Source organism: Neoarius graeffei, chromosome 11 (genome assembly GCF_027579695.1).
Source record: "Neoarius graeffei isolate fNeoGra1 chromosome 11, fNeoGra1.pri, whole genome shotgun sequence".
NCBI lineage: Eukaryota > Metazoa > Chordata > Actinopteri > Siluriformes > Ariidae > Neoarius > Neoarius graeffei.
In genome coordinates, this window is record NC_083579.1 from 35,136,822 (window position 1) to 35,250,097 (window position 113,276).

General features: G+C 41.6%; 1 protein-coding gene across 1 annotated transcript; it reads left to right on the forward strand.

Annotated features, from left to right (window-relative positions):
* The first annotated feature begins 24,905 nt into the window (after positions 1-24,905).
* Positions 24,906-107,633, forward strand: daam1a (dishevelled associated activator of morphogenesis 1a). The gene is made up of 25 exons (XM_060933780.1): positions 24,906-25,145; positions 52,422-52,635; positions 56,524-56,613; positions 57,936-58,007; positions 58,241-58,335; positions 62,458-62,791; positions 63,291-63,401; positions 63,494-63,597; positions 63,815-63,881; positions 63,972-64,089; positions 64,561-64,699; positions 68,263-68,321; positions 81,383-81,570; positions 81,722-81,991; positions 84,859-84,966; positions 92,242-92,336; positions 95,163-95,247; positions 95,683-95,789; positions 96,521-96,609; positions 99,459-99,627; positions 99,726-99,833; positions 99,910-99,970; positions 100,082-100,213; positions 104,669-104,839; positions 105,074-107,633. Exons 2-25 carry the CDS (start codon positions 52,453-52,455, stop codon positions 105,281-105,283), a joined length of 3,165 nt encoding a protein of 1,054 aa, XP_060789763.1. The 5' UTR covers positions 24,906-25,145; positions 52,422-52,452; the 3' UTR covers positions 105,284-107,633.
* The last annotated feature ends 5,643 nt before the right edge of the window (positions 107,634-113,276 follow it).

The following is a 113,276-nucleotide window of genomic DNA, read 5'->3' on the forward strand; positions in this document are numbered from 1 at the left end:
TGAAGAGAGGGGCTGAGCTGTCAACTGATCACCACCTGGTGGTGAATTGGATCCGCTGGCAGAGGAGGAAGCCGGACAGACCTGGCAGGCCCAAACGTATGGTGAGGGTCTGCTGGGAACGTCTGGCCGAGCACACTGTCGGGGAGGTCTTTAACTCCCACCTCTGGGAGAGCTTCTCCCAGCTTCCAAGGGAGGCAGGAGACATTGAGTCTGAGTGGACCATGTTCTCTACCTCCATTGTAGATGCAGCTGTTCGGAGCTGTGGCCGCAAGGTCTCCAGTGCCTGTCGTGGCGGCAATCCCCGAACCCAGTGGTGGACGCCGGAAGTAAGGGATGCCGTCAAGCTGAAGAAGGAGTCCTATCGGGCCATGTTGACCTCCAGGACTCCTGAGGCAGCTGATGGGTATCGGCAGGCCAGGCGTGCTACAGCTCAGGCAGTTGCAGAGACAAAAACTCGGAACTGGGAGGAGTTCGGGGAGGCCATGGAGAAGGACTATCGGTTGGCCTCGAAGAAATTCTGGCAAACCGTCCAGCGCCTCAGGAGGGGGAAGCAGTACTCTGCCAACACTGTTTACAGTGCAGGTGGGGAGCTGTTGACCTCGACTGGGGATACTGTCGGGCGGTGGAAGGAATACTTTGAGGATCTCCTCAATCCCACCGTCATGTCTTCCATTGAGGAGGCGGAGGCTGATGACTCAGAGGTGGACTCATCCATTACCCAAGCCGAAGTCACTGAGGTGGTTTGTAAGCTCCTCGGTGGCAAGGCACTGGGGGTGGATGAGATCCGCCCTGATTATCTCAAGTCTCTGGATGTTGTGGGGCTGTCTTGGCTAACACTCCTCTGCAACATCGTGTGGTGGTCGGGGACAGTGCCTCTGGAGTGGCAGACTGGGGTGGTGGTCCCTCTTTTTAATAAAGGGGACCGGAGAGTGTGCTCCAATTATAGGGGAATCACACTTCTCAGCCTCCCAGGGAAGGTTTACTCCAGGGTACTGGAGAGGAGAATTCGGCCAATAGTCAAACCTCGGATCCAGGAGGAACAATGCGGTTTTCGTCCTGGTTGCGGAACACTGGACCAGCTCTATACCCTTCATAGGGTGCTCGAGGGTTCATGGGAGTTTGCCCAACCAGTCCACATGTGCTTTGTGGATCTGGAGAAGGCATTTGACCGTGTCCCTCGTGGTATTCTGTGGGGGGTGCTTCGGGAGTATGAGGTTCAGGGCTCTTTGCTAAGGGCTGTCTGGTCCCTGTACGAACGGAACAGGAGTCTGGTTCGCATTGCCGGCAGTAGGTCAGACATGTTCCCAGTGCATGTTGGACTCTGGCAGGGCTGCCCTTTGTCACCGGTTCTGTTCATAATTTTTATGGACAGAATTTCTAGGCACAGCCAGGGGCCAGAAGGAATCCTGTTTGGGAACCACAGGATTTCATCTTTGCTTTTTGCAGATGATGTTGTCCTGTTGGCTTCTTCAAACCAGGACCTTCAGCATGCACTGGGGCAGTTTGCAGCCGAGAGTGAAGCAGCTGGGATGAGAATCAGCACCTCCAAGTCCGAGGCCATGGTTCTCGACTGGAAAAGGGTGGCTTGCCCTCTCCAGGTTGGTGGAGAAGTCCTGCCTCAAGTGGAGGAGTTTAAGTATCTTGGGATCTTGTTCACAAGTGAGGGAAGTATAGAGCGTGAGATCGACAGGCGGATCGGTGCAGCCTCCGCAGTGATGCAGTCGCTTTACCGGTCCGTTGTGGTGAAGAAGGAGCTGAGCCAAAAGGCGAAGCTCTTGATTTACCGGTCGATCTACGTTCCGACTCTCACCTATGGTCATGAGCTTTGGGTAATGACCGAAAGAACAAGATCGCGGATACAAGTGGCAGAAATGAGTTTCCTTTGCAGGGTGGCTGGGCGCTCCCTTAGAGATAGGGTGAGAAGCACAGTCACTCGGGAGGAGCTCGGAGTAGAGCTGCTGCTCCTCCACATCGAGAGGAATCAGCTGAGGTGGCTCGGGCATCTCTTTCAGATGCCTCCTAAACGCCTCCCTGGGGAGGTGTTCCAGGCATGTCCCCCCGGGAGGAGGCCCCAGGGAAGACCCAGGACATGCTGGAGGGACTATGTCTCTCAGATGGCCTGGGAACACCTCGGTGTTCTTCCCGAGGAGCTGGCCGAGGTGTCTGGGGAAAGGGAAGTTTGGGCTTCCATGCTCAGACTGCTGCCTCCGCGACCCGGCCCCGGATAAGCGGAAGAAGACGAGACGAGACAAGAAAATTCAGTTTAGGTGGCACGGTGGTGTAGTGGTTAGCGCTGTCGCCTCACAGCAAGAAGGTCCGGGTTTGTGGCCGGCGGGGGCCTTTCTGTATGTTGTAGTGTTGTTTTTCCTGCTCGCGCACATACACAGAGAAGGAGACATAGCTTCTGCATCTATCAGTATTAATGAATGAAGAAGGTGTGGCTTCTGTGTCTGTCAGTATTAATGAATGAAGGAGGTGTGGCTACTGTGTCGATCAGTGCTAATGAAGGAAAGAGGCGTGGCTTTTGCGTCCATCAGTATTAATGAATGAAAGTGTGGCTCCTTTGTCTAGCAATACCAATGAATGAATAATATATGTAACAACGAAGAAAGGAGGCGTCTATATACTGCGTCAATCAGTACTAATGAAGGAAGGAGGCATGGCTTCTGCACCTATCAGTATTAATGAAGTAAGGAGGCGTGGCTTCTGCACCTATCAATATTAATGAAGGAAGAAGGCTTGGCTTCTGCATCTATCAGTACTAATGAAGGAAGGAGGCATGGCTTCTGCATCTATCAGTATTAATGAAGTAAGAAGGCTTGGCTTCTGCATCTATCAGTACTAATGAAGTACGGAGGCGTGGTTTCTGTACCTGTCAGCCTGTCAGTATTAATGAAGGAAGAAGGCATGGTTTCTACATCTGTCAGTATTAATGATTGAAGGAGATGTGGCTTCTGCGTCAGTCAGTAGTAATGAAGAAAGGAGGCATGGTTTCAACATCTGTCAGTATTAATGAATTAAGGACGTGTGGCTTCCATGTCTGTCAGTACTAATGAAGAAAGGAGGCATGGCATCTGCATCTATCAGTATAAATGAAGGAAGGAGGCATGGCTTCTGATCTATTAGTACTAATGAACAGTAATAGGGTGGCATGGTGGTGCAGTGGCTAGCACTGTTACCTCACAACAAGAAGGCTCCAGGTTCAAACCTCACAGCTGACAGAGGCCTTTCTGTGTGGAGTTTGCATGTTCTTCCCATGTCTGCGTGGGTTTCCTCCAGGTGCTCTGGTAATTAGCGCCACTGTAATTAACGCAATCTGTACTTGTTTCCCATCCGTAATGTATGGACATATATATCTTGCTATGGCAAAGCTAAATACATTTTTAAAAATTAAATTAATGAAGAAAGGAGGCATTGCATCTGCATCTATCAGTATTAAGGAATGAAAAAAGTGTGGCTTCTTCGTCTAACTATACTAATAAATCTGTCAGTACCAATGAATGAAAGAGGTGTGGTTTCTGCATCTATCAGTATTAATGAATGAAGAAGGTGTGGCTTCTTTGTCTAACAATACCAATGACTGAAGGAGGTGTGGCTTCTGCATCTATCAGTACCAATGAAGGAAGGAGGTCCCTTTATCTTGAGATCCAGTGAAGGAAGGAAACATGGCCACTGTATCCATCAGTCTCAATGAATATGTGTTAATGAAGAAGCGTGATTTGTGTCCTGTTTTTCTAGTAATTTTTTAATGAATTGCATGCATATATACAAAATAATTGCCTTATATTTTAAAAGAGCTTTGTTAAATAACAATAAAAATATACATTTCGTGTATTGTGTGGTTTTATTTTTAGCAATATCTTGGCATCATGTCAAACTTGGCAAACATGATGCCAAGATATTGCTGAAGTTGATTGCTAAGGGATTTTTGATATGTTGTAATATGTTGAAATAATATAACATATAATATGCCAAGATATTGCTGAATGTTGAACTTGATATCTTGTAATGATTCTGATGCATTGGTTCGTTTGCATGTGTGAACGCGGACCACACGCAGTCTGTATGCTACAATGTAACAATTTTACTGCCTGGTGCGGACCAAATAATTGAACACACACACACACACACACACACACACACACACACACACACACACAATAATAGTGACCTTCTATCATTGTGCATTTTGTTGCAGACAAAATGCACAATGATTTTTTATATATTGTAATATGTTGAAATATTATAACATATGCCAAGATATTACTGAATGTTGAATTTGATATCTGTAGGATATTGCTGAATGTTGAACTCGATATCTTGTAATATGACTCTGATTCTGATACTCTTTAGCTGTTATGGGCCTGTCTGATGAACATTTGATGAATATATGACATGTGACTGTTTTGTTGGGTGGCAGGATGTCCTGGGTTGCGGAACCACATGTGCAAGGGCCTGTCAAGGCCGCTAGCGGCTTTAATTTGTTTTGGTTTTTTATACACAGCAGCAGTACATTCAGAAATAGAACTCTGTGTGTGTGTGTATTGTGTGTGTGTGTGTGTGTGTGTGTGTGTGTGTGTGTGTGTGTGAGTGAGTGAGACAGGGCTAATATAATTAACAAAAATTAAGACTAACACTTAAACTAATGGTGAAAAAATAATTTTGTTAACTGAAATAAAATAAAAATGATAGTTTAAAAAAACTAAAGCAAAATAAAAACTGCAGTGAACCATACAACACAAACTAAGACAAATTAGAATTGCAGGTAAAATCAGCTTTGTTTTCATTTTCATTTCATTTCCCCCCTTGAGACAGTAAGGGTTTGTGTCCATAGTTGTTTTTGGCAGAAAAGATCTAGCAGGGTGCTGGGGAGCGCTTTATCACAACACTTCTGCTGTGATTTAAAAAAAAAAAGTGTTCCCACTCTTTGTGTCAGTTTTGTTTCTATGACAACAATATTTTGAAACGTCAAAACAATACGTCAAAAGTGACAGTATGACTGGTTGCCCGAAAAGGAGCAGCTTGAAGCACTTTTTCTGTAGGGTTAGCCTGCTGTGGTGTATGCTCTCTCGTTTGGAAGAACTGAAAAAAAGGGGCTGGTGCTCAGAAAATACTCTCTCACCATCCACGAGTAATGGTGATGATACACGGGGCAACTTTTTGGGCAATGTTGCCGAGCAATGTTGCTGGCAACGGGCAACTAGGTGAGACACAGGGCAACTTTTCAGGGCAACTAACAATGGGCAACAACAGTTAGCAACGGCAGTTTACAGTTAGCTAAAAAAAATCGATGTCTTAATTTTTGCTGTGACCATTTAATCAAGCTGTCTGTTGTTTTTTAGAGCTTTGGTGAGGTAAATTCCTCCATATAGAATATTAAAATAACTTACCGGTGTAAAAACAGATGAGGAGTCTCTCCATCTCTTCACTCCACTGACACTGAGCGGCCGCCATATTTGTTTGAAATTTCTGATCCGAACCTCACCGGAGGTCACATGACTCGATACTCGCGTTCTGATTGGCTTATCTCAAAAAGTTGCCAGAGATTATCAAAACCATTCAGAAAGAAACAATGTTGCCCAATCTCAATAGAAAAGAGTCAAAACGCAATTGCCCAGCAACATTGCTCGGCAACATTGCCCAAAAAGTTGCCCCGTGTATCATCACCATTTCTTTCTGAATGGTTTTGATAATCTCTGGCAACTTTTTGAGATAAGCCAATCAGAACGCGAGTATCGAGTCATGTGACCTCCGGTGAGGTTCGGATCAGAAATTTCAAACAAATATGGCGGCCGCTCAGTGTCAGTGGAGTGAAGAGATGGAGAGACTCCTCATCTGTTTTTACGCCGGTAAGTTGTTATTTTAATATTCTATATGGAGGAATTTACCTCACCAAAGCTCTAAAAAACAACAGACAGCTTGATTAAATGGTCACAGCAAAAATTAAGACATCGATTTGTTTTAGCTAACTGTAAACTGCCGTTGCTAACTGTTGTTGCCCATTGTTAATTGCCCTGAAAAGTTGCCCTGTGTCTCACCTAGTTGCCTGTTGCCAGCAACATTGCTCGGCAACATTGCCCAAAAGGTTGCCCCGTGTATCATCACCATAAGAATTCAAGTTCAAAACATATTAATGGGCTATTTATGGTGTTTTTGGCATTTGAGTGCGCTGATTTTCATAACGTACACTGATAAAGGGCTATACTATGATAATATGTTCTTACATGATTGTCATTATAATGATTTATATACAGAAGGAAGGGTATTTAAAGGATGGATGGATGGGAGGATTGAGCTCAGTAAAGTCCATGTGCAATGTTTTTTATAGTTTGCTGAATTCTGAATAGCTAAACAAACATACTGTACTGGAGGGATTTACATATGAACAAACTGCATGTTAAGCAAGACATTTCCCCTTTTTCTATTTATATTTTGATAGCTCAAAAAACAAATTTAAATGTTTTTATCTCTGATGATAAATCTCTGTGAATTTATTCATCGCACACTTGTGAAATTCCTCTCTGCATTTAACCCATCTGAAGCAGTGAATACACACATGCACAAACACCTGAGCAATGAGTACACACACATATACCCAGAGCAGGGGGCAACCATGCTAACAGCGCCCGGGGAGCAGTTGGGAGTTAGGTGCCTCGCTCAAGGGCACCTCAGCCCAAGGCCGTCCCATATTAACCTAACCGCATGTCTTTGGACTGTGGGGGAAACCGGAGCACCCGGAGGAAACCCACGCAGACACGGGGAGAACATGCAAACTCCACACAGAAAGGCCCCTGGGCTCGAACCCAGAACCTTCTTGCTACTTACACCACCGTGGCGCCGGTATGACAACTGACACAAGTCACCAAAATGACAAGCAAACACAATTTATATTCATAATAATTTTAAATTGACCAATACTTAGTGACATTTAAAAATATGAATAAAAGGAACAAAGGAGAATTCTCGATCAGAAAGTCCTATGATAAGACACACGATCGTCTGACTTGTCATAACATCCAGTTTCATTTAGTTGAGCAAACACGGGTTTCTTTCATGTTGGCCATAAACACATGAAAAAATATGTTCACTGAAGGTTGACGATCCCATTTGACACATTCAGAGTGATGATAAACCCTCTGTCACATATTTATTGCTACGCATTATTATGTTGTTATATAAACAACGCTGCAATATAAAAAATGGGATCTCTGTGACAAAAATCAGCCAACCAATATGGCATATTGTACTGGAAGTAAATAGCTTGTATCGTATCTAGTTTTTATGGGATATCTATGGCTGTGCAATACCTGAAACAGTAAATCTAAGACTAAAACTAAATAAAAACTAAACTAAAGCTAACTAAAACTAGAATTAAATAAAAAAATTGAAAAACTAATAAAAAATTAAAACAAATGAAAATTTCAAAACTACAGTGGTGCTTGAAAGTTTGTGAACCCCTTAGAATTTTCTATATTTCTGCATAAATATGACCTAAAACATTATCAGATTTTCACACAAGTCCTCAAAGTAGATAAAAAGAACCCAGTTAAACAAATGAGACAAAAATATGATACTTTTGTCATTTATTTATTGAGGAAAATTATCCAATATTACATATCTGTGAGTGGCAAAAGTATGTGAACCTTTGCTTTCAGTATCTGGTGTGACCCCCTTGTGCAGCAATAACTGCAGCTAAATGTTTGCGGTAACTGTTGATCAGTCCTGCACACTGGCTTGAAGGAATTTTAGCCTGTTCCTCCGTACAGAACAGCTTCAACTCTGGGATGTTGGTGGGTTTCCTCACATGAACTGCTTGCTTCAGGTCCTTCCACAACATTTCCATTGGATTAAGGTCAGGACTTTGACTTGGCCATTCCAAAACATTCGCTTTATTCTTATTTAACCATTCTTTGATAGAATGACTTATGTGCTTAGGGTCCTTGTCTTGCTGCATGACCCACCTTCTCTTGAGATTCAGTTCATGGACAGATGTCCTGACATTTTCCTTTAGAATTCGCTGGTATAATTCAGAATTCATTGTTCCATCAATGATGGCAAGCCATCCTGACCCAGATGCAGCAAAACAGGCTCAAACCATGATACTACCACCAGCATGTTTCACAGATGGGATAAGGTTCTTATGCTGGAATGCAGTGTTTTTCTTTCTCCAAACATAACGCTTCTCATTTAAACCAAAAAGTTCTATTTTGGTCTCGTCCGTCCACAAAACATTTTTCCAATAGCCTTCTGGCTTGTCCATGTGATCTTTAGCAAACTGCAGATGAGCAGCAATGTTCTTTTTGGAGAGCAGTGGCTTTCTCCTTGCAACCCTGCCATGCACACCATTGTTGTTCAGTGTTCTCCTGATGGTGGACTCGTGAACATTAACATTAGCCAATGTGAGAGAGGCCTTCAGTTGCTTAGAAGTTACCCTGGGGTCCTTTGTGACCTCGTCGACTATTACACGCCTTGCTCTTGGAGTTATCTTTGTTGGTCGACCACTCCTGAGGAGGGTAACAATGGTCTTGAATTTCCTCCATTTGTCCACAATCTGTCTGTCTGTGGATTGGTGGAGTCCAAACTCTTTAGAGATGGTTGTGTAACCTTTTCCAGCCTGATGAGCATCAACAACGCTTTTTCTGAGGTCGTCAGAAATCTCCTTTGTTCGTTTCGTGATACACTTCCACAAACGTGTTGTAAAGATCAGGCTTTGATAGATCCCTGTTCTTTAAATAAAACAGGGTGCCCACTCACACCTGATTGTCATCCCATTGATTGAAAACACCTGACTCTAATTTCACCTTCAAATTAACTGCTAATCCTGGAGGTTCACATACTTTTGCCACTCAAAGATATGTAATATTGGATGATTTTCCTCAATAAATAAATGACCAAGTATAATATTTTGTCTCATTTGTTTAACTGGGTTCTCTTTATCTACTTTTAGGACTTGTGTGAAAATCTGATGATGTTTCAGGTCATATTTATGCAGAAATATAGAACATTCTAAAGGGTTCACAAACTTTCAAGCACCACTGTATAATAACTCTGGTATGTCATCAACTACATTACATGAATAACTGAACAAATAGCCAATAGATTATTGATTAAAAATAGTTATAAATTTGAACCCTAATGTCAATATACTGTCTACTTGATTCATCAGTCTAAAACTGATGCTGATTGGATAGAAAATTAATTGAGCCTATTTTTTATGTGAATTTAACTAAATTAGTTTGTGCAGGTTTAAAGTCCTGGTAGAAGCAATTATTATTACTCTTAATTTTAGGAAAAAGTCTTGTGTAGTTTCAAGAGAAAAGCGAAATTTGCTAAAGAAAATTCAGTTTAGGCGGCACGGTGGTGTAGTGGTTAGCGCTGTCGCCTCACAGCAAGAAGGTCCGGGTTTGAGCCCCGTGGCCGGTGAAGGCCTTTCTGTGCAGAGTTTGCATGTTCTCCCTGTGTCCGCGTGGGTTTCCTCCGGGTGCTCCGGTTTCCCCCACAGTCCAAAGACATGCAGGTTAGGTTAACTGGTGACTCTAAATTGACTGTAGGTGTGAGTGTGAATGGTTGTCTGTGTCTATGTGTCAGCCCTGTGATGACCTGGCGACTTGTCCAGGGTGTACCCCGCCTTTCGCCCGTAGTCAGCTGGGATAGGCTCCAGCTTGCCTGCAACCCTGTAGAACAGGATAAAGCGGCTACAGATAATGAGATGAGAAATTCAGTTTATTTTTCTGAGCATCAGTAAGAGTTAAAAAACAAAACAAAAAAAAAACCCTCAGGTTGGCAAATGTAAACTTGCTAACATGGGGGCAGCCATGGCCTGAAAGTCTGACAGTTAGAGATTCAGCCTTGGTCCCAAAGGGTCGCCGATTCGATTCCTGGGACCAGCAGGAAAAATGTGAGGGGAGTTGAGTGAATGAACAGCACTTTTCCCTCCCTCTGTATTATAGTTGAAGTGCCCTTGAGCAAGGCTTCTACCCCCCAACTGCTCCCTGGGCGCTGCAGCATCACTGCCTACTGCTCTGGGTATGTGTATGTGCTCATTGCTAACTTGTCTGTGCATGCGTGTGTTCACTGCTTCAGATGGGTTAAATTCAGAGGAGGAATTTTGCTAGAAATCACTTTTGACTCGAGGAAACGTGAACATTCTCATTCGGCTACATTTCTAAGTAAAAACGCCTGATTAGCTAATATATTGCACAGATGCTATAGAAATATAAATAATCCAAATTATCCAAAATGTATATATATTTGCATATATCACACATTTGATCCTGAACTCAGATAGACAGTCTGGCCGTTTCCCTGATAGATTATTTGTTAAGAAATTTCCATACAAGCCTTTTTCACATAGCTGTGTGACAAAAATTAATTTTCTGGTCAATTCAGGATTATCTCTCAGACAGGGAAGTGAGGACTTTCCATAGAATTGTGTAGATATTCCACAGAATTATTTTTGTTAATCATGTTCGCTGTCATGGTCCTACCTGTGGGCTTCTCTCTTCAGGTAACATCTCCACTCAGCATTACCGGCCACTCCCACACTCACTTCCCCTTATTATCTTTCAGTCACTGTCATTGGCTGTTGCCGATCACCTGCTTTCCCCCTGTGTGTATTTCAGCTGCAGTCCTCCCAAGCTTCCCAAGACACCTGATCCCATCAGATCTCAGAAACTAAGCAGGTTTGGGCCTGGCCAGTCCTTGGATGGGAGACCTCAGAAGTCACCACCAGCCATCCCTGCCTCTCAGTTCTCCTGCCACTGAACTTTACCCACACACATTCTCCCAACTCCCTTTTCCCCTGTTATTAATAAACTGTGGTTTGAGTGCATTTGATCTCCTCTCCTGTTTGGTCCCTGACAGTTCACTGTGTAATGTGATATGAAATTCTGACTTTTCCTTGTGGTTTGCATTTTAAAAAAATGTATTCCTCCATCAGAGTTACTGCACTGTCTGCTTTTTTTTTTTTTAAACTTTCATAGAAATGTTTATCTGCTGAAGAGGATTATGGAATCACCAACTACTGTATTTCTCCCCAAACTTAACCCAATTCAAGAAACCATTCTGAACATTCGCCTTTATCCCAAATATACCGGTAGTTGATCAACCATGACACGTTTGGAGCTACAAGGCTAATGTACTTAAATACTAATAAATTTTTTTCATGTAAAATGTTTACTGTAAATGTTTACCATAAACCACATCCACATGATAAACATCACTTCACTGTACAGCTGAACTTCTGGAATGTTCTGGAGGCCACCAAGTTGGCTGACTGTTTATAGCTGCTGTAACGTACAGTAAGTGAGAAGAGGAAAACTAACAGATGTTCAACCACATTTACATTTATGTGCTTGTTCTGACTGATTATTGTTTCTAAATTAACATGTCATTCACAGGGGCTCGTTTAGCCAATGCTCCACATCAACACATTTATAAAAATGTCTGAGTTTGTGAAGATGATGTCAGGAGATGTTTATTTAACAATTAAAGAACACTGTAAAAAAATGATTTGTTGTTTTAACTTAAAAAAGTTAGTACCCGGGCTGCCTTAAAATTTTGAGTTCATTGAAATTAATATCGTAAGTTAACACAACGAGGTGAACAATTTAACTGACTATATGAATTCCAATGAACTCAAAATTTTAAGACAGCCCGGGCACTAACTTTTTTAAGTTAAAACAACAAATCATTTTTTATAGTGAAGGAGTCTTTAATGTTTACGGTAAAGCTGTAATTTGAAGTTTTCCAGCATCTTAACGACAGAGGCGTTTACACTTTGCAGTTTCTTGGTAACATGACAAGCTGCAATTTTTTTAAAGACAGAGAAAAAAAGAGAGGCCAGTGAGGGAACGACTGTTTATAGCTGCTAAGTGAAAACTTGTTTTGTGAAAATTGTTGGCAAATTGTTGTGGTATAAAATAAATAATTCCTTGAATAGGAAAATAATCAACTTATTGGTGGTGTAGTGGTTAGCACGAAGGTCCTGGGTTTGAGCCCAGCAGCTGGCAGCGGCCTTTCTGTGCGGAGTTTGCATGTTCTCCCCGTGTCTGCGTGAGTTTCCTCCGGGTGCTCCGGTTTCCCCCACAGTCCAAAAGACATGTGGTTAGGTTAATATGGGACGGCTTTAGGCTGAGGTGCCCTTGAGCGAGGCACCTAACTCCCAACTGCTCCCCGGGCGCTGTTACTGTAGCATGGCTGCCCACTGCTCTGGGTATGTGTGTGTGCTCATTACTTGCATGTGTGTGTTCACTGCTTCAGATGGGTTAAATGCAGAGAGGAATTTCATAAGTGTGTGATGAATAAAGTTCTTCTTCTTCTTCAACTTCAGGGTGGTCACTGATTATTTTTAATAACAGCATATAGTGATGTGTTTTATTTCTTACATATCATAACATTGACTATTACTACAATGACAATAATTTGTATTTCTTTTCTTCCACCTTTTCTGTGCAAGGTCTTTGGCTTCATGCTTCCACCTGTGCTTTTTCATGTTTTACTACAGTGTCGTATTTCACTGAGATCTCGTTTGGACGGACATGTGGTGCGTTTCATTTGCTGAACTCTCAAAAGCTGCAGGTTTAGCGAGAGTTCACTGATGGATTGAGCAGACAGGACACTGAGATTTAACTCTGTTAATGTCAGCAGCCTGCACACACACACACACACACACACACAGAACTAGTGTAGAGCCAGCAGGTCTGCCAGTCTTTACTCTGTTAACCATAACTTATTAATTGGTTTACAAATGAAAGAAAAATAACACCCTGTCTCTCCTCCCAGGTTTTAGAGCTACACTAAACAAACCAGAGCAGCTCATTTTATTCCATCTGTTATTAGGTCATAAAATGGATCTTCTCGTTGTTAACAAGAGCTGACAGTTAGGGTGGAGTTCCTGTGTGTCTGCGCCGTGTCTCACGCTGCTGTAATGAACATCATACCTTGAGCAACATGTTACCTCGTTACTCCACTTGTGGCCTTTATTTTAGTTCAGACCAGTTACTCCAACACACCCAATTAAAATGTGTTAATTAGACTATTTATGAGTTGATCGGTTGCCAGGTGTACCGTATGTGCGCGAGCAGGAAAAACAGCACTACAACATACAGAACAGGACTGGGATTCACCCATCTAACTTTCTTAAAGGGTTCCTGAAAGTCTTCTGGAACTCTTCTTAAAAGGTGCTGGAACTCTTGTGAAATGGTTCTTGAACTCTCCTGAAAACTTCTGAAACCAAACTGTCAGGTCTCTGGAGCTCTGCGGGAAAACTTCAAGAATTCTCCTGAAGGTTCCAGAACTCTCTTGAAGACTTCTGGAACCCTGCAGAAAAGGTTCCTGAACTCTCCTGAATAGTTTGTAACCTCTTCTATAAGGATTCTGGAAATCCCCTCAAGGGGTTCTGGAACTCATGTAAATGGCTCCCAAATTCCAATGAAAGGTAGAGTTACTCATCTACAGCTTTTGAACATCACCTATAAGTCTTCAGGAATTCAGCCTGAGGATTTCTTAAGTCAGTTTGGCATGCTTCTGGAATTGTCTTGAAAGTTCTCTTCCAGCGTCCAGTATTTCAGAGAAAAGTAGCAAGTCAGAGGAGGAACTCAAACCTTCCTGGGTTCCTGAAAAGGTTCCCAGAGTGTAAGCACAACTAGTAACCTTGAGAATGTTTCCACTAAAGGAACCATTGCAGATATCAGATGCTAGACTGTAGTTCCAGGAATCCTATTTAGTTCCTGTTTCAGATGATCTACATTTCTGCCAATTTGGGAACAGGGAATGTGATGTACTGAACACCTCTGATTGGTCATACAATAAGACACATTATACTAATAATACACTCCTGTGTCTCTCTATGAAGAGTGTGTTACTGAGATGATAGAGCAAGAAACACACCAGATTTGATATATTAAAAAATCTTGCTCATACACACACTTATGTACTCTAATTGCACTATAGCTCCTTGTGAAAGGTGAGTTAATGAGCTGATGAGTCAAGAAGCAGGAGAAGGATTGGGGAAGTTAACTAAACATTGACCTCCACACTCCAGCTGTTCTGACAGGTCTGGCATGATGAAGTGTCTTTGAATTCTTAGCGCTGCTGATGAAAACACAGAGCTGACTCTTCCTATGCAACCAACACACACACACACACACACACACACACACACACACACACACACACACACACACACACACTGCACAGTTTCAATTCAGGACACACAGGAAGGAGAAGGAAATCCTGAGGTTTAAAATAGCAGCAAACAAGAAGTCCCAATAACCACTTTCACAATGGACTATAAAAAGGGGCCTGTCCTCTGTATGTCTGTCCCAGTACAGGAGGCCTGTCCTCTGTATGTCTGTCCCAGTACAGGAGGCCTGTCCTCTGTATGCCTGTCCCAGTAAAGGAGGCGTGTCCTCTGTATGTCTGTCCCAGTAAAGGAGGCGTGTCCTCTGTATGTCTGTCCCAGTAAAGGAGGCGTGTCCTCTGTATGTCTGTCCCAGTAAAGGAGGTGTGTCCTCTGTATGTCAGTCCCAGTAAAGGAGGCGTGTCCTCTGTGTGTCAGTTCCAGTAAAGGAGGCGTGTCCTCTGTTTGTCAGTCCCAGTAAAGGAGGCCTGTCCTCTGTATGTCAGTCCCAGTAAAGGAGGCGTGTCCTCTGCATCTCAGTCCCAGTAAAGGAGGCGTGTCCTCTGCATGTCAGTCCCAGTAAAGGAGGCCTGTCCTCTGCATGTCAGTCCCAGTAAAGGAGGCGTGTCCTCTGTATGTCAGTCCCAGTAAAGGAGGCCTGTCCTCTGTATGTCAGTCCCAGTAAAGGAGGCATGTCCTCTGCATGTCAGTCCCAGTAAAGGAGGCGTGTCCTCTGCATGTCAGTCCCAGTAAAGGAGGCGTGTCCTCTGTATGTCAGTCATAGTAAAGGAGGCGTGTCCTCTGTATGTCAGTCATAGTAAAGGAGGTGTGTCCTCTGTATGTCAGTCCCAGTAAAGGAGGCGTGTCCTCTGCATGTCAGTCCCAGTTAAGGAGGCGTGTCCTCTGTATGTCAGTCGTAGTAAAGGAGGCGTGTCCTCTGTATGTCAGTCCCAGTAAAGGAGGCCTGTCCTCTGTATGTCAGTCCCAGTAAAGGAGGCATGTCCTCTGCATGTCAGTCCCAGTAAAGGAAGCGTGTCCTCTGCATGTCAGTCCCAGTAAAGGAAGCGTGTCCTCTGCATGTCAGTCCCAGTAAAGGAGGCGTGTCCTCTGCATGTCAGTCCCAGTAAAGGAGGTGTGTCCTCTGCATGACTGTCACAGTAAAGGAGGCGTGTCCTCTGTATGTCAGTCCCAGTAAAGGAGGCGTGTTCTCTGTATGTCAGTCCCAGTAAAGGAGGTGTGTCCTCTGCATGACTGTCACAGTAGAGGAGGCGTGTCCTCTGTATGTCAGTCCCAGTAAAGGAGGCATGTTCTCTGTATGTCAGTCCCATTAAAGGAGGTGTGTCCTCTGTATGTCAGTCCCAGTAAAGGAGGCATGTCCAATGTATGTCAGTCCCAGTAAAGGAGGCATGTCATCTGTATGTCAGTCATAGTAAAGGAGGCATGTCCTCTGTAGATCAGTCCCAGTAAAGGAGTTGTGTCCTCTGTATGTCAGTCATAGTAAAGGAGGCGTGTCCTCTGTATGTCAGTCCCAGTAAAGGAGTCCTGTCCTCTGTATGTCAGTCCCAGTAAAGGAGGCCTGTCCTCTGTATGTCAGTCCCAGTAAAGGAGGCATGTCCAATGTATGTCTGTCCCAGTAAAGGAGGCCTGTCCTCTGTATGTCAGTCCCAGTAAAGGAGTCCTGTCCTCTGTATGTCAGTTCCAGTAAAGGAGGCGTGTCCTCTGCATGTCAGTCCCAGTAAAGGAGGCATGTCCTCTGCATGTCAGTCCCAGTAAAGGAGGTGTGTCCTCTGCATGACTGTCACAGTAAAGGAGGCGTGTCCTCTGTATGTCAGTCCCAGTAAAGGAGTCCTGTTCTCTGTATGTCAGTCCCAGTAAAGGAGGCCTGTCCTCTGTATGTCAGTCCCAGTAAAGGAGGCATGTCCAATGTATGTCTGTCCCAGTAAAGGAGGCCTGTCCTCTGTATGTCAGTCCCAGTAAAGGAGTCCTGTCCTCTGTATGTCAGTTCCAGTAAAGGAGGCGTGTCCTCTGCATGTCAGTCCCAGTAAAGGAGGCATGTCCTCTGCATGTCAGTCCCAGTAAAGGAGGTGTGTCCTCTGCATGACTGTCACAGTAAAGGAGGCGTGTCCTCTGTATGTCAGTCCCAGTAAAGGAGGCGTGTTCTCTGTATGTCAGTCCCAGTAAAGGAGGTGTGTCCTCTGCATGACTGTCACAGTAAAGGAGGCGCGTCCTCTGTATGTCAGTCCCAGTAAAGGAGGCGTGTTCTCTGTATGTCAGTCCCAGTAAAGGAGGCGTGTTCTCTGTATGTCAGTCCCAGTAAAGGAGGTGTGTCCTCTGCATGACTGTCACAGTAAAGGAGGCATGTCCAATGTATGTCAGTCCCAGTAAAGGAGGCATGTCATCTGTATGTCAGTCATAGTAAAGGAGGCGTGTCCTCTGTAGGTCAGTCCCAGTAAAGGAGTCCTGTCCTCTGTATGTCAGTCATAGTAAAGGAGTCCTGTCCTCTGTATGTCAGTCATAGCAAAGGAGTCCTGTCCTCTGTATGTCAGTCATAGTAAAGGAGGCCTGTCCTCTGTATGTCAGTCCCAGTAAAGGAGGCATGTCCAATGTATGTCTGTCCCAGTAAAGGAGGCCTGTCCTCTGTATGTCAGTCCCAGTAAAGGAGTCCTGTCCTCTGTATGTCAGTTCCAGTAAAGGAGGCATGTCCTCTGCATGTCAGTCCCAGTAAAGGAGGCATGTCCTCTGCATGTCAGTCCCAGTAAAGGAGGCCTGTCCTCTGTATGTCAGTCCCAGTAAAGGAGGCATGTCCTCTGTATGTCTGTCCCAGTAAAGGAGGCGTGTCCTCTGTATGTCAATCCCAGTAAAGGAGGCGTGTCCTCTGTATGTCAGTTCCAGTAAAGGAGGCGTGTCCTCTGTTTGTCAGTCCCAGTAAAGGAGGCCTGTCCTCTGCATGTCAGTCCCAGTAAAGGAGGCGTGTCCTCTGTATGTCAGTCCCAGTAAGGGAGGCGTGTCCTCTGTATGTCAGTCCCAGTAAAGGAGGCCTGTCCTCTGTTTGTCAGTCCCAGTAAAGGAGGTGTGTCCTCTGTATGTCAGTTTCAGTAAAGGAGGCGTGTCCTCTGTATGTCAGATTCATTTAATTACTGTTGGAAGGTGTGTGTGTGTGTGTGTGTGTGTGTGTGTGTGTGTGTGTGTGTGTAATACCCTGTTATATGTATTGCTGAGTTCTAAAAGTGTCACCATGTAATAACAAGTTTGATAAAGAATGCTGTCGAGACTCATGATTACTGGAAGTACAGGAGGATGTGACCTACTCAGATCACACTATCTTCAGATAATCTTCATGATCATCATCGTGATTACAATCCAGCATAATGTAATTAAAAATCATCAAGGTCATGGATATCGAATCATGATTGAATTTTGACGATTGACATTTGATATTGATTCACTGATTTATTGGCACTCTGAGTGTTTACCAGCTTCATAACTGCCTCTATCGCTTTGCACTGATTGCACACATTCCCACTCTGTGAGCTTTCTAACTCGTGACGCTGTATTTTGTTATTTTTGAGTTTCACCACCAGCTTGAAACCTGAAATTCTTACACATCATCTTTATCTGATCAAACTACTTAAGTCTGTGGCAGGAATTTTAAAAAATCCAATAAATCAAGAAGAAGGAAGCAGGGTGGAGAGTTTCCTCACCGAATATCTCAAGCTACATCCAAATTATTAGAACTGAATTCAGGGCTGGTTAGTGTTCTTAGTAGAGCATCAGCCATTTTGAGAAACATCCCAAATGCTAGAATGTATAAATATGCAAAGGATTTTTGCTCATTTTTGTCTCTGAGATTAAAATATTATCCATGATTAGCACAACCATGTAATTTGTATCACAGCACTTTTGAAGTCTAGATTGTGTTTGGTCAGAAAGTGTTGATTAATTTTCTATAACAGCAGCTCTGACAGTAGTGCAGCTGCATATCACAGGTTTATATTAATGTGCTTGTTCTAATATGATATCATTTCTATAGTAAAAGGAACTTGTGCAGCTGATGCACCACATAAGTGGATTAAAAACTGTGTGTAATCATTGATGTGCATCAGAAGATGTTTATTTATTATTTAGAGGTATCTCCAGTGTTAGCACTTTGATTCACAAATATCAAATGTATTAAAAATAGAGACAAAAACGTGACTTTTTCTTTTTTAATAAATTAAACAATTGTGACCATTGGCAAATTGCTGTCATGTAAGAAGAATAAAACATTTCAGGATGTGCTGTTAGAGGAAATCTGTCAACTTTGGGGTGATAACAGGAACACTAGCTGACACACTGAGGCCACGCCTCCTCCACTGGGACTTAGAGCTAGATTTACACATCCATATGAATTAAGGAGTGATATTTAACATTGTACTAACCAGTGTTGGGGAGTAACGAGATGCATGTAACGGCATTGCGTAATTTAATTACAAAATAAATGTAACAGTAATACATTACAGTTACTGGAGAAAAATGTGTAATTCAATTACAGTTACTTACGAAAATATTCAGAATTGCAATCTGAATTACGTCTGAATATTGTCAGTAAAACCTTGCCAAAATATTAAATAATAATATTTTTACTGGTTCGCATGTTTTCCTTATAAACATCCTTCTTTGCCATTTCCCTCCACAGCCGATATTTTGATAGCCATTCTGGACCTTCTGATAGGCTCTCCTATCACGTCTACATTTGCAGCGCCATCTCTTCTGTTACTTGCCTGTGCATGCAGCGACCTGAATTTCAGTTGCCAAACTACCAGAAATGTCACATAAAAATGCATTCCACTGCTGGAAATTTAGAAAACATTTCCGATATGTCACGGAAAAGGGCATAAATTTAACTGTGCAATGTAATGCTTGTTTGCCGGCTGTCAAGATGTTGTCCACATCGAAAATGTCCATGTCAAACCTCAAGAAACATCTAGAGGTAAGTGCTGCTTACTATAACTGCAAACGAAATATCAAATTACGCAGGGAATTGCCAAGACTACCTTCACAGAGCCATACGGAGACCGTTCTGTATTTTAACCGTTCCACACGCTTATAGTAAACTGGGTGGTAGAAAAGGGGCAACTGGACTTGCTTGAAGATTCTTGAAAACATGTCACCTCTCATCCGAAAGGCTTCCTCAGTTCTGTCTGACTAATAAGGAGAATCAGATATTTATCCTCTCATGGATCAGAATCAGAATCAGAATTCTGATGACAAGCTCATCTAAGGTGTCGTTGAGGCATCATGTTGGTGTGGGTCACTGGAGGCTGGGTGTGAACGGTGAGTCATTAGGGTGATCAAAGGATTGCCCGTTAGGGTGATCAATGGAAAGCTGAGCCTCTCTGTCTTCCTGTGAGTCATCGAAAACAGCTGGGCCTTGGCGTGCACCCAGCCGTCTGGGAAGAGTGCCCAAGACCGCATTGTAGATGGTTGATAAATGATGTCTTAGACCCCCACCTCTGTTCAGTGATGGCCGTTCCAGGTTGACAAAAATGGCTTCTTTAACTCCTCGCTCAAACCAACGATCCTCTCTGGCTAAAATGCGTACGTTACAATCCTGAAATGAGCGTCCTTTGTTGTTAAAATGAATGTAGAAAGCAGAGTCCTGGCCTGAGGAGCTGGCTCTCCTGCGTTGAGCCAAGTGCCTGTATAGCAGTTGTTTTGTTTCTCCAATATATGAGTCCATGCATTCCTCACTGTTTTCGGTGACTCACAGGAGGACAGAGAGGGTCAGCTTTCCATTGATCACCCTAACGGGCAATCCTTTGATCACCCTAATGACTCGCCATTCACACCCAGCCTCCAGTGACCCACACCAACATGATGCCTCAAAGACACCTTAGATGAGCTTGTCATCAGAATTCTGATTCTGATCCATGAAAGGATAAATATCTGATACTCCTTATTAGTCAGACAGAACTGAGGAAGCCTTTCGGATGAGAGGTGAAACGTTTTCAAGAATCTTCAAGCAAGTCCAGTTGCCCTTTTCTACTACCCACAGTTTACTATGACCTGGATGACTGAGAATCTTCACAGACACGCTTATAGTGTGTCCAAATGAAAATGTATGCCTATTTTAGATCCATATTTTCATTTCACAACATTACGCTAACTACTCTAGATAGCTATCCATAGCTGAGGAGATCTTTGAGCCATATATGCCACACTTCCCTCCCATTTGCATTAAAATCTAATGTACTATTCTTATGCAGTAGGCTAGACTAATGGAGGATATAGGGCACCTACTTTTACCACTCCATCGTCCAGTTTCACTTTTCTCCAGTTTTTGATTTTGATTTGCTCAGAAGCAAAATTTTTATGTTTTTGTCTTACTAATGGGGCATAGTGTCCAAGTTTGATAGGGCGCAAGCAGTCTGATTTACAGTGTCAAAAGTGATTTATTCTACAGTGTCAACAGTTTTATTTGAAGTTTTATCATTGGCAAAGAGCTAACACAGAGACACATCTCACAAGAATTAAGAGCAGCTTATTCAGTTCTGTCGCCTACAATGTTAAATGTTTTAAACATGTTACAATTTAAAAAAAAGGTTGTGACTTTGTATCTGTATGTCAACTCAGATTGATTTTACAGTAAAATGTGGCTTGAAGTCTGACCTTGTGGTGGTTATTATTATATTATCTTTATAAAAGATGTGATGTTAAGTGATGTTAATTAATGTATTAAAGGGGGTTCAGTAGACAGTGTTTAGTACTGTTTTGAGCTTAACACTGCCAGGTTTAAAAATTTGAAAATGATTAACGGCACAGAATACTCATTCAAAAATTAGAAAAGTAATCAAAAAGTAATTGAAAAGTAATTAGTTACATTACTCAGATATAGTAATTGAAATAGTTACACTACTATTACATTTTAAACAGGGTAACTTGTAACTGTAACGAATTACATTTCTAAAGTAACCTTTTCAACACTGGTACTAACCCCATTTCCAGAAAAGTTGGGATGTTTTCCAAAATGCAATAAAAACAAAAATCTGTGATTTATTAATTCATGTGAACCTTTATTTAACTGACAAAAGTACAAAGAAAAGATTTTCAATAGTTTTACTGACCAATGTAATTGTATTTTATAAATATAAATGAAGTTAGAATTTAATGCCTGCAAAACACTAAAAAAAAAGTTGGAACAGAGGCAAAATAAGACTGAAAAGTTTATAGAATATTCAAGTAACACCATTTTGGAAGATTCCACAATAAGCAGGTTAATTGGTAACATGACTGAATATAAAAGGAAGAGAACCAAAGGCTCAGTCTTTGCAAGCAAGGGATGGGTCATGACTCACTCACTTGTGCTAAAATTCATGACAGAATTGTGAGTCAATTAAAAAAAAGTGTTTCTCAACGTAAGATTTTAGGTCTTTCAAAATCTACAGTTCATAATATTGTGAAAAGATTCAGGGAATTCAGAGACTTCTCAGGCCCACTTTACACGGGGACGGTATAAAACAAAAACGCAAAAGTCCGTTTTCGTTCTCACTTTTTTCCGCGTCTACACGACCATTTTCAAGGAGGAAATCTGCGTCTATACGGTGACGCATAAATGTCTCCGCTATGTCTGCACGCATGTGCAACGTCTTCTGTCTTGTCTGATCTGCACATCTGCGCTGCTGTTCTGTCAAGTTATCCTACCAAGCCTACTACGCATGCACGAAATCCAGGAGGGTAGGAAAATTCAACAGTAGTTTTGTCCCACCGATCAGCTGGGCTGATAGAAAATCGGTGAGAATTTCACGCATTTGCCGATTTTTATGTTTTGTGCGTATTGGTCGAGTCTTTGGCCGAGTCAAATAATTTGTAATGACTTGTTTTGAATAATAAAACGGTCTGTATGAGAACTTGCTAGGATAACTTTACAGAACACCGGTCCGGCTGAGGTACTGTAGTGCTCGAGGGAGAAGCAGGAGCAAACCGAAACTCTTTTAATCTGCCTTTATTAAGTAACACTCACTCTTGTTTCGGTGAAGAAGAGAAAAGGCAGTGTCCATCTCAGCAAAATAAACCCGTTCGGCTGCTAGTTTTGTTTTCAGTCTCGGGTTTATGGTTTCACGAGCGGCTTGAATAGGCGGCGCGCGTGTGCACGCGCACACGCGTGTGCACACGCGTGTGTGTGTGTGTAACTTGGCGATACCAAACTGAGGAGCTCCAGCTGGGCGGGTGAGCAGGAAAACACATCTACTGCATTGAAACACAGAGCAGCTTGAAGGTCCGTTGGATCGATGTAATCAGACATGCTCTTACTTTTTTACTTACTTTCTTACTTCCCGGGCTGGCATGTGCAGTATATGACATATGTATGACGTAAACGCGTACCCGACGTGAGCAGATCCGAGCAGAGTTTGGCGTATTGGGTAGTTTAGACGGATATGCAACGGGGGCCGTTTTTAACTTATCCACTCTGGAAGGCGTTTTCAATTTTATCCGTTTTTCAGCCTCGGAAACGCCGTCCTCGTGTAAACGAAAGGCACTTCTGATAAAATATTTAATCGTTTTTACCCGACAGCGTCCTCGTGTAAACGGGCCCTCAGTGTGTAAAGAGCAAGGTCGGAAACCACTGCTGAATGTATGTGACCTTTGAGCCCTCAAGCGGCACTGCCTGAGAAACCATCATGCTGGGCTCTTCCCAGGAAGTCCATGCTTATTTGAGCAGGACAGTGCCAGGCTTCATTCTGCATGAGCTACAGCAGTGTGGCTTTGCAGACACAGAGTACGAGTGCTTGACTGGCCTGCTGCCAGTCCAGCTCTGTCTCCTGTTGAGAATGTATGGCGCATCATGAAGAGGAGAATCAGACAATGGCGACCACAGGCTGTTGAGCAGCTGAAGTCTTGTGTCAAGCAAGAATGGACAAAAATTCCAATTGCAAAACTGCAACAATTAGTATCCTTAGATCCCATACAATTAAAAAGTGTTATTAAAGGGAAAGGTGATGTAATACAATGGTAATAATGCCTCTTTCCCAACTTTTTTTTTTTTTGATTGTGTTACAGACATCAAATTCTAACTTCTTTTATATTTACAAAATACAGTTAAGTTTGGGGCGGCACGGTGGTGTAGTGGTTAGCGCTGTCGCCTCACAGCAAGAAGGTCCAGGTTCGAGCCCCGTGGCCGGCGAGGGCCTTTCTGTGCGGAGTTTGCATGTTCTCCCCGTGTCCGCGTGGGTTTCCTCCGGGTGCTCCGGTTTCCCCCACAGTCCAAAGACATGCAGGTTAGGTTAACTGGTGACTCTAAATTGAGCGTAGGTGTGAATGTGAGTGTGAATGGTTGTCTGTGTCTATGTGTCAGCCCTGTGATGACCTGGCGACTTGTCCAGGGTGTACCCCGCCTTTCGCCCGTAGTCAGCTGGGATAGAGATCTTGCAGTCACGTGACCGGAAAGTACACAACCCCCATCTTGTCGGTCAAAAACACCGCTGAATACTGCTGCACTCGTGTACAGAATGGATCAATTTCAACCGATGGACTACACGGCTCATTTTTCTAATGAACAGATAACTAGATATATGTCTAAAATAAACGATCTACAGATTTGTGACCCTTATGGCTTACCGGACGGAGTTTTCACGACCGGATTTTGAACTGCCAGCAGAATACCCGGACGTGTATGATTACCTCATTCACTTTCCCTCGCTGTTCAGTGGTGAAGGACTGCGTGCTTATAAATCTCTGGACAGTTTTCTTTACAGAAATTCAGGATTTGTCAGCGACTCAGATGTGGCATCTTGTAAACAAGAAAATAACAATCCTCATTGGATGGGTAAGTCACTTAAGTATTGAGTATAGCACTGACCAGCCGATTATAGAATAGAATAAGGTAATTCCAAATCGTCCGTCTTGTTTACATGGATCTGGCGTTGGAGAGGTAGAGGCTTGGCAGTGGAGGTTTGAGTAGCTGTTTTCTGAGCTTAGTCAACAGGCCGGCTCTGCCTGTAGCCTCGCTTTTGCTTCTGCTCCTGGCGCTGCCTCCTTCGCTTTGCTTCTGATAACAATCCACGGAGACCCCGCTGGTCTCGCCCGGAATGTTATTTATTTATTTTTTTTCTCGTCCGGAATGTTGTGCATGCGATGGAAATCGCTACAAACCGTCATTTTCTGCTGGAAACCAATGTCCAGTAAGTCCATACGGTTGTAGTGGATATTGAAGTCCGGTACAGACGAACAACACGCAAAAATACACACAAAAAACATAAAAACCGTGCACAGGTAGGGAGAGCTTGTAGCCGCAGCCGTTGTAGTAGAATTGTATATAGTAGGGTTTTCCAGAAGAAAAGGTAGAAGTAAAAGCAGAAGTAGAAGTAGAAGGCGGAATATGGCGTTTGACCGACACGATGGCGTCTGTCACAATCTGGATCGGCTGTGACGTCACATGCAAGTGCTCCATAGGCTCCAGCTTGCCTGCGACCCTGTAGAACAGGATAAAGCGGCTAGAGATAATGAGATGAGATGAGATGAGTTAAGTTGGTCAGTAAAACTATTGAAAATCTTTTCTTTGTACTTTTGTTAATTAAATAAAGTTTCACATGAATTAACAAATCACAAATCAAAAGATTTTTGTTTTTATTGCATTTTGGAAAATATCCCAGTTTTTCTGGAAATGAGGTTTGCAAAAATCAGCTCAGAATAATGATCTTGCTGAAACACGTTGGGTGGAGCTTCACACTACTTTCTCCAATCAGAGTGAGAGTGGGTGGGGTAAACACAGAGCGGGACGACTCAGAACAGCTGGATGTGTGTTTGTGTCCAGACTGCAGAGGCAGAGAGAGGAGACGCACTTTGTGTCAAAACCCTGTGGATTATGAGACTTGTGTGAAGGACGTGAACTTGGTGGAATTGCACTACAATTGTTCACTACCCCTTACTGGACATAAGGATTTAGGGTGGCTTGAGGGTGTGGATTGGGATGATGCCGTAGAGTTTACACACTTAGAACAGGGAAGGATTTGAGCTGCTCCTTTACCACACACACACACCTGCACAGGTAAACACAATTATTATTATTATTATTATTATTATTATTATTATTTATTTTATTTTTTTTATTATTATAATTATTAAGGAACCCTGAAACAGACTTCACAGATGAAAAGGCACTAAACTCTACTTCCACTTGCCCTTTGTACTCTGTGTGTGTGTGTGTGTGTGTGTGTGTGTGTGTGTGTGTGTATTTGCAATTTCTATCCTCTCCTCTTATTAAAGTGCCTCAAGCAGAAACTTCAAGTCAAACTTGGAGAAACTCGGGTCACTCCCGTACCCACACACACGCATACGCACACATACACGCACAAGAATGGAATGAAACCGGTGTACATTTCTCACCTGGGTGTGACAGTACCTATCTCTCTCTCTCTCTCACACACACACACACACACACATTTCCTGTTCACAGTTTTGCTCTTTTTTGTCTTTAACCAAATCCAAAGCATCAGTGATTTGGAACACATTTCCCACAGACCAGGTAGCAGTTTGTGGTGCTCCACTGTGCCGATGAGGGAATCGTGCGTGGTGGAGTCGGTCATTGGGGTGTATGCAAAGTGTTTACAGCGGGCGGTGTTCAAACACACAGTATTTTTCTTCAGAGTCACCTGCTGGGACTATTTTAAAGCTACAAGAAGCATTTGAGATTATTCAGTTCAATCTACACTACCGTTCAAAAGTTTGGGGTCACTTTGAAATGTCCTTATTTTTGAAAGAAAAGCACTGTTCTTTTCAATGAAGATCACTTTAAACTAATCAGAAATCCACTCTATACATTGCTAATGTGGTAAATGACTATTCTAGCTGCAAATGTGTGGTTTTTGGTGCAATATCTCCATAGGTGTATAGAGGCCCATTTCCAGCAACTCTCACTCCAGTGTTCTAATGGTACAATGTGTTTGCTCATTGCCTCAGAAGGCTAATGGATGATTAGAAAACCCTTGTACAATCATGTTAGCACAGCTGAAAACAGTTTAGCTCTTTAGAGAAGCTATAAAACTGACCTTCCTTTGAGCAGATTGAGGCTACATCCACACGACAACGGCAACGAGATGTTATTTAAAAATATATCGCGTCCAAATGGGCAACAATCAGTAAAATATCAGGTCCATATGGTAACGCAACGCTTGCTGAAAACGATGCAATACACATGCCACACCTCTAGGGGCGCTGTAAGACGGTCCCTTCGGAGACACCAGAACAATAGAAGAAGTAAGGACGCATGCGCATAAACTATTATGCGCGAGACTTCATATTAGCCACAAAGTCAGGAAAATCTGTTTGTAAAATTACATTATAATGACCAAATACAATGAAAAGTATTTTTCCAGTCTCACCTGTGAAAGGTAATCCCATGTGATCTCGTTTGGACAGAAAACCTGTTGGTACAGTTAAACGCAGCTAATCTTTATTCTCCGCTTTGACCTCTCCAATATGGCGGCAAGGATGACGTATGATTCTACACGGAAGGCGGCGTCTTTAATGGTCCGGAATAAATTGGATTAATTTGCTCCTCTACGCCCTTTTTGAGGAATGTATTGTCGGACTTAAATCGACATCTGAAGAGGTGAGATCGCTCCTTTTTTCCCCTATTTTTGCTGGCGGGATTGCACCATTACACAATAAATATTCACAGTGAAAATATTTTGTAAGCGCGTTTCATGAACCAAGTTATAGGATTTGTTGACAACTCGCATCGCAATGAGAAGATCATTGGCACTACTGGTGTTAAGAATCAGACCATTTCATAAATGAATATTTTGCTGTAGAGCTGCAGTGTTTGTACAATTGCATGTTTTTGCTTCACTATTACTGTCACTATTCTGCTTCTTGCATTACTACTGTGAACTAACACTGAACATAATAATAATAATAATAATAATAATAATATCCAAGCTCATGTTTCACTCTCACTAGTGCTCTGTAAGGCTTTTTCCTGGTGATATTCGTTACACTTCTACCCGGCGTGAAGCACTCACAGTCATGTGGTTGTGACGTCAAAGTAAACAAATCCGTTCTACTCATCCAGACGACTTCACAACGGCAACGTTGCCAGATCTTTCCACTCTGGAACCCGTTCTCAAAAAGATTGCGTTTTGGGCACCCAAAACGCCGGTGCCGTGTGGACGCCAGGCCTAAACGATAAGCAATTGTATCGGAGTCACCTGAATCCGTTGCCATGTGGACAGGGCCTGAGTTTCTGGAGCATCACATTTGTGGGGTCGATTAAATGCTCAAAATGGCCAGAAAAATGTCTTGACTATATTTTCTATTCATTTTACAACTTATGGTGGTAAATAAAAGTGTGACTTTTCATGGAAAACACAAAATTGTCTGGGTGACCCCAAACTTTTGAACGGTAGTGTAAATTCTTTTAAGTTCTTTAAGAGAAGACAGCTAAAACAATTTTTACCAGAACCCTGCCTGGTTTCATTCCTCGACCCAACTTTACATTACAGGGCAGGCCATTAGTTTGCTGGGCTTGATGTTGGTGGAAAACCTGTCTTTTAAATTTATGAAAATTACTCACCAAAATTGAAGTTAAAGTTTAGTTTTTACCTTTAGTTTTTTGCCTTTTTGGTGGTAATCTTTCAATCATTCTTTAGTTGACATTCAAGGAATAAATTGCAAAAAACAAGCTGGAGGTTTTTATTTTAAATATTGAACTCAACACTTACCTCAACCAATACTAAAATGAAATAAATAGTATAATGTAACAACAAAATAATAATAAAATAAAATATCATAATTAGATGTAAGAAACCACTTAAGGTAACACCAAGGCAATTAACAATAATGAAAAAGCATTACCCTAATTGGTGCAAAGCCTGCATGCCCTATCAGAACATTTAATTCTGCGTGGTTTCCTGAAAAAAAACTCAAGTGCCCTATCGTAAGGGAAGTCATTGGGTTCCGGACCATTTATGGAGATTCGTAAGCAGGCTGCCAGGTGTTCCCCTTGGAGCCTATTCCTGAGGTCTGTTTTAATCTATGGATAAAAAAGTACATTTTCTTCATCAAAGCACTAAAAATTTCCATTACATCAAAAAAATATACAAAGGAATACTGAATTTCTATGTGCTTACCCTATTCATAGCTGAGAAATCTCACTCGCAATTCTACTTCGCCAATAAAGCTAATAAAGATGTTTCTTAAAATATTCAGATTTTATGCTTCAGATAGCATCAACTAGGCATCCCCACGAGTACAACAACATTTTATTTGGGCTAGTGGGAAATCCTTATTTATTGTGAATGTCAAGCCATTATTAATAACTTGCATGAATGCTGAAGCCGGATAAACGGGATAATGCAATAAGGCCGGTTCCTCGCGTCAAGCTGCTACTGTATGCATCAAAATTGGTTTATAGCCTGACTCAGGGATGTCAGTTTCCTGTAAGCCAAGAAGGCTATGATAAAGTTCATCACGAGCACGACGTAGGCTACCTTTTAAAATAAGGCCATTTTTTAACATAGTTACTGGGAGGCCAAATGGTCTCCCAGTGGCCAGATTTGGTCTCCTAGTCAATGCCAAACCAGCTTCACTGGGAGACCAAATTTTAAACCAAGTTATGTCTTATCATTTGGTTCAATCAGTTGCAATTAATTAACCAAGTACCATGTAAGTACACATTTAACAAGGAAAACGAAGATCTATGTTATAAGATATACACACAAGATCATGTTGGTTAAGAAAAACAAAACTAAAATTTGGTTACTGAGATGGCTGATGTCAGAATCCGATGTCATTACTGTGTAACTTTGAGTGTCTTTGACATAACATTTGTGCTTGGTAATTGCTCTTGATAGCTGTGTAGTCACTGTAGTGTGTTTGTCTGTATGGTGATTGGTGAACCATTTTGCATCACAGAATATGCCGCAGCGGTGCAGCCGCATGGACTCTGAGGCCTGTGATTGTATTGCCCAGACCAGTTGGTCTCCTAGTGGAAAATCCTTAAAAAATGCTCTGAAGGCGAATCAGGAAGGCTGCATTATTTTTAATTAGCCTAAAAGGCCTACTTGCAGTCCGGGTATATGCGCAACGGCAGGCCTGTGTACACGCCTCTCTCTCTCTCTCTCTCTCTCTCTCTCTGTCTCTGTGTGTGGGTGTGTACGCGCACGTGTGAACGAGAAGAAAGAGCACTATGAATGAACGGAACTATACGCAACGGAATTTATTTATTTTTATTTTTTAAATCGCAAGTCTGATTGTGTGGCGAGAGGAATTCATTGTGTGGCGCTGCACCACACAATGGTCTATGTATGGGAAACCCTGCATCCACAGATAATAGAGACACATGAGAGTGATGTTCTGTGATAGGGTTCATGTGTCCTAAATGAAAAATAGGGTGTGTGCTTTGGGACACATTCTCATGGACTTCGACTTAGTAATAAAGTTTTAATAAAATAATAATCAACAACAACAACAGAAAATATCATCATGGTAACCTGAAGAGAACATATAATGAGCACTATAGCCTGCATTTTTCATGATGCTATTATAATTAAATGAATGAATGAATGAATAGATAGATAGATAGATAGATAGATAGATAGATAGATAGATAGATAGATAGATAGATAGATAGAATTAAAATATGCGCTAGCTTCTAATGTTTATTTATATTCATTGATTATCGTTAGCAATTACTAATTATATTTGGAAAAGCAAATAAATATTTTTAGTCTTTTGTCTGAACACAACTTCATTTGATTTGACTATTGGCACAGCTTTATTTATTTATTTATTTATTTATTTATTTATTTTAAATGTTGAAATGCTCTCTCATTTTCCTCTCTCCCACTTTTGCTTTCTTGTCCAGGAAAAGCATGTTAATTTTGCTAGACTTTAGCTAAGACAAGCTCTTAACATCACTATCTGTGCTGAAAACATGTAAAAGTCTATTTTGTTAGTACACTGCAACTGTGCCCCTCCTAGAACTGCCACCTTATTGTGGTGGAGGGGTTTGTGTGCTTGAATGATCCTAGGAGCTATGTTGTCGGGGGCATTATGCCCCTGTCAGGGTTTCCCAAGGCAGACAGGTCCGAGGTGACAGGCCAGACTAAGAGCAGTTCACCAAAACCCCTATGGAGAAAAATCTGAGGACCGTGACGTCGCCCGGGATGACGCAGCCGGGGCCCCACCCTGGAGCCAGGCCCGGGGTTGGGGCTCGTATGTGAGCGCTTGGTGGCTGGGCCTTTGCCCATGGGGCCCGGCCGGGCTCAGCCCGAAGAGGTGACGTGGGCCTGACCTCCTGTGGGTTCACCACCCACAGAGGTAGCAGTAGGGGACTGGTGCAATGTGGATTAGGTGGCAGTCGAAGGCAGGGGCCTCGACGACCTGATCCCCGGACACAGCGGCTGGCTGTTGGGACATGGAATGTCACTTCGCTGGGGGGGAAAGAGCCTGAGCTTGTGCGGGAGGTTGAGAGGTACCGGCTAGAGATAGTCGGGCTCACCTCCACGCACAGCTTGGGCTCTGGAACCCAGCTCCTCGAGAGGGGCTGGACTCTCCACTTCTCTGGAGTCGCCCGTGGTGAGCGGCGGCGGGCTGGTGTGGGCTTGCTTATAGCTCCCCAGCTCAGCCGTCATGTGTTGGAGTTTACCCCAGTGAACGAGAGGGTCGCCTCTCTGCGCCTTCGGATTGGGGAGAGGGCTCTTGCTGTTGTTTGTGCCTACGGCCCAAATAGCAGTATAGAGTATCTGGCCTTCTTGGAGTCCCTGGGAGAGGTACTGAGGAGTGCTCAGACTGGGGACTCCATTGTGCTACTGGGGGACTTCAATGCTCACATGGGCGATGACAGTGACACCTGGAGGGGCGTGGTTGGGAGGAACGGCCTCCCCGATCTGAACCCGAGTGGTGTTTTGTTATTGGACTTCTGTGCTAGTCACAGTTTGTCCATAACGAACACCATGTTCGAGCATAGGGGTGTCCATAAGTGCACGTGGCACCAGGACACCTTAGGTCGGAGGTCGATGATCGACTTTGTAGTCGTTTCATCTGATCTCTGGCCCTATGTCTTGGACACTCGGGTGAAGAGAGGGGCTGAGCTGTCAACTGATCACCACCTGGTGGTGAGTTGGATCCGCTGGTGGAGGAGGAAGCTGGACAGACCTGGCAGGCCCAAACGTATGGTGAGGATCTGCTGGGAACGTCTGGCCGAGCACTCTGTTGGGGAGGTCTTTAACTCCCACCTCCGGGAGAGCTTTTCCCAGCTTCCAAGGGAGGCGGGGGACATTGAGTCTGAGTGGACCATGTTCTCTACCTCCATTGTGTATGCAGCTGTTCGGAGCTGTGGCCGCAAGGTCTCCGGTGCCTGTCGTGGCGGCAATCCCCGAACCCGGTGGTGGACACCAGAAGTAAGGGATGCCGTCAAGCTGAAGAAGGAGTCCTATCGGGCCATGTTAACCTCCAGGACTCCCGAGGCAGCTGACGGGTATCGGCAGGCCAGGCGTGCTGCAGCTCGGGCAGTTGCGGAGGCAAAAACTCGGAACTGGGAGGAGTTCGGGGAGGCCATGGAGAAGGACTATCGGTTGGCCTCGAAGAAATTCTGGCAAACCGTCCGGCGCCTCAGGAGGGGGAAGCAGTACTCTGCCAACACTGTTTACAGTGCGGGTGGGGAGCTGTTGACCTCGACTGGGGACATTGTCGGGCGGTGGAAGGAATACTTTGAGGATCTCCTCAATCCTACCGTCATGTCTTCCACTGAGGAGACTGAGGCTGATGACTCAGAGGTGGACTCGTCCATTACCCAAACCGAAGTCACTGAGATGGTTTGCAAGCTCCTTGGTGGCAAGGCACTGGGGGTGGATGAGATCCGCCCTGAGTATCTCAAGTCTCTGGATGTTGTGGGGCTGTCTTGGTTGACACGCCTCTGCAACATCGCGTGGCGGTCAGGGACAGTGCCTCTGGAGTGGCAGACTGGGGTGGTGGTCCCTCTTTTTAAGAAAGGGGACCGGAGAGTGTGCTCCAATTATAGGGGAATCACACTTCTCAGCCTCCCGGGGAAGGTTTACTCCAGGGTACTGGAGAGGAGAATTCGACCGATAGTTGAACCTCGGATCCAGGAGGAACATTGCGGTTTTCGTCCTGGTCGCGGAACACTGGACCAGCTCTATACCCTTCATAGGGTGCTTGAGGGTTCATGGGAGTTTGCCCAACCAGTCCACATGTGCTTTGTGGATCTGGAGAAGGCATTCGACCGTGTCCCCCATAGTATTCTGTGGGGGGTGCTTCGGGAGTATGGGGTTCGGGGCTCTTTGCTAAGGGCTGTCCGGTCCCTGTACGAACGGAGCAGGAGTCTGGTTCGCATTGCCGGCAGTAAGTCAGACCTGTTCCCAGTGCATGTTGGACTCTGGCAGGGCTGCCCTTTGTCACCGGTTCTGTTCATAATTTTTATGGACAGAATTTCTAGCCGCAGCCAGGGGCCAGAAGGAATCCTGTTTGGGAACCACAGGATTTCATCTCTGCTTTTTGCGGATGATGTTGTCCTGTTGGCTTCTTCAAACCAGGACCTTCAGCATGCACTGGGGCGGTTTGCAGTCGAGTGTGAAGCAGCTGGGATGAGAATCAGCACCTCCAAGTCCGAGGCCATGGTTCTCGACCGGAAAAGGGTGGCTTGCCCTCTCCATGTTGGTGGAGAAGTTCTGCCTCAAGTGGAGGAGTTTAAGTATCTCGGGATCTTGTTCACGAGTGAGGGAAGGATGGAGCGTGAGATCGACAGGCGGATCGGTGCAGCCTCCGCAGTGATGCGGTCGCTTTACCGGTCCGTCGTGGTGAAGAAGGAGCTGAGCCAAAAGGCGAAGCTCTCAATTTACCGGTCGATCTACGTTCCGACTCTCACCTATGGTCATGAGCTTTGGGTAATGACCGAAAGGACAAGATCGCGGATACAAGCGGCCGAAATGAGTTTCCTTCGCAGGGTGGCTGGGCGCTCCCTTAGAGATAGGGTGAGAAGCACAGTCACTCGGGAGGAGCTCGGAGTAGAGCCGCTGCTGCTCCACATCGAGAGGAATTAGCTGAGGTGGCTCGGGCATCTTTTTTGGATGCCTCCTGGACGCCTCCCTGGGGAGGTGTTCCAGGCATGTCCCCCCGGGAGGAGGCCCCGGGGAAGACCCAGGACACGCTGGAGGGACTATGTCTCTCGGCTGGCCTGGGAACGCCTCGGTGTTCTTCCCGAGGAGCTGGCCGAGGTGTCTGGGGAAAGGGAAGTTTGGGCTTCCCTGCTTAGACTGCTGCCTCCGCGACCCGGTCCCGGATAAAGCGGAAGAAGACGAGACGAGACGAGACTGCAACTGTGCAGAATCACAGTCTCTATCAAATATTGTCTCATGTTTATTTTATTCATTTCAGTAACTTTTATCTGGACAAATACCCACTCAATTCTTTTGTATTTTATTTTGTTAGTTCAATTTTATTTTAATTTACTTTTTTTTTGAGTCTCTGTTTTAGGAATATTATGGTGATTTAGCTCTGTATTTTTCACTTGCATACTGGTAACAGAAATAACCATCTTTGGAAAGTTGTTGTACCATGATCATTTTATGTATTAATCAACATGATCATTTCTGAAAGATTTTAATAAACTTTATATATGATGAGTAAGGAATAAAACTCTTTGGGCACGGCAGTGTAACAGATAAAAATGAAGGCATGCCATTCTTTAATGAATAAACAAATGTAATCATTAGCAATTTGCTGTGGTAGAAGAGGATTAAAACACTCCGTGTCATGCTGTTATAGGAGAATACTGAGTGACGTTGGTGTATGATGAAGCAAAGTTGATTAGTTTCCGAGTGTATCCAGAGACATGGACTGTTTTATTGCTTACATAATCGGCAGTGTATGAGTACGAATGAGTAACAGTGAATCTGTTATTGTGTGTTTTGTAACACAAACTCTCACTGACTGACCCGTGTGTTGGGTCTACAGTGTGTACGTCAGTGCTCATGCTGCACATATTTATTTTCCTTTAAATGGCATAAATTCATTTTCAGATTTTTTTTTTATTCAAGAATTAGAAATAGGTCTCAGAAATGTTACTGGCCATGTGAGCATGTGTAACGTAAGTGAGATTAATTTATTAACTTTACTGTAATGAAGGATCATGAGCATGTTATTATATTTCACAGATGTATTTATTCTGTATTAATAAACCTGCATGAGCTGCAGAGGTGAAAGAACCTTCAAAGAGAACCAGTGAAAAATACACACCTTCACACTCTTGACCAATCACCATCCATTAGAGTGAATGTACACATCACACTTCTTCACTGACTTTGTGAAGATCTATCTATCTATCTATCTATCTATCTATCTATCTATCTATCTATCTATCTATCTATCTGTCTGTCTGTCTGTCTGTCTGTCTGTCTGTCTGTCTGTCTGTCTGTTACACACACTGAAAAAAGAAAATAATTGGACCAACTTAAAGATCTGATGACACGTTTTTGACATCTTTGGCGATGTTTTATAACATAAAAAGTAATTCCCGATGATCCATATATTAATTCACGAAGGCGCCTATTTTACAAGTTATGATAAAAAACGCGGCTATTTGGGCAAATTTGACGGGGCTGCAGCACCCAGGAGACGAATGAGGAGGAGGAGCTATATGACATCATCGAAAGAATCTTCCTCCTCACTTACCAGTTTGTTGTTGATGCGACAGGTGTTCAGTTTGTCATTATTAGTGTTATTATTATACATTACTACACATTATTATATATATATATATATATATATATATATATATATATATATATATATATATATATATATATAATTATGCCTTCGCGTTGTGTTGCCGGCTTTTGCTCCAAAACCCACAAGGATGGGGTAAGTTTATTCAAGTTTCCCAGAGATCCCGAGGTGCATGCGAAATGGGTGAAGCAAGTCAGGCGCACTCGTGACAAGTGGGAGCTCTCACCAACATCTGTCCTGTGCTCTGAACACTTCGATTTGGATTGTTTTGACACCCTTCCCAGCTTAAAGATCTGATGACACGAACATGACTCTATGCAATTTCTTAAATAAACTATACAACATGGCAAACATGTTAGATTTCTGTTATAATTACGTGAAAAGAAGCTGTTGTTACGCAAATATCCAACTTTTAATTGCACAGCGCAAGAAAACCGGGTCTAGCCGGTTTTCTAGCCATAAACTAGAAGACGTGCCTGCCAATATTATTCTAAACGTATCACGGATCAGGCATAGTCGTAAGCTTATTATCTTAGCCGTTTGCATGCTCCATTAGGAACTATGTATTCAGTGTAGCATACGGCTTACATGATATAAACAGTGTTTACACATGCAAGACAACAATACACAATATTAAAATATTGATTCCGTAACATTTTGAACAAATACGGGTTGACCTACCAATCCTTGTTATCCAACCTTGTGGTGTTCGTCAATGCTGGGCTGTCTGCCTGTCCGCTGTCCATCTCGGAGTCGCTCTCAGATTGGTGCACAGTAACAGGTTCAAACCTGTACGGTTGGATGCACCCGTGTTCGTCATCACTAGATTCTTCCAATCTATCCCACTCACAACACAATTCTAGACTCCCAGAAGAGGAAGAGCTAGCACTAGAGAGTTCACCGGCGTTTTCATGCGCCATTTCCATTGAATAGAACCAGAGTAGAACAGCCAGTGAACCGCAGCGTGTTCTTCCGCTGACGTCACAGCATGGCCGCGAGCCGCGGACCCAGTTTTCTTGCGCTGTGCAATTAAAAGTTGGATATTCGCGTAACAACAGCTTCTTTTCATGTAATTACAACAGAAATCTAACATGTTTGCCATGTTGTATAGTTTATTTAAGAAATTGCATAGAGTCATGTTCGTGTCATCAGATCTTTAATTGAATTGTTTCAATTGGTAACACCTAAATGAATTAAGTTCTTTGAAATTAAGTTAATGAGTTAGATTAACACAATTGATTTAAGTCACATGTACTATATAATTCAATTATAATTCAATTATAATTCAATTGTTCTCAAATCAACGTTTTGCATTAATCCAACTTAAAGTTAAGGCTTAAAGTTAAAAGGCAACTTAAAGTTTTCCGTTTTTCCAACTCCATAATTTGCATAACCCAAAAGTACTCCTTTCTAACCTAATACTATGGTTTCATTAAAATTACTTTTTATAGTAACCTTAAAATTAAATTTTAATTTGTTAAATATAACTAAAATTACAATTTTAAGTTGGCTGAAAATATTTTTAAAAAACCCTCAAAATCTGATGGTTTTTTTATACTTTATTGTAGAAATGTAAAGAACCATTTACTTTATGGCCACCAACACAGCTTTTGTGCCATCACATTACGCATTTGTCCTTTTTAAAACACATATGCACAAAATGCATAAGTAACTGTTGGTAAGACCACAAACTTACTTTGTCAGCAAAGTGCAAAATAGTGCAACAATGTATCATGCAAATATGCCTAACAATCTCAACTAGGGGTGGGGGAAATTTCCGATTTTTAGATTAATCGCGATTCGGACGTGAACGATTCTGAATCGATTCACAAATGTCCAAAAATTGATTATTTAAATGCGTTGAATAAAGAAATACAGCGGCGCACAGGGGTAAACAAACATGGAGAAGGTGGAGACGTCATGATGTCAGACGCACAGCATCATGAGAAACCTAACTGATGCAGGTTCACTCAAATGAGAATAGCAGGGTACATGTGTACTGAGGGAACAACGTGTAATTCCAAGTTGATATACTCCACAAATGTAAACTGCCTTCACTAAAGCAGAAATCTGAATGAAACTCACTCAGAACTTTACGTTACTTCAACTACTGCTGAAAACAATTTTTAGAGTGCAGTCATGAGTGTCATCATGGACACGAATGTCATGGCAATATTGGGCTTTCAGTGATTTCTTTGAACTGTTCTTTTTCTGTGGCAGAAAAAAAACAAGAATTGGGTATACAAGTTTTTATTTTGTGTTTTCTGAAATCCACATATTGTCAAAATTATACATACAGCACACCTAATATTTGGTTAAATGACCCTTAGCAAGTGTCACCTTGACCAGATGCTTTTGGTAGCCATCAACAAGCTTCTGGCAAAATTCTTGCTGGATATTTGCACACTCTTCTTGGCAGAATTAGTAGAATTCAATTAAATTTCTATGTTTCCTGGCACTGATGTGACCTTTAAGCACAGTGCAGATATTTTCTATAGGGTTAAGGTCAGGACCTGTTTTAAGCTTAATGTTAGCCGGCTTTAACCATTCCAGGACCAGCTTTGATGTGTGTTTGGGGTCACTGCCCTGTTGGAGCACCCAACTATGTCTAAGGCTACATCCACATGACAACGGCAACGAGATGTTATTTAAAAAAATATCGCGTTCAAATGGGCAACGATCAGTAAAATATCAGGTCCATATGGCAATGCAACGCTTGCTGAAAACGATGCAATACACATGCCACACCTCTAGGGGCGCTGTAAGACGGTCCCTTCGGAGACACCAGAACAATAGAAGAAGTAAGGACGCATGCGCATAAACTATTATGCGCGAGACTTCATATTAGCCACAAAGTCAGGAAAATCTGTTCGTAAAATTACATTATAATGACCAAATACAATGAAAAGTATTTTTCCAGTCTCACCTGTGAAAGGTAATCCCATGTGATCTCGTTTGGACGGTAAACCTGTTGGTACAGTTAAACGCAGCACATGAATGAGGCATCTTTATTCTCCGCTTTGAGCCATCCAATATGGCGGCGAGGATGACGTATGATTCTACGCGTAAGGCAGCGTCTTTAATGGTCCGGAATAAATTGAATGCTACACGTTGATGGATTAATTTGTTGTTCTACGTCCTTTTTGAGGAATGTATTGTAGGACTTAAACCAACATCTGAAGAGGTGAGATCGCTCCTTTTTTTCCTTATTTTTGCTGACAAGATTGACTCTGCCCTAAGGGCTATTCTCTCTCTCTCTCTCTCTCTCTCTCTCTCTCTCTCTCTCTCTCACTTTGCACCATTACACAATAAATATTCACAGTGAAAATATTTTGTAAGCGCGTTTCATGAACCAAGTTATAGGATTTGTTGACAACTCGCATCGAGTTCGTTACACTTCTACCCGGCGTGAAGCACTGACAGTCATGTGGTTGTGACGTCATCGTAAACAAATCCGTTCTACTCATCCAGATGACTTCGCAACGGCAATGTTGCCAGATCTTTCCACTCTGGAACCCGTTCTCAAAAGATTGCGTTTTGGGCACCCAAAACGCCGGTGCCGTGTGGACGCCAGGCCTAAACGATAAACAATTGTATCGGATTCACCTGAATCCATTGCCGTGTGGACAGGGCCTAAGTTTCTGATGGTATAATGCTATGCTGAATAATTCTGAAGTAGTCCTCTGTCTTCATTTTTCAATCCACTTTGTGCAATGGACCAGTTCCACTAGCAGCAGAACAGCTTCAGAGCATGATACTACCACCACCATGCGTAACAGTAACAGTGTTCCCCTGTATCTCTGGTCATTGTGACCAAGCAACTCAATCTTTATCTCATCTGACCTTAAAACTTTCCTCCAGAAGGCTTTTTCTTTGTCCATGTAGTCTATAAACTGTAGTTGAGCTTGAAGGTGTTGATTTTAGAGCAGGGTCTCTCTCTCTCTCTCTCTCTCTCTCTCTCTCTCTCTCCTCACTGTAAACAGTGACATTGGTGTTCTAGCACCTTCCAGTTCATTGCAGACCTATGCCTTGTTGGTTCCTAGGTGATTTCTGACTATCCGGATCAATTTCCTCTGAGCTGAAGGTGACAGTTTGGGTCGTCTTCCAGCAAAGTGGCTACTCCTCCCAATAACGTATACACAGTTGTTTGAACTGATGCTCTTGGAATCTGCAGTGGTCAATCCTGTGAGTGCTGACAAACAAACCTTTTTTATTGGCTCAGAGAATCTACGAGCTGCAGTCAATCATGATCACTAACAGAGGTTATAGTTAAGAGGCCTTAGCAAGTTAAAGACATTTTGGAATCTTTTCAGAATCATTTCAGGATCACTGAATTAATAACGCAAGTGGGTGTGTGTACACTTTTGACTCTGTATATATAATTTTGACTATGGGCGAGAGGCTGGGTACACCCTGGACAAGTCACCAGGTCATCGCAGGGCTGACACATACTGTAGACTGTTGGCCCTTTTCCACTACCCTTTTTCAGCTCACTTCAGCTCGCTTCAGCTCACTTCAGCCCGACATGGCTCGCGTTTCGACTACCAAAAAACAGCACGACTCAGCTCGCTTCAGCCCTGCTTAGCCCCTAAAACTCGCACTGTTTTGGAGTAGGGCTGAAGCGAGCCAAACCGTGCCGAGTGAGGCTGGGGGCGTGAGGAGACACTCCCCTGTGCACTGATTGGTGAGGAGGAGTGTCCTCACATGCTCACACACGCCCCGCGAGCACACTGGGATCTGTAAACACCGTAAACCCGGAAGGAGAAGAATTACGAATTACGAGAATTTCTGAAGCCTTATGCGCCTCGCCTCATCTATACGCTCTTGCCAGTATCTGTTGGCGTTGTCGGTGACAACAAGCCACAGAACCAAGACCAGCAACACTAACGACTCCATGTCCTCCATGTTTATTGTTTACTATCCGGGTCGTGAGACTACCGCTTAAAAGCTCACTGATGTCACTGTTTGCGCTGCTTAACGACATCACGTGACGTCCACCCACTTTTGCTAACTCCACCCAATGTGTCCACCCACTTCCAGCCAGCACGGTTCAGCGCAGTTGTAGTCGAAATGCAACTCCAACAGCCCCACTCAGCTCGACTCAGCACGGCACGGCTCAGCCCGACTCAGCCGCGTTTGTAGTGGAAAAGCGGCAACAGACAACCATTCACACTCACTTTAGAGCCACCAATTAGCTTAACCTGCATGCCTTTGGACTGTGGGGGAAACCGGAGCACCCCCATGCAGACACGGGGAGAACATGCAAATGCCACACAGGAAGGCCTCGCCGGCCGCTGGGTTCAAACCCAGGACCTTCTTGCTGTGAGGCGACAGTGCTAACCACTACACCACCATGCCACTCACAACTGTATATTTGTCTATCTGTTGATCTGTCTGACTTTCCAAAGGTTTGTTTATTAATCTTTCTGTCTGTTAATTCAGTATGTGTCTGTCTGTCCGTCTGTCTGCCTTTTAAGCTGTCAGATTTTCTATCTATCTAATTATCTGCCTGTCTGCCTGATTGTCTCTCTGTTAATCGGTCTATCTGTCTATGAATCCATCACTATGACTTTCTGACTGACGTTCTGCCATTCCGTCTCTCTGTTTATCTGAATGCCTGTCTCTCTGCCTGTCTATTCATCTGTTTATCTATTTATTAATCTATTTATTAAATAGATTTACTATTTAGGGGCGGCACGGTGGTGTAGTGGTTAGCGCTGTCGCCTCACAGCAAGAAGGTCCTGGGTTCGAGCCCCGGGGCCGGCGAGGGCCTTTCTGTGTGGAGTTTGCATGTTCTCCCCGTGTCCGCGTGGGTTTCCTCCGGGTGCTCCGGTTTCCCCCACAGTCCAAAGACATGCAGGCTAGGTTAACTGGTGACTCTAAATTGACCGTAGGTGTGAATGTGAGTGTGAATGGTTGTCTGTGTCTATGTGTCAGCCCTGTGATGACCTGGCGACTTGTCCAGGGTGTACCCCACCTTTCGCCCGTAGTCAGCTGGGATAGGCTCCAGCTTGCCTGCAACCCTGTAGAAGGATAAAGCAGCTAGAGATAATGAGATGAGATTTACTATTTATTAATCTATAGTCTCTGTGTATTAATCTGTTTGTCCATCTGTGTGTCTGTCTGTGTTTCTGACTTTCTGCCTGTCTCTCTGACTTTGACAGTCTGTCTGTCTGTTTATCTGTCTGACTTTTTGACTGTCTGTCTGTTTATTAATCTTCTGTGTCTGTGCCTTTCAAGCAACCTCTCTGTCTGACAGTCTGTCTATTAATCCGTCTGTCTGAAATTTTGTGACTGAACTAAACAGATTATGTAGTTTGTTTTTTATACGCTTTACAATATTAGTTGTACCATTACAATAACCAAATAAACCTGGAAGCTCGGTGTAACACTGATATTTGGGAGCTTTTTAAACATTAACTAGTTATCTAATGTCATGTTTTTGCCCAACTGTTGACAGATGAGAGATCACTTCCTGCTTCACCTGAATTCCGTTTCTGTTTGCGTATAATGAGACTTGTTTTGGCTTTGCTCTTTCGCTACACCAACAGCTGCTTGTTTAAGTGATTGAGTCAACATCGAACGTTAATCATGAGGAGACAACAATTACCGTTAAACTGTTTCTCACTCACTTGTGCATAAAAATGTAAAAAGCCAATCAGTGAACAAATCCAGCACATCAGTGTTAACTGACAGACAAAGGCATCATCTGGAAAAATGTATTTACTCAGAAAATGTCTAGTATGAAGTAGAATGGCACCAGTCGCAGGGATCGTATCAGCCTGATATCAGCAAAATAAATAATGAAAGTCAAAACTGATTTTGTATTAATTCTTCACCATATCAAACACCAGCTCCTTTAACAAAGTGCCATTACATTAATTTTTTTTAAACAAATTTGTTCTACAAAACTATTCAATGGTTTTATAACCAAGTGAATAAAATCTGAAATATCTAATTAGCATAAACATCACCTGCATGTAAATGAAAATGGAGCACTGAGTGATCTGAGATGAATGAGAGTGACAGAGTCCGTGCTCAAGAAGTTATACAATGAAAATCCTATTAAAGGCACACTGATGGGGGAGATAAAGTCAATCCATGTGTGTGTGTGTGTGTGTGTGAGAGAGAGAGAGAGAGAGAGAGATATTGTGTAGGTTTTGTGTTGTGCTTCTGGAAATCACATCAAACCAGAACTTTGATCAGAAAAGTTCACATCCTGTCTTTGTTCATGTAAGATGTCAAGAATAAACTACTTGGGGACGTGCTGTTATAGGAAAATAATCAACAACTGGGTGGTGTTATGAAGCGCAGTTATCACCATGAAATTGGTTATTTTTCAATAACAGCATGTGCCCAGGGCGGCACGGTGGAGTAGTGGTTAGCGCTGTTGCCTCACAGCAAGAAGGTCCGGGTTCGAGCCCTGTGGCCGGCGAGGGCCTTTCTGTGCGGAGTTTGCATGTTCTGTCCTTGTGAGTTTCCTCCGGGTGCTCTGGTTTCCCCCCCATAGTCCAAAGACATGCAGGTTAGATTAACCGGTGACTCTAATGCCACTTTTCCACTACCAACGCGGCCGTGCCGGGCTGAGTGGGGCTGTTGGAGTTGCATTTTGACTACAACCGCGCTGGCTGGAAGTGGGTGGACACATTGGGTGGAGTTAGTGAAAGTGGGTGGACGTCACGTGATGCCGTTAGGCAGCGCAAACAGTGACATCAGTGACCTTTTAAGCGTAGTCTCACGACCCGGATAGTAAACAATAAACATGGAGGACATGGAGTCGTTAGTGTTGCTGGTCTTGGTGCTGTGGCTTGTTGTCACCGACAACGCCAACAGATACTGGCAAGAGCGTATAGATGAGGCGAGGCACATAAGGCTTCAGAAATTCTCGTAATTCATAATTCTTCTTCTTCCGGGTTTACGGTGTTTACAGATCCCAGCGTGCTCGCGGGGCATGTGTGGGCATGTGAGGACACTCCTCCTCACCAATCAGTGCACAGGGGAGTGTCTCCTCACGCCCCTAGCCCCACTCGGCTCGGTTTGGCTCGCTTCAGCCCCACTCCAAAACCGTGCGAGTTTTGGGTGCTGAGTAGGGCTGAAGCAAGCTGAGTCGTGCTGCTCTGAGGTAGTCGAAACGCGAGCCGTGTCGGGCTGAAGTGAGCTGAAAAAGGGTAGTGGAAAAGGGCCAAAAATTGACCATAGGTGTGAATGGTTGTGTCTATGTGTCAGCCCTGCTATGACCTGGCGACTTGTCCAGGGTGTACCCCGCCTCTTGCCCGTAGTCAACTGTGATAGGCTCCAGCTTGCCTGCGACCCTGTAGAACAGGATAAAGCGGCTAGAGATAATGAGATGAGATTCCTCTTATATCACAGAAATTTGCCAATGATTTTAATTATTTTTTATGAATTAAGCTACATTTTATCCATTTACAGTTACATTTCAGGGTGTGGAATGACCATGAAAATTGAAAAATTGCAATTCCTATAATTAACTCAATGACTAACAATTAAAAATCTTACTTTAATAAAATTATAGGACAATATTCTTTTTTGAAATGCTTGTAGTAAATTTGCACAGTGGTGCAGTAGTAATTACTGTCAGCTCACAGCAAGAAGGTTCTGGGTTCGAACCATGTGGTCAACTGGGGCCTTTCTGTGTAGAGTTTGTCTGTTTTCCCCATACTTGTCTGCGTTTCCTCCAGATGCTTTGGTTTCCTCCTACAGTCCAAAAACATGCAGATTAGGTCAACTGGCTAACAACATCTCATCTCATAGGTGTGAATGTGAGTGTGAATGGTTGTTTGTCTCTGTGTTAGCCCTGTGATAGATTAGTGACCTGCCCAGGATGTATCCTGCCTCTGATTGATTTACTGATTGATTTTATTTAGTAAAATAATGCACAAAATGCATAAATATAGTGTATATTAAGATACACAGATAACACAAGAAAGTCTATAACCTTATTTCCATTGTGGTCCGGCTCTCACCTTCAGCTTCCCCATAACCCTGACAGATAAGCGGATAGTGGATGGATAGATGAATGTAGTATAGTTATCTATTTAAATTGGTTTTATTTGTCTTTTTATGGCCCAAAACTGAGTATCTGTTTATTTTTAGATTTTGATACAATTTTATAAATGGGTATTGTAATGTATATTAAGCTTTTTGGCACTATATCAATACCATACGCAGCAGATGCTATTCATTGAGTGTGAGAGCGTGTAAGAGTGCATGAGTGTGTATGAGTGTAGGTGGGGTTCTAAGTAGATGTGAGTCAGAAAGATGAGATGTGAAGAAAGCAATTTATAGAAAACAAAATCACATATGCTACACACCCTATAAGCACTGGGTGTGGGATGCTGGGATTTGCCTGGGCCTGGGCCTGTGCGTGTGTGGTGCTCACATGGTCACATGTCTCTGCTCTGATTCAATAACAACTCTCTACTGCTTTACTGGGAGGACTATTAGGAAAAGTTCAGCTGGTCATAGTGAAGAAAAAAATAACAACAAGAATCAAATTCTATTTTCTCACCATACACACTTAACCATTTAGCTATTGTGATGCTGGCATGTAGCAGAAATTGCCACTCTATGTCAAAACACACACGTGTGTGGGGGGGAAATTATACACTACCGTTCAAAAGTTTGGGGTCACCCAGACAATTTTGTGTTTTCCATGAAAAGTCACACTTTTATTTACCACCATAAGTTGTAAAATGAATAGAAAATATAGTCGAGACATTTTTCTGGCCATTTTGAGCATTTAATCGACCCCACAAATGTGATGCTCCAGAAACTCAATCTGCTCAAAGGAAGGTCAGTTTTATAGCTTCTCTAAAGAGCTAAACTCTTTTCAGCTGTGCTAACATGATTGTACAAGGGTTTTCTAATCATCCATTAGCCTTCTGAGGCAATGAGCAAACACATTGTACCATTAGAACACTGGAGTGAGAGTTGCTGGAAATGGGCCTCTATACACCTATGAAGATATTGCACCAAAAACCAGACATTTGCAGCTAGAATAGTCATTTACCACATTAGCAATGTATAGAGTGGATTTCTGATTAGTTTAAAGTGATCTTCATTGAAAAGAACAGTGCTTTTCTTTCAAAAATAAGGACATTTCAAAGTGACCCCAAACTTTTGAACTGTAGTATATATATATATATATATATATATATATCATTATCTCTAGCCGCTTTATCCTTCTACAGGGTCGCAGGCAAGCTGGAGCCTATCCCAGCTGACTACGGGCGAAAGGCGGGGTACACCCTGGACAAGTCGCCAGGTCATCACAGGGCTGACACATAGACACAGACAACCATTCACACCTACGGTCAATTTAGAGTCACCAGTTAACCTAACCTGCATGTCTTTGGACTGTGGGGGAAACCGGAGCACCCGGAGGAAACCCACGCGGACACGGAGAGAACATGCAAACTCCGCACAGAAAGGCCCTCGCCGGCCATGGGGCTCGAACCCAGGACCTTCTTGCTGTGAGGCGACAGCGCTAACCACTACACCACCGTGCCGCCCATATATATATATATATATATATATATATATATATATATTCCGTGTGTGTGTGTACACCATGCAAAGCAGAGACGTGTGACCATGGACCATGTGAGCACTACACACACACACAGGCCCAGGCAAATCCCAGCATCCCACACCCAGTGCTTATAGGGTGTGTAGCATATGTGATTTTATTTTCTATAAGTTGCTTTCTTCACATCTCATCTTTCTGATTCACATCTACTTAGAACCCCACCTACACTCATACACACTCGTGCACTCTTACACACTCTCATGCTCACTGAATAGGATCTGCTGAGTATGGTATTGATATGGTGCCAAAAATCTCAAACAAACATTACAAGATCTATTTATAAAATTTATCAAAATCTGCTCATTCCCAACAACCTGCATGGTGTACATGAAGTTAACACTAAGTTTAAATCTGCCTTTATTCATGCCCTGGTTTTGTAAATATCTGTAAATATGCATTCTTGTTTGGTCAGCATTAATTTTGCTGTCTTGTACACATAATTGATCTGAATCACTTACTATGCTGTTTGTTTTCATAGAATTCTGATGGTCTTTGTCTCACTGAGAACAAAAATGAGATAACTTGAATTTCCCACATGAACACAATGAGGCTTATGTAATTTTTGATTGTGGGTCACATGCAACTTCTGAAACTGTCTGAGAAATATCTGTATTGAGTGTGCGCAGTATGCTGAGAGAATCTGTTATAAATATTTTTGATTTTGAGTGATATCTCCGATGTGGTGTTCAGTGGAGGATGGTTTTGGCTCATTGACCTTCTCTGGGTCATGACTTGGCACTTTAGTGTTTTTGGACACATTGTGTTCCAGCCTTGTGAGCAAGGACATGTCTCATAAAATCTCAAGCTGCAGGTTTCGCCCACCTGGGAATGACTGAATTGGCTTTCAACAGCTGATCTGTTTCTTACTCACACAGCATGCAGCTTCTGAAGCATCTTTTTTCCTTCATGATCACTGAAGATTAAGATACAATCATGATATTTAAGGAATAAATGACTATGTAGTTGTACTATACGTTGCCAGTCATATAAATTTGAATATATAGGTATTTTTCAGGGGCGGCACGGTGGTGTAGTGGTTAGCGCTGTCGCCTCACAGCAAGAAGGTCCGGGTTCGAGCCCCGTGGCCGGCAAGGGCCTTTCTGTGCGGAGTTTGCATATTCTCCCCGTGTCCATGTGGGTTTCTTCCGGGTGCTCCGGTTTCCCCCACAGTCCAAAGATATATAGGTTAGGTTAACTGGTGACTCTAAAGTGAGTGTGAATGGTTGTCTGTGTCTATGTGTCGGCCCTGTGATGACCTGGTGACTTGTTTAGGGTGTACCCCACCTTTCGAGAAAATGAGGTGTTTTTCATTTTGATAAAGGTTTATAGTGGAAATTTGTTCTAGCAACCGTAAACAATGTTATGGGCCATATCTGTGTATTTCTGAAAAATGTTAATAAGTAGTTTTTACTTACAGTTAAACTGTTTCCTCCCAATAAGTAGGTTTTTATTTAGAATTTAGGATGAAGATGCAACCAACAAGAACTCAGACCCCAACAGTGTAGAAAACATAATCAGGAATACTCTTAATGATTTAAAAATATTTTATTTTGTGTTATTTCATAGTGTTAATGTCTTCCTTATTATTTCAAAATAGTAGAAAATAGTAAACTTTCTATGAACAGGGGTGTAAAAAAAACATTTGACCAGCAGTATATACTCACTGGCCACTTTAATAGGAACTTGTTCTTGATTCTAAGATTCCTGTTCTTGGCTGCAGGAGTGGAACCCAATGTGTTCTTCTGCTGTTGCATGCTGAGATGCTTTTCTGCTCACCACAGTCTCATCTCATCTCATTATCTCTAGCCGCTTTATCCTTCTACAGGGTCGCAGGCAAGCTGGAGCCTATCCCAGCTGACTACGGGCGAAAGGCGGGGTACACCCTGGACAAGTCGCCAGGTCATCACAGGGCTGACACATAGACACAGACAACCATTCACACTCACGGTCAATTTAGAGTCACCAGTTAACCTAACCTGCATGTCTTTGGGGGAAACCGGAGCACCCGGAGGAAACCCACGCGGACACGGGGAGAACATGCAAACTCCGCACAGAAAGGCCCTCGCCGGCCCCGGGGCTCGAACCCAGGACCTTCTTGCTGTGAGGCGACAGCGCTAACCACTACACCACCGTGCCGCCCTGCTCACCACAGTGATTCATATAATCAAAAGTGATTATATGAGTTGCTGTATCCTTCCTGGTGGCTCGAACCAATCTGGCCATTTTCCTCTGACCTCTCTTATCGACAAGGCGTTTGTTTCCACCCACAGAACTGTTATTCACTCAATGTTTTTTGTTTTTTTTGCACCATCCTGTGTAAACTCTAGAGACTGTTGTGTGTGAAAACCCCAGGAGATCAGCAGTTTCTGAAAGACTCAAACCAGTCCATCTGGCTCAAACCAACACCCATGCCACAGTGAAAGTCACAATTTGAGATCACAGTTTTCCCCATTCTGATGTTTGAAGTGAACATTAATTGAAGCTCTTGATTTGTATCTGCATGATTTGATGCATCGTGCTGCTATTAAGGGATTGGCTGATTAGATAACTGCATAAAACAGCAGGTGGATGGGTGTTCCTAATAAAGTGGCCAGTAAGTGTATCTGTAGATCACGGTGTTGTTTGTGTAGCTAAAATATAATTTTATTTTATTTTTTAATATGGTAAAAGCTAGCAGCAGGGGTTCAGGTATATAGCATGCTACATCTACATCTTTATTAAGTCGGTAAAAGTCATCAGACATCACACCAACTATTAAACACTAAACTAAAACTACTATATAAAACCATTAAGTAAAAACTACTATGCAAAACCGCTGTATGTACATACAAATTGTAAAAATGCATGGTATAAACAAACATCACTAACAATTAAGAACAGCCCCAGAACTACCATGACAAATGAATTAATTAAGTATTGAAGACCCTTAACTTAAAATGTCTAAAAAACTACTTTCAACTATGTTTCTAGGCAGACGATTCCAAAGTCTAATGGCTCTAGGGAAAAAAGAATAAAAATAAACATCCTTACTAGCCTTGTATTGTTTGAACTTAAAATTATGACTTGAACATGTACTGACTCCAGTATTATCATGAGGACATAAGTAACTGTTTACATCGATATCAATAAGTCCATGACACATCTTGTATATTAAAATTAATCTAAACAATGTCCTTCTTGATTCAAGATTAGTTCACCCCAAGTTCCCTTAGCATATCAGTGACACTAGCAGTCGGTGATAGTTATTTGCACAAAAAAGTGCAGCTTTTCTCTGCACATGTTTAACAGAGTTCACATCCTTTTTAAAGTGTGGGTTCCAAGCTTCGTAGGCATATTCCAACTTTGGGTGAACCAAAACCATGTATGCAGTTTCCTTAACATTCTGAGAACAGTTCCAAAAGTTTCTCTTTATTATACCCAAGACTTTACTTGCTTTCCCGGAGATGGATGCAACATGCCATGACCATTTCAGGTCATTCACCAGGGTAACTCCCAGATAAGACACATAATCAACCTGTTCCAATTCAACCCCGCAGAAGACATATTTATTCAGTAAAGATGATTTCTTAGTAGAAATGCAAATTACTTTACATTTAGACAGATTGAACACCATTTGCCATTTGTCCTGCCAAGTTTCCAATTTAGATAAAACAGCTTGGAGTCACTCGCAGTAATCCTCACTGGCAATGATACCATATAATAGCGCATCATCAGCAAACAGTCTGATGGAGGATTGTAGATTTTCTGGCAAGTCATTGACATACAACAAGAATAATAATGGTTCTAGGACCATACCTTGTGGGATGCAAGATATCACAACACCAGGCTGAGAATGACTGCCATCACATACCACTGATTGAGAGTGGTCAGTTAGGAATGACTCAAACCAGATAAACCAGATTACCTCGAATACCATAGTATTCAAGTTTCCTAAGGAGGAGCTGATGTGGAACCTTAATGAAAGCCTTACTAAAATCCAATATTGTGGCATGGACAGATTTATTATCTTGTATGGTCTTGGCCATGTTGTTGACAGTCATGATCAGCTGTGTAACGGTTGATCGCTTGGCTCTAAAGCCATGTTGCACGTCTGTAAGTATCTTATGGCGATCCAGGTGCTTCATAACATGGCTGTGAACAATACTGTAGGTTCAAGAATTCTTGACATAATAAAAGTCAACGATATAGGTCTATAACTTGAAGGCTTGGATTTTTCTCCATTTTTAAATACACCATGTACATTTGCATACTTCCATTGAGATGGCACGACACCAGAGTCAATTGAGGCTTGATAGATAGATGTTAAAATAGGTCCAAATTCATATGCTTGCTTTTTCAAAAACCAAGGAGCGATTTCATCCAGGCCACTGGCCTTATTTGGTTTCAAGGAGGATAACTGTTAATTACTCCTGGAAGTGTTACAGTAAGAGTGCCAATACTTGGTTTGGGATGCTTGCTAACAACAGGAATGCTAGAAAGGTTTTCTTTAGTATAGACTTCAGAGGACTGTTTGTTCAAGAGTTCCAAGTTTAGTTTTCCATCATTAATGATATTCCCCTTAACTTTGAAGTCAGTCACACCAGGATTGTCATTTTTGAGTTGTTTTATATATATATATATATATATATATATATATATATATATATATATATATATATATATATATATATGACCAAAAACGCTTAAGGTTTTCTTTGATTGCCTCACCAAGATAACCAGAGATATATTTCTCTCTTGCAGACTTGAGATTCTTGTGTAAGCATTTCCTAGCTACCTGAAACTTGTTCCAGTGCAGGGGATTTTGAGATCTAGCTCATATAGAAATTAAAACCAAGTGATTGAATAAGAGTCCCACCCACTTTTGACAGAGGAGGAAGAATTTCTCGTGAAGTTCATGTAGACGTTGGAAAGTCATCAATTATTCACTTTCTACCAACAGTAACTAGATTAAGAAGCATCACATACAGTATTTAATGTAATTAAGTTAAGGTTTTTACACAGAAATGTACAGTACATGAATGAAACCTATTAAGACATAATTTTGGCATACTACTACAGCTTACTCTTTGCTTCCATGTTAATATTTACTGCATAGTTGCTAGATATAAAGACTTGTATGTTTCAACTTGTCACCTCTGTGGAAACAATAACACTAGTTCATTCCACCTCAGAGTGACAGAATTGTGTGTCCCAAATCAAGGACATTCCTACTATTCAGCAAGCACAATCTGGCTTGTCACCTCCTTTTATTCCTCCATCTATATTCATATAGTGTAGTGGAGTGTATTTGAGCATGGTCCCTCCATAGTAAACTAATTTTAGTATAGTGGAGTGTGTTTGAGTATGGCCCCAGCATAGCAAATCTATTATAGTATAGCGGAGTGTATTTGAGTATGGCCCCAGCATAGCAAATCTATTATAGTATAGCGGAGTGTATTTGAGTATGGCCCCTACATAGTAAACTTATTATAGTATAGCGGCGTGTACTTGAGCATGGCCCCTGCATAGTAAACTTATTTTAGTATAGTTGAGTGTATTTGAGCATGGCCCCTCCATAGTAAACCTATTATATTATAGTGGAGTGTATTTGAGCATGGCCCCTCCATAGTAAACCTATTATAGTATAGTTCAGTGTATTAGAGTATGGCCCCTCCGTAGTAAACCTATTATAGTATAGTGGAGTGTACTTGAGCATGGCCCCTCCATAGTAAACTTATTATAATATAGTGGAGTGTATTTGAGCATGGCTCCAGCATAGTAAACTAATTATAATATAGTGGAGTGTGTTTGATCATGGCCTCTACAGTGTAAATGTACTATACTGGAGCATATTTGAACATGACCTCCGAATAGTATATTTAATATTCTATGGCATAGAGGAGCGTAGTTCAGTGTGGCCCCTGGAATGTAAATTTACTGTAGAACAATGCAGTGCCTTTGAATATGACTGTTGGGTAGTATATTTATTTTAGTACCGTAGATTATATTTGCATGTGGCCCCTTGATCGTAAATTACATAACTGTATATCGGTCTGTGAACATGATCACTGGAGTGTAAATTTCCTGTAGGAGTGTATTTGAGTACACTGTAAAAAAAATCCCGTTGTTTTTACGGAAAAAAACTGGCAGCTGGAGTCACCAGAAAAAATCCGTAAAATATACAGCAAAACGGTAATTGCTTTTACAGCACAGCATGTACATTTTACAGTTTAAAGTAGCAAATATAACAGAAGTCCAGTGTTTTATATGCTGGATTTAACTGTAAAATGTACAAGCTGTACCGTAAAAGCAATTACCGTTTTGCTGTATATTTTACGGATTTTTTCTGGTGACTCCAGCTGCCAGTTTTTTTCCGTAAGAACAACGGGATTTTTGTATGCTGGTTTCAATGATCTACTAGACAGATATTTTTTTGGGGGGGCTTTTTTCACCTTTATTGAATAGGACAGTGTAGAGACAGGAAATGAGCTAGAGAGAGACTGGGAAATGACCTTGGGTCAGAATCGAACCCGGGTCCCCAGATTCACGGTATGGCGCCTTAGTCGACTGAGCCACGACAGTGGCCGTGTTTGTATTTTTTTTAACAGGGCAATTATGTAATTTTAACTATCACATTCTGTTTTAGTATTACAGTTTGTCTGTGTTTAAACTACAACAATTTGTAAATTCTACAAAAAAATATGATCAATTCAACATATTCTTACTGTTAAATTAACAGTGGTATTTGGTGAGGAGTTTTACAGTATATTGATGTAAATTACACACTGCTTCATTGTTTTTGTATTTACAGTTTTTTTATGTCATGATTTTACATAAATTCCCTGTTAATTCTACGGACATTTTTTACAGTGTATGGTGACAGATATAACACATCAGGGCATACTGATGGAACCTTGATGTATGTTAAAGCACAAGTAAAGTGTTGACCTAACCTGTGTGCGTGTGTGTGTGTGTGTGTTTGACCTCCAGCATCTTGCTGTAGCTGTATTGTGACGCAGCAATGGCTCCTCGTAAACAGTCGTCCCGCGGCTGGGCCTCTATCTTGTGTTGCTTTAAGAGAAGCGAGCAGCCTGAGATCACCTACAGGGTCGGCCAAGACACCAACCTCGCGCCGCGTGCCTTGGAGCCCAATCTTCCCATACCTCCCGCAGAGGAGCTGGATGCCATGTTCTCTGAGCTTGTGGTGCGTATTCTTCTTCTTCTTCTTCATTTCTACTGGCTCAAGCAGTTCTAAAAATACAGTTTAGAGTTTATCTTTATTTATCCTTTCTGTAATGTTCACTACTTTGCTGTGTTCCAGGTCAGCTTTACATTTTAAAATAAATGAATAATCTTTAGTATATCTTAACTTTGTCTTTGTGTTCATGAATATAATAATCTGATAGAAATTGAATCCCAGAAGCTTTTTTCATCTTGGAATGTAAAACCGTATTAATTTTTTATGATAGTTTACAAATATTTTAACGGTATGTTGCAAAATGACTACGAATTAAACTGAAGCTGTTGTTATTTGGCAGTATTTCATATATAAATCATATATAACTGTTTTAAAATCTTTCATAAAGAAAACACTGCTTTATAGAAAATTAATAAACACCTTCTGAGCACTCAGACTGAAGAATTCAGCAGGGCTATAATGTAGTGTAAAGATATTTCATTTATACTTGAATGTGTTTTAGTTCAAAAATTAACTTAAGTAGATTTTTGGATGCTAAACATATACTTTTCAACTTTATTCCACCTATTTGACTCATATGTGTGCTGAGGTCACAAAAATTCATGTTAGAAAAATTATTTTTACTTATATTTTACTTTTAGTTATGATTTAAAATGAATCATTTTGACCCAAACAGGTGTGTGTGTGTGTGTGTGTGTGTGGTAACTGCAGCCAATTATTTTCAGATCATTATTATCAGATGATAAACCACAGTGGACATGATTTGACAGAATTAAGATCATTTGCAAACGAGGAAGGACAGGAAGCTGTTAGTCATTGCACAACAGCAGAGTTCCGTCTCATTTCTGCACAAATCCACATGGCTTACAGGGTGCACACAAATGGTTCACAGCAGGGCTGCATGATTCCTGATGACAAAGGAATCACAATTTTTTGGCTATGACTTGAGATCCCTGTACTTATGTGGTGTGATCATGATATTTTCATAGTGGATGCTTACGAATGACAGCTCATCTGTTTTTGAGTCACTGATTTACTGAAAATTTGTACTGCAAATATTGAGATCCTGAAAATAACTTGAATCATATTAATGTGTTGTGAGTGAGAATGCAGTGTGTCCTGCAGTGTTTCTGCTTTTTTGGCACATGTGGGTGAAAATGAGTGTTAAGTTATATACTCTATGTGTAATGAACGTCTGGTGAGTTTTCAGTACATAGTATTAAACACGGGTTTAGGAGAAATTTGTTGTGTCTCACTTCAAGCAGCATTTTGGCTCATTTTATTTGAATTCACTCACACATTGTTTCTCCTGTTTTTTTTTTTTTTAATCTGTGGAGTTGCTGAGCTTCAGGTGTTGGTCATGTGTTACAATATCTTTATGCTCATTGGTCACAGTGAGTAAGAAGGAATAGTAGTGCTATATTTTATGTGTTTGTAAATGCTGCAGAATCAATGCTGAATCAAACTGCATTGAGAAATGAACTGAGATTTGAATTTTAGTATATTTTCATGGAGTCTGATTTCCCAGCAATAATAACATCATGTATTCAATGGTTTTGAGTCAGAAATGGCAATAAAATGGAAACTACTTGTGGTCAAACACTCAGATTTACACTGTTTTTTTTAGAAAATTTTATGGGTTTTGTTTCAAAATAAGTCTAAACTTTCAAACAGTGGTAACATTATTGTAAAATTTACACTAATGTGAAGTAGACAGGAGTGTCATCCTCACCATGAAGCTCTCATTGCAACCAGATTTGCATGTGTATGCGAGTGTGTACATATGCCACTGAGTAAGGTATTAGGCAGAGACCCGTCCACCCGTAAATTTGACGGGCGATTGCCGATTTCAACGGGCAAGTATACACACAGACGGATACTGAAACGGACGATAATGCCGAAAATTTTCGCACATGACTACTCCCACATGTCATCCGATAAATCCAGTTATGTTCCGCCCACACACGGACTGGCCATCGGGAGTAGCGGGAGTTTTCCCGGTGGGCTGGTGGTTCAGCGTGGGCCGGCGGAGAAAAAAAAAAAAAAAAACAGTTGCGCGCTGGCCTTTAATATGATAAGCAATGTTAACAGTTTCTTTAACAAACTGTTAACATTGCTTATTACAGTTGCGCGCTGGCCTTTAATATGATAAGCAATGTTAACAGTTTGTTAAAGAAACTGTTAACATTGCTTATCATATTAAAGGCCAGCGCGCAACTGTTTTTTTTTTTTTTTCTCCGCTGGCCCACACTGAACCACCGGCCCACTGGGAAAACTCCCGCTACTCCCGATGGCCAGTCCGTGTGTGGTTCCGCCATCATTTACAAATCGTAAGAAACACAGTTTAATACGAAAAATACTGAAAACTTGAAATGAAAAATCAGAATATTTCATCGTTTCCGCCATTTTGGCCCGCACTGAATCTTGTAACATGCGGACTGAATAAATCGCGAATTCTGATTGGTCGAAAATTGCCAAACACCCTGCGTTGTAGTTTCCTCTTTCTTGGCGGGAGAACCGCATTTTTTTTTGCTGACTCACTCTTCTGGATCAAGATGAATCCCAACAAACGCCCCAAATTGAATGTGACAAAAACTGATTCGTTTTTCCACAAAAAGACAGAAAAGGTATGTGTGATACATTGATTAACAGGGGGGGTTCATTGGGGTATGGTAAAATAGAATACTGTTGGGTTTTTTTTTTTTATTAAATACTGTAACTAGATCAAAAGATTATATACAATTCATTGTTGTTTATTTTCTTTTCACTTTTGTTACCAAATCAAACACCATACATACATCTGATACATTCAGGAGTGAAACTGAAAAAAATACAAAGTAAAAATATGCAATATTTCTGATCAAAAATTACACGCCATTTCACCCTGAAAATGTCCTAGAATGCAGGAAATGAAGTCTAAATTTCAAAAATTTTCTGGGGGGGCATGCCCCCAGACCCCCCTAGAGGGACTTCGCGCCTGCGGCGCTCGTCTTCGCACCTGCGGCGCTTATCAGGATTATATAAAATATTATTTTTGACTGGTAAATTTCTTTTTCTGCCTAATACCCTACCACTGAGTGAGTGTTTGTGTCTATTTTAGGTTTTCTAAGCATTACAGTTCTAGATACATTTATTTCCAAGAACATTCAGGGTGTCAGGTGTACTGTTTGTTTGCAAAAAGTTTTTACATAATGCTTCTGAGCATTCCTGGCAACATTTTTTGTAGTGTGAATATTAAAGTGAACATTTCCATAACATTTTCACACACACACACAGAGGAAGAGTTAGAGAGAGAGAGAGATCGCAGTGGGCAGAATAAATAAAATAAATTGTGGGTAAATTATATGAATCTGTGATGCCTGCATGTTTCAGCTTTTGGATGTAATGCAATCTGCTGGTATAAAATAAATTTTTAATTGTCATGATGTTTCCTGCATGTTGGCATCTTGGTGTAATGCAGTTCCATAATTATGCTAATTAGTTAAAGCTCATCGCATTTAGCTGTATCCATAGGGCCATACTGTTCACCTCAAGAGGGAGGAAAACGGTCCCAAAATGGAGGAAAGCAACCCTCAGCACATCAAAATGACAAATCACATCTTGTCTGCATGATACTGTGTTCTTGCAAGACATAGGAAAATGCCACGCACAATTAAAAAATAAAATAAATACATTTGAAAATTTCAAATGGCTTTGCAGCCAGCACCTTTAAGTGTGACTTGGGTTCAAGTTGCAAACTCGAGGTCCCGTCTCTGGTGAGAACCTTTAAATAGCAACTATATGGTTTTCAGAACCTTGCAGAAGCATTATTATAATCAACACCAATTAAAGTCATTAGAAATTTTTTTTATATATCACTTGTTAATTTGGTGCTTTTTGTTTTTTCTCCATCAGGATGAACTGGACCTCACTGATCAACACAGAGCAGCCATGTTTGCTCTCCCTGCTGAGAAAAAATGGCAGATATACTGCAGCAAGAAGATGGTAAGAGTGACGTGTTCTGTTACATGCTGAGAGAGAGAGAGAGAGAGAGAGAGAGAGAAAGAAAGAAAGAAAGAAAGAAAGAAAGAAAGTGGATGAAAGAAAAAAGGAGGGAAAGAATGAGGTAAACAGAAGATAAGAGATGGAATGTGAAATGGAATATGAGATAATGAGAATGGAAAGTGAAATGGAAAAGGAATGAGAGGAAAGTGATTCAAAGAGATATTCAAGTAAACAGAGAGAAAGAAGAAGGGACACAGAAATAAAGAAAAGGGAAATAAAGAATGGATAGAGAAAGAAGGAGATATACAGAGACTGTAAAAAAGAAAAAGCCAAGAAAAAGAGGAAAGAAGGAATGAGGTGTTTTATAAGCAACAAGCCAGAGCTCTGTCTCTAATAGAGAATGTACATTATAAACACTTACAGTATATTCTGTATCATAACAGTCTAATGTCATGTGTAGTGGACTGCAGTTTTATAAATGACGTCATGAGGATTTTTTTTTTAAACTTTATTGTCTATCTTAAATGATCAAAGCGTTTAATCTTTTGATGTAATTAACATTGTATCTTCGGGTTTATTTGGAAAGTTTGAATGTTGCTGTGGAGAAATGAAAACCTGCCTCTTCTCTTTCATCATCACATCAGTGGGAGGATTAAACTCAGTTTTAGTCCATCTGTTACCAGTTTGGACAGATTTCAGTGCCACGTGACTTTGATGTCTCTACACATTTAATGGGGTTAAAATGTCCACCTTGTCCTCCTATTCAGGGACAATAAGTTTATACATGACATGGCCTGCTGAGTTCATGATAAGAACATAAATTTAATAACAAATCAAATTTGAAACACAGATTAATATTCAGTAAAGTTAAAAAAAGTTTCATTTCAACTTTTTAAATATAAAAGTGAATATCATTTTCAGCTTCTGTCTGTCTGTCTTTCTTTGAATGATCCTTTCTTTGTTTGCATTATTCTTTCTTTCTTTCTTTCTTTCTTTCTTTCTTTCTTTCTTTCTTTCTTTCTTTCTTTCTAAAAGCATAAATACAAAAAATGCTAAAAAATTAACAGTAAATAAAAAGTATTTATTATTTCTCAGTAATTGCTCATTGCACTTTATAACCACAGACTGAAACCACAGGACCACAGACTCCTTTATTTGTTCTTTGTTGTTTAATGTAGTCTGAGTCATGTCTCTGTGTGGAGGTGGATGTAACTGGTCTGGTGTTTTTCAGTCTAGTTATTGTGAAGCCAAAGGCAGTTTTCCAGAAATGGAGAAATAAAGTCATCAATCAATCAAACGTTTTATTTCTGATGATTTTTCAGGAACAGGAGGAAAATAAAGGAGCAGCGAGTTTGCCTGATTATTACATCGACCAGATCAACTCCATGGCCGCTGTGAGACACACACACACACACACACAGAATTTATTGTTGCATTTATTTATCTATGGTTAATTGATTGATTGATTAATTGAGGTCTTCTTTTATGTTTTTCTTCATTAGACAATTAACCAAGTCATATACATTATAGCACATATAAAGTGTGTTTTAATATCTTCTGGATGAATGATATTCAGTGTAGATATAATATATAATAAACAAGACTGTACTCTGGTGCTGTTGCTTAGAGGAAAACGGTTTTAGCTCTTCAGAAGGAGGATGAAGAGGAAAGGAACAAACCCATCGAGAATTTGAAGACAGCGTTGAGGACAGAACCCATGAGGTAAACAAACACACACACACACACACACACATCCCTGAACATACAGCTGTGGCTGTATTGTCAGGTCAAAAAGTGTGAGTACATTTATTTATTTCAAATAGTATCAGGACTTTTTATCAATATAATTTGTTCAGAAAAACCTCCATTATAATTAGCTCATTAATATAATGAGATAGAAGAGAAATTCAGAAAATGCATGAGCAGGAAGAAAGGGAGAGAGAGAGATGCATATATTCTTGTTAAACACTTGTAAAATAAAAAAAATTCTGAATATGTTCTGGATATTTATTAAAACAGTGCTGTTGGGGTTTAATTTGTCAGTGTTACAGACAAAAGAGTATTCCTTTAGCTTTTGAAAAATAGAAAAAAAATATAACCCCAAATCAGATAAAGGTTGGGACGGTATGGAAAATACAAATAAAAAAGAAAGCAGTGATTTAGACACCGCATTGACTTTTCTATAGTCTACACAGAACCGAAACAACCCGTCGGTCTTGGGTACCAAGACCACCAGGCTGCTCCAGTCACTGTGGGACTCCTTGACGATGCCCATTTCAAGCATGGCCTCGAGTTCTTCCCGAACCACTTTTTTCTTGTGTTCGGGTAGCCTGTAAGGGCAGCTGTGCACTACCACCCCCAGGGGCGTCTCAATCTGGTGCTCTATGAGGTCGGTGCGGCCGGGCAGGGGCGAGAACATGTCCGAAAACTCGGTCTGCAACTGGGCGACCTCCGCAAGTTGGGTCGGGGAGAGGTGGTCTCCACAGGGGACCGGAGAGGTACGCGATGCCAATGTTCCCTTTTGAACCTCTGGCCCCAGCTCCACCTTCTCCGGAACCACCAACACCAACGCCACGGGGACCTCCTCATTCCAGAGTTTGAGCAGATTGAGGTGGTAAATCTGTCGTGCCCCACCCCTGTCTGTTCGCCTCACCTTGTAGTCGACGTCCCTGACTCGCCGTGTAACCTCAAAGGGTCCTTGCCACTTGGCGATTAATTTGGAGCTCGATGTGGGCAACAGTATGAGAACTTTATCTCCCGGTGCGAACTCCCTAAGGCACGTACCCCTGTCGTACAGGCGGGTTTGCTGTTCTTGGGCCTGCCGCAAATTCTCCTGGGTTAGATGTGTGAGTTTGTGGAGTTTTGCGTGCAGGTCCATAACGTATTGAATTTGATTTTTACTGGGTGAAGGTCCCTCCTCCCAATTTTCTCGCAGCACATCTAGAATGCCACGCGGCTTACGCCCATATAACAATTCGAACGGGGAGAACCCCGTGGAGGCTTGGGGGACCTCTCGCACTGCAAATAACAAGGGTTTGAGCCATTTATCCCAATTACGTGCATCCTCACTTACAAATTTTTTAAATTATATTCTTGAGGGTGCGATTGAACCGTTCAACTAAACCGTCCGTTTGTGGGTGATAAACGCTGGTGCGGATCGGCTTAATACCTAATAACCCATACAGTTCGTTCAGTGTATGTGACATAAACGAGATGCCTTGGTCAGTCAGAATCCCTTTCGGGATTCCAACTCGGGAGATGACGTGGAAGAGCACTTCTGCAATACTGCATGCTGAGATATTGTGAAGAGGCACTGCTTCCAGGTATTGCGTTGCATTGTCCACCAGAACTAAAATAAAGCGGTACCCTTGTGTTGACCGATCTAATGGCCCGACGAGATCCATCCCAATTCTTTCGAATGGGGTCTCGATTAATGGGAGAGGGCGCAAAGGCGCTTTAAGAATGGCCGCTGGATTTACTAACTGGCATTCACGGCACGCCGTACACCACCTACGGACATCGCCATGAATCCCTGGCCAATAGAACCGGGCCATTAGTCGGGCTAGTGTCTTATCCTGCCCTAAGTGTCCAGCCATGGGATTAAAGTGAGCCACCTGGAATACCAATTCCCGGTGGCTCTTTGGAATCAAAAGCTGCGTGACTTGCTCTTTAGTCTGAGTGTCTTGCGTCACTCAGTATAACCTATCCTTCATAATAGAAAAATAGGGGAAGGACAGGGTGGCGTTTGGCTGGAGCATTTGACCATCGATTACTCTCACTTGGTCAAACGCATGCCACAGAGACTCGTCTCGCGATTGCTCTAACGGGAAATCTGCAAGGGATTCCCCGAGAGAGGGAGGAGGAGCCTGCTGCTCCTCACTCTGACGCGGAGATGATGTAGACGGCTCTGTGACAGCTGCTCCCACCAAAGCGACACTGGGACTTCCCCCTGCTGAACTACGGCAGGACCCACTCTTCACTAGATGGCTCATTAACTCCCCGAATCCCGGCCAATCAGTCCCCAAAATTATCGAGTGGGTGAGGCGAGGATTAACCGCCGCCTTTACTCTAAATTTTTCCCCTCGGAAAAGAATGTGGACCGACACTAAAGGGTAGCTGTGAACATTCCCGTGCACACACAACACCTTCACCCCCTGTGCTCCCCCCAATGCTTCGTCTTGCACCAGGCTTTGCTGAATTGAAGTCTGATTACAGCCAGAGTCCACCAAAGCCTGATATGTATCCCCTTGGATACTCACCGGTATGCGATATGCTCCGGCCCGATTGAGGGTGGCTCCTGGCGCATTGGGGATCTGAACCACCGTGCCCACTTCCATCGCCGAGCAATGCTGTTGGAGGTGGCCCGGGTCCCCGCAGCACCAGCAAACCGGCCCGGGCTTCCTTTCTGCACCGGCGCTCTGGGGCTCACTCACCTGGGGGGGGGACAGACACAGAAGGAAAAAACGGGAGGGCACCGCGGGTGCGACGAGCCGGCTGGGGTGGGGCCGGCCCCTGCCTCCGCGGTGGGGGAATGGGGCGAGGACGAGACACAGGAGGAGAGAGGGGGAGAGAGAGAGAAGAGGGAAGAAGAGGATGTCCGCCGCCCTGCCATCGGAACAGCCGCCAAATGGTCCTCCGCCAACTCGATGGCCTGATCCAGCGACGCCGGGCGGTGGCACTGGACCCACTCTGCGGTTCCTTCTGGTAGGTGGGCGATGAACTGCTCCAGTACCACCTGATCAATGGTCCCCTCGGTGTCGTGGTTGTCGGCCCTCAACCACCGCCAACAGGCGTCCCAGAGCTGCTGGCCAAACGCAAACGGCCGGCCGACTTCCTCCAGACGCAGAGCGCGGAAGCGCTGTCGCTGTTGTTCAGGGGTGTGCCCCACCCGCTGGAGGACGGCCCGGCGAAGGTCCGCGTAGACCAGCTGGCAATCGGCGGGGAGCTGTAGCGCGGCCAGCTGCACCTCGCCCGTTAGCAGGGGGAGGAGGCACGCCGTGCGCTGTTCCACCGGCCAGCCCGAGGCCTCTGCTGCCTGCTCGAAGAGCATGAGGAAGGCCTCAGGGTCGTCAAGTGGGCCCATCTTAGTGAGGGTGAGGGGAGAAGGGCCCGCGGCAGTGGAGGTGGTGGACCCTTTCGACGCGAGGAGGTGCCAGAACGCCTGTCGATCTTCCTGCTGCGCCAGCACCAGGGTCTCGAACCACTGCTCCTGCTCCTTTCGGAGGGTGACTAGCGCCTGGTGCTGGCTCTGCTGGGCCATGGCGAGGGCGTGGACCAGGTCCGCGAAGGGGGAGGACTCCATGGGGCTGTTCTTCCTGTGCTCGAATTCCCGGGTTTCAGCACCACTATAGCAGTTCGTAGGGGTGGAGCACAGAAAGACGGCAGGCCAAAATTAAGTTCCACAAAACTCCTTTTTATTTCAGTCTTTTCAGACTTTAACAACTCTCTAGCTATTTCAGCACACACACACACACACACACACACACACACACACACACACACACACACACACCAGTCGTCTGGTGGGGAGAGAGTCTCCTTCCTGTGCTCTCTCTCTCTCCTTATATAGGGCGCAGTCACTGGGGAAGACACACAAACACAGATTAACTAACATCAGGTGCAGTGATTCTGCCACTTACCTTCCCTGACTCCGCCCTCCGGTCACAGACCGACACTTGACCACACCCCCGCTGCCAGAAACACATAACCATTTGCAGTAAAATATGATGATGTATAAAATGATAAGAATGAAATGCATACATGGATAAAACAATATTATATAAAAATGTAAATGTTTTCCCAGAGTTTTTGGTAAATAAATCAACTCTCCTTGCCACTCTGCAGTTTTGTGACATGCTTCATCAATCAGGACGGCCTGACATGTCTGTTGAACTTCCTGAAGAACATGGAGTATGAGACAAGTGAGTCTCAGATCCACACCTCTTTGATCGGCTGCATCAAGGCTCTGATGAACAACTCTCAGGGCCGTGCCCACGTCCTCACTCACCCCGAGAGCATCAACATCATCGCTCAGAGCCTCAACACTGAAAACATACGCACCAAAGTGGCTGTGCTGGAGATCCTGGGCGCTGTGTGTCTCGTCCCCGGCGGTCACCGCAAAGTCCTGGAGGCCATGATGCACTACCAGAAGTACGCCAGCGAGAGGACTCGCTTCCAGGTGAGACACGGAGCAGGACACTGGGCTGCATCCCAAATCACTCAAATACCTTTTTTCAACCTGCCGTGTAAATCTGCACACCATCATGAGAGAATTTGGTTGATTTGATTTGATTTGATTTGATTTGATTTGATTTGATTGCTTTCTTTCTTTCTTGTTTTTTTCATTGTTTGCTTTTTGTATTTTTTTTCTTTTCTTGCTTTACTTTTTGTTGTTTTGTTGTTCTTTGCTATTTCCTTTGTTCTTTCTATCTTCTCTTCCATTTTACTTTTTACTTTTCTTTCTTTCTTTCTTTCTTTACAATTTTATTCAGATTTTTCCCACTATCTGTTCTTCTTTTCTTTCATTTTGTTGTTTTTTTCTTGTAAATGTGTGTGATGAGCTCAGAGTTGTATCTGATATTTAATGACTACTACTACTGCTAATAATAATAACAGAACTCTTTTTGTAACATCTAGTTGTAACCTGAGTGTGTTTGTGCTTGTCTCTCCTCTCTCAGTCTCTGCTGAATGAGTTGGACAGAAGTACGGGCCGTTACAGAGACGAGGTGAACTTGAAGACGGCCATCATGTCCTTTGTTAACGCCGTGCTCAGTCAGGGAGCTGGAGAGGTGAGTGTGTGTGTGTGTGTGTGTGTGTGTGTGTGTTATACAGGAAGTGAAATAGAAATCAGAATAAATCAGAGTGAATATTTCACCTGCAGTCGAGTCTGGACTTCAGGATTCACTTACGCTATGAGTTCCTCATGCTGGGAATCCAGCCGGTCATCGACAAACTCCGGAGCCATGAGAACATGACACTGGACCGGTGAGAGCTGGGTTCACTGTCTGCAGTTTATGATTCCGAGTCCAAATAACTGACTTATATTTGCACACAAAAATATTTTTTTGTAATATTAAAAACTCAATATTACTTTTTCTTTTTTTTCTACATTTTTTTTGTCCATGAATCTCAGATAATAATAGCTTATTTTTCTGTATATCCATGATGCTGTAATGACGAGTAAGCATTTTTGTTTCTCAAGGCATCTGGACTACTTTGAAATGAAGAGAAATGAAGATGAGTTGGAGTTGGCCAAACGGTTTGAGAATGTAAGTTTAATTTTCAATGCAATATTTTTTCACTTCCGTCTATTCAAATATCTGATCACCGGATATGGATCATGTCTTTGGTCTCTTTAGGTTCATATCGACACTAAAAGCGCCTCCCAGGTGTTTGAACTCATCCGTAAGAGGATCAACCACACAGAGGCATTTCCACACTTTATCTCCATCCTCCAGCACTGCCTCCACATGCCCTGTGAGCAATACTACTACTACTTTAATAATAATAATAATAATAATAATACATGTGGGCGGCACGGTGGTGTAGTGGTTAGCGCTGTCGCCTCACAGCAAGAAGGTCCTGGGTTCGAGCCCCGGGGCCGGCGAGGGCCCTTCTGTGTGGAGTTTGCATGTTCTCCCCGTGTCCGCGTGGGTTTCCTCCGGGTGCTCCGGTTTCCCCCACAGTCCAAAGACATGCAGGTTAGGTTAACTGGTGACTCTAAATTGACCGTAGGTGTGAATGTGAGTGTGAATGGTTGTCTGTGTCTATGTGTCAGCCCTGTGATGACCTGGCGACTTGTCCAGGGTGTACCCCGCCTTTCGCCCGTAGTCAGCTGGGATAGGCTCCAGCTTGCCTGCGACCCTGTAGAAGGATAAAGCGGCTAGAGAGAATGAGAGAATAATACATGTATAATACTTATAAAGAGAGCCATTTCTCTCTGTGCAGATAAGCGAAGTGGGAACACGGTGCAGTACTGGCTCCTCCTCGACCGAATCGTCCAGCAGATTGTCCTACAGACTGATAAAGGTCAAGACCCTGATGTTGCGCCCCTGGAGAACTTCAATGTGAAGAACGTGGTGAGAATGTGAGTAACACAGAACCTGAGTATGTTCATGCCCTTCATCTTTTTCCTCCGTGCTCTCACGGAAGGCGGTCGCATTCTCTCCTCTCCTCTCCTCTCCTCTCCTTTTTTTCCTGCTTGTGCTCTTTGTTTCGTCTCGTCTGCCTATATATATATATATATATATATATATATATATATATATTTTTTTTTTTTTTGAGAGACTCTCTCCGCATTGAATTTCTAAACTAAAAAAGCATGGATTTGATAAACTGGTCTCCTAATGAAATTGACACAGTTTCTGGGTTCGGGGGAACCCACCTGTCCTGCCGGAACGTCTGTGGAGGACATTGGAGATATCTACCTATTTGGAACCATGATTACAGGACTTTTGCTGATTGGATTAAGCATTGCCCTGGTATATCGAGGAAATCAGACAATGGTGACAGCTGTTCAAAGCCCCACAAAGCTGCCCGATATGATTGGAGTGGTGGCCAAAGCTGTTGGCACTCAGACTGTGGACATGCAGAACTTTAACCACAAAATGGTTGTTATCTCAGAGCAGCTTTCAGCTTTGCAAGGAATACGTATTTCGGAGACCAAATGGAATTGAATTGAACAGAATGGACGAAATGGACAGATATGGACGAGTGGTGTGGACGTGTAAAGACTGCGTCTGTTCGAAAGACCAAACAATCTCTATCTTATCGACATTCGGCTCCCTGAACAGCACCGGCCTCGATCAAGGCCGTTGCTGGGGCAACATTTCCCCCAGAAGGTCACTGCTGGTTGACACTCTCGCATTCCTTCCCCAATTTTCCGCGGTCGCCGTTTTTCACCCCCAGTGTGACAAGCGGGTGCGTGACCAGCGTTGCTTGCATGGCTGCAGGAGTGGACGGCTGCTTGCTTGCGCTGGGTTACCTCTACCTCCTTCCCTCCCCTCCTACCCCCTTACCCCTTCCCCCCCACCCCTGATTGCCCCCTCCTTCCCCCTTTCCCCCCTTCAAGTCCCATGTTTTAAAGTGTACTTGTGTTATTGTGTGCTTGTGCGGAAGTTTTTAAATGCTCCCACACTGTACTCCTGATAGGAGCATAGTGGGGGGGGGTGTTCTTTTGTCCTCATCTTTCCTCATGTTACTACTGTGTTTCTTTTTCTTTTATCCCTGTCTTCCTGTCCTGTTCCCCCTCTGTAAGGACAGGTTGATGGTCAATTTCACTGGTAACAGTGATAATAAAGGATTCATTCATTCATTCATTCATTCATTCATCTTTCTCTTTCTGAAGAATTATAAATTCATATACTGTGGGGAAAAATGACATTATTAACTTTATTAACTCATTTAATTTATTATTATATTATATTATATTATATTATATTATATTATATTATATTATATTATATTATATTATACAACTCCGATTCCAAAAAAGTTGGAACAAAGTACAAATTGTAAATAAAAATGGAATGCAATGATATGGAAGTTTCAAAATTCCATATTTTATTCAGAATAGAACACAGATGACATATCAAATGTTTAAATTGAGAAAATGTATCATTTAAAGAGAAAAATTAGGTGATTTTAAATTTCATGACAACAGCACATCTCAAAAAAGTTGGGACAAGGCCATGTTTACCACTGTGAGTCATCCCCTTTTCTCTTTACAGCAGTCTGTAAACGTCTGGGGACTGAGGAGACAAGTTACTCAAGTTCAGGGATGGGAATGTTAACCCATTCTTGTCTAATGTAGGATTCTAGTTGCTCAACTGTCTTAGGTCTTTTTTGTCGTATCTTCCGTTTTCTGATACGCCAAATGTTTTCTATGGGTGAAAGATCTGGACTGCAGGCTGGCCAGTTCAGTACCCGGACCCTTCTTCTACGCAGCCATGATCCTGTAATTGATGCAGTATGTGGTTTGGCATTGCCATGTTGGAAAATGCAAGGTCTTCCCTGAAAGAGACATCGTCTGGATGGGAGCATATGTTGCTCTAGAACCTGGATATACCTTTCAGCATTGATGGTGTCTTTCCAGATGTGTAAGCTGCCCATGCCACACGCACTAATGCAACCCCATACCATCAGAGATGCTGGCTTCTGAACTGAGCACTGATAACAACTTGGATCGTCCTTCTCCTCTTTAGTCTGAATGACACGGCGTCCCTGATTTCCATAAAGAACTTCAAATTTTGATTCGTCTGACCACAGAACAGTTTTCCACTTTGCCACAGTCCATTTTAAATAAGCCTTGGCCCAGAGAAGACGTCTGCGCTTCTGGATCGTGTTTAGATACGGCTTCTTCTTTGAACTATAGAGTTTTAGCTGGCAACGGTGGATGGCACGGTGAATTGTGTTCACAGATAATATTCTCTGGAAATATTCCTGAGCCCATTTTGTGATTTCCAATACAGAAGCATGCCTGTATGTGATGCAGTGCCGTCTAAGGGCCTGAAGATCACGGGCACCCAGTATGGTTTTCTGGCCTTGACCCTTACGCACAGAGATTCTTCCAGAGTCTCTGAATCTTTTGATGATATTATGCACTGTAGATGATGATATGTTCAAACTCTTTGCAATTTTACATTGTCGAACTCCTTTCTGATATTGCTCCACTATTTGTCGGCGCAGAATTAGGGGGATTGGTGATCCTCTTCCCATCTTTACTTCTGAGAGCCGCTGCCACTCCAAGATGCTCTTTTTATACCCAGTCATGTTAATGACCTATTGCCAATTGACCTAATGAGTTGCAATTTGGTCCTCCAGCTGTTCCTTTTTTGTACCTTTAACTTTTCCAGCCTCTTATTGCCCCTGTCCCAACTTTTTTGAGATGTGTTGCTGTCATGAAATTTCAAATGAGCCAATATTTGGCATGAAATTTCAAAATGTCTCACTTTCGACATTTGATATGTTGTCTATGTTCTATTGTGAATACAATATCAGTTTTTGAGATTTGTAAATTATTGCATTCCATTTTTATTTACAATTTGTATTTTGTCCCAACTTTTTTGGAATCGGGGTTGTATTATATTATATTATTAGCATTTTACTCATATCAAGCTTAAAATGATTTTGTTTTATTGTCAAATAGCTTTGTTAATTTCAACGAAGGTAAAACAGAATTAACTACCAATTTATCTACCAAATTATTTATTGGTAAATAATTTAGAAAATGTCAAACTTTTATGTCTAGAAAGAATCCTAATTACTTGCCAAAAAAAAATTAGTTTTTTCCTTTTTTATATAAATTCTAATATCAGGCTTGATTTTTTTTTTTGCAAATGATTTTGCAAATTTGTCACAAGAAAAAGCATAATTATTTCCCAAATGAAAACTATTTACATAAAATTTGTTTTGTTTTATTGGCATCTAATTTTTCTGGATAGAAGTATCAGATTTACCAAAGGAAACATTTTAAAAATAGTACAGGATGTCTAGAAATATGCTTAATAATATTTTATTTGGTTCATGTAAATAATCTATAATCTTTCATTTAAAAAAATAGATTTGCCTAAATTCAAGATTTTTCTACTTGCTAAGACATTTCTTTCTTTCATTCTCTCTGTGTGTGTGTGTGTGTGTAAACACTAACAGGTTAGTGAATGAGAATGAGGTGAAACAGTGGAAAGAGCAGGCTGAGAAGATGAGGAAAGGTAATGTACATGACCCTGATTTCTAAATCCTGACCGTTGATTCGGTCCCTTTTGAAGCAGCTGTTTACACACGTCAAAGGATCATGTTTATACATCTGTATTTTCTCTCGAGCACAGTGAGAAAAACAGCAGAGGTTTATGCAGTATATAATCTAAAAGCCAAACATCTTTTCCCCATAAATTATAGACTTTATTTATTTGTATGTTTTCTTAATTTTGGATTTATATATCTCTACATATCTTTTAAATATATATTTTTTAATTACACTGATTTTCCTGATTTTTTTGCACATCTGAAATTTATTTATTTAATTACTTATTTATTTTTAAAAAAGAATAAAAGAGTAAAAATAAGGAAAGAATAACATAATACAGCAAACATAACTTTCTAAAACACAACAAAAAGAAATGAAAAAAGTTTAAATATCGAATGTAAAAGCGTAATTACGCTTTAAACCACCATCACACTGCGCATCTACACACACACACACACACACACACACACACAAAGATACATACATACATATATATATATATATATATATATATATAATATATATATATATATATATATATATATATATAAATTTTTTTTTATTTGACCTTTATTTTACCAGGGTGAGTCCCATTGAGACATTCAGCCTCTTTTACAAGGGAGCCCTGACATACAGACATATAGACATTGCACAAAGTATGACGAAACATAGAAACAGAACACATAAAAACAGGTTCAACAAAACATATATAACACTGGAGAGATTAAAATACAAAACCAAGTAAGCAAATCAAGACAAGTACCGCACAACACAGAAATAACTGAATGGTTAGTTAGTGAAAGCATTTACAACTGTCAGATCTATGGTGTTTGAGTAGCTTTTTAAAATGGTTGAGAGGAATAGCAACAGATAACTTAAGATCTTTTTGAAGGAGATTCCAGCACCAGGGAGCTGCAAAGTTAAAAGCTGTCTTACCTAACTCAGTCTGTGTTCGTGGTGTGTCTAAGAGTATAATGTTATTTGAACGCAAACTATAAGATGAGTGCATTTGAGACAGTAGATTAGAAAGATATGAAGGCAATTTGCCAATAATACCTTTATAGATAAAAATATGCCAATGGATCCATCTGCGCAGTGAGAGAGAGCTAAAACCAGTCAACTCATAGAGAGTGCAATGATGAGTGCGTGGTTTGGCATTCACAATAAAACGTAGTGCACCATGGTAAACTGTATCGAGGACGTGAAGGGTGGTAGAGGCAGCATTCATGTACAAGATGTCGCAATAATCCAGTACAGGAAGAAAGGTGGCATTTATCAGTTTCTTTCTAGCTTGAAGAGTAAAACATGCTTTGTTTCTAAAATAGAATCCAAGCTTAATTTTCAGTTTCTGGGCCAGTTTCTCTATGTGAACTTTAAAAGTGATCTTATCATCAATCCACAAACCTAAGTATTTGTATACTGAGACTTTCTCTATACATTGGCCATCTAGGGTGGTTATTATTAGGGGAGTGGAAGCTAATTGTGATTTAGTGAACTGCATGACCTTAGTCTTTTTGGCATTTAAAATCAATCTTAGGTCAGCAAAAGTACTCTGTAATGAATTAAAGGACTGCTGTAACAATTGGTTCGCTTGAAACAGGGTAGGGGCATCACAATATAAAACTGTATCATCTGCATACAGATGGATCTTAGCATTTCCAACAACAGAAGCAATGGTGTTGATGGATATGGTGAAAAGGACTGGACCCAATATTGAGCCTTGGGGGACCCCATTCATGACATCCATGGGCAGAGAACTGACACCGTCAGCAACAACAGTTTGAGTTCTGTTGGATAGATAGTCCTTAAACCAGCCAACAGCCTTTGAGCTCATGCCAATGTTAAGCAGCCTATTTAGCAGGATAGTGTGATTGACTGTGTCAAAGGCCTTGGACAGGTCAATGAACAAGGCAGCACAGCTCATCTTCCTGTCCAGTGCCTTGATAATGTCATTTAAAACCTGTGATGCTGCAGTGATGGTACTATGCTGGGTCCTGAAACCCGACTGTGCCGGACTAAGGATCTCGTGCTGTAACATTAATTCCTTAACCTGGGTGTTTACTAGGGACTCCAGGATCTTAGCAAGAACAGACAATTTTGAAATTGGACGGTAATTATCTAAATTAGCAGGGTCCCCCCCCTTTTAAGAGGGGCAACACGTAGGCTGATTTCCAAACGTCTGATATGATGTTGGAGGAGAGGGATAAATTGAAAATATGTGTGAGAGGTTCTGCGATTATGTCCTCTGCCAATCTTAATAAGGCAGGGTCAAGACCATCAGGACCTACCGATTTGTTGGTGTCAAGTTGTTTGAGGGCCTTGAGTACTGCAGCTGTGAGGATAGCTTCAAAATTAAACCCATCCTGAAAGACAGAAGTATCAGGAAGGGGGGTAGCAGATAAGGGGGTAAGGTCAGCAGTACAAGACTGTTCAAACAGTTTCCCTGATTTTATGAAATGTTTATTGAAAAGATTCACAATACTCTCTTTATTGGAAACCTGTTTGGCATCTACAACTATGTGGTGTGGCAGAGCTGTGTCTCGCAAAGGCTGAGCTAATAACTTTATGGTTTTCCAAAATTTTGAGGGGTTAATTAAATTATCAGAAACTGACTTAAGAAAAAAATCAGATTTACATTTTCTTATTAAGTATGTACATTTGTTCGTCAGATATCTGAAATTAGTCCAGTCAGACTGTGGTTCTGTGGCTCTTGCTAAAGCCCAAGCAGAATTTCTACTATGAATCAGTGAGGCCAGCTCTGTGGAGAACCAAGGGTTATCCCGCCCCTTTATTCTGTAGGAGGTCATGGGAGCATGTTTGTTAGTGACAGATAGGAAAAGCATGTGGAAATAATTCCATGCAATATTGATGTCAGGAATGAGGCTGATTCTTGAGAAATCACAGTTAATTAGATCATATAAAAAGGCTTGTTCTACAAATCTTTTAAAATTTCTCTTTATTAGTATACGAGGTTTAGTTTTGGGAAGCCTAGTGTACCTGATGCAAGATATCGTGCAGTGATCACTGATATCATTTGAAAACACTCCTGTCACTGAATATTTCTGAGGAGCATTTGTGAGTATTAAATCAATCAAAGTTGACTTAGCAGGAAATTTAACATTAGGACGGGTGGGGGAAGAAACAATCTGAGTAAGATTTAATTCAGTGCAGATACGCTTCAGGGGGTCAGAGCAAGCAGAAAGCCAGTCCCAGTTTAAATCCCCCATCAGCACAAACTCTCTATCCTGCCATTCAGCTAATAAGTCTGCCAGTTGGTCTAATGACTCCTTTGAAGCAGAGGGAGACCTATAACAGCCAATGACAGTTAGGAAAGATGTGGAAAAAAAGTTCTATATTTTCCATCAGTTATTTAAGAAAGTGAAAATTTAATGTAATGTCTAAAGACAGAAATTCAAAAAGTTTGGGACGTGAAATAGATTTTGTTATGGTGCAATTGAACCTTGATTTGACATATATGGCAACACCACCATCCTTGCTTGGGCGATCACTTCGAAATAAATTGTAACCATTAATCTGAATAGAGAGATCATATATATATATATATATATATATATATATATATATATATATATATATATATATATAGGCACTGCCAAAATGTGGAGCTCCCAATGAGTGTATGAACAAAATATTTGCAAGGGCACAAAATCAATCTGAACAGTATAATAATATTATGCTAGTGCATCTCAAATAATTAGAATATCCTGAAAAAGTTCTATATTTTCCATCAGTTATTTAAGAAAGTGAAAATTTAATATAGTCTAGACTCATCACATGTAAACTAAAATGTATCAAGAATTCTTCTATTTTAATTTTGATAATTATGACCTACAAAACAAAAGAACCCATATCTCAAACTATGAAAATATTTCATTTTGTGTTTGAGTAAAACAGTATAAATACCGTGTATCTCTCAGTACATGCAACCACAATCATGGGGAAGACTGCTGACTTGACAGTTATCCAGAAGACAATCACTGACACCCTCCACAAGCAGAGGAAGCCACAGAAGGTCATTGCTGAAAAGGCTGGTTGGAAAAGGTGCACAAGCAACAGGGATGACTGCAGCCTTGAGAGGATCGTCAAGAAAAGTTGATTCAAGAACTTGGGAGAGCTCCACAAGGAGTGGACTGAGGCTGGTGTCAGTGCATCAAGAGCCAACACACACAGATGTCTTCGGGAAAGGGGCTACAACTGTCACATTCCTCATATCAAGCCACTCCTGAACCAGAAACACCATCAGAAGCATCTTACCTGGGCTAAGGTGTTAGGACTGGGACTGTTTTGGCCTCTAAAGGCCACTGTTATTCCCTTTTCTGGCCGTGTTTGTTTTGGGCCTCTAGCAGTCACCACTGTGTTCTGTGTTTTGTTTTTGTCTTATTGCCTGTTTCTTGCCCCGCCCTGTCCTTAATTAGTTCGTGTATTTATACCCCTGAGTTCAGTCCTCTTGTCACGGAGTCTTTGTGCTGTTATGTTTGGCTCCAATAACCTCTGTTCCGATTTCCTCGCCCGTGTCTTTGTGGTTTTTGAACTTTGCTTTCTTTTGGACTTTTTGGACTTTGTGTTTACCATTTTGGATCCTCTGAGCGTTTGTATTTTTGTCTCTTCTTTTCTGGTTTTTTGGCTCTTTGTTTCTTTGAACTTTTGTTTTTTTTTCCTGGTTATCTTCTGAGCGTTTGGATTATACTTTTGTTTTTGCCTTGGATTGTAAATAGTGTAAATATTGTAATTAAACCTTTTGATACTTTTTCTACTTCTGCCTCACACCTCTGCATTTGAGTCATCCCTCTGGTGGCCTAGTGGGGGTTTGCTGGATTATCACACCAGCGAACCAGGTTTGAATCCCAGCAAAACCCTAACAGAAAGACTCCGTCATGAACGACTCAGCAGAGGCTTCTTCATCTGTCTACCTGGCCAACCTTCAGGGAATGATCGCTGCGTTAACATGCCTCGGATCCACCATGGACACTCATCAAGCCAACGGACGGACTCTCACAAGCCAACGTGAGACCCTTGCTCGCCACGAGGTACTGCTCCAGCAGATTGGGAGAACCCTGGCACAGCTGACTTCTCTGCCCCCATCTCCTCTGCCTGATTCTGCTCCTGCTCCACCATCCGCTCCTGCTCCAGTGCCTCCTGCCATGCTGCCTTCTTCACCTCGCGAACCCAGCCTTCCTACACCACAGAGGTATGACGGCAAGCACAGTGAGTGTCGAGAGTTCCTTACCCAGTGTCAACTCACCTTTGAGCTTCAGCCTACCACCTACACTACGGATCACCGCAAGATTGCCTTTGTGATAACCTTGTTAGCTGGTAAGGCGCGAGCCTGGGCTACTGCTATCTGGCAGAGACAGGGACCTGAGTGCTCTGATTTCCAGCTGTTTACTGAGGAGATGCTGTGTGTCTTCGATCAAGCAGACATCAGTAAAGACACAGCCAGAAAGCTCATGTCCATCTGGCAAGGGGGAAGCATCGCAGACTACGCCATCTCGTTCCGGATGCTCGCAGCAGTAAGTGGATGGAATGAGACTGCCCTGGTGTCAGCCTTCCACCATGGTCTGTCTGACCCCATCAAAGATGGTCTGGCTTCTATCGGATGCCCAAGTGACCTTGAAACACTGATCTCACATTCTACTCGTCTGGACAACAGGATGAGAGAACTCCGCCAAGTCCTGAGCCTCCCCGGCCTCCCTGCCTCTACCTGGAGCCCGTCTACCTCCTCCAGTGACTGTCCAGAGCCCATGTAAGTTGGCCATACTCGTCTCTCCATAGCCGAGAGGGAGCGCAGAAGGAGGGACAAGTGCTGCATCTACTGTGGCAAGCCTGGTCACTTCCAAGCATCATGTCCCGAGCTCTTGGGAAAAGGACCACCCCGTCCAGCCAAGGGAGGGTTGTGACGGGGCCTACCCTCTCTCCCGGACTCCCTGGCCAAGGAATCTACATCCCGGTCTCCATCTCCTGGGGTGAGTCCGTCCACTCTTGTCAAGCCTTGTTAGACTCAGGGGCGGCTGGAAACTTTATGGATATCCACTTCGCCCAAAGCATCAATGTCCCAACTGCACCTCTTGAAGTCCCACTGTCTGTGTCTGCCCTGGATGGCCAAGCCTTAGGTGATGGAAGAGTCACCCAAGTAACTTCTCCAGTCTTCCTCCAGTCTCAAGGTCACAAGGAAGAAATATCCCTGCACCTGATTCCTTCACCTGAGTTCCCAGTTATTCTAGGTCTTCCTTGGCTTACCCGCCACAACCCTCATATAGACTGGGTTACAAGCCAGGTTGTGGAATGGGGCCCTGCATGCCATGCCTCTTGTCTGCTCTCTAGCTCTCCTGTGTCTCCTGCCAAGCCCCCTGATCTCACCAAGTTATCTCAAGTTCCCACAGAGTACTGGGATCTCAAGGAGGTCTTCAGCAAGAGCAGGGCCGCCGTTCTTCCTCCGCACCGCGCCTACGACTGTGCCATCGACTTGCTCCCTGGGACTACTCCTCCTCGGGGCCATCTGTTCTCCCTCTCTCAGCCAGAACGCAAGGCCATGGAGGAGTACATCAAGGAAGCCTTGGCCTCTGGGTTCATTTGACCCTCCACCTCACCCGCTGGTGCCGGCTTCTTCTTTGTCAGCAAGAAGGATGGGGGTCTCCGGCCATGTATTGATTATAGGGGCCTGAACAAGATCACCGTGCACAACCGCTATCCCCTTCCGCTGATGTCCACAGCATTCGACCTGCTCCAAGGCACCACCATCTTCACCAAGTTGGACTTACGGAACGCATACCACCTCGTCCGTATCTGACAGGGAGACGAGTGGAAAACCGCCTTTAACACCCCGTCAGGGCACTACGAGTACTAGTTGATGCCCTTCGGACTCACCAATGCACCAGCTGTTTTTCAGGCCCTTATCAACGACGTCGAGGGATATGATTAATCTATACGTTTTCATCTACCTCGACGACATTCTTATATTCTCCAAGACCTTACAGGAACACCGCCACCATGTCCGCCAAGTCCTCCAGAGACTCTTGCAGAATAATCTGTTTGCTAAAGCCCCGAAATGCGAGTTTCATGTCCCCGAGGTCTCCTTCCTGGGATTTATCGTACGAACGGGGCAACTCCAAATGGACCCAGCCAAGACCCTGGCCGTCTGGGACTGGCCTACTCCCAAGTCCGTTAAGGAGGTTCAGCGGTTCTTAGGATTTGCTAACTTCTAACTTCTAACTTCTTGCACCGATGTCGGACCTCACCAAAAGGACTGGTGGCTCCTTTGTCTGGTCCCCTCAGGCAGAAGAGGCGTTTAATGACCTAAAACACCGCTTTTGCACGGCACCCATTCTGGTTCTCCCGGACACCTCCCAACCATTCATCGTGGAGGTGGACGCCTCGGACAGTGGTGTCGGCGCGGTGCTCTCTCAATGCTCAGATGGGAAGCTGCACCCCTGTGCTTACTTCTCCCACCGCCTGAGCCCTGCGGAGTCCCGCTATGATGTGGGGGATCGGGAACTACTAGCGGTCAAACGAGCCCTTGAGGAGTGGAGGCACTGGCTAGAGGGAGCGCAACATCCATTCCTGGTGTGGACGGACCATAAGAACCTGGAGTACCTCCAGCAAGCTAAGAGGCTGAACCCACGACAGGCTAGGTGGGCTTTGTTTTTCAGCTATTTCAGCTTCACCCTATCATACCGCCCGGGCTCTAAGAACACCAAACTGGATGCGCTCTCCAGGCTGTTCTCGCCCAACAACAGGGAGAGTGAAGTTGGGCCTATCATCCCTATATCCCGGATTGTGGCTCCTGTCTGCTGGGGTATTGAGGAGACCATTTGACAAGCTCAACGCCGGGACCCTGATCCTGGGACGGGGCCACCGGGCCTCCTGTACGTCCCTCGTCAAGCCTGGGCCAAGGTTCTCCAGTGGGGTCACTCTTCCCCTCTCACCGCCCACCTGGGAGCTCAGAGGACCCTGGACTTCCTGAAAAGACGCTTCTGGTGGCCTAACATGGAGAAGGAAGTGAGGTCATTCGTCCTGTCCCGTGAGGTCTGCACCAGAACCAAGAACCCGCGACAGCATCCCCAGGGTCTCCTGCATCCTCTGCCTATTCCCCGGCGTCCCTGGTCCCACGTGGCGGTCGACTTCATCACGGGTCTCCCTGAGTCTCAAGGTAACACTGTTATATTGGTCATAGTGGACAGATTCTCCAAGGCCGGCCGCTTTATTCCACTGTGCAAACTCCCCTCTGCCCTTGACACTGCTAAATTGTTGTTCACTCATGTCTTCCGAGTTTTTGGTCTCCCTCAGGACATCGTCTCTGACCAGGGGCCCCAGTTCTCCTCCCGAGTATGGCACGGCTTCTGCAAGAGCATTGGGGCCACTGCCAGCCTCTCCTCTGGGTTCCACCCCCAGTCCAACGGCCAGATGGAGAGGCTCAACCAAGACCTGGAAACCACCCTGCGAGGCCTGGCTATGGATAACCCGACATCGTGGAGCACCTGGCTGCCATGGGCAGAGTACGCCCACAACACCCTGCAGTCATCGGCCACCAAGCTGTCGCCGTTCCAGTGCCAATTCGGGTTCCAGCCACCTCTGTTCCTGGACCAGGAGGAGGACGCTGGGGTGCCCTCGGTCAACCATTACGTGAGACGGTGTCGCAAGACCTGGAGCAAGGTCAGGAGGACACTCATCCAGACCTCCAGTACCAACCAGACTCAGGCCAACCGCCATAGGAGACCTGCCCACACTTTCCGCCCTGGGCAGCGGGTTTGGCTGTCCACCAAGGACCTTCCGCTGCGGGTGGAGAACCGCAAGCTTGCTCCTTGCTACATTGGCCCCTTCAAGGTTGTACGCAGAGTTAACCCTGTCTCCTACTGGCTCCAGTTACCACATACGCTAAGGATCAACCCTACATTCCATGTTTCCTTGTTGCGGCCCGTACTGACGTCCACGTATGCCCCTGCCCCTAGGAACCCCCCGCCCCCCCGCATCTTCCAGGGTCAGACTGTGTTCACTGTGCGCCGCCTGCTGGACTCCCGCCGGGTTCGCGGGGGCCTCCAATATCTTGTGGACTGGGAGGGCTATGGCCCTGAGGAGCGCTGCTGGGTCCCAGCTCGGGACATACTTGATAAAGAACTTTGTCGGGACTTCCATTCGGCCCATCCTGATCGTCCTGGGAACGTCAGGAGACACTCCTGGGGGGGGGGGGGGTCCTGTTAGGACTGGGACTGTTTTGGCCTCTAGAGGCCACTGTTATTCCCTTTTCTGGCCATGTTTGTTTTGGGCCTCTAGAGGTCACCACTGTGTTCTGTGTTTTGTTTTTGTCTTATTGCCTGTTTCCTGCCCCGCCCTGTCCTTAATTAGTTTGTGTATTTATACCCCTGAGTTCAGTCCTCTTGTCACGGAGTCTTTGTGCTGTTATATTTAGCTCCAGTAACCTCTGTTCCGATTTCCTCGCCCGTGTCTTTGTGGTTTTTGTACTTTGCTTTCTTTTTGGACTTTGTGTTTACCATTTTGGATCCTCTGAGCGTTTGTATTTTTGCCTCTTCTTTTCTGGTTTTTTGGCTCTTTGTTTCTTTGAACTTTTTTTTTCCTGGTTATCTTCTGAGCGTTTGGATTATACTTTTGTTTTTGCCTTGGATTGTAAATAGTGTAGATATTGTAATTAAACCTTTTGATACTTTTTCTACTTCTGCCTCACGCCTCTGCATTTGAGTCATCCCCCTGGTGGCCTAGTGGGGGTTTGCTGGATTATCACACCAGTGAACCAGGTTCGAATCCCAGCAAAACCCTAACATAAGGAGAGAAAGAACTGCACTGTTGCTCAGTGGTCCAAATTCCTCTTTTCAGATGAAAGTAAATTTTGCATTTCATTTGGAAATCAAGGTCCTAGAGTCTGGAGAGGCACAGAATCCAAGGTGTTTGAAGTACAGTGTGATGTTTTCACAATCTGTGATGATTTGGGGTGCCATGTCATCTGCTGGTGTCGGTCCACTGTGTTCTATCAAGTCCAAAGTCCACGCAGCCATCTACCAGGAGATTTTAGAGCACTTCATGCTTCCATGCTGACAAGCTTTATGGAGATGCTGATTTCCTTTTCCAGCAGGACTTAGCACCTGCCCACAGTGCCCAAACTACTACCAAATAGTTTGCTAACCATGATATTACTGTGCTTGATTGGCCAGCCAACTCACCTGACCTGAACCCCAGAGAGAATCTATGGGGTATTGCCAAGAGGAAGATGAGAAACACCCAACCCAAAAATGCAGACATGCTGAAGGCCGCTATAAAAGCAACCCGGGCTTCAATAACACCTCAGCAGTGTCACAGGCTGATCGTCTCCATGCCACACCGCACTGATGCAGTAATTTGTGGTAAAGGAAGCCCAACCAAGTATTGAGTGTATAAAGGAACATACTTTTCAGACATTGGACATTTCTGTATTGTAAATCCTTTTTTGATTGATCTTAGGAAATATTCTAATAATCTGAGAAACTGGATTTCTGATTTTCATGAGCTATAAGCCATAATCATCAAAATTAAAACAAAAAAGTTTTTAAATTCATTTTACATGCCATGAATATAGAATATATTAAAGTTTACTTTTTTTAATTAAATTACAAAAAAAAGTTTTTCAAAATATTCAAATTTTTTGAGATGCATTAGTAACATATGAACCATCGTATTGTTTAGTGTAGTGTATTTCACATCAATAAATTGCTGCATTGTCTTGTGACAGTGTTTTCAATAAAACTTCCTGCACTTACATCCATCTACCGCCCTTACATGACAGAAACTGTCAATTGTCCAACAAGCTAGTGGATTAATAAAACTGTTTTAACTAGTTTTATATGAAACTCATGAATATTTTTGTAAAATGTATTCGTAAATAATTCACATTATTTTTAAAAAATCAAATTCAAAATAAGCGCTGGATAAAAACACATCTATCTTGTGTAAATAAAGATACAAATTTAATTGTTGGATGGTCAAGTATTTATGAGATACGTTGCCTTGCACTTATGATCAGGTTCCCTGTGGTGGTACACATGTCATTCGTATGGACGTCATATGGTCAAAAGCCATCAAAAAACAGGTTGATGCATTTCTCTCTTAAATACGGGGCTCCATGATTTGCGCGCATGGGCAGCTCCACTATAGAGGCTTTGCACCATCACGTGACCCCATAGCAATGGTATCTATGCCACCGTGACAGGGGGCACGCTTGTAGTGCTTCATTCAGATGAGTTAGTTGTTATTGATCAGTATGGGAAGGTTTTGCTGCATTTTTGGATATCCTTTATTTGGATATATTTAGATATATTTTGGAGATCCTTTTGAACGAAACAAAGACATCAGATTTTTTTAATTTACCAAAAGTAATTCATCATCATTGGAAAAAACTAGAGAAATTTCTTAACTTAGAATGGAAAAATGGGGGGAAAAACATTCTGTGGGACTTGGTGTCAAACAGAGAGCTCAAAAACCCAATGGTATACTCATTTTATTTCCACGAAGGTAAGAATTAAAGAAAATCATTTCACAACTGCAGCACAGTGCTCATTCTTATACAGTGAAGTGAATGTGAGCAGCACAGCAGTTCTGCACAGCCTAACCTTCACCGAGACTTAAAGTGCATTTATATTCGGGGATCCTTTGGAGCGCATTGTGCGTGCACTTGGGACCTAGTCATTATGGGAAACACCTGATGATGATTTGAGAGCAATCAGCACATGCGTATAAGGACACAGAGACTTTGGGAAGTATTATCATTATCACTGTCACATTTGTTTCTAGCCATTTTTATGACTCTGCTTTTGGTTTCGTTTGTGTTTTGTTTTTGTAAATATCACGCCTGCTAATAAACACTATTCTTGCACTTAGACCCATCTACCGCCATATACCTGACAGAATACTTCACAAAGTCTCTGTAAAAACAGCATGCTGATTGCGCTCAAATCAGTATCAAGTGTGATGAATGGAATATATCTGATATACCACAAAAAAGCCAGCCAATATTATTATTATTATTATTATTATTATTATTATTATTATTATTATTATACATGCATATTTCTTTCGGGTGTTGAACACGTCTTTCTTTTTCAAAATTCTCTCAAAATCTTCAGTACTTAATGAAGCAAACCTAGCGGCCATGTTTGTTTACAAATTGTCACAGTCGCTTGCTAGCGCGGAAGTTTTACGTTTCCAATGTGTCTCTTTTCGAGTTTTCTAATGTTCGTTGGTACGTTTTTTGTAAATCTGTGTGAAGAATATCTAATGAAGTTTTGGTAGCCTTTCAGGTGTTTAACGCGTCTTTCTCTTTCCCGGCAAACAAAGAAATGCTTCTGCACATGCATTGCAGAAAAGTTTCTCATTGAATATTCACATCAGCTCTGATGTGTGATGTCATATTGTCTTGGCAACCATGCAGTATCATAAACCATATTCAACACTTGTTCTCCATTAGATTGAGTGATGTAATACATGTAGGATAAGCGATATGATAACAATATTGCATGCTGTCAAACCAAATGAATGGAACCCACTAGAGGGGAATAGAATGCATGTTGTTATTCCATCAAAAAAGTATCCTGTATGTATAATAATTCTCCTTATCGCACCTCACAATATTAGCTGGCTGAATTCAGATGATGAGCAAAGGAATTTCTTTGCCCTGCCTAAGCCACCAAGAGAAAGCAGCCCTTTTTCTTTGGAGTCTACGTATGCCTCGCAGCTTTATTTAAAATTTAATCAAACTCTAATTTAACTTTGTTTGCTGCTTACATTTCTATCAGCACACAGACCACAATCAGGGATTTAGCAACAACCAGTAGTAAAATACAATGACTGGAAAATGTAAAGGAATTCAAGGAAAAACTTCTTCCACCCTTAAAGCTTCTCAACAGAGCCCAGCAACATGAGTGTTTTCTTTCAGAGACAGTTCTTCCTGTCCAAACTAGATCCTTTTTTTAAAGTCCATCACAGATGGACATCACAGTCAGAAAATGATGGATTGTTTGTGTGTAGAACACAGTGAGCTGCAGCAGAAGCTGGAGAAGAAGGAGCGAGAGTGTGACGTGAAGGCACAGGAGAAAGACGAGATGATGCAGACGCTTAGCAAGATGAAAGAGAAACTGGAGAAGGAGAACAATGAACACAAGCTCACCAAACAGCAAGTGGCTTCACTCATGGCTCAGCTTCATGAGCTCAGTACTGTACGCACAACATACACACACTATACGCAGTACACTATACTACACACACACACTATATATATATATATATATATATATATATATATATATATATATATATATATATATAAACACAGTCAATGTGCTTTCTTCATGTGTTCCACTCCTCTAGAGGGCGGTTGTTCCCGGAGCACCTTCTCACATTCCTGAAACTCCCGGTGCTCCCTCTGCTCCTTTACCTTCACCAGGGGGTTTCACTCCTCCCCCTCCTCCCCCTCCACCAGGTGGGATTCCTCCTCCTCCACCACCTCCTCCTCCTCCAGGAGCTCCTCCACCTCCTGCTGGTCTTCTGTTCGGTTCTCCTGGATCCTCAGCACAGAAGAAGAACATTCCTCAACCTTCAAATCCACTTAAGTCCTTCAACTGGGCGAAACTTAATGAGGTGAGTTGCAATGGTGTACACTGACTCTGATATCGACACTGACGCTGGCCTTCATCTTGACACTGACACTGACTGATATTGACACTGACTCTGATATAGACATTGAAACTGACTCTGATATTGACACTGACTCCAATATCGACACTGTCACTGACTCTGATCTTGACATTGACTCAGGTATCAACACTGACACTGATTCTGATATTGACTCTGATATCTACACTGTCACTAATGCTGATATTGACACGGACTCTGATATCTACACTGACTCCACTGACTCAGATATCAACACTGATTCTGATATTGACTCTGATATCTACAGTCACTGACTCTGATATTGACACTGACTCTGATATCTATTGACACTGACTTTGATATCTACACTGCTACTAACTCTGATATTGACACAGACACTACCATAATATCAAAAGTGACTGACATCAGCACTCTCAGTGACTCTCATATTGACACTGACTCTGATATCTATTGACACTGACTCTGATATTTACACTGCTACTGACTCTGATATTGACAGAGTCTGATATCTACATTGCTACTAACTCTGATATTGACACCAACACTACCAATAATATATAGATTTAGGCACTGCCTAAAAGCAGAGCTCCCATCTGTTTCTGGGTTGTAGAATTTTCTTATATCATAGCCATTCTCTTTTGTTTTATTTCTTTACTGGCTAGCACTGGCCACTAGGCGGTGTGTATGACTGGTAATTACTAACACTGGCCACTAGGCGGTGTATGACTGGTAATTACTAACACTGACCACTAGGCGGTGTGTATGAGTGGTGGTACACGTACATGTGCACAGACAAACCACAAAAAATCGACTCGATGGGTTTACCATTTTTTCTTAGGTATGGTGCTCCGCTCACGCGGGCCGAAGCTCTGCTAATATCAAAAGTGACTGATATCAGCACTCTCAGTGACTCTGATATTGACACTGACTCTAATATCTACATTGTCACTGATTCTAATATTGACACTGACTCTAATATCGACACTGACTCTGATATTGACATCGACACTACCCTAACATCAACATTGACATGGACACTGTCAGTGACTCTGATATTGACTTTGACTCTGATACCTACATTGTCACTGACTTTGATATTGACACTGACTCTGATATCTACACTGTCACTGACTCTGATATTGACACTGACTGATATCAACACTGACACTGACTCTGATATTGACACCAGCACTACCCTAATATCAACAATGACTGACATCAACACTCTCAGTGACTCTGATATACAACCCCAATTCCAAAAAAGTTGGGACAAAGTACAAATTGTAAATAAAAACGGAATGCAATAATTTACAAATCTCAAAAACTGATATTGTATTCACAATAGAACATAGACAACATATCAAATGTCGAAAGTGAGACATTTTGAAATGTCATGCCAAATATTGGCTCATTTGAAATTTCATGACAGCAACACATCTCAAAAGTTGGGACAGGGGCAATAAGAGGCTGGAAAAGTTAAAGGTACAAAAAAAGGAACAGCTGGAGGACCAAATTGCAACTCATTAGGTCAATTGGCAATAGGCCATTAACATGACTGGGTATAAAAAGAGCATCTTGGAGTGGCAGCGGCTCTCAGAAGTAAAGATGGGAAGAGGATCACCAATCCCCCTAATTCTGTGCCGACAAATAGTGGCGCTATATCAGAATGGAGTTCGACAGTGTAAAATTGCAGAGTTTGAACATATCATCATCTACAGTGCATAATATCATCAAAAGATTCAGAGAATCTGGAAGAAACCATACTGAACTGGCCATACCGGGTACTGAACTGGCCAGCCTGCAGTCCAGATCTTTCACCCATAGAAAACATTTGGCGCATCATAAAACGGAAGATACGAACAAAAGACCTAAGACAGTTGAGCAACTAGAATCCTACATTAGACAAGAATGGGTTAACATTCCTATCCCTAAACTTGAGCAACTTGTCTCCTCAGTCCCCAGACATTTACAGACTGTTGTAAAGAGAAAAGGGGATGTCTCACAGTGGTAAACATGGCCTTGTCCCAACTTTTTTGAGATGTATTGTTGTCATGAAATTTAAAATCACCTAATTTTTCTCTTTAAATGATACATTTTCTCAGTTTAAACATTTGATATGTCATCTATGTTCTATTCTGAATAAAATATGGAATTTTGAAACTTCCACATCATTGCATTCCGTTTTTATTTACAATTTGTAGTTTGTCCCAACTTTTTTGGAATCGGGGTTGTAGACTCTGACTCTGATATCTACACTGACACTGATTCTAATATTGTCACTGACTGAAATTGACACCAACACTACCCTAATATCAACAGTGACTGACATCGACATTGTCAGTGACTCTGATATAGACTCTGATAGGGATACTGTCACTGATTTTAATATTGACACTGACACTGATATCCACACTGACACTTTTACAGATTCCAGGTAAATTATTTCGTTCCTTTTTTCCCTTTCCTTTTCCTTTACAGGTTCATACTGCCTTTAAGCTTTAAGGCATTTGCAAGAAAGTGCTTTGCCTTTATAGATTCCCTTTTATGTATTTAATTTTAAAACTTAATTAACAGTGGTAGGAAAAAATCTTTTTGGTCAATTTAAATTAGACTTCAGGGTCCACATATCTGATCAATTCCACTTCACAGCAATCCTGAAATAAAGGAATGTTAAATATGTGCTTTATATGTATTTAACATTGGGAAAAATTAAATAATAATAATAATAATAATAATAATAATTGAACCATTACATTAATGATGATAATTTCAGTAGAACCTTTCCCAAACCCAGCACTCAGAGGACGTGTTGTTGTGTTTGTGTTCTGTAGAACAAGCTAGAAGGAACTGTGTGGAAGGAGCTGGATGATATCAGAGTTTTTAAAATTCTGGACCTGGAGGACATTGAGAAAATGTTTTCAGCCTACCAGAGACAGCAGGTATGACTGATGTGACGAGGCTCATTCTCTGATCATCATCTTTCAACAGTTGACACTATTTTACAGCCCTGAAAATATCATTATGATGAGTGGTTGTGCAGACAGGTTTAACATTTCTGTGAACAATTATCCAATTTATTTGCCATGCGAACAGCAGATGTTTGTGATAAAAATAAAACGGTAAAATCAAACTCGGCTCCACTTGGAGAAGCACTCACGTTATTCCAGTCTGCTACCCAGATGCTTGTTCTGCAATGCCATTTAATAATCCTGCCAGTGTGTGTGTGTGTGTGTGTGTGTGTGTGTGTGAGAGAGAGAGAGAGATAGGTTTATGGCCTCAGGTTTAGTGTGTGTCATTTCGTTTTTATTATTCACAAAGTGGGAGTTTTTTATTGTTGAGGTAATACAAGATGACTTGTGTGTTTAAGATTTACTACACACACACACACACACACACACACACACACACACACACACGTATATATCTGTCACTGAAGAGCACCCATTAACAGCGGGGGGGAAACATGAAATATTAAATTATATAAACCTTGAAGTATATTATCCATCCATCCATCGATTATCTATACTGTTTATCCATCAGGGTCATGGGGGAAGCTGGAGCCAAACACAGTTGATTTCGGCTGAGAGGCGGGATACCCCCTGGGCAGATCACCAATCTATCGCAGGGCTTTAACTATACATTTTATAAATATATTATGCTTGCGTTATTGTTTGTACCTGCCTTGTTGTCATTCACAGTATTTAGGTATTGTATAATTATTTTTGACAATATAATACATTTGTGGGGCAGCATGGTGGTGTAGTGGTTAGCACTGGCGCCTCACAGCAAGAAGGTCCTGGGTTCGAGCCCAGTGACCGACGAGGGCCTTTCTGTGTGGAGTTTGCATGTTCTCCCCGTGTCTGCATGGTGCTCCAGTGGACCTCTGGGTGCTCCGGTTTCCCCCACAGTCCAAAGACATGCAGGTTAGGCTAATTGGTGGCTCTAAATTGACCGTAGGTGTGAATGTGAGTGTGAATGGTTGTTTGTCTGTATGTATCAGCCCTGTGATGGTCTGGCAATTTGTCCAGGGTGTACCCCGTCTCTCGCCCATAGTCAGCTGGGATAGGCTGCAGCTTCCCCGTGACCCTGCACAGGATATGTGGTTACGGATAATGGATGTATAATACATTTGTGTTCTAATTATAAATATTAATATAAATATGTTTTACTTTATTCGGCATTAACTGTCCATTTGGTTTCTTTTCATTTGGAACGTTATGATTTTTTTCCCCTGCAGATCATGATAAAATATTAAGTACTTTGAAATATCCTGAAAGATATACTGTAAAAGCACCTTTTGCGGTTGCACAGCATTGTGTAGCCCATACTTTTAAAATTGCTATATGTAAGAATTTAATAGTTAAAAAAATTAACCAAAATTATTAACAGAATGTGAAGAAATAACAACTTTAATATAATGTCAAAGACATTTATGTATGGTATTACAGAGAAATTACCTTGTGAAATTTGCATGATAACCAGCTAGACCTGGGACAGGATGCACCATTTGTCCCGTAATACCACTTTCTACCTTAAGAGGCAATAATGACTCATTGTAGTGTCCAGTCTGCCCTCAGTCCAAAAGGTGATGAGAATAAGTTGTGCACATAATGTCACTGTATGCAGAAGTTACTGGACAGTTCGACCCACTGAGTCATGAATATGCAAAAAATGATGCAAAAACACACACGCACAAATAGCTAAAATGGGAAAGAGCTGTTTTGTGGTTGACTATACAAATCGATTCCAGTCGAAATCATAGCTAGCTTTTTACAGACTACAGAAAGCTAAAAAAAGAGAGAGAGAGAAGAGTTGTTGCTGCAATTTGCAGAAACATCTGGAATCCAGGCACAGCAATATATATTAGCGGTTGCCATTTTGTATCAGATATGTTGGATTTTTGGAGACGGGAAAAGAGAAAGAAAAGGGACCCTACTGGAAGAAACGGAATCGTAATGCCAAGCAACGCTATTTGGACAAACCTACTGGAAAGGGAGCCGACTGGAAATAAATGTTACTGTTTTATTTGCTGTGATTTCAAAACCTGATTTCTCAACAACACTTTGTCACACAGAGAAACTACATATAGTATAATCGGAAAGAGGATGTTCTTTTGTTTCTTTAGGAGTGTGAAAAAGTGTGAAGAAACTGCTAAAGATTTAAAAGGTTACTTCACAGAAATTTGATCCTTTTTCATAACATGATTACTTGGATATGTACAAATACACTACAAATGTGACTAGCATTATTACAAAGCTCCGGTTCCACTCTTTCTTATGATATATGTTCCATACCTCTGCAGTGACAAGTTCATGAGCAATTCAAACAAGATTAATGGATGTGGAGATGGACACAGAGCTGTATGCAGATTGTAACGATGATTAAATTTGACAAATTCAAAATAATTTTTCTCACCAACACTTCGTCACATAGACAAGTAACTAACATTGTTGGAAAGGTGAAATTGTGTAGTGTCATGGCATATGCTTCACCTTGCTGCAATGAACACTTTGTGAGCAATTAAACCAAGAAGAAGGGAGGTGAATTTGGGCACAATTTGCATCAGTCGGGTTTGGTTACACATCTGACGTGTCACGAGCTATAGTCTTCGCATTCATTACTGATGCACGGGTTGCTGTGGCTGTTTTCTTGCTTAAAACTGAGCTAAGTAAGCTAGAATGTAAACTACAAGGGCACTCTGTAGACTGCATACCTCTGCCAAGCCACATATTATCAACATCAAAATTAAATCACTTGAACCTACGATAATACTAAAGATGTACGCCAAATTTCATCAAAATCCGTTCATTATTTTTTGAGTTGCGTTTGGAACAGACAAAAAAAATCCTGGATCCACATACATATCTGGATTTATATCAAAATCTAATCAATTGTCCCTTGGCCCGTGGCGCCCCTTTACTCAAAATTTCATCAAAATCTGTTCACTACTTTTTGTGTTATGTTGGGAACAGACAAACAAACAGAGGCGAAAATGTAACCTTCTCCAGCAAAGTTGTTGGAGGTAACTATGGACCCTTTTCACGTGACGTCACGACAAACGCGGCCGCCATTTTGGACATGTACTACCAGTAGTTTACCACAGCCAGCATTGAGGAACGGCAGCAAAGAAAGTGTTTATTTTCAGCAAGACTTCCATCATGCCACTATATTGTTGTGCACCTGGATGTAGTAACCATCAACAAACTAGGCAAGGGTTATCATTTTATCGGATCCCGACGGAGAAGATGGATAGCGGCCATTAACAGGAAAGATTGGCAGCCCTCGGCATACCAGCGCTTGTGTAGTGACCACTTTGTTGGAGGTAAGACGAATAAAATTAGCCAGAAAAGGCATTACATTGCTGTTAACATTCTGTGGCAGCGAGTGTGTAACCAAATAGGCTAAAATAACCCATTGTAACCTCTTTGTTCTTCTGTAGTAGCTATTAGCTAACGACATTAGCTAGCGTTGTGTTCCTTTGCTGTTGGTAGACTGTAGGACAGATCAGAGGCAGTGTCCTACAAACAGCGCTTAATTTGAGGGGGAGCAAGCCGGAGCGCGCTCCGGAACCTCGGGCGTTGGCTCCGGCAGCTATTTACACTGGATCCGGTGATCCGACACCTCTTTTGACTATGTAACAAAAACAAAAAAGATTGTCTTTAGGCTTGCCATCCTTCCACTTGCGAGTGGTAAGTGATCTGTGCTGGGATCACACACACAGCGGCTCAGTCCCGAATCGTGGCTTGTGCACTTCACTCGCGCGCTGTGTGAGCTGCGCAGGGCCGGAGTGCGCACCCTCCAGAGGGCACTCGCTGTTCAGGGCGGAGTGATTTGGAGTGCAGGATGCCTGCAGAGCCGAGCGTATCCGTGTATTGGTGTTGCTGTGTGCAGACGAATCGTGTATTGGTGTTGCTGTGTGCACACTAATCGCTTTTAAAAACGTTAATCTGATGATCCGCTGATACGGTCTAATGTAAACATGGGCTAAGTGTTCAAAACAAGAGGAACATGTATTTGTCTCTTAAATCCAGGCCGTTCCCTGTAATCTGTAACAACGGTTGGAGAAAGTAATGGCAAATAGTGAGTGCACAAACCGTAGAAGGTAAACTGTACACAGCGCCAGGGCAGTGTGATGGTATATCTACTTTTAGATTGTGTTAGCTTATCAATGAACACACTCGTCACTCGACGAGTTTCACGTCTTTACGACGGATACTTAAATGTGTGTTAAGTATTATTGTTGCAGTCTAAGCAGTCATTGTAGCAGCTAGATGAGCGAGAACCGAAAGGGTCTGTGCCATAAACCGTTATTTCTGTACGGTGTTGCTAATGTGTCGTTACTGTTGTTATTTCTCCCTCTGCTCGCCCTGTAAATGCCCTACGTCGCTGGATAGCGAAGGTGTTTTCTGCATCTCGCTCTTTTTTCTTGTATGTTCTCCGTTTGTCGCCTTCCTCGCATTCAAACCAATTCGAGCCGAAGTCCGCTACATGTCCAAAATGGTGGTCGCATTTACAAAGGTCACGTGACTGAAAAGGGTCTATAACAGGAAAATTATAAGATGGCAGTGTTACCTTGACCGGCTCTTTGAGTTTCAGCCGTTTGGTAGAATTTTGTGTATTCTTGCCCTGCTGTTAACTATAAGTTGTTAATGTCTGTAAAGATGACTGTAAGGTTAGATTGTATGAACCCGGTTGTGGATCAACAACAAAATAATTTCTTTACATTCAGTGAGTGGTAATTGTATGAGAGTGGAGGTGGTGCATTTGTGGGGAAGGTGGAGGAAAGACTGTGTATTTCCTTGTCTCTTATGAAGGGTGGACACTCCAACTTTGTGGTGATATACTGCTCCCTGTTTGTTTGGAGTGTGGAATATGAATTCATCAGGTGGTCAATTCTTACATATAGCACCTTTAAACGTTTTTGAGAATGCATGTATTGACTTTTCTGTCAGCCTTTCTCTCAGCCTGTTTTTTCTCTTTTTATTATCGAGGCCACTGAAAAATTCTGGGAGAAAAACAAAAGTAAAAAAAGGACCATTTTTCAGGTGAAAATGCTCTGTGGTCTTCTTATTGAATAATAAATCTGATATATAGTTGTGTTAATGATATACATTACAATTCTCTAATTGACATGACAGAAATCTTTCATGCTAAACATTACTAGTGCAAGATGGGAGGGGAGGGAAGGGAAGGGACTTCCAGAGAGAGTCAGTTAATATCAGAGATTGAAAAATGTGCGCAAATGTTGATTGGCTCATCACGTATTTGTAGGTACATATTTTTTGAGTACGTTTCAACAAACACTGCAAAAATGCATATATATATAATCACCTGTAATTTCCATAGTTCCACAGAGCCCTGGTGGCATCAGACACTTTGAGATGAGGTGTTAAATACAGGCAAAACCTCTGTAGACAAGAGAAAGCCCAAGAAAAGTGTGTGTGTGTGTGTGTGTGTGTGTGTGTGTGTGTGTGTGTGTGTGTGTGTGTGTGTGTGTGTGATATTGACTCAGACTCTTGTGAAATTACAGTTCTTCAGTCGTGTTTTGGTGCCACAGCAAACTCCCTGGCATTTTACAACCCCGATTCCAAAAAAGTTGGGACAAAGTACAAATTGTAAATAAAAACGGAATGCAATAATTTACAAATCTCAAAAATTGATATTGTATTCACAATAGAACATAGACAACATATCAAATGTCAAAAGTAAGACATTTTGAAATTTCATGCCAAATATTGGCTCATTTGAAATTTCATGACAGCAACACATCTAAAAAAAGTTGGGACGGGGCAATAAGAGGCTGGAAAAGTTAAAGGTACAAAAAAGGAACAGCTGGAAGACCAAATTGCAACTCATTAGGTCAATTGGCAATAGGTCATTAACATGACTGGGTATAAAAAGAGCATCTTGGAGTGGCAGCAGCTCTCAGAAGTAAAGATGGGAAGAGGATCACCAATCCCCCTAATTCTGCGCCGACAAATAGTGGAGCAATATCAGAAAGGAGTTCGACAGTGTAAAATTGCAAAGAGTTTGAACAGATCATCATCTACAGTGCATAATATCATCAAAAGATTCAGAGAATCTGGAAGAATCTCTGTGCGTAAGGGTCAAGGCCGGAAAACCAGACTGGGTGCCCGTGATTTTCGGGCCCTTAGACGGCACTGCATCACATACAGGCATGCTTCTGTATTGGAAATCACAAAATGGGCTCAGGAATATTTCCACAGAACATTGTCTGTGAACACAATTCACCATGCCATCCGCTGTTGCCAGCTAAAACTCTATAGTTCAAAGAAGAAGCCGTATCTAAACATGATCCAGAAGCGCAGACGTCTTCTCTGGGCCAAGGCTCATTTAAAATGGACTGTGGCAAAGTGGAAAACTGTTCTGTGGTCAGACGAATCAAAATTTGAAGTTCTTTATGGAAATCAGGGACGCCATGTCATTCGGGCTAAAGAGGAGAAGGACGACCCAAGTTGTTATCAGCACTCAGTTCAGAAGCCTGCATCTCTGATGGTATGGGGTTGCATTAGTGCGTGTGGCATGGGCAGCTTACACATCTGGAAAGACACCATCAATGCTGAAAGGTATATCCAGGTTCTAGAGCAACATATGCTCCCATCCAGACGACGTCTCTTTCAGGGAAGACCTTGCATTTTCCAACATGACAATGCCAAACCACATACTGCATCAATTACAGCATCATGGCTGCGTAGAAGAAGGGTCCGGGTACTGAACTGGCCAGCCTGCAGTCCAGATCTTTCACCCATAGAAAACATTTGGCGCATCATAAAACGGAAGATAAGACAAAAAAGACCTAAGACTATAATCCTACATTAGACAAGAATGGGTTAACATTCCTATCCCTAAACTTGAGCAACTTGTCTCCTCAGTCCCCAGACGTTTACAGACTGTTGTAAAGAGAAAAGGGGATGTCTCACAGTGGTAAACATGGCCTTGTCCCAACTTTTTTGAGATGTGTTGTTGTCATGAAATTTAAAATCACCTAATTTTTCTCTTTAAATGATACATTTTCTCAGTTTAAACATTTGATATGTCATCTATGTTCTATTCTGAATAAAATATGGAATTTTGAAACTTCCACATCATGGCATTCCGTTTTTATTTACAATTTGTACTTTGTCCCAACTTTTTTGGAATCAGGGTTGTAAAACTAACAAATTTACTTTAACTGCATCCATGTCTCTCTGCAGAAAGAGTCTGATGACGATGCAGCTGCAAAGAAAGTGAAGGAGTTGTCAGTTATTGATGGTCGCCGAGCACAAAACTGCAACATCCTCCTGTCACGGTGAGTCTGGAGCTCACCACGTTATTTTACATACACTCTTCATATTTCAGGTTTTATTTCTGGCTTCACAAACTGTAATAAAGTTAAATGTGCATTATTTAAGGAAACACTGTGAATATAAAGAGGAATGAAAAAAGGTTAAAAGAAAGAACAGCATTTATTATTATTATTATTATTATTATTATTATTATTATTATTAATGGTTTAATATATTTAATATTTGCAATATTATAGTAGTTTATTGAATATTTTATATAATTGTTTCTTTATTTTTTATTTTTTTAAAAAGTGCCAAAAGTTTAACAGCTTCAATTTGATTGATTATAAAATACAATATTATTGTTGGTGGCACGGTGGTGTAGTGGTTAGCACTGTCGCCTCACAGCAAGAAGGTCCGGGTTCGAGCCCCGTGGCCGGCGAGGGCCTTTCTGTGCGGAGTTTGCATGTTCTGTCCGTGTGGGTTTCCTCTGGGTGCTCCGGTTTCCCCCACAGTCCAAAGACATGCAGGTTAGGTTAACTGGTGACTCTAAGGCTACATCCCAACGGCAACGAGATTTAAAAAAAAAAAAATATCGCGTCCACAAGGGCAACGGATCAGTAAAATATCAGGTCCAGATGGCAACGCAACGCTTGCTGAAAATGATGCAATACACATGCCACACCTCTAGGTGCGCTGTAAGACAGTCCCATCGGAGACACCAGAATAATAGAAGAAGTAAGGACGCATGCGCATAAACTATTATGCGCGAGACTTCATATTAGCCACAGTCAGAAAAATCTGTTCGTAAAATTACGTTATAATGACCAAATACAATAAAAAGTATTTTTCCAGTCTCACCTGTGAAAGGTAATCCCATGTGATCTCGTTTGGACGGCAAACCTGTTGGTACAGTTAAACGCAGCACATGAATGAGGCATCTTTATTCTCCGCTTTGCCCCATCCAATATGGCGGCGAGGATGACGTATGATTCTACACGGAAGGCGGCGTCTTTAATGGTCCGGAATAAATTGAATGCTACACGTTGATGGATTAATTTGTTCTTCTACGCCCTTTTTGAGGAATGTATTGTAGGACTTAAACCAACATCTGAAGAGGTGAGATCGCTCCTTTTTTCCCCCTATTTTTGCTGGCGGGATTGACTCTGCCCTAAGGGCTATTCTCTCTCTCTCTCTCTCTCTCTCTCTCTCTCTCTCTCTCACTTTGCACCATTACACAATAAATATTCACAGTGAAAATATTTTGTAAGCGCGTTTCATGAACCAAGTTATAGGATTTGTTGACAACTTGCATTGAGTTCGTTACACTTCTACCCGGCATGAAGCACATGTGGTTGTGACGTCATCGTAAACAAATCCGTTCTACTCATCCAGACGACTTCGCAACGGCGCCGTTGCCAGATCTTTCCACTCTGGAACCCGTTCTCAAAAGATTTCGTTTTGGGGCACCCAAAATGCCGGTGCCGTGTGGACGCCAGGCCGAAACGATAAACAATTTTATCAGATTCACCTGAATCTGTTGCCGTGTGGACAGGGCCTAAATTGACCGTAGGTGTGAATGTGAGTGTGAATGGTTGTCTATGTGTCAGCCCTGTTATGACCTGGTGACTTGTCCAGGGTGTACCCCGCCTTTTGCCCGTAGTCAGCTGGGATAAGATCCAGCTTGCCTGCGACCCTGTAGAACAGGATAAAGCGGCTAGAGATAATGAGATGAGATGTTATTGTTACATAAGTAAGCAATTATTAAATTGCCATTTTGATGTTTTAAAAATGGATTTAGTTCAGAAATTTAATATCTAGATTTTGTTGATATAAGTTCTTCTGTATTTGATTGACTTAAAGATGGAGTTAAAAATAAGAAAAAAAAGAATCTCATAATGGTTAGATAATTTAATTAGTCTACTTTTATTAAACATTTAAAACCAGTCACTTGTACCTTGAATAGAACGGGTAAAACTGATCTATTAAAGCTAGACTGCCTTTTCGATTTTTCAAGTGTAGGTCATAAAAAGAATTTTCCCTGACACCTAATTATTTTCATTTAGTGGACCAAAAAATACTGAATTCGAATCACAGACTTCCAGTTTTATTATTATTATTTTTTTAAATAGAACAATTAATGAATTTAGGGCCATGTGGCCCTAAATTCTCCACTGTTTTTTCCTGTTTCACCATGACCTAATTCACGATACTGCATCATGCATCGCGTGGTGGGCTTTCCCCCATTCACGCAAGGCATTATGGGTTACAAATTTGAAACAGGAAAGAAAAATGGAGGATGTGAGTGTGCAAATGAAACGAAGACCGACTACAGTAATGAAAAGTGAGAAGAAAAGACGTTATGTTGTGAAGGAAAGGAAACGCAGGACCAAACTAATAAATATCGGCAGTCAGCGAGCACCTCATTGTGATCAGCTGTTCGTTTAGCGACAAAATAATGTAACTGTCAGTGCACGGTCAAAGTAAACCTGTAGATAGCAGTAATGCAACACTGGATGCCAGCTGCTGTAAAACCCAAAAGAAGAAGAAGAAGAATGTAAACCTGCTCATGTGCACACGCACACGGACTTCTTCTGTCTGCTTGACTGCGTGAAGAGAGCGATTTCATGCACATTATTTGTTATGGAATCCCCTCAAATTAAATAACTTCCCAGCTACAGAATGGCTTGATTTTTTTGAGATATTGCAGAAATAAGCATGTATCACAATGACCAAATTTCAGCAAGAATTAAATTTTACCAATTTTATGAAATCGAAAGGCTGTATAGCTTTAATGCGCATTGATATTTTTATTAACATTTTAATCAATGTGAAAAATTGCATGGCAGGTTAAAGTTGTCCAACGATGAGATTAAGAAGGCCATAATGACCATGGATGAGCAGGAGGACCTTCCCAAAGACATGCTGGAACAGGTGAGTTACATGAACTGATACTGATATGCTGTTAGAAGTGGCATTTATACATATATCTGAGCATAAAGTGATCACAAACTTTCAAAAAGATGATGTCATTATAATGACATTATAAATATATTTATCAGCTTTGGTGACTCAGGATATGTCCATTTCTGTGTTTATTTCTGTGATTATAAAGTCTGTGAATAACTGTGAATAATGAATACTGATGACAAGGCAAGAGCAAAACGTTTAAAAGTGACACTGTACATCAGGTAACATTTCTGTGGGAGTTGACCCAAGAGGAGGAGCAACCACTGATGAAGAGAAGTGGGCGGGGCCAGACACAATGACATTGAGCTGACATTATGCAAATGGGAAGTGATATGCCAAATGAAGACTTACTATGGACTAACAAATTTAATTTTATTTTGTGTATGTGTGATTACTCAGTTACTGAAGTTTGTCCCAGAAAAGAGTGACATCGACCTTCTGGAGGAACACAAACATGAACTGGACAGGATGGCCAAAGCTGACCTCTTCCTCTACGACATGAGCAGGTATACACACAATCCTACAGCGTCAGTCACAATCCATAAATGTAAATTTTAAAGTCTTGTTACAGAAATGTTCATGTTTTCTAATCTGTTTATGTGTAGCTTCTGCTGTACAAGTCCCTGTGAATGAGCTATTACTATAGAAACAATAATGCATTAAAAGGGGTGCATTAATATAAACCTATGATTTGCAGCTGCACCTTCTGACTCATCAGAATACTGAATTCAGCAACATTTTTTGGTTAATTGTGGTATAAATTGATTAGTAAAAATACTAACTTATAAATTTTTAATTTAGAAATTTTGAATAATTTAGAAATTTAGACTATTTTCAAAATCTATTAGTAAAAAGATTAGTTTCCCATGGGGGAAGCCATGGCCTAATGTTTAGAGAAACAGCTTTGGGACCAAAAGGTCACTAGTTTGATTCCCTGGACCAGCAGGAATGGCTGAAGTGCCCTTGAGTAAGGCACCTAAACCCTCACTGCTCCCCAGGCTGCTCTGGGTTTGTTGTATGTCACTCTGGATAAGAGCCTCTGCTAAATGCCTGTAATGTAATGGAATGCTTTTAAAATCAAGTCTTAAAACTACAATCTGCTAGATTACTAAAAGCTCATTATGCTTAAAGTGGATGTTCATGATTGTGTTAAATGCATATTGATTTCTCATGTGAGATATCGACCTTTTCGTGAGTTGTGTTAATTTATTAAATGCATTTCTGTCCTAACCCACAGAATAAATCATTATCAGCAAAGACTGCAGTCACTCTACTTTAAAAAGAAGTTTGCTGAAAGAGTTGCAGACATCAAGCCAAAAATTGAAGGTGTGTTTCTGTAGAAATGGGGCTAAGAGCAGAATTACAGCTTATTGATATTTGCTAACAGCTTTTAATCATTCATTATTATAATCATGATTATTTATAATTAAATTAAATATTGATCAATTATGATCAGTGTTGGGCGGCACGGTGGTGTAGTGGTTAGCGCTGTCACCTGACAGCAAGAAGGTCCGGGTTCGAGCCCCGTGGCCGGCGAGGGCCTTTCTGTGCGGAGTTTGCATGTTCTCCCCGTGTCCGCGTGGGTTTCCTCCGGGTGCTCCGGTTTCCCCCACAGTCCAAAGACATGCAGGTTAGGTTAACTGGTGACTCTAAATTGACCGTAGGTGTGAATGTGAGTGTGAATGGTTGTCTGTGTCTATGTGTCAGCCCTGTGATGACCTGGCGACTTGTCCAGGGTGTACCCCGCCTTTCGCCCGTAGTCAGCTGGGATAGGCTCCAGCTTGCCTGCGACCCTGTAGAACAGGATAAAGTGGCTACAGATAATGACATGAGATGATATATTGCGTAAAGACAATAACCTGGATTTTTTGTCTTCTTCTTCTTCTTAATAATAATAATAATAATACCACATACAGCAGGGCTTTTCAAAGTGTGGGGCGCGCCCCCCCTGGGGGGCGCCAGAGTTCTTCGGGGGGGCGCAACGTGAGAGACAAAATGGATCGATTTTTAGTACCTAAAGCTACAGTGAGTGAGGAGACAAAGTCTGGGCCAAGCAAAAAAAAACCCAGAGCCTCCAGGATGTTGCGATTTGCAACTTCAGCGCAAATTCAACCAATCCCCGCGAATTCAGGGCGGTGTTGCAATTATATCCAATCACAGCAACTTTCCCGCAAATTTGACCAATCATTGGCGTCGTCTTGAGGTGACGTCGACAAACTACCTTCCGCCTTATTTCCGTGTGTTCAAGAGAAGCAGCATGCGCGCAGTGTTGCCAGATTGGGAGGTTTCAAGTGCATTTTGGCGGGTTTTGAACATATTTTGGACTGGAAAACGTCAGCAGTATCTGGCAACACTGAAAGTGTGTTATGTTTACAGTGAAGGACTGTGTGCACTTTATTTTTTTTTACTTAATACAAGAAATTAATGGATGCCAACATCTCATCTCATTATCTCTAGCCGCTTTATCCTTCTACAGGGTCGCAGGCAAGCTGGAGCCTATCCCAGCTGACTACGGGCGAGAGGCGGGGTACACCCTGGACAAGTCGCCAGGTCATCACAGGGCTGACACATAGACACAGACAACCATTTACACTCACATTCACACCTACGGTCAATTTAGAGTCACCAGTTAACCTAACCTGCATGTCTTTGGACTGTGGGGGAAACCGGAGCACCCGGAGGAAACCCACGCGGACACGGGGAGAACATGCAAACTCCACACAGAAAGGCCCTCGCCGGCCCCGGGGCTCGAACCCAGGACCTTCTTGCTGTGAGGCAACAGCGCTAACCACTACACCACCATGCCGTGGATGCCAACATTTTTGCCAAAATGGTATTTTATTTTCCATTGTTTAGGCAGCTTCAGCATCATACTGTGAGATTCTGTTCAAATTGTTTTTTTTTCTTCTATGAAGCCTGAGCCATTTATTTAATTAGTTTATAATTATTGTTTAATTTAGTCTTCAGGAGAGACTGACTGTACACAGCACTAGTATTAATAGTTTTTTTCTTATATGAAAGCTGAGGCATTTATATTATATTTTAAGGTAACTTCATGTTGTGCTGTGAGGTTCTCTGCACTTTAACTTTTGAACCAACAGGTGCATTTGGATAAGTAAAGCCTATTTTTCTGCATTTTTGTAGTCCTGGTAATCTTTTATATTGGTAAAGTTGTTTATAGGACCATTTCTCAGTGTCTTTGTTTTTTTAATCAATAGTTTTTCAGTAATAACTTAATATTTAACATATCACTCAATTTTAATCACAAAAAGAGAAAATCGCAACAATTTCTCGCAACTTTCACTTCCTCCCGCAATGTAATCGCAACAAAAACCTAAAAAACACCGCAACTTTCATCGCAATTTTTTTTTGGAAAACCCCCGCAACATCAGACATTTTAGCCCGCAACAATCACAAAAAAGGCCCCCGAAATCCTGGGGGACTGGAAAAAGAAGGAAGTATGACCACGATTATTTAAAGTTTGGATTTTCATGGACTGGATCTGAAGATGCTCCACTGCCACAGTGTGTTGTCTGCCAAGAGGTGCTAGCTAACGATGCTATGAGATGTTTAAAATGTGTAAAACAAGATGTTTTAAAAAGCACAGATGTTTAAAATGTGAATAAGAAAAAAATAAAAATGTGTACAACAACCATTTTTTAAAAATACGAATGGAACATTAAGTATAGCAACAACAAAAATTGTAGGGGGGGGCTGTTGTTTATTTGCTCTCCGAGGGGGGGCTGACTCTCCCACACTTTGAAAACCCCTGCCATAAAAGGATAATTAATATATAGATTATATAGTAAGAATATTACTACTAATAAAAACTATACTAAAACATATATTTGTACATTTATATTATGTTAAACATTTTTCTTCATGTAATATTTTGTTTATTTTTATTGCTACTACTAAATCATCTTCACAATCCTAATATACTGATAAATACTATGTTGTAATATTTTAATTTATATTTAATTAAAATTAATTTAAATAATAATTTATATTTAAATTATACATTATACGGTACAGTAACTTTCTTAAAATAATAAAACCATCAGGTGCTGTAATAACACATATTAAAATAGTCAAATTTGAATTAATGCTCTTAAGTAAAAGCTCTACTTAAGTAAAAAGCTCCCAGATGAGAGAGTTGTGTTTTTGTGTTTCAGCCCTCAGTCAGGCGTCTATAGAGGTGCTGCAGAGTCAAAACCTGCGCCAGCTACTTGAGGTCATCCTCGCACTTGGGAACTACATGAACAAAGGTCAAAGGGGAAATGCGTATGGCTTCAGGGTGTCCTCGCTCAACAAGATCGCCGACACCAAGTCCAGCATCGACAAGTGAGGAGCGCAGGACACAAACATGTTCTGATATCCTTCTTTCCAGGTTGTCACTGTTCAGCTCTGATCAATCTCTGTGTGTGTGTGTGTGTGTGTAGGAACATCACTCTGCTGCATTACCTGATTATGCTCCTGGAGCAGAAATATCCCAAGGTGGCACTGTTTCATGAAGACCTACAGAATGTCCCAGAGGCTGCTAAAGTCAAGTAGGTGCTTCGAGAACATGCGCACGCGCACACACACACACACCCTTTTGATGTGTACTATATTTTACTCATTTAGCATGACAGAACTGGAGAAAGATATGAGCAACCTGCGCAAGGGCCTGAAGAGTGTGGAGGCGGTGAGTAATACTGTGTGTGTGTGTGTGTGTGTGTGTGTGTGTGTGTGTGTGTGTGTGTGTGTGTGTGTGTGTGTGTAAAACTGTACACTGGATGTGTGTGTGTGTATGCAGGAGCTGGAGTACCAGAAGACTCGTCCCCCCGACTCAGGTGATAAGTTCGTGTCTGTGGTCAGTCAGTTCATCACTGTGGCAGGATTCAGCTTCTCTGAGGTGGAAGATTCACTACAGGATGCCAAGGAGATGGTAAAAAAATCACTAATGAACTGAAGGAGTGATGGAGAGAGGGATGGAGGGATCATTAGAAGTGTGTGGACAGATGATAGATGGATTAGTGGTTGTGGAATGATGCATAAATTGAAGATGCAAGAATAGATAGATAGATAGATAGATAGATAGATAGATAGATAGATAGATAGATAGATAGATAGATAGATAGATAGATAGATGACTGAAAGAATGGATGGATGGATAATAGATTGTTAGGATGATGGATGAATGGTTGAATGAGTGGATGGATGGAAGATTGTTAGACTGTTCGACTGAAAAGATGGATGGATGATAGATTGTTAGACTTTTAGGATGATAGATGGATGAATGGGTGGATGGACGGATTGTTAGACTGTTAGACTGAAAGAATGATGGATTAATAGATAGATGGATGAATGGATGGATGGATAGATGGATGATAGGTGGTTAGACTGACAAAATGATGGATGGATACATGGATGGATGGCTGGAGGGAGGGAAGAAAGTATTGATGGATTGCTAGAAAGTTGCATAAATGGTTAGTTAAATGGATGGATAGATGTATCAATAAATGGATGATGACCTGATTATGGATTGATGATAAATGATAGATAGATAGATAGATAGATAGATAGATAGATAGATAGATAGATAGATAGATAGATAGATAGATAGATAGATAGAATTAAAAAAGGCTCTTTAAGGACTCCTCAGAATGTTTGACCATTTTCCCTAAGAGTGTGTAGATCACAGTGTAACAGTGAAGTGTTCTGTGATGTGGACGTGTAGGTTTGAATCATCCATCTGTCTCTCATTAGTCACAAACTGAGGATTTGAAGATGTTCCGTGTAATTGCGTGCGGCACGAGTATTTTTCTCACGGCTCTCATGTGTGGAACTTGAGACATTCCTCCATTACGACGTTGCTTTCGAGTGGACATTAAAACATCTGAAATACAGCCTGTAGGACGTAAATCAGACGTAAATCAGGACTCAGAGCTCACACTCGGCTTTACTGGGTTCCTCCTAGAACTGCTGAAAACACACAGAGACTTACACATGGCACACACGCGCGCACACACACACACACACACACACACACAACTGGGTCACACACAGATCCATTTCAAAGCACTCTCTATTTGAGTTGAGGAGCCACATGGAACAGATTTGTGTGCAGATCTGGATTTACGGTGTTTTTTAGTGGGTGTCAGAGAAAAAGCACCGGTGTGGTTTTTTTTTTAATGGAGGTTAAAAGACATTTTACACTGAGAGGGGGGAAAAAAATGGAAGATTGTGTTGTTGGTCTTTATTCTATCCTTCTATGTCCAGCTAGAAAATGTAGTGGCCAAAATGTATCACTAGAACTGGCCCTGACCAATTTGGTGCCCTAGGCAAGATTTTTGCTGGTGTCCCTTCCATCATAGCCAGTCCCATCACCAATCATTGTGCTTATACACTCACACAGAAAGTGTATAGCTTCGTATCTTTGACATTTTCTTTATTTTAGAAACAAACAAAAAAACCTCACAAAAAAACCCAGGATTTGCAGGGTGGGATTAAAATATTTCAGAAGTGCATCTGAAGAGAGAATTGGAGTATACGAGACCACTGGGTGTTACATAAGCTGCTGATGGTGAAATCCAGCCTATAGGGGCCCTTCACTGACGTCACAGATTTTTTTTTTATCATGGAGTGTCTGCTATATTGTTGGAGAAACAAAGAAATATAGCCATGACAGTTAATAATGAAAATCGAGACAACTGCAATTAGTACAACCTCTCTGAAATGATAAAAAAATTTAGATTATAACAGGAGATCATGTTACATCCAAAAGCTGAAACATGCAGGCATCACAGATCCGTATAATTTACCCGCAAATGTATTTATTCCACTTGAAAAGTGTACGGCAAACCAGCTACTGCATTTGGGACACTACGACGTCTTGAACTATTTAATATTTGGGACTTCTAAATACACCAAACATGTTAAAACAGACAAAAGTACAGATGCCTACTGATATTTTAAGGCAGGTTTCATGCATGCTGGAATGTTATGGGAAATTCCTGATAAAGTAAAATACCTTATTATGATAAAGTTAAACTCAAATATAGGCTTCTAAAAGTAATAAACAAGCCAGGGCCTAGATCTAGCATATTTTATGGTGTTTAGCCTCATCCACATTATCAGTACACGACAAATATGCTGCTAGTCGAGCCAAGCATTAGATCTAATAAAATATATCAGATCCAAAGCCCACATCCAGATCTACATTTTAATGTTACACAGAGCTTTCAAACTAACTTGATATAAAATGTTCTCCACACACACAGGGATGCTTTGTTATCATCCAGTCTTCCTGTTTAACTACAGCTCACCATTTTTCTCATCTTTTTGAGTTCACCAGGAAGAAGTGAAAAGTTAAACCAGGCTTATCTCCACTTCTGTTATTACATGCAAAAGCACTACAGGTCTCTAGCATTGTTCTTTTAGATGGAACTTCTACAAATTTATCTGTAGATGTTTACTGAATTGGGCTTACAGTCACTTGTATACACTTGTGTTGGTTATTGTCAAACACAGCTTGCTCAGCAACATGACCAGATAAACAAATCCAAAGTTACGATGATGTCATGTGAAAGGCCCCTATAATATCATTGAAGCCACATTATACCCGACAACAATCTAAACACAAACAGCAAGAGTAATTACATGGAGAATTCTTGCACAAAACATGTATTCAGCACTTCTCTCACATGATGCATGCTGTTTTGCTCTAAATATAAAAACAATCAATAATGAAAATGCAAAGGCTTACAACTATTATAAAATGTGAAAATTCAAATTCAATCTTTTGAAACTGGTCTCACTGAATTCAGAATTGAATGCAGAACAACATACTTTTTACAGAATTAAAATATACTTATCCATTCTTGAGATATTACAAATCAAAGATTGAAAAAACGGCTTAATTTTTAGAAAACTGGCGTAATATTATGTATTAGGATCACATGGTCTAAAATGGGCCTCATTAACAAATGAGATCAAATTATTATTAGCATTTTTAAAATAATTTATTTATTTTTCAAGATATTTACATGGAAATTTGCAGGTTGTATACTGAATACAAAGTTTGAAAAATTAGTAAAAACAAATTATGGAATTTAGCATTTAATTAGCATTAATTATCCTAATTAGGTAAAATGTTAAATCGGTAAACTCAATAAAAAAGTAATAAAAGATTATTTCTAATACCCTCTTTGTGCTCTGTAGGCCTTTGTATTTCTCAAAAGTAGGGCCTATTAGTGTTTATATTAAATAATATAAATGATAATATTCACAGCTATCAAGGCTAACATCAAAAAAACTGTGTGAGCCACATCCAATAAACATTTCCAGTTAACTGAACTGAAATTAACACTTGTGTTTCTGACTTCTGTTTTTTTTTAAATCTCATTCTGACCACTAAGATCTCAATATTTTTCATCAAAACAACTAGTTATATTCTAAAATAGTTATTTATTTACATGAATCAATTTGATTTGAAAATAAGTAGGTAAAGCTATGAAAACTCACTTCAAAGTCTCCTGTGAATCATAACATCAAAACCAGCTGATAGAAAATTTTGCTGAATACTTCATCAGAAACAGTGAGAGTGAGAGAACATCCCTATAAAAGTTATCTAATTGATATTCACAAGTAATCCAGTCGGAAACCCAATCAGAAGAGAGAGAGAGAGCCTGACTGCTTTCCCGTGATTCAAAAAGTACTATCACGTGAGTCAAGAGTGTACCCTGTTGTACCAACTGCAATCTGCCGTTACTCCCAAAGCACTGAACAGATCTTAATGAGATAAATTTCTTTGGAAAGCAGATATTATAAGTTTTTTAATGATAGTATTTACGATAGAAAATATTCAAGAGTTAAACAATGGCAGGTTTGTAAACTTAGATGAGCGTCTGCATAGACAATTTTCACACCACAGCCAGCGAGCGTCTGATATGCCCACTGTAAATTTAAAAATTTTAGTGTCATATCACACATACTGTGTAGTATGATTTCAATGTTCACTAACTGCTGATAAGCTGTACTCATTGAAACAATGGGGAAATTTTTTTTCTGAACAATTCAACCAAAAGTAGATATGATTATGATATAAAATGTACATAGACTAAATATGGAATATTTTTTATTTCTTTATGTGTGAATTACTTTGAAGCTTTTTATTTATTTGTTGATTATATCATTAGTCATCTTTTTATATTAACTGGCCTTTTTTTTAATACTCCATTTAAGTTATTGATAGTTGCAAATATATTTTGCTTGAAACTGTCCAATTGAGCATCATAGAACAGTAATCAGTGGTTTAAATAGTAATCAGAGGGATTAACAAGGCTGCAGTATCTGAACCTTTGTCTTTGCTCTAAATCTTCACTATTCTCCTCTTCTTCAGTTCCAGAAGGCAGTGAAAGTATTTGGCGAGGAACCCAGCTCGACGCAACCTGACAATTTCTTCGGGATTTTTGAACAGTTCCTGCAGGCATTCGCTGAAGCCAAACAGGACAATGAGAACATGCGTAAACGCAAGGAGGAGGAGGAGCGCAGGGCTCGCCTGGAGGCTCAGGTACAACATTATCACCACCTAGTAGTCTACCATGTAATCTGGTGACATTTAGAGTGTACTTTAGATACTTTTCTCTAAATCTTGTTAATTATGCTGTTCTATGTACATACGTTCCCTTGATTTTGAGCTTTTCTCAGAAATCCTGTCAGATTAGCTTAGCTAATATTAAGGGTGAAACATTTCTGAACATGACTTTACAATCCTAATCTACAATATTCCTCATCTCTCTCTCAGTTGAAGGAGCAGAGGGAAAAGGAACGAAAAGCACGAAAAGCGAAGGAAAACTGTGAGGAGGATGGCGAGTTTGATGACCTTGTCTCTGCCCTCCGTTCCGGAGAAGTGTTTGACAAAGATTTGAGTAACATGAAACGTAACCGCAAACGAATAAGCACGCAGACCCTTGAGATGAGCCGAGAGAGACCAATCACCAAACTCAATCTCTGAGGAAAATCAGTGCTAATGCTAAATTTTAGAGAAGAATTCATTCTAACAAGTCACGGCAGTGGAGGGAGAAAAAAAAAAAGACTATAACTTTGCACTATTGTGGCCTGCTAGCTAATCGGCTAATTAGCCATTCATAAGAAATTAGCCTAAACACTAAAAAAAGTCTATCAGCAGACCTGTGGATGCTGGCTATGTTACGGATAACGCAGCTATGCTGAATTGTCAGTATTAAAACTGATGTATGATGCAGTGCATTGTGGGTAATAAACCTGCTCCCTATATATAAATGTGCCAAATGAACGATAAAGAAGCCTTTTACTACAACAAACTGAAAATCTTCGAGCTTTTTCTTTTTTTAATGGGTCCTCTAGTACATCCCAGTATTTAGAATGGAAAATGTGCTAAGATTTAACATGTAACACTACCATCTGGCGGTGAAGTCGAGGTATTGCACCTTCTCATCTTGAACTTCATGGATAATTAATGATTTTTTTTTCTTATTGGAAAATAATCACATGAACTCAAATCTCATCTGGAGATTTATAAGGACTGACTCTGTTTATCTCTGTGTGACTTTTTTATCTCTGTCTTGGTGTGTGTTCGGTTTATTCGTGATATTTAACAGACACAAAATGGCGACCCAAACACCTACTAGTTAAAGCTTCATTACACCAGATTCATGTCAGTCAGCACATTAACACACACTTCATGAAGATGAAAGAGGTGTTTTGAAGTGTTTTAATTTACATTTGAAGGCTTTACTTACAAACAAATATTTCAGCAGCAGAAAAAAAGTGAAATGCACATTTTGTGAAACTTCTCCCTTCTTGCCAAATAATTTTGCTCACATCGTTTAAGCCTAATAAGAGATTTCAGAAGTGTTGTATTTAATAAAGACAGTATAAAATGTTGATATGGTGATGCTTTCTCAGGCTGATGAGGGAACAACTGTTTATAACTTGTTTCTGAGATGATCCATTAAATGTGACTATATACAGATAGAATGTACAATATCTTGTGGATATGAAAATGGCAAATTACTGTGATATAAAGGGAATAAAACACCAGGATGTACTGTCATCGCAAAACAACCAACGTTAAAGTAGTAACAGGAACTCCGCTTCATCACGCCTATTTACTTTGCAAAGGAACTATCAAATGATGCTAGCATGTTGTGAAAGCTTATAGAAGAAGCCTTTATTTGTCACACATACACTCAAGCACAGACTTAAGCAGACAGTGAAATTTCTACTCTACTTTTAACCCATCTGAAGCAGTGAACATGCACATGCACACACAAGTGAGCAATGAGCACACACACAAACCCAGAGCAGTGGGCAGCTATACTACAGCGCCTGGGGAGCAGTTATGGGTTAGGTGCCTTGCTCAAGGGTGCTTCAGCTCAACCTCAGGCCATGGCTGCCCCATGTTAACCTAACCACATGTCTTTGGACTGTGGGGGAAACCGGAGCACCCGGAGGAAACCCACACAGACACGGCGAGAACATGCAAACTCCACACAGAAAGGCCCTCATCGGCCACTGGGCTCCAACCCAGAACCTTCTTGCTATGAGGTGACAGTGCAAACCACTACACCACCGTGCCGCCCCAGTTATAGTCACTGGTTTAGCATTGGTGATTTTAGCATTACAGTCACCAGTTTGGCATTGTACACCACCTGAGTACATTTTGAGGTCAAGGGAAAGTTGTGTATGTTTCATTTTTAGCCAGAGTGTTCCTTTAACAAAAGTCAAAATCTGCAAAGAAAATTCATTAACTCTTAATAATTAGTTTAGTTTTTAGCTCATTCATTCGTTAAGAATTCTACACAATACATTTCTAAAAGTATTAGATTTTCTTTTATTACATTATCAGTATGATTGTTCACAGAACTGTCACAGACACACAGACACAAACAGCTTTATTTCAGGAAAATCAAATTAATTTCAGGAAAATCTGGTCACGTTTTCAACATTTTGTAAAAGTTCTACACACCAAATCTGCAATACTGTTTGAGTTTATAAGGAGGGAAAAGTGCAAAATTTAAAGGGAAAAATCCAACTTAATAATAAAGCCTGTGTTTTAAAGCAAAACCATGTGGCTTGTACATTGCGTGTACATAATCACTGTAACCTGTCTTGGTATTCATATCTGTACAAATGTAAATAATCTCTTAAGATGCCACTCTGGTTTTGTGTTCATGATTTTGTCATTTAGGATTGTGTTGTTGATGCTGTTGAATGCTTTTTTTAAGGTAATGTTTTTCCTTCTGTATGCGGGTTTTCTCAGTGTCCTCTTTATTTAAAAACAGTTTTCAATGTGAAATAGATTACAGGAAAAAAAAATAAAACAAATCCATGAGCTCATTTGGTGTGTATATTGGTGTGATTTGTCACTGTTCAGCCCTTTAACCTTCGTTTGCTCAAATTGAATTAGATTTTTGTGTTTAATAAAGTGTCACACAGGCATTTCAGCAGAAATCTTTGGAAATTGTTAAAAATATCCTGATTACATCTCTGAATCAGACAAGGTGGGGACAGTAAGGAAAATTCAAATGAAACAGAAAGCAATGATGTTGAAATTTGTCAATATGAATCCAAGATATTTTATGTTTTGTTGGTCAACTTCATTTCATTTGTTAATATGCATCCATTCCTGCATTTCAAACCTGTAATACATTCCAAAAAAGTTAGGATGAGGGCTATTTATGGCTAGTAATGAGGTAAAACAATTAATGATGTGGTTTGAAACAGGTGATGTCAACAGGTAATTGTAATCGTGATTTGGTACAGAATCAGTATCCAGGAAAGGCCTGGTCTTTGAGTAGTAAAGATGGGCCTAGGAGCTTCAGTTAGTCAACAAATGCATAGGAAAATTATTGAAATGTTTAAAAACAATGTTCCTCAAAGAAAGATATGAAGGGATTTGGATATGTCATCCTCTACAGTGCATAATATCATTAAATGATTCTGGTGGAATTTCATTATGTAAAAGGCAAGGGCACAAGCCTAAGCTGAACACCCGTGATCTCCGATTCCTGAGAGGGCGTTGCATCAAGAACCGTCCTTCATCTATAGCTGATGTAACCACATGTGTTTGGGATTACTTTGGCAAGCCTTTGTTAACCTACAATACAGAGTTACATCCACAAATGCCAGTTAAAACTTTACTGTGCGTAAAAGGAAGCCTGATGTTAACTGTTTGTTAGCGTTTCCTGATGTTAGCATTTCTGTTTCCGGTTGAGAATATGCCGTGCGCATTCTGGCTGCCGCTTCTCACCAGAGCTTTTTATTTTATTTTCACTTTTGTTTTTCTTTTTTGTGTTTGTGTAGTTTGTTTTTGTTTGAGTGTTTTTGTCTGCCGGTTGTGGTGTAGCTCTGGACCCAGATTTGGGCGTCAGTTCCCTCCAGGCCTTGGTTCGCTGTGGGTGATGCCTGTGCTCCTAGCTATGGACTGCAGTGAGCTTGTTGCTCATTTTAACATCGTGGTTATTGTCCAGCATGCTGTGCAGCAGTGCTTTAGTGCTTGGTGTGATGTTCCGAGTGATGTTGCTCGGTGGCATCACGACGGCTGTGCAAGCAGTTTGGAACATACCAGCGCTCTGCGTGGTGGTGTGTCTGTGCTCGCTTTGTGGATCCATGGCACTGTGTTCTGAGTGATGTTGCCCCGTCGTCGTCGCGGCGGCTGTGCAGGCGGTGTGGGACTTGTTTTCTTGTGCCTTTTGGTGGGACTGTGGCTGCTACACCATTGGAATGACATCCTGACCTTTATTTGGTGGACTTTTTTTTTCCTATAATTGTAAAGCGACCTTGGGTTTTGAGAAAGGCGCTATTTAAAATTAATTAATTAATTAATTAATTAATTAATTAATTAATTAATTTTAGCAACTGTGTCCAGAAGTGCCATCGACTTCTCTGGACTCGGAGACATCTGGGATGCACAGTGGAAAGTGCCCTTGGCAAAGGAATCTTACCCTTCTGTGACGGCGCATTAATACAGAAAAGTACATTGAGATTTTGGAGCAACATATGCTGCCTTCAAGATGACATTTTTTCTAAGGATATTTCAACAAGACAATGCAAAACCACATTCTGCACACATTACAAAGGCATGGCTGTGGAAGAAGAGGGCGCCTGTCCCTTCTGTCCCCAATAGAGAATGTGTGGCGAAGTTTGAAATGAAAAATATGACAATGATGACCCCGAACCATTGCACACCTTAAGACCTGTTTGCAGGAAGAATGGGACGAAATAACACCTGAAACATTCCATCACTTGGTGTCTTCAGTCCCTAAACATCTTTTAAGTGCTGTGAGAAGGAATGGCAACATTATAAAATGGAAAATTCATTACTGTCCAAACTTTTTTGAAATGTGTTGCAAGAATCACATTTTTTTTTTCTGAATGTGCATTAACTGGGAAAGTGTTTGGTACAAACTCTAAATTATTGCTTATTATTTTCTGCTTTAATATCTAGAACCTATCACAAATTGTTCTTTAAGGGTTTGTTCAATAATTACAACCCCGATTCCAAAAATGTTGGGACAAAGTACAAATTGTAAATAAAAACGGAATGCAATGATGTGGAAGTTTCAAAATTCCATATTTTATTCAGAATAGAACATAGATGACATATCAAATGTTTAAACTGAGAAAATGTATCATTTAAAGAGAAAAATTTGGTGATTTTAAATTTCATGACAACAACACATCTCAAAAAAGTTGGGACAAGGCCATGTTTACCACTGTGAGACATCCCCTTTTCTCTTTACAACAGTCTGTAAACGTCTGGGGACTGAGGAGACAAGTTGCTCAAGTTTAGGGATAGGAATGTTAACCCATTCTTGTCTAATGTAGGATTCTAGTTGCTCAACTGTCTTGGGTCTTTTTTGTTGCATCTTCTGTTTTATGATGCGCCAAATGTTTTCTATGGGTGAAAGATCTGGACTGCAGGCTGGCCAGTTCAGTACCCGGACCCTTCTTCTATGCAGCCATGATGCTGTAATTAATGCAGTATGTGGTTTGGCATTGTCATGTTGGAAAATGCAAGGTCTTCCCTGAAAGAGACGTCGTCTGGATGGGAGCATATGTTGCTCTAGAACCTGGATATACCTTTCAGCATTGATGGTGTCTTTCCAGATGTGTAAGCTGCCCATGCCACACACACTGATGCAACCCCATACCATCAGAGATGCAGGCTTCTGAACTGAGCGCTGATAACAACTTGGGTCATCCTTCTCCTCTTTAGTCCGAATGACACCGTGTCCCTGATTTCCATAAAGAACTTCAAATTTTGATTCGTCTGACCACAGAACAGTTTTCCACTTTGCCACAGTCCATTTTAAATGAGCCTTGGCCCAGAGAAGACGTCTGCGCTTCTGGATCATGTTTAGATACGGCTTCTTCTTTGAACTATAGAGTTTTAGCTGGCAACGGCGGATGGCACGGTGAATTGTGTTCACAGATAATGTTCTCTAGAAATATTCCTGAGCCCATTTTGTGATTTCCAATACAGAAGCATGCCTGTATGTGATGCAGTGCCGTCTAAGGGCCCGAAGATCACGGGCACCCAGTATGGTTTTCCGGCCTTGACCCTTACGCACAGAGATTCTTCCAGATTCTCTGAATCTTTTGATGATATTATGCACTGTAAATGATGATACGTTCAAACTCTTTGCAATTTTACACTGTCGAACTCCTTTCTGATATTGCTCCACTATTTGTCGGCGCAGAATTAGGGGGATTGGTGATCCTCTTCCCATCTTTACTTCTGAGAGCTGCTGCCACTCCAAGACGCTCTTTTTATACCCAGTCATGTTAATGACCTATTGCCAATTGACCTAATGAGTTGCAATTTGGTCCTCCAGCTGTTCCTTTTTTGTACCTTTAACTTTTCCAGCCTCTTATTGCCCCTGTCCCAACTTTTTTGAGATGTGTTGCTGTCATGAAATTTCAAATGAGCCAATATTTGGCATGAAATTTCAAAATGTCTCACTTTCGACATCATATATGTTGTCTATGTTCTATTGTGAATACAATATCAGTTTTTGAGATATGTAAATTATTGCATTCTGTTTTTATTTACAATTTGTACTTTGTCCCAACTTTTTTGGAATCAGGGTTGCAAGTTCTTACAGTCTTCTAAAATAGTTTGATTGGGGAAACCCTCCCCCCAGAGGAGCAACTGAAGAACCACAAAGTGTGAACCCATACATTTTCATCTATATCTCATAGCTCCAGCAGAAAGCTGAATAAGCAAATTTTCACATTAAGCATATTTTGACTGATTTAATTTTAAGCCAAAATCCCTTTCCTTTGAAATTTTTTGACAAACTACAGTACCAGTCAAAAGTTTGGATACATCTTCAGGTGCAATGTTTTTTCTTTATTGTTATTAATTAAAAGTCACTTCGTGTCTTAAAGTAATGATGGATGTCGTTTCTCTTTACTTAGTTGAATGCTTCTTGACACAATATGGATTACTATAGTTGTGGAATAGGGCTATTTACTGTATTTTTATTATTTACTATTTGGTTTAATATGCATTCTGAAGGCAAGAAATTGCACTAATTAACTTTTGACGAGACACACCTTTTAATTGAAAAGCATTCCAGGTGACTACCTCATGAAGCTGGTTAAGATAATGCCAAAAGTGTGCAAAGTGTCATCAAGGTAAACGCTGGATACTTTGAAGTATATTAATATCAAGCATATTTTGTTTTTTAACACTTTCTTTGACACATAATTCCATATTTTATGGTTTTGATGTCTTCAGTATTGTTTTACAATATAGAAAGTAGTCAAAATACAGGAAAAACTCTGAATGATTGAGGAAGCGTGTCCAAACATTTGATCCTCTTCCGTAAACATGGATGATTAATAAACAGAGTTTTTTTTCCACAGTACTTAGTTGGATCACAAGCCATCTTTATTGTGTAAACAGTTTCCTTATGATGTTTTTAATAGCAGTGGTCATCTGTTTTAGATCAGCGTGTGCACAAAACCTCTGAAATATTACTTGTATATTATGTAACGTGTGTGTGTGTCTGTGTTACAAATTAAAAAAAAAGATCAAAGAAATGCAGTTAAACATGACTAAGCAAATAATTGAGCTCTTATTTATAGTTTTGTTTCTTAGTGCAATGAGGAAATCTTTGCTTTTTCACATGAGGAAGGGAGATGGGGAAAATCATAGCATCGTAACGCCTTAATGCCATAACATTGTAATGGTGTAACAGTGTAATGTGCAACACTGTAATAGTTTAACATTGTAATGTTGTAACACTGTAACAGTGTAACACCATAATGCTTATAACACTGTAATGGTTTAACACTGTAATGCTGTAACAGTGTAACACTGTAATTGTTTAACACTGTAATAGTTTAACACTGTAACAGTGCAACACCATAATGCTGTAACACTATAACACTGTAATAGTTTAACATTGTAATGTTGTAACACTGTAACAGTGTAACACCATAATGCTGTAACACTAACACTGTAATAGTTTAACATTGTAATGTTGTAACACTGTAATGCTGTAACACTGTAACACCGTAATGCTGTAACACTAACACTGTAATAGTTTAACATTGTAATACTGTAATAGTGTAACACTGTACTACTGTAACCCTGAAACGCTGGAATAGTGTAACAATGTGATAATGTAACACTGGTTAAGATATGGCTCCACTCAATCCTCAGTCTTACATGGAGATTTCAGTCTTATTAGACACAAACGGAGCAGTTCTTTAAATCTTTACAGTAAAATACAAATACAGTTATGGAGTCCATTTCTAGACATAGATATATTTCAGGTTTGAAACTGTCTTATTCTATTTGCAGATCATTTTAGCTATTTCTTCCTAAAAAAAGAGAAAAAGAAATCTACCAATAAAATAAAACAATTGAAATTGTTTTATCTCATAATTAGATAAAATATTAGGAATATTAGATATCTTTGGCTACATTCATGATATTTTCACTTTATAAC

Excerpts from the sequence above, each read along its gene's own strand:
- daam1a (XM_060933780.1), top strand. The coding sequence starts at position 52,453 with ATGGCTCCTCGTAAACAGTCGTCCCGCGGCTGGGCCTCTATCTTGTGT. Across the intron at positions 52,636-56,523 it reads CCATGTTCTCTGAGCTTGTG|GATGAACTGGACCTCACTGA; the intron begins GTGCGTATTCTT and ends TTTCTCCATCAG. Across the intron at positions 95,790-96,520 it reads TTCCTCTACGACATGAGCAG|AATAAATCATTATCAGCAAA; the intron begins GTATACACACAA and ends CCTAACCCACAG.